The 144,179-nt window shown below is 39.8% G+C and overlaps 2 protein-coding genes, 1 non-coding gene and 1 pseudogene across 3 annotated transcripts; 1 reads left to right on the top strand and 3 right to left on the bottom strand.

The window, feature by feature from the left end:
- Window positions 1-35,674: 35,674 nt before the first annotated feature.
- LOC126007114 (40S ribosomal protein S6-like) lies at window positions 35,675-36,417 on the bottom strand (annotated as a pseudogene).
- A 4,888-nt stretch (window positions 36,418-41,305) lies between these two features.
- Window positions 41,306-83,764, bottom strand: QRSL1 (glutaminyl-tRNA amidotransferase subunit QRSL1). The gene is made up of 11 exons (XM_049771191.1): window positions 83,682-83,764; window positions 75,100-75,259; window positions 70,796-70,894; window positions 68,182-68,278; window positions 66,631-66,801; window positions 61,410-61,585; window positions 61,197-61,309; window positions 59,690-59,882; window positions 58,890-59,007; window positions 43,118-43,323; window positions 41,306-41,803 (listed from the first exon to the last, which is right to left on the bottom strand). Exons 1-11 carry the CDS (start codon window positions 83,703-83,705, stop codon window positions 41,583-41,585), a joined length of 1,578 nt encoding a protein of 525 aa, XP_049627148.1. The 5' UTR covers window positions 83,706-83,764; the 3' UTR covers window positions 41,306-41,582.
- Window positions 83,765-84,080: 316 nt separating this feature from the next.
- Window positions 84,081-140,560, top strand: RTN4IP1 (reticulon 4 interacting protein 1). Its single transcript, XM_049771235.1, has 9 exons — window positions 84,081-84,595; window positions 87,307-87,458; window positions 88,963-89,031; window positions 90,130-90,254; window positions 102,886-102,934; window positions 105,639-105,775; window positions 110,606-110,789; window positions 124,857-124,949; window positions 140,429-140,560. The coding sequence occupies exons 1-9, from the start codon at window positions 84,322-84,324 to the stop codon at window positions 140,534-140,536; spliced, it is 1,191 nt and encodes a 396-aa protein (XP_049627192.1). The 5' UTR covers window positions 84,081-84,321; the 3' UTR covers window positions 140,537-140,560.
- LOC126008291 (U6 spliceosomal RNA) lies at window positions 130,998-131,104 on the bottom strand. Its single transcript, XR_007495629.1, has one exon. It is a non-coding gene; the product is annotated as a U6 spliceosomal RNA (small nuclear RNA).
- Window positions 140,561-144,179: the final 3,619 nt, after the last annotated feature.

Below are 144,179 nucleotides of genomic sequence, written 5' to 3'. Positions count from 1 at the left end.
ACAAAAGTTATGTGTTTTGTGCAAGGCTTACTGTCCATACAAAACACCTCTGGTTCCAGAGTATAGTGAGGAGAAGGAAAGAAACTGAGTGGAGGAGGAAAAACACAAATATGAAAGCATAAGAGCCAGAGGCCAAGTGTTCTCAGGTGTATTGGTGGAGATAACAGCAAAAAAAGACAGAACTAAATATCTAAGCCAAAGTCAACAACAATGGACTCAAATACCAAACTCTAACAATCGAAACTTTCAATGGACCTGTTTATACTGGGCAGGCTAAGGGTCGTATAGGATACACTCTGGAACATTGTTAAAGGAGGTTGACACTGGTGGTGCGATTGGCCCTGATTCATTGTATGTCTGAACCCCAACTATTTTGTAAGTCAAAATGGTTTCAATAAAATAAAGTAAAAAGTAAAACATATATATATACACACACATATATATATATGAGGGCTGGAGGGCTGCCAGTATATTATATTCACCCTAAGTCTTATTGTTTTTGTTGTTGTTTGATTTGGGGGCTCACCCTCTCGTGCTCAGAGCTTACTCCTGGCTCTGCACTTAGGGAACACTCCTGGCAGGGCTCAAAGGACTATGTAGAAACAAGAATTGGCCACATGCAAAACAAGAGCCTTAAACACAGTAATATTGCTTCCAGTCCACCCTAAATCTTTAAAGGAGGAAAATTGAAATTTTTATCAATTATAAATAAATAAAGGGTACAAATACTTGAATGGTTCTTTGCTCCAGCAATAGCAGCCCTGTCAATGCCTGCCTGCAAATAATAACTAAAAGCCACTTTAGGGACTAAGGATATAGTATAACAGGTAAGGTGCTTGCCTTGCACACAGCCAACCTGGCCTTGATCCCAGCACCCCATTTGTCTCCTAAGCACCTCCAGGAGTGATTCCTAAATGAAGAGCCAGGAGTAATTCCTGAGCATTACCGGTTGTGTCCCCACCCACAGAAAGAATTCTAAAAATGCCTCTTTACCCTTCTTGCTGGATGCCATTTGAATGAAATAATGAGGTCCCATATTTTCTATTGCAACTAAATAAAAAGATACAAGACATTCTTCAAGTCATGTACAAGTGAATGGAAAGAGACTATCATAATTTGTTGATTAATCATTGCCAGCCCCTTGTCATGTGCTGATACATGAGTAATGTGTGTTTAGAGTATTGATTACATCCAAGCTAGGATTCCTTTGAGGCAATCAAAGGACCTGAAGGACACTGTGACCACAGAGGTCCACCTCAAGTTACTGCCTTTTGCAAAACGATAATGGGGTGCACTGCCAGGTGTAATTTAAGCACATCTTCCTACAGGCAGTGGGTGGTTATTGCTGCACTGCTGTAGCTGTATTGCTTTCAGCTTTAATGGGAATCTTTATTGAAACAGAAACCTAATTCCATTTAGGTTAATAATATGCTCACTCAATCTTCCTTTCCAGACCAACCTGATCTTTAAACTTTCTGAGGGGAGTCTGGCAGTGATTCCTCGTTGCATGCCCGCTCAGATAAAGTAGGATCAGGAAAGACAGTTCTACTCTGAGCCATTTTCATTGTTTCTCTTTGGTTCACATTGGAAGTATAGTAACTCTCTTATTTCTGCACGTAGTGGTGTTAAAAGCAGGTATAGGACCAAGGGACTTGACATTTGTCTTTCAGTTGGACCCAGCCAGCACTCAGAGTAGGGCGGACTAATCTTCAGTTGTCAAGCCATAACTATAGAATTTATTCCAACATGGTTATGAATACAAAGTACCTCCTGTGATTAATGGTGATGGAAATAATATATAGGGCAAAGTAAACTATCTGGGAATATCTGGGTGCATTTTTCATTTTTCTCATACCCAAACCCAAAATTTCTCTCCATAGCCACACAGAGGCTAGCTCCGATGGGAAACTAGATGGGAACAAGGCTTTATACTCTGCTGATGAGTTCTAAATATGGAAAAATGGTAATTAAGTTCTTCTAGTAAAAGGGACCTTAGAAAATAATGCCAATAGAGAAGAGGGAAAAGTAGCCATTCCTGGCAGAGTTGGACAGCCAAGGCTTAAGTAATCTCAGGTAAGTAAAGCTAGCTGGAAGCCCAGCTGGGATGGGCTTCCATACCAACAGAGGCAGAGAAGGTGGACAGCAACTGAGACTTTCTCCTTCAGCTGGGGCAGACTGAGTGTTAGGAGGAGAACTAAAGTGTCAACAGAGGTCCATTGTCTGCTATTTCTGGAGATACTGGCCACTTAGATATTATAAATCACCATCTTCGGAGACTAAAGAGCCATACACACACACACACACACACACACACACACACACACACACAGATCATTTAAAGGTTTACTAGTCAGGCAGAAGGTAAGTTTAGTTAGGAATAAAATGCACATTCCCAGAGAAATGGAGCAGTGAAAGGAGCATCTGAGTGGCTTGGGAGCACAGATTAAAGTGTACACCCTCATACACACACACACTACACACACACAACACACACATACACACACACACACACAGATGAGATCCAAAGGATGAAGAAAGATAATAAAAGAAAGTACAATAATTCTAGTGCATTCCACTCTGGAATCTCTTGCATCTTAACTTGGGTGTGTATTTCCTTTCTTTTGCTTTATGAGACTGCCTCCTCATTCTCTATTTTCTAAACAAAACATTTTCAAAAGAAAGTAAAAGAATTGTAGTCTCATTTACTGGAGTAAAGGCAAAATAAGAATAGAACATCTTTATAGATGTGTATTGTTGTGTATTGGTGAGGATAATATATGTCTTATTCCCAGAAAAGAGGGATATATGTGAGATAAAAAATAAAAATAATTTTGATTCATAGTAAAGAAGGAAATGCAAAAGCAAAAAAAAATAATTATAATAAAAAGCATGATGGTAGAAATGAAATTAAGTATGACTCAAAAAGTATGAAAAATATAATTTTCTCTTAAAAGACAAAATATTAGATCAATTCTGTTTTTTAAAAAGAAATTGTTTTTTAATTCAATCTGTATGATAATCACAGACAAATCTATACAATCACATACAAATTTATGATAAATTATATGATAATCATATATGAATTCACATATAGGATCCTTGTGTGGATCCTGAGATATATTACCGAGGTTATATGCTTGTATTACACACAACTTACCCTAGTTTAAATTCCATCACCGCCAGAGGAGATTATTCAGCTCAGAGCAGGGAGTAAATCTTGAGCACAACTAGGTATGACCTGAAAATTAGAAAAGAAAAAATTAATAACAACCAAAACTGTAATTTAAAAAGTATTAAAATCAAGAAAATGCAAGCAATATGGAAATAGAAGTCTCAAACCCCATTTGGCAGTTTTAGATAATAAAAAGTACATAGGAATCTTATGAAATACAATAAATAGGATTGGAAAGATAGTTTCAGCAGTATTTCAGTAGTATTTGGGGCTGAAGTGATGGCGCAGCAGTAGAGCGTTTGCTTTGCATGCTGCTGACCCAGGACAAACCAAGGTTTGATCCCCAGCATCCCATAAGGTTCCACAAGCCAGGAGTGATTTCTGAGTGCATAGCCAGAAATAACCCCTGAGTGTCACTGAGAATGGCCCCAAAATTAAAAAAAAAATAATATTTTAAAAGAGTAAGGCATTTGTCATGCACATGACCTGTGCTTGACCCCAGCTCTACCAGGAGTGATTGATCCCTGAACAGAACCAGGAGTAAGCCCTGAGCACTTCTGGGTGTGGCCCAAATAAAAAAATTAGCAAAAAATAGGTGTGGAAGTAACTTTTAAAATATAGTGATTTCAAAATCACACTCACATGCACCATGACTGTTTATATTTACCTTGACAATCTCTGAAAGTGACTAAATATGGTCAGGACCTCAGATCTTGGGGGGTGGGGGAAGTAATAGGGAAGGCAGGAAGCCTGTAACCATAAAAACAGGCAAAACAAGGAAGAGATAATGGGAGGGTCCTTTGGAACATTGGTGTAAGGAAATGGACACTAGTGGAGTGAATGTCATGCTGTACTGTCATATGCACAAAACCCTATCATTAATAGGTGTCTCAAAAAAATGAGAGGGAAACAAAGACATCATTGGGATTTTCCTTAGGATCCTCATTCCCCATACTTGCCTATGCTTCACTACTTTCTTTTTTCCTTCAATAGGTGCTTTACTTAAACCTCAGATGGGGGCTTCCTTCCTTAACCCTTTTAAATAAACGTTTACTTTAAATATGTCATGCTGTTCAAGGAATTTTTCTGGGAGAAACACAGAAATGATGGGGGACTGTAAGTGGGATGACTGGGGTGCTTGTGCCCCAGACCCTGTGACCATTCAATGCCAGAACACTTGCTGGAATGGCCCTGCTTCCTGGAGCATCTATTTTAGTTGATCTGCAGTAAACAGCAAGATAGCATCTTCCAGTGGTCAGGAGAAAAGAACGCATCTTGCCTGAAGATTTGAAAAGTTCATAGCTCAAAGTTAAAAGTTTGTATTTCAATTCTGCAATAAAACTTAAAATAGCCCTTAGAGATGGTAAATGTCCCTTTACCTGTGCTGGAGGAAGTCGCCAGGGCAAAGGAAATCCTCTGGGTGGGGTCTACAGCCTGACTGGAGCTGATTTTATTCACAATTCAGTGGCATCCATTTGAAGAGATAGGTTATCTCTTGGAATCTGGAATGAGAACAACAAGGCATCTCCAGGAAATGTAAATAACGCAGCACTCACAGAGCATCTTTCTGATAAAATGGTTTTATGGTCAGCAAAGGAAATGACTCACATGACCCAGTGAAGTCTTGGGAGAATCTTAACTCTAGGCAGAGCCAGAAGCTTTCTCATACCAAAGACTCACCTGGGGGCTTAGTTCAACTTTCCTTGACTGAGCCTAATCCCAGAATTTCTGATTCAGTACATCTAGATTCTGCATTGCTTCTCTCCTTCCTTCCTTCCTTCCTTCCTTCCTTCCTTCCTTCCTTCCTTCCTTCCTTCCTTCCTTCCTTCCTTCCTTCCTTCCTCCCTCCCTCCCTCCCTCCCTTCCTTCCTCCCTTCCTCCCTCCCTCCCTTCCTCCCTTCCTCCCTCCCTCCCTTCCTTCCTCCCTTCCTCCCTCCCTCCCTCCCTTCCTTCCTCCCTTCCTCCCTCCTCTCCCTCCCTTCCTTCCTCCCTCCCTCCCTCCCTTCCTCCCTTCCTCCCTCCCTTCCTTCCTCCTTCCTCCCTCCCTCCCTCCCTTCCTTCCTTCCTCCTTCCTTCCTTCCTTCCTTCTTTCTTCCTTTCTTCCTTTCTTCCTTCCTTCCTTCCTTCCTTCCTCCCTCCCTCCCTCCCTCCCGCTCTTCCTTCCTTCTTTCCTTCCTTCCTTCTTTCCTTCCATTTTTCCTTCCATCCTTCCCTCCCTCTCTCCCTCTTTCCCACTTTCTCCCTCCTTCCCTCTTTCCATCCCTCCTTTCCTTTTTCCTCCTTCCTTCCTCCTTTCCTTTCTCCCTCCCTTTCTTCCCTCCCTCTCTTTCTCCTTCCCTTTCTTCCTTCTTTCCTTTTTTTGTGGTAGAGGAGAAGTGATGCTTTTAAGTAAACATCCAGCAGTCCTCAAGATTTACTTCGAGCTCTATGCTCAGGAATCATCCTGGGACATGCTTGGGGAATCCTATGGGGTCCTGGAGATTGAACTGTGATCATTTGTATGTAGGCAAGTGCCTTGCCAGCTATATTGTCTCTCTAGTGCTCTTCTTTTGTTTACGATCTGCTATTGCTGCCCTGTTAGCACGCACACACGCATGCGCACACACACACACATCACACACACAAAACCAAGGGCTAGGATTGAATCAATATTCCTAGAAAGCCTATAACTTTCTAGTCCATGATCAATAGTCTATATTTATTGGTCAGATAAATAAATAAAACTTCAGAGAACCAAAACCATTTTATTGTTCGTTTGCTTTTGTTTTTAGATCATCTCTGATGGGGCTATTCCTAGGCAATTCCAGAGTCAATGCTCTGGGTCCACTTCTGGAAGGGATCAGGGGAACATTCAATGCCAGGGATGGAACCCAGGCCTTTCACATGCCATATCTGTCTATTAGCCCTGGAAGCTCGGTCCCAGACCTAGAGAGCTAAATTTTATTTTACAATGATGTGCAGAATTTGTTAAGTTTCTGATTAGATCCTTGGTTATACCCCCAGGCCCTAAGTTTGATGTCTGATGCTGCATGGTCCTCTGAGTGTTCACAGGATGTCCCCGATGACCCCTAGCTCTTCTGAACCTAAGCAGCACCCATCACAGGGTCAACACTCTAAAGCAAACTTGCCTGAGCATCGCTCAGAGCATCCATCTCAAAAATAAATGACTTTTTAAAAAATTCACATCTGATTTCCATGGAAGTAAAGGAAGGAGGAAAGGAAGCAGAAAGTAAAACAGAGAAGATGGCAGGAGAAGGCAGTTCTGGAAAAATGTTCCTCTGGGCCCTGAGGACAGTTGTCTATTCAGTATGCTGCTAAATAGCCTGATGTGGACAAACACTGCAGTGAGTGTGGATGGACATTCTGCTGGTACTGGAACCAGAAGGCAGGGAAGGCTTCTGAAATGAACCGGTTTTGTTGAAGAGAGCAACTTCCAAAGCAGCTGACAGTGTAGGGAACCAGAGATAAGTTTCACCCAGAATGAGCAGCTGGCACAATGACATGGCACAGAAGACAGAGGGTCAAAGAGACACAGCAAACTAGACAACAGCCAGAGTCCTGAGGCTCAAGGAAGAATCTAAATCTCTGATTTAACCATGTCAACTGTTGGAAACTGTTTGACTGGAAACACTGTCTGATGGAGTTTATGCCATGTGGAACCCATTATACATTTCCTGCCTTGAAACCTGTTTCAACAGACTGGCTGCAGTGACAACTCTTGCAACAACATACACATAAATTGATTAATGAACCCTGGGGAAAGTGTGTGTGCTGAGGACAGCATAGATGGTCTCATATTTGAAGAAAGGGGGAAAGGGCTCCAGTGGTTGAGTTCATGGTCCTGTGCACACACAAGCAGGTGCTGGGGTCATGCTAGGGTCAGCACAGTACCCAAGGGAAGAAAGGGGAGGAAAAAATACATCACATGATTCTATTTTTCTCTTCCTTTTTCTGTTGTTCTCCCAGTGCTCTCACATGTGGGTTGGGATAGTGCAGCACCATCAGAATCACACTCAATGATGTGGAGAGGTACTGAGAATCAACCTTTTTGTTTGTTTGTTTGTTTGTTTGTTTGTTTTTTGTTTTTGGGTCACACCCGGCAGTGCTCAGGGGTTATTCCTGGCTCCAGGCTCAGAAATTGCTCCTGGCAGGCACAGGGGATCATATGGGGCGCCAGGATTCGAACTGATGACCTCCTGCATGAAAGGCAAATGCCTTACCTCCATGCTATCTCTCTGGCCCTGAGAATCAACCTTTTGGCCTGAGTTTGAGAGGCCTAAGAATACAAAAGGAAAGGAAAGGAAAGAAAGAAAGAAAGAAAGAAAGGAAGGAAGGAAGGAAGGAAGGAAGGAAGGAAAGGAAGGGAAGGAAGGAAGGAAGGAAGGAAGGAAGGAAGGAAGGAAGGATGGAAGGAAGGAAGGAAGGAAGGAAGGAAGGAAGGAAGGAAGGAAGGAAGGAAGGAAAGAAAAAAGAAAGAAAGAAAGAAAGAAAGAAAGAAAGAAAGAAAGAAAGAAAGAAAGAAAGAAAGAAAGAAAGAAAGAAAGAAAGAAAGAAAGAAAGAAAGAAAGAAAGAAAGAAAGAAAGAAAGAAAGAAAGAAAGAAAGAAAGAAAGAAAGAAAGAAAAAGAAGAAAGAAAAATTTTGCTGGATGGGACAGAAAGATTGTTCAGAAGGTGTGGGTCAGAGTTTCCCTCAAGAAGGAAGTACCTGAGATCTCCCTCATGCAAAACAGGATCATTACAGGCTCCTGGTTATGAAGAAGGACACATGTGATTAAAACTGTGCTTAAAATATTAATTTCATATTTAAGTGTGATTTGCTATTCTAATTTTCTTCTGTATAAAATAAACAATACATATCTGTCTCCTTTATTTGTTTTGGTGATACTGGGCAATGTCCATTGAACAGAGCACTATGGTTTCACTCTGGACCATATAGGATCCTTGTAGGCAATCAGGAGATGTGGTGGCCTTCTCCAATCATACTTTCATTTCCCCTCCCCTCCCAATTTGTGTCTCTATTAGTGCCTTATTACCGAGCCCTGGTTCATAATTGCATAGCCAGTAGACTTAACTAATTGGATATAACTCAGCACCCTGAATAGTTTCCTGGCGCTTTGAGAAAAATGGGAGATATCAGCAATTTTTTAAACTGAAGGTTCTCTTGGACTGCAAAGGTCTCTCAAGAGGCTGAGCATATGTTATGAAAGAGAACTAGGTTTAATCCTTGGCACCACATGGTTTCTGAGCACACTGGGAGTGACCCGCTAGTACCGATCTAGGAATAACCTCTGAGCATTACCAGGTGTGGCTCCAAGTAGAAATCCAGACAAAGAAAGAAAAAGGAGAACTCTAAACACTTTTCTGCCATATCAGAAAGATCTGTGTGGTCTAAGAAAAATATAGGCAGTAATATGCTTGCTTTACATAAGGCTAATCCCAATCCAATTTCCAAAACCATCTATGTTCCCCTAATCACTGCCAGGAGTGATTACTGAGTTCTGATGACTGTGACCGTAAACTCCCCCAACCCTAAGATAGAAAGATCTGTACCCAACATCTAGCCGGAATTCTTGAAGTGCTATTTCCTTGGTCCATCTGGGTCTCATTCTACCACACCCTTTGCTCCACCAAGGATACTTTTATTTTTTACTTTTAACAATTTTTTTAAACTGACAATTAAATGTGATATCTTGCAAAGCTCTGTGGTTTTCAAGCTTTAATTTTCAGGTGTCTGTAAAATAGTTGTATTCTGGCTTCCTCATTTCACTCTTTCTTCTAGCCTTAATTGCTTTGCTTTCCTTCTGAACATGTTAGTGGTGGATTTCTACATTAGTGTCCCTTGGAGTAATATCTGTTTGGAAAGTAAAAGAAAAATAGGGGCCGGAGAGATAGCATGGAGGTAAGGCGTTTGCCCTTCATGCAGAAGGTTAGTGGTTCAAATCCCGGCATCCCATATGGTTCCCTGAGCCTGCCAGGAGTGATTTCTGAGCACAGAACCAGGAGTAACCCCTGAGCACTGCCGGGTGTGACCCAATAACAAAACAAAACAAAAAATAGAAGTAGATGTCAGGGATCCAGGGACAGCAGGAGAGAAGTGGGTGGTGTCAGGTGCCACAGAAGGACTGTCATCCAGGCGACATAACTAACCAGTCCCCATAATTTCAAGACTGAAAAGGAAAAGTGTATTCCACCATTATAAACCAATTTAACACCTCAAATAATTATTGTTACCATGGAATTTGTAAACATATAAAATATAGGGATAGACTCATGCTGACTTGAAGAGTTTTAGATGCTATTGAACACCCAAGATCTGTACTGGTTTCGCCCAACATTATGAATCATCATGCATTCATTTCACACTTTGGTGCAAGGCAATAGTACACAGGAGCAAAGTGGGGGCTTGCCCAGAGTGACCTTAGACAAATTAAATCCTTTCTCCTTAGAATCAGTTTTCCCCTTTAGATGTGGGATCACTACTAGTTGCCCTTAGATATAGGATATTAGTCAGGCTTTCACCAAATCCTGCATAAAAAGCACTTACCAAATAGACAGTTATAAAATGAATATTCAATACATTTTCTTTTGAAGTAGAGTAGGAATAGTGCTTCTATTTCATGAAACCCTGCTAATCATGGGATGTTGGCTAGTTGCAACTTGACCTTCAGAGGATATTTTCAATGCCTGGAGACAATTTTTCTGGTTGTCTTACAGCTATCTATATAGGGGAGTATTACAGGTATATGGAAGGTGGAGATCAGGGATACTACTCAGACACAGGACAGAATCTACAACAAAAAATTATATGACCCCCTACTGCCAAACATATTGTGGTTAGAACATAAACCTTGATTTGCATGTTGGACGCCTGGATTCATTCCATGAGCACTTCTAAGAATAGTCTGCAGGTATTTCTGGGTGTTCCCTATAAAACAAGTAAAATAGGGGACAGAACAGTGGCGCAAGCAGTAAGGCATTTGCCCTGCGCTTGCTAACCTAGGACGAACCTCAGTTCGATTCCCCGGCATCCCATAAGGTCCCCAGAGGCTGCCATTATCAATTTCTGAGCACAGAGTCAAGAGTAACCCCTGAGCACCACCAGGTGTGGCAAAAAATACTATATTTACAAATATACTGTATTTACTAATATAACCAAATATGTGTGTGGTACTTCCAGATTTGGACCAATCACAGCCAGTATTGATAGAATCCTATTGATAAAGTTCCAAAGAGGTAAGTCTTTCTTTTGTCCTTACATCCTTCAGTGTAAAATTAAATTATAATAAGAAAAAGCAGAGAAACAAACTGAGAAATGAGTTTGCGGTGTCACTGTCATGGCACAGCCATTTTTCCTGATAATCTTCCAAAAAGTGTTTTTTTTTGGGGGGGCCCAACACCTGGCATTCATTGTTCAGGGGGTTATTCCTGGCTCTACACTTTTACATTACTGCTGGTAGGCTCTAGGGACCACATGGGATACCAGGGATCGAACCCATTCAAGGCAAATGCAGTACCCACTATCATATCACTCCAGTCCCCAAAAAGTGATTTTTATGGGAATTTCTGAGTGCCCAATAAAAAAGTAGAGGATTATAAAAATGTGTGCACACACACATGCACACACACACACACACACACAGAGAAAGCCTAATCAACTGTAATAACAGATAAAATCTTGTCATTTTGACTTATTGGATGAAATTGAAGGGAAAATGCTAAGTAAATATAATATCAAATGAGTTCATTCATATATGGGATATAAAGAAACAAAGGAAGAGAACCAAAATTGAGCAAATATGTAAGAGCAAATTCATGGACCCTGACTTTAGAATCAGTCAATTTATCAAAAGAAAGCAGGAGCCAAGGATGAAGAGTAGTGCTTTGGTTCTGGGAGTGGTGAGTTTACCTATTTGAAGGGTTGATGCTGAAGTAAAGTATGTACTGTCTTGTAAACTAAAGTTACCTGGATTAAAAACTGAATGGCTAATGGACTTGTGAGTAATGTTCTCAATGGTTAATGGATTGTTTGTTTATGATCAAGAAACCCGAGTACTTAGAAGCCACTTATTGCTATCAGCTAGCACAGAGAAAAACAGGAAACGAGAATAATTGAGGAGAGGTAATGAGACAGGCCCTCAGCCTTTTGGACTTCTTTGGTGCTTGATGATTGTGTGAGGGTCAGGCAGAAGGTCAGTGAAAGGCTGTATGAAGGATGGTTCACCTGCCTGAAGAAGCAGAGTCAAGAACCGTGATGAAGGGGCTCTTGCCCTTCCCATGTTAAACTTGGAAGATTTGAGTTCCACTTGAACTGCTCTTATGATGTACTTAGTCTTGTTGAAATCCTCCTGAAGTTTTTCTCACACTTATATTTCTACTGGACTTTAATCAGATGTATCGTTTCTCTCATGGCAACTTAAAGTTGAAAGCATTTTTTAAAAAACACACAAGAAGATGAAATGAGCCTCTTAATGTAGGAAAGGGGACAAGGACTATAGGAAAGGGCCTGCTGACTCACCACTTTATAAACACAAAGCTGGTATAAGTTTATAAAATAATGCTCCACAATATCCACAGGAAATGAATAAAGATTGCCCTCATGTCTCATTTGAATGCTATGCCATGGTGCCAAGTACCAAGAAGTTTGATTCTCGGTTCCCTTTGTTGGGAGCTGAGTGACAGGCATAAAATCCATAGAAGGAAGCTCAGTAAAATATGTCAAAGGCAGAATGCACCTCAGAGCTCCTAAATGTTTAGTCATAGGAGGAAACATCTGTGAGCAAATGATTTTATGATAAGCATTCTATTTTTACGAGCTACCTAACTGACCAAGCTATTATAAGTACAAAGTACTGAGATCAGGAGAGGCTCACAATAGCCAGAGACATCTCCTTGAAACCTGTGTGAGAGACAGGGCAGCTAGGAGCACAGCGCAGAGGTGGCAGGGTCCCTGGGTCAAGTACTCCCAAGCCCAGGCCTGACAGTTACTACGCTTGTGCTTACAGTCTCCGGTCTTGCAGAGCTCGGGCCCTTCAGGAAAATAAAGATGGATACTGCTCTGTATATCCAACTGGGCTGTGAACAGTGGCGAGAGCTTTCCAAACTATTGACTCAACAACCCATGTCTTACAGTTCTTGTCAAAGGGTAATGAGAGTTTGAATTGAATTGTAGCCTATTAAGGAAATATGTTTATAATCAAATTACTTCCTGAGAATTTCCTGGTATTGCCTTTCATTTTTCACCTAATGGGAAATTTGTTAGGAAACCTACTAACAGCTAACTGCATCGTTGGTAAACATTTCAAAATGTCTTCTGGCCATTTTTTTCTGGTTATCCCTTGTGGCCTTTGAAAGGGATTTTTCTCAGGCATGAATCTTTCCCTTTATGGGAACAGAAACTCATACAAGTTGGTTCAGGTAAGAAAACCGGTTACATACACAAAAACAGAAAAACAGAGGCAATTCTGGTGCAACTAACTGGGTCTGAGAAACCACCAACCCCAAGTAGTTCGTTTTCTGTTTTTCTATCACTTCGTGGATTGTTTTTCTCTTATCCACTCTATAAACTGCAAGACTGACCCAGCCAATATCCCTCTCTGTGTGGACATATGAGCTTAATAGCCATCAACTACAACTTCTGGGTCTCTCTCAACACTTTCCCCTTTCTTTTTCTCTGGAATATGCAGTGCTATTCTCTACCTTTTGAGCATTCCAAACCCAGTGGCAAGCCACTAAAACTCAAGAAGAATAAGCAACTTTGAGTAAGGTATCTTATCTCTCTATGCATCAGTTTTCACACCAATAAAATAGGGACAATGTTAATCCTCACCTTGGTGCCTATTTTCTAATATTCAAGTTAGCTATACTCAATTTTTAATTTGATAAGAGATTTTTTTTTTCTTCAGTTTTGGGACCATACCTGACTGCCCCAGTGCCTATTCTTGGTTTTCTGCTCAGGAGTCACTCTGGGCAGTGCTCAGGAACCAGATATAGTGCTGAAAATTGAATCAAAGGTTGTTCACATGCAAGACAAGCAAACTTAAACCCTGCACTATCTATCTCTCAAGTTCCAAGAGATTAATTTTTGTTTTGTATTGTTTTGTTTTTGAACTGTTTACCTGTTGGCACTCAGGGATCACTTCTGACCAGACTCAAGAAGACCATATATGGTGCTGGGGTTCAAACCCAGGTCACCTGCATGCCTTACCTGTAGAACTGTCTCTCCTGCCTAAGATTAAGTTTTTTCTTTTTTGTTTTTTTTGGGGGGCCACACCTAGAGGCACACTGGGGTTACTCCTGTTTCTGTGTTCAGAAATTACTCCCAGCAGGTATGGGGAACTATATAGGATACTGAGATGGAACCTGGTTTGGCCTCATGCAAAGCAAACATTCTACCCCACCTGCTGTGCCTCACCAAGATTAATTTTTGATAATGTTAGAACCTTTGGGGAATTTATGGATGACATAGCATGTGCTAACAACCCAAGTTTTACCCCTAGACTGAAGCCCTAGTGACCCTATAATATGACATGTAAGTATGCCTCAGGGTTGCCACCTGGGAGAGGTGTGGCACCAGTATGCTGGTAACTGAATACATTTCCGTGCGTTTGCATTACTGCCATTTCCTCAAGTCTTTGTGGGTCAGATCTCGAGTCCAGAGCTAATAATAATAACCAAAGCAGACATAGGACTACACAATGTAAATATTGTATGTGGTTCTAAAATTAGATGGGGTAAATACTACATTAAGTATATTTTGTAAATTCACAAAGAAGATGACTTAGGCCTGCAAGAAAGTAGTTGTAAGAATTTCATAAGGTCAAGCCATTTTTAAAAAGATGTGGTTTTTTTTTTTGGTTTTTTGGTTTTTGGGTCACACCTGGCAGCGCTGATGGGTTACTTTTGGCTCCATGCTCAGAAATTGCCCCTGGAAGGCACAGGGGACTATATGGGATGCTAGGATTCGAACCACTGTCCTTCTGCATGAAAGACAAATGCCTTACCTCTATGCTATCTCTCTGGCCCCTTTAAAAAGATGTTTTGATAGACAACAAGATATTTTGGTTTTCAATGTCTATACAGTAAGTTATTCGAGAGTTTAGTGGCTTAAAGCAATTGTATAGTTTGAGCACACCTGGGTGTAACTGTGCTTCTCTGCTTTTCCTGGCATGTACCGGCTGGTTCATGTAAGATAGCCATCTTACACAGATGGCCAGGGAACTGACTGAGTTTCCTCTTTCTTGTCACTACTCCACATACCCTAGCTTGGCTTTCCTACCATTCTGAGAATCTCAAAGTGGCTGAACTTACAATGTGGCTAGTTTTTCCAAAGTGCAGCGTAAAAGCTTCAGGTGGTCCCAGTGCCTGGCTCAGAAGTCCCCAAACAACAGCACTTCCTCCACTTTTATTTCCTTTGTTAAAATGGTACCAGAGCCAGCTCAGCTTTAGAGTGTGGGAACTAAACCAGGGGATCAGGAGGGGTGACTCACTGGGGTCACAGATGAAAGAGATTGTGACCCTGGTTCCCACTGATACTGAGGTGCAGAAAACAGTAAATGCCCAGACCAAAGCAAACAAAGCCCAGGCCAGTCCACACTGAGTTTGGAAATTGTGATAAGGACAGGTTTGACTATTGTTCTAAACCTTAGGAACAGAACCAGTGTGTGTGTGTGTGTGTGTGTGTGTGTGTGTGTGTGTGTGTGTTTTGACTCTGATGGTTTTAGTGATCCCTGTACTGACTGATTCCAGTGATCAATGGATTCAAGGTTTTAGGAAGATTCAAAGATTATATTCCCTCTTCCATTCCCCACCCCATACCCAAGTAACCCTGGACACATCGAATTTTTAGAAATTTAGAATTTGTTTAGAATTTAGAAATTTTTGGAAAATTGATCTTTTCCAATCATACTGTTGCTTGGTCCAGCCAATTCAGTGCTGGGACCCAACAGTGCCAAGGGTCACCAGGGCTACACTCAGTGCTACTCTGGCTACATAAAAGGTTGGGGATCAGTCTTATCAGGCCTGTGCTCCAGCCCTTTGGACTAGTTCCTCAGTTCCTAAACTGCAGCTTTTCAATGGGCACACACTCCCATGAGTCCAAAAGGGACAAAGACTCTAGGCTGGAGCTCTAATAAGTTCACTTTCAAGGTTCTGCTTCCTTCACTCACCTTTAATGTTTTCTTCTCTATTTTTCTCAGTTTCCTGAAGCAGGAAAATACTTAATTTTCTGTAAGACTGAATGTTTTTTCCATGTGGGAAGGTATGGAAACTTTCCTAAAGAAGGATTTTCTGATTTGGCTGATCCTGGGTGTTATTAGAGGATGAGGGGTGTGGAGGGATAGAGCAGTTAGGAATGGGAGGGGAGTCACAGTGCAAGATTGAAGAGGCTGTTCTATAGATAGTTTTGTATACAGGAGAATGAAAGAGCTTAGGTCGGTCTGGTGGGAAGGTACAACAAGGTACATTTGCCTCATATGTGTGAGATCTGAGTTGGATTCCTGGCATTACAAATTAAATACATACAAGAATACACACATTCATGATAATATTGACATAAATAAATTGAAGTATTATTGAGCATGATATAAATATATAAAAATAAAAAATACATCTATAAAGAACTAAATTTGAGGGGCCAGAGTGATAGATTATGTAAAGAACTTGCCTTGCATGTGACCAACCCAGGTTCAATCTGTAGCATCCCATAATGTTCCCAAGCACTGACATAAGTGAAGTTTGAGCATAGAGAACCTGGAGTAACCCATGAGCACTGACATGTGTGGGCCAAAATCAGAAAGGGGGCGGTTATAGAGGGAGGGAGGAAGAGAGAGAGAGATAGAGAGATCCTGTCTTTGTAAAGCCTTCAGAGAGAGTCCAGCATAAATTTGCACACACATCAATTTCTTATAGATGGCAACCTCTTTGATATTTTGGTATAGGCTTATGATCAATGGTGGTAACTCTTCTCTGAATGTTTGATAAAACTCACCTGTAAACCCATCTGGTCCTGGACTTTTATTCTTGGAGAGATTCTGAATTACTTTTTTTGATTTCCATACTTGTGATTGGCCTGTTTAGGCTTTATACTTCATCCTCCTTCGGTTATTGGAGATTATTTGTTTCCAGAAATCTGTCCATTTCTTCTAGGTTCTCTAGTTTAACAGAGTACAGTTGTTCATAATAAGCTTTTATGATGTCTTGGATTTCTGGGGATTCAGTTATATTCTCTTCCCTTTCATTTTGATATGATTTATTTGAGCATTTTCCTTTTTTTTCCTTGTGAGTCTTGCCAATGGTTTGTCTCTCTTGTTTATTCTTTCAAAAAACCAGCACCTGGGGCCAGAGCCATAGCACAGTGGTAGGGCATTTGCCTTGTGCACAGCCAACCCAGGATGGACCCAGTTAGATTCCCAGCAACCCATATGGTCCCCCATGCCTTCCAGGAGCGACTTCTGCATGCAGAGCCAGGAGTAACCCCTGAGCGTTGCTGGGTGTGACCCCAAAACAAAACAAAAACAAAACAAAAAAAACAGCTCCTGGTTTCATCAATTTATTATATTGTTTTCCTTGTTTCTATATTGTTGAGTTCTGCTTTGGTTTTTTATTATTTCTTTTCTTTTTCTTGTGTTTGTGTTCCTTTGCTGTTGGTTTTCCAGGTATTTAAGGTGTGCCTTTAGATTGTTAATTTTGTCTTTTTCTTCTCTCCTTTTGTAGGCCTGTATCACTATGAGTTTTCTCCTAATTACTGATTTTGCTGTGTACCATATATTTTGGTAATTTGTTTCTTCATTATCATTAGTCTCAAGAAATCTCTTTATTTCTACCTTGATTTCCTATTTGAACCAGATGTTGTTGAGCAGCATGTTGTTTAGTCTCCAGGTGTTAGACTTTCTTCACATGTTTTTACAATCAATCTTGATCTCCTTAGTTTTGTGGTTTGATAGGGATAGGATGCTTGGTATAATTCTTATTTGTAAGCAAATCTGTGTCCTAAAATGTGATCTATACTGGAGATTGTTCATATGCACTTGAGAAGAATGTATATTCAGCTTTTTGAGGATGAAGGGCCCTGTATAGATAGATCCATTAGTACCAGCTCTTCTAGTTAATTTTTTAGGGTTCTTATGTCCTTGATAATGCTTTGCGTAGTGGATTTATCCAGTGGCAAGAATGGCGTATTGAAATCTCCCACTACTAACACATTACCATCCATATGTTTCTCTAGGTTTGTGAGCAAAGCCTTACATACGTTTCTGAATCTACATTTGGTATGTAATTGTTGATCAGCATTAGTACTTGGTCTATTGTTCCCCTGATCAATAAGTTGTGTCTATCCTTGTCTCTAAGTACTTTCTTGAGGTTGAATGCAATTTGGTCTGATATAAGTATGGCTGTACCAGCTTTTGATTGTTTTCCACTAGCTTGTATGATGGTTTTCCATCCTCTTACTCTCAGCTTGTGTCTATCCTGAGATTTTAAGTGTGTTTCCTACAAACAGCAAGTGGCTGGGTTTTGTTTTATGATCCAACCTGCTACTCTGTGTCTTTTCATGATTAGTCCATTGACATTTAAGGAAACTATTAACAGAAAGTGCTGTCATGCCATTATGTTGAGTAGGATTGTTGCTGTTACAATTGGGTAGTTGGTTTATACAATTAATCTTGAGTAGTTTATTTATAGTCAGTTGCAATTTCCTTACTGTCTGAGAATTTTTTTTATCCCTATCTCCCATATAAATTAGATGTTTGCTGGTTAGTGGACTCTAGGATGAATTTTTCTTTTACTCAGTATTTTTTTTTTTGTTTTGATTTTTGTTTTTGGGCCACACCTGGTGGTGCGCAGGGGTTACTCCTGGCTGTCTGCTCAGAAATAGCTCCTGGCAGGCACGGGGGACCATATGGGACACCGGGATTCGAACCAACCACCTTTGGTCCTGGATCGGCTGCTTGCAAGGCAAACGCCACTGTGCTATCTCTCTGGGCCCTTTACTCAGTAATTTGAATATGCCATTCCACTCTTTTTTTGCCTGGCTTATTTCAAATGGAAGAACCAATTTGATTCTTTTTTGTTTGTTTGTTTTTGATTTTTGGGTCACATCCAGCAGCACTCAGGGATTACTCCTGGCTCTACACTCAGAAATCGCTCCTGGCAGGCTCATGGGACCATATGGGATGCCAGGATTCAAACCACCGTTCTTTTGCATGTGAGGCAATCGCCCTACCTCCATGCTATCTCTCCAGCCCCACCAATTCAATTCTTACGTTCTTTTCTATATACTGAAGGTTTTCTTCTACCTTACTGCTTTAACGGACAGACTTAATATCTAAGCTAAAGTCATCAATGGAATCAAGAGACCCAACCTCTAACAATCTAAAGTTTCAATGGGCCTGTCAGATTTGAAGGATGGGGGGCAAAGGGTTGTGGTAGGGGATACAATCTGGGAACATGGTGAAAGAAGGTTGGCACTGGTGTGGGATTGGCCCTGACTCGTATGTCTATGAACAAACAGCTATGAAGGACTTTGTAAATATCAATGGTTTCAATAAAATAATAAAAAAAATTTTTTTAAAAACCTCTAGGACAAGCAATAATATAGCAGATGTGGGTTTTATTTGCATGGGCTAACTTGTGTTCAATACCTAGTTCCCCATATGGTCCTTTGCACCCATCAGGAATGATCCCTGAGAACAGAACCAGAAGTAAATCCTGAGCACCATTGGTATAGTTCTCCCAAGACATGACTGCCATTTGGGGGAGGTGTATTTTATTGCTCCTCCCCCCCCACCCCTTCCCCTTGTTCTGAAGGTAGGAGGTGATGTAAGGAGAGGACTGATGATTATATGACACCAACAAAATACCAACAAATTAATGTGGGTGTTAAGCTGGGCTTATATACCCTGGAAGTGGAGTGTTTAGGTCTGCCTTCTAAGCTAACCTCTATTGGGCCAGCTAGGAATACTGCTCACCAGAGTTTACCTGCAAAAGACCAGCTACCACCTGGTTCCTTGAGCAGTGAGCTCAAAAGAACTCAGAGTGGGGAGTGGTGCTTCATAAGCTATGAGGCATCCCACCACCCAGATATTGGCATTTATGTTGGTGGGGGGGGGAGTGGGGTGCTGTCATGAAGTGAAAACCAAGCTCTCTTCTACTCACCACACTGCTTTCTGCTTAGCCTCCCACCACCATCTTGCATCTGTCTTTCATACTCCACAAACACCCAGCAGTCTAGGGGTTAGGGCCCCTCAAGGGAGGAGGACAGTGGACACAGAGAGATCCTATCAATCCAGGTTCAATTATGGCCAGGAGTAAATCCTGACAACAGTTAGGGGTAAGCCCCAAGTACTGCTGACCCAAGTGACCCAAACTTCATTCCTCCCACATCCAAAAAAAAAAAAAAAAAAAGGAAGGAAACCACTGAGAGTGGATGGAAACACCCAAACCTACATTCTTGAAATTCTTTTGTTTACCAGCTTTTGATCATGAGGAAGCTCAGAGGAACCAGTTTCACCGGTGGTTACTAGTGCATGCAGAAGGAAGATGACCTAAACTCATTTTCACCTTTTCCCCTTCACTAAGGCCAAAATTGATATTGAGAATAATATCTAGTTTCTGTGATATTTGAGCAATATCCTAATATGCAAGTACAACCCCTCCATGAACATCTCATACATAAGTTAACTTGTTGTATAAAACTTGCACCTCCAAACCCAGCAGGCTCCCTTCTCCCTTAGGCACACCCACACCAAAGCCTTGGTTGTACACTAGCCTGAATAAAACCTTGTTTTCTATGTACACTCTGTTACATTCCCAAATTCTGTTCTTTGTTCCTTTCCTTTCCCTTTCCCTTTCCCTTTCCTTTCCTTTCCTTTTCCCTTTCCTTTTTCCCTTCCCTTCCCTTCCCTTCTCTTTCCTTTTCCCTTTCCTTCCTTTCCCCTTCCCTTCCCTTCCCTTCCCTTCCCTTCCCTTCTTTTCCCTTCCCTTCCCTTTCCTTTCTTTTTCTTTTCCCTTCCCTTTCTTTCCCTTCCCTTCCCTCTCCTCCCCTAAACTTTCCTTCCTTCTCCTCCCCCTCCCTCCCTCCCCTCCCTTCCCCTTTCCTTCCCTCCTCCCCTCCCTTCCCTTTCCTTTGGACCACACTCATTTTCAGGGCTTATTCTAGTCTCTACACTTAGAGAATCACTGTTAGTGGGGCCTAGGAGACCATATGTGTAGGCATATTGAACCAGGGTTGGAATCTTGCAAGACAATCACTAATTTTTGTTTTTTTTTTCTCAAGGGTTTCTCCTGGCTATGCACTCAGAAATCGCTCCTGGTTCTGGGGATCATATGGGATTCCAGGGATTGAACCCAGGTCTGTCCTGGTCCTAGATCAGCTGCATGCAAGGCAAACAAGCCCTATCTCTATGCTATCACTCCAGCCCCAAGGCAAGCACTTTTAGCTTTTTATGGTCTTTCTCTCTTGCTCTTCATCCTTGATTTCTGCCCCCTTTCAGACAAATAACTCAATGTCCAGTTAGAGGTCACTCATCTCCAGAACAAGTGAAAAATCTCCAGACTCAAATAAAGAAATCATTGGCCTCAGTGTGGCAGGAGTTTCTTGGGACACACAGACCAAGCAGACTTAAATGTAGTCTCTCATTATCTTTGTTGGGCAGAAACTCACCCAGATCTTCTTTAAGGACTTTGTCTTCCATGAGATAATCTCCTCCAAGCACTATCTTGGTTCTGATCTTCCAACTGTGGTGCCTTCAGAATGTGAGTGATGAATGAAAAGGAGATGGGGGTGATGACCCCCTGCATACTATTGACTACTCCCAGCTCTGAGGTCACTCCTGGTGGTACCCATGGGACTATGTGGTACCTGGGATAGAACCCCAATCACCTTTATGCAAAGTATGATTTCAGTCCACTGATATGTCTCTCCATCTATCCCATTTTTAAGAGGCACCACCCTTCATTCTATAACAGTGTATGATTTACTACAATGCTAACTCCTGCTTGGCTCTATTTTGGTGTCTGGCACATAACTGGGCACAGAGTCGGAGCCTTGGCCATCTTGCTGAGTGATGGATGAAGAACGCCTGGCAAGAATTCACACCCCTGCTTGGGTTTTTCTATTTTCTATTTTGTTCCTAAGTTTGTCCCCAAGAACTCTTCTCCTTTCACAAACTGTGTCAAGGGAAAACAAAAGATGAGTTTCTCTAGAAACTGCTTCTGTCAACTGTCTGTCTCTTTCCCTCCCGCTCCCTAGCTCCAGAGCTGTAAACAGCCTTCATGAGAGAGCTGGCACTTTAACACAGAAAACTAATTAGGCATTGGGAAAAGGCCTGAGAGCTCTGCCAGAGGCAGGGATGGGAGGGCAGATACCCGTCCTGGCTGGGGTCCTGTGAGATGTAACCTTTCTGAGACAGCTTCCATGGGAAAGTGTCAAGCTCCAACAGTTTCTGATGACTGTCTTTACATGCATCTCCCTGAGCTTTGTGAAATGGCTGGATGTGGGCATCATGTAGGGGAAAGAACCAGAATTCTTCTGGGAAACATTTCCAGGGATTTTCTTTTCCCTTGTACGTTAATCTGCTTGGGCTGGCTGTAGCAACAAAATAGACAAACTAGAAAGCTTAAAAACATGTTTTTTCCATATTTAGTGTTGGGGACAAGAAAGCCAAATTTAGGGGTGGCAGACTGAGTTTCTCCGTGGCCTCCCTCATTGAGTGTGGCAGGTGAACCTTCTATGGTGGCTTCACAGGCTGCACATTTCTATAAACACTCTGCGGCATTTCATGAGAAGGCACCCTCGAAGCCCACTGAACCTCAATGGCCTCTCTTTTGAGACACAATTATAATTTAAGGTACAGAGGATCAGGACGTTTTTTAGGGGGACATTCCCAACAGTGCACAGACTTCCTCTTGGCCCTGATGGATCACTTATGGCAATGCTGAGGAACCATATGTGATGTTTGAGGTCAAACCAAGGTCAAGCATATGCTGGACAATCCACTATAGCTCTCTGGCCCCTGGAGCAGAAAGAGGAGAGGCACAATTTAGTCACAAACACTGGTTTGATTGTGGAGGTGAAGAATGACACTATATGCCAGTCCAGTGGCCCAAACATGCCATTCTAGCACTAGGGTTGTTTATTTCTTTTTGGGCCAACCCAGCAATGCTCAGGGATTATTCCTGGCTCTTCACTTAGAAACTACTCCTGGCAATGTTCAGGGAATCAAACAGTATTCCGGAACCTACATGCAAGGCAAACATTACCCTACCCACTGTACTATTGCTCCAGCTCCAACACTAGGATTATTTTGAGTTAGTGGCAGTTGCTGGCCAGAAAGTAACAGGTAGATTTGTTAACTGCACTTCCTCAGTGCAGGAGCTAATGCTCTTCCCTAAAAGGGGCCCTCTCTGTCCTATGAGAGAAAAATTTTTGATTTTTATTTTTTGGCTTTTGAGTTCAGTGGGACCATGTGGTACTAGGAATTAGATCTGGCCCTCCTGCATGCAAAACATGTGTTACAGCCTGTTGAGCTATTTCTTCAGACCAGAAACCAAAACAAATTGAACATTCTGATCAGTGTAAATGAGGCAGAAAGGCTGAGAAACATCCACACAAATCTTGTTAAAATCATCCAGGTCTTTTACTCTCTCCATACTTTTTAGTTACTTCCCACAATTACTATCAATGTTAACATAAATTATATAAACACTTAAACCTAGGTTCTTTTTTTGAGGGGATAGTCTCTTTATTTTCCTGGAAAAGCTTCTAAGTGCATGTAATATATTGATTAAAATTTGTCTATATTTTTCCCCTTTCTGTCTTCCATCAACTTAATTCTCATGCCCAGCCTGAGGGGCTGTCAAAAGGAAGAAAATCTTGGCCTCACCTCCAGAGACTTGCAAAATATTTGCGCTGAATAAAAGTAACCTTTCTCCCTACAAAGGAGTATTTTTCTTGCCAGCTCCTAAGGTTGTTAAAACAGAGATGGCCTCTTAAGGTTGGGAGGTGTTCAAACTTTTCCCAACTTGCCCCTCCTCTCTCCTCCTCAATTCTCTCCCAGAAAATACAGAAAGAAGGATTCTCAGGGATTAGAAAAAAAAATCAAAGCAAATGGTCCTGAGGCCTGTAGTTTGGAGGGTATGAGAGCCTTCCAGGAGCCAAAGCCATCTTGTTACATTCAATTTGTTCTGTCTGAACCAAGACAGAATCTGAAGAATACATCCCTGGCCCTCCAAAATTAAATGAAATAAAAGGGACTTGAATTCCAGATCCCCTCAAATTTTCTTTATCAGAAAAGCAAAGCCTGGTCCTGAGATAGATAATACAGCAGGTATGGTTTTTTTTTTTTTTTTTTACATGCAGTCAACCTGGGTTGGATCTGCAGCATCACATATACACATGGTCCCTGGAGACCTCCAGGAGTAGTTCCTGAGTGCAGGGTCAAGAGTAATTCTTGAGCACCACTGGGTGCCGGGGGCGAGGGGGGCGCCCCCAAAGGCAAAGCCAAGCATGCGTGAGGTTGCTCCTTGTCAGTAAGGTGACAAGGCCTGCCAGCAGCAGCAAGCAGGCAACTTGTTCTCGCCTTTCCTTTGTTCCCTGCGTTGGCTTCTCATGCTACCAAGACATTCCACACGACAGAAAAATGAAACATGTTCTGTATCCCAAGCCTCAGGGAGAATCTGAGCTGGCGAACCCAGCCCTCGTCTGGCTCTCAGATGAAAACGCCGTAAGGCAGCCTCCCATGGGGCATGCGGAAACCAACCAGCTTCCTGCAAAGCTGGTTAAGTCAAGCGGTTGTTTCCTTGCACACACACACACACACACACACACACACACTCTCACACACACACACACACACACACACACACACACACACACACACACATCAAGTAGATGAACTTTAATTTCTTTTGCCTGGACACACAGAAGTTGGAGCAAGTTTGGAAATCTCAAAGGCCAAGCAAAGAGAGAGCCACGACCTTCTGGAACAGAATTCTGAATCACACTTTCTCTGGTGAAATTCCTCATAGATCCTCCTTTCCTCCCACCACCACCCCCCCTTCACCCCATCATCTGAAAAATGCACAGGGACAATTAAACAGGAGAAAGGGAGTTTCTTTGGCATGAAAATAATTGAAATTGGAAAAGATGTCCACCAGTACTGGTTGGAGCACAGCTTTGAAGAAAAGGGGCTGATATTATGCCCAAGAGACACAGACTGATGTAACTAATAGCTTATACATATTCAAATAGATTTTTTAGAAAACTCATACATATTCACGAGAGAGAAGGCTGAGCATGTACAGTTGAGGAACATACAATGAACCTACCAGGCATATACAGAACTGATGGAGAGACATCATCAGGGGTGAGATGGAGATTTGGTAATGAAGATGGGGAGTCAAGGAAGGCCTCAGCACCATCTTCACTGTCCAGCCAAGTTTTTTTCTGTAAAATGGGATTATGTTTCCTTTTTTTTTATTCACCTATAAGGTTTTCTTTCTTTTCTTTTCTTTTTTCTTTCCTTTCCTTTCTTTCTTTCTTTCTTTCTTTCCTTTCCTTTCCTTTTCTTTCTTTCTTTCTTTCTTTCTTTCTTTCTTTCTTTCTTTCTTTCTTTCTTTCTTTCTTTCTTTCTTTCTTTCTTTCTTTCTTTCTTTCTTTCTTTCTTTCTTTCTTTCTTTCTTTCTTTCTTTCTTTCTTTCTTTCTTTCTTTCTTTCTTTCTTTTTTTTTTTTTTACATCCAAGGACTGCTTGCTTATCTGTGCCATAGATTAGAATTCAGTGAATTTTTTATGTCTGATCTGGAAGGGTGCCTGAAAATGTTGAAGTGCCTGGCTCTGGGAGATATTATTGGGTCCTTTTGTGATTTAAACCCCAAGATCTACACTGCCAGGCCTAGAGCCCAACTAACTGGGCTGAGCACTTATCCTCCTGCAATACTACTTTTTATTATTTATGTATTTGTCTTGCCCAAGCATTATTTCAATTAAGGACGAATCACTTGAACTCTGCTGCAAGTTTTCTAGAGACTGATATGGTGACCATGTCAATGGTGCTCAGTGCTCCAGCAGCAGATGGAGCCCTCCACCCCCACCTCACCCTGCCCCAACACCATTCCCATACTATCTGGATCCCCATCATGGGGCTGCTACTCCAAGGTGGTGAAATCCAATTTCAGCAGCCTCACTGGCTTTCTCAGAGTAGATCTCAGGTGAGTGGCCTCACCCTAAAATGACCCTAATCTAGAGGCTTCCTCTAAAGAGAAGAGAAGTAAGAAAGCAGCTTGGGAAGAGGGATACTTTGATCATTGTGGATAGGATCCAGAAGTTTCAAGCTCAGCCTTGTGAATTTTCCCAAGTGTCCATGCTAAGGCCCTGAGTTCTCTCCCTGCCTCTGCCTACATGTTCCGTGAGATGGCTCTGTGACTCGACTGTCTGGGGCCCCAGCACCGCAACAGAATGTGATCTTTGGTGCTCGGGCAAGTGTATGTGAGCACAGAGGCCAGGAAGTGCAACTCTCTCACTCTAGTAAATGTATTTACATGACATAAGACCCCAGTCCAAGCACTACAATCAGAAAGTGCAAGGATTCCCCAACTAAGTCTGTGGTCTTTGAGTCAGAGCAATAGGGCAGTCAGTACTATTACCTTGCATGCATCTGACCCCAGGTTCAATCCCTGGCATTCCATATGGACCCCTGAGCACCACCAGGAATAATTCCTGAGAGCAGAGCTCGGTAGGACTAACCCCTGAGCAAAGCTGAGTGGGGCCCCAAAACAAAACAAACAAAAAGACTGTGACTTCTAGTGATCCTGGAAGCAAGCACTACAACTAGAATGTCCCTCAATCCCTTGCCCTGCAAGTAATAACCAAGCTTGTGTGCAATCCCATCATCACAGAAACTGCAGAAGAGGAAAAGTTATAATAAAATACTTAAACCCAAAATCTATAATGAAATAGATGGTACAACTGATGTAGTCAGAAATTTCTGTCTTCCCTTTATTACGGATGCTATTTTGCTATCACTGTGATAGTTGTATGTCCTTTTATGATAAGGGCATTTTGCATCTAATTTTAACATTTTACTTTGTATCTAGTTTAAATAATTTGATTTTATTAGACAGAAAGCTAAACCTTGAATTCAGTGCTGAGTTGCTGGTAACTTTAGTGGTGGTGACTACAGTAAGGCTTGAATATGATACATTTAGGAGTAAAGTTGCCTCTGAAGAAATGGTAATGGGCAACTAACTGAACATTGTTTGACATCTTTCAAATTATTTCCACATCTCAGGTTCCTGTGGAAATCTTTCTTCCTATGTTAGCAAAGCAGAGACCCATTTAATGACAGAGAAAAGTTTTGCTCAGAGGGTCTTTGTCTTCCTATTGAAATTTGTATAGAAATAGACACTAACTTTGACTTTTAAAGATCTATTGTATTTCAATTAGTTGTCTTGAATTTTAAAATAATACTGATAAAAAGAAAGTGTTTAAAGACTTACAAGGAAGATATTTGCCTCACCTACCCATAAATTTTCTAGGGGATCTTTGACAGACAAATTTATTCTAGAATAATTTCTTCAGGCTTCAAGAACAGCATGCCTATGCCCAGAAAAAAAAATTTACTCTGCTATTTAAAAGAGATCTAAATTGTCAGAGCTGTCAAAGAGCAAATGGTGGAAAGAGACAATTCTATTCTGATTGGCAAATGTGTGATGATTTGTGTTAGAGTTGGAGATGGTTGGATGCCTGTTTAGAAACTGTGAAACAAGACAGGAGTGTTTGGATATATAAAGAAGGGGCCCCAGGCATTTTGTGTGTGTGTGTGTGTGTGTGTGTGTGTGTGTGTGTGTGTGTGTGTGTGTGTGTGTGTGTGATGTGTTGTTAGGGACAGAACCTAGGGCCTCACACATGCAAGGCGAATGTTGTAGTACTGAGCTATCCCTGGCCAGCATTTCCTTTCTTTTCAAGGAGCAAGACACATGTTGAGGAATGGCATGATGCTAGTGTTTAAACGCAGGACTCCTGTGTATAAAGCATGTGCTCTAGCTATATGAGAAATCACCCTGGTATAACATTTTCTATTTTGCAAATGACCCTTTGCTTGTTTGTTTATTTATTTATTTATTTATTTATTTATTTATTTATTTATTTTGGGTCACACTGTTAGTGCTCAGGACTGCTTTCTTCTACTTTGAAGTCATAGCATTCCCTGAGTGGCAGGGTATCATAGAGTGTCCAGAGAACCCTGTCTTTCTGAGAATCAAACCTAAACATCCCACATGCAAAGCATATACTCAATTCATTGAGCTATTTTTATGATACACACTTTCTATTTTGAAGGTCTAGTTAGCTTGATTAAACTATTTGCAAATGGGAAATATTTCAAGAAGTAAGAAGAAAGGTGCTCTAATGCTGCAAGGAATGGTACACTCCTTGGAAGGGCTTACAGGACTGAAGAAAGTGAGGAAGAAAAGAAACCTTGTTTCAAGGAAAGCTACCTTCCCCTATGAAAGCCAGGGTCTTCTCATGCAGATGACCTCATGAGTGCCCAAGAGAAATTCACTTTGCCTTGGCTTAACATTCTACTCTGAGAGCCTCTGAAACAGGAGGGTAAGTATTAAATATTGGTAGGGCTTGGCATAAACAACTTCATTTTTTTTTTAAAAAATAAGATCCTCTACTCCAGATTGTTCACTGACTAAATATTTTCTTTCTCACATCTCTATTCCTCAAATGTATCTTAAATCTCCCTAACTCATGCTCAAACAGAAAAATTTATGTCGGCAATCCTTAGCTTCTGACATGATATTTTACTCTAGTTTTATTTTGGCCTACTTCTACTCTATATTTAAGCAATTTACATCCATTGTCTTAATACTTTATAAGTATTAAACCAACCATTTTCCATTCAACATGCTATGCTCTACTTCCCAAACCATGAACTATACAAGGCAAAGTATTATTTTTCTCACCTGTTATTATTATTAAAAAAATACTTGTACACAGTGGCATATCCTCCTGAAAGTGTTCTGGAGACCATACTATGCTAGGAATCAAACTCAGGTTTTTTCACATGTAAGGCACATGTTCTACCACTAAGACACATTTCTGGCCCCAAAGTCCTTCCTTTTGTGTTGTTTTCAGACCACACCTGAGAGTGCTCAGGGCTTACATCTGGCTCTATGCTCAAGGATCAATCCTGGAAGTGTTTCAGGTCCATATGTGGTGCCAGGGATCAAACTAAAGTTGGCTATATGCAAGACACTCACCCCACATTCTTTTTTAAAGAATGATTTATAAACTTTTTAAGTTTATACTTCTAAAGAATGATTTATATACAATTTACATAATACAAAGTTATTTGTATGATGACCTGTAATCACATTTGTCATCTAAATAAAAAGTCTGAGATTTTGTCCTGTTTCCTCACATTTTTATTTTATATTTTATTGAAGAATTATGCTTTGTAATAATTTTATTTTAATGTTTTATGCTTACTGCACACATTCACTCTAAGTGCCACTATTCCTAGGTCCCTTCTTCCCTCCTCTCCATGGTTGGAAGTCTCAATTTTTATGGCCAGAATAAGAGATCTTATTTAAATTGGCCAGTGTCTATTCCTTTGCTTTGTTTCATTATATTCCACTTTTGAATGAGGGCATCTAGTATTTAACCATCTCCTCTGTCTCACTTCACTCAACATAAAACCCTCCAGTTCCATCCAAATCATAGCAATCTTCCCTCAAAGTTCCTGGAACTGACTATTCTGGCCTAGTTCCTTCTGCCACTTATCTGAAGCCTGCCATAGCAATTCTTATGTCTAATGCAAAGCATGGTAGCAGAAGCAAAACAGTTAATTTAGGGTGGGGGGTTTGGCCACACCCGGTGATGCTCAGGGGTTACTCCTGGCTATGCACTCAGAAATCACTCTTGGCTTGCGGGACCATGTGGGACGCGGGGGAGGGGGATGGAGAGAGATTGAACAGCGGTCCATTCTAGGCTATCTCGCAAGGCAGACACCTTGTGCCCTGTGCCACCACTCTGGCCCCAGCAGCAGTTAATTCAAAACTTACTTTCTCTTCTAACAGCAATTTGAGTTTATTCTGAGCACCAACAGTAGTGGCCCCTAAGCACAGAGCAAGTAGTAAGCTCTGAGCACCTCTGAGTGTAATTCACCATACCAACACTGTCAGTAAAAGGAGAACTAATCAGATGACTATAGGAAGAATAAATGTGGTGTTCATATTAAGGACATTATTTATCTATAAAGTATTTTGTATTGTTTTATTTTGATTTAGTAAAACAGCTTACCTTTAGTTAAGACTACAGGCATCTAACCAAGTATATATACATGACATATTATATAATATACTGGTCAGGAATATTTAGATCATATTTGTGGAGAAAATCAGGGTTTTTATTTAAATAATGCAAGATCAGAAAACCAAAATGTTATTTTCAATGAATGTTTAATGCCTTGTTTGTTTGTTTTGTTTTTGAGGGCCACACCTGGAGGCACACAGGGGCTACTCCTGGCTCTGCACTCAGAAATCACTCCTGGCTCGGGAGACCATATGGAATGCCAGGATCGAACCCATGTCCATCCTGGCTCAGCTGCTTGCAAGACAAACGTTTTACTGTTGTGCTACCATTCAGGCCCTAAGCTGCCTGTTTTTAATGTAGGAGGTATAATTCAACTAGTAAATTAATTCAAAAGTTATTTTCTTTCTTTGTTAGTAATTTTTTCACACTGACAGCTTAGAAAGCTTCAAAATGTATAATCCTTTCCTAGAAGAAATTCTCTTATACCAGGAAATTCTTTGTTCCATATAGAGTCAAAAGTATAAATTTAAATTTCATTTGAAACTCCTTGCTAAGTTGTTTTTCTAGACATTTTGAAATTCAAATTTGTCACCTCACAAAAAATATGTATTGAAACTCTTTGATCATAATGATTTCTTTTTTCTTACTACTTCTGGATTATTATTATTATAAAAATCCAATATTATAAAAGTTTTAGATCAATACAGAATACTTGCCAAATGAACAATTTATCAAGTTAAATGTTCACGCACATTGTTTATTGCTCTTAGTTGATAGCAATTTATATTTTGCTAAGACTCAATGGTAGTGATTTGGGAGGAATAAGCACAATGAATGTCAAAAGCTGTTTAAATGTTCACTAAATAGAATCATAAAGGCCATGGGATAGATAGAAAAGGGAAAATGTGTATCAAATCTGGTGAATTGACTTTTCCTTTCTTTTTAGTCCTTTTTCTGTTCTGTGCTGAAGGTTTTACATTGTGCTTAAACTGGATTTATTTTCTTTTTCTCTATAAACTGTTACCCATTCAATGTAACTACATAAAATGCTTATTTTTTTAATGGAAATGTTGTTTTAAGCTCTATTTCCACATACATATATCTGGCCTCATACATCTGGTGGCTGTCCCTTATGTGTAATTAAATTTGTGGCTAGAAGATGAGTGAACAAGTGCATAAATGCGAAGTCACTTCAAGTGCATTTCTTTATGCCCTATATCAAACTCCACTCAAGAGAGCAAACCAGTGAATTGAAGGTAGAAAAGGTTGTCTGGTGTGTGTGTGTGTGTGTGTGTGTGTGTGTGTGTGTGTGTGTGCAAACCAGTGAACTGAAGGTAGGAAAGGTTGTCTGGGGTGTGTGTGTGTGTGTGTGTGTGTGTGTGTGTGTGTGTGTAGTGCTGAGGATTAGACCAAAAGGGAGGCAAGCATGTAAGGCCCATATTCCTCTAATAAAATGACTTATGACTTATTTAGTGTTTATGGTCCCCATCCTGAGAACAGACATGGAGAAGAGCTCTTTCAATCTTGGTCAGCTGGTCACTCAGTGATTTAGGTCTATAGAACAAGAACTATTTTCAACATTAATAGAAAAATTTTAGAGTAGCAATCCAGCAAATTCTGACATATGAGTAAATAATATAAGAATACATAGATACAATAATATATAATATACAATAATATATACAATTTGTTTATAATATATACACAAATACATTTTTGTTTTTTATTTGTATTTTTGTTAATATAAATAAAGATATATATGCATGTTTGGTCATTACACATATGAAAAGATATTTTATCATTCGAGTAAAACAAATAGAAACCACAAAGATATACTATCTCACATTGGGATGTTTATAATAAAAAGGACTGTGTTTAATTTTTTAGGTAATACCAGTGTTAACAAGGATGTGGAGCCAGGGATGTTGTCAAGTGATAGAATATTTGCCTTGTATGTGTAAAAACCTGGATTTAATTCCAGCAGTATAAAACCAAAAACAAACAAGTATGTGGAGAAATTGGAACCCTGATACATTGCTGATGAGAATTTAAAATAATATAACTTTGGAAAAAAGTTTGACAGTTCCTCAAAAAAGTTAAACACAGGGGCCAGAGCAATAGTACACTTGCCTTGCAAGTGGCTGAGCTGATTACATCCACTGCACTCCATATGGTCCTCTGAGTTACCAGGAATAATTCTTGAGCACAGAACTAGGAGCAACTGCTGAGCTGAGCTCTGCTGGGTGTGGCGTTAAAAAATAAAGGTTACAGTCATCACTAGAAACATTTTTGTAACCATGGTGCTTAAAAAAATTATTATTATTAAAAAAAAAAAAGGTTAAACACAGAGGCAGGGAAGGGCACAAAGGGCTAGGATGAATGTTTTGCATACAAGAGTCCCCAGGTTCAATCACCATGAATGGCAGGATTCTTCACTAACCCCACCATCAGGAGTAACCCAAGAGCAAACAAACACTTGGGGTAGCCTTCCCTCCCCAACATAGCTGGTTGTGGCCCCAGAACAAACAAAAATTAAACACAGTTACTTTACAGCCCATCAATTTTACACTTATGTATTAATTCAAGCAAAATGAAAACACACTTGTGTTGTGGGGATCTCAGGATCCACCCACCACCTAAAAGACCACCAGGGAGACAGGCAGCAATGTAAATGCAAGGGAGTTTTTTCCAGCCTGCTGGGGTCCAACGTCTCCTAAGAAATGAGGACTTGCTCACATGGCAAGTTTAAAGGGTACCTAGGGCTCAATCTAAGGGATCCCCACCTCTGAGTATTGATCTTTTTAAAATTATTGGTCCTTAATACAAGGTTAGGCTAGGTTCATTGTAGCTGAAATGTAGCATCAGACAAATGATTATGGCTGGCTGTCAGCTTAGTGAGGGATGATCAGGCAACTCCAGATTCAGGGTGCAGTGTCATCTGGCTATCTGTCCATTGCAGTTGTTATCTTGCCCTCTGTCAGCTGCTGTTTAGTCTCTGAAATCTGACCAGGAGGCCAGTTCCTTGAATATTCTCAGAGAGTCTGGTTCCAGGAACTGACTGTTCTTAGGCCTAGCCTTCATACTTTAGAACTGCAGCCTGTCATGGCTACACTTAGGATCACAGCAAAGCTAATTTACAGTTGATTTATAAACCAAACTTTGGATTCTAATAATTTGTACATTTTCTTGGCAGTGAATATTCATAGTGAATGTAAAAGTATAAGGGCTAGAGTGATAGCACAGCAGATAGGGTGTTTCCCTTCCCTTGCATGTGGCCTACTTGGTTTCAGTTCTGGGCATTGGATAAGGTCCCGTTAGCCTGCCAGGAATGATTTCTGAGCACAGAGCCACGAGTAACCTTGCACACTTCCGTGGGTGGCCTCAAAACCAAAAAAAAAAAAAAAAAAAGTCTAAACTTTTTAGATGTCCATCAAGCAATCTGTAAAAAATCAAAATATATCTACATATGGGAATATTGAGCCATGAAAGGCTATGAGAATCAGACTGAACTACATGTGTCAATATGTGTTAGATGCCCTCTGTGACCACTGTTCCTGAATCTTCTGTAGAGCCATTTGTTGGGGTGGGGGGTCGGGTGCAACTCTGTAGAGCAATTGTCCTAGGGATTTTTCTTGAGGCTGAAGACTTTGGAGACACCATCTCATCAGAGATGGGGATGGTCAGCACAAAGAGGGGCACCATCTCCCCAAGATTCCTAATAGTGCTTGACCTTGGCTCTCCTTCCTCTAACCTCCCTCACAGAGAAGCCTGGTTAAAGGAGATAATACCTATCAACATTTGCTCCAGGGGTACACCTAAGCCCCATTGTTCATGCTTATCTTCTCCCCAGTGCCTCACCTTTCTCCTGGAATATGCCCTGTTTCCTTTCAAATATCCCAGTTCCTCTTTTGGTTCTATATAAGCATTGTAGGAAGTAAAGTATCTCTGGTCATCAGCCTGGGACCTGTACTTTTCAGATGATGGAGGGGGGATTTGCCTTAGGTCCCCAATTACACCAGGAGGAGGAAGTTGACCTTTGCCAGCTGAGCGGGTTGGCACAAATGCGAATAAACCTTGAAGAAGGATACTAAGTGAAAGTGTTGTCAAAGCAGGGGACATATGTTAAGATGTACACATCTCGTTTTGTATACATTTTACATCAAATTCATAAAGAAGGAATTCAAGTTTATAAGAGCTATGTTGAAATATTTTGAGGAGTGTGATCATCAAGATAATGAAGTGGATTAAATGAATAGGGATAACGAAGAGAGGGCTGTGTGATAAAATAGAACAGTATCTCAATAGTTGATTGTGTATGGTGGGTACTGGATGATCACTGACTTATATTTGTAACTTTCCATATAAAATATGGGAGAAAGGGACCCAATATAAAGACTTCACAACTTATCTCCTCTCCTCAGATTCCTTACTTTCCTATTAGGCCCTTCCACTTGATTGTGGGATTTAGCTGTAAAGACCCTTCCAACATTTTTGCTCTGTGTGTGAAAACTATATCTCCAATGAAGTCATTAGTACAGAGGCAGAAAGTTTAATAAGCTCTTATTAGCTGTCCATTATGTGAAATTGGTGTGTTTTTATAGAAATGACAGCATTAAACAAATGAAGCTACCCAGAGATTCAAAGCACTATACTGATAATACAATTTTAGGGTGTGTACTTCATTGCCAGGTCTCTGGAAGAAGATATGAGGGGAGGGTGCCCACACTTAGTCCAAAAAGCTGTGGTAAAAACAAGCCTAAAATCCAGTGTACTTGAAGTTTGGTCAGAATGATGCCCCCCGAAGGGAATCGTAGAGGGTTAGTGATGAGTTAGGGTCTTGGAAAAACAGTGTTTGTGAGTGATAGGGACAGCAGGCATGGCTTCGGCCTGCCTTCTCCTCCTTCATAAAGCTGAGATAGCCAGCTTTCTGTTGTGTGGGCCAGTGTACTCATGACCTTTCATTGCTTGGTTTCCATTTCATTGGAGAAAAGAGTCTATAGAGCTGGTCTAGTTCGAATATGGTAACTGCAATTGTGATTACAACTGTCAGCCTTCCCAGAAGGAAGATGTGATGGGGAGTGGGGATGAGGGGTGTGGGGAGGTGGTGCTTGCACTCACTCTAAAATTGCTTTCTGTTTTTATTAGTGGCAACCTTATTTTCTAGTTATATTTCCCAAAATAAATTTTTTCCCTTTTTCTTCCTTACTGTCTAATATAATTAAGGTTCTTTTCTTCTTATTTCATGTCTTTCTCCCTTAGCATTATCTTAGCACAAACTATCTTCATTCTAGTGGTTATTTCTACAGAGAAATAGATTGGCATAACTTGGTGCTCTTTATCTTTTTTACATGTTTGCTGCCTATAAAATGGTTGAATCCAATATTAGATTTTGTTTACTTATTTTTTGTTGTTGTTGTTACTATGTTTTAACACTAAATTTCAACCTCACTTCTTTTTAGCTGGTATGTGAATGATTTGAAATTTGATTAGATTTAGAAGCCCATAAATGGTAATGATTCTGTACAATATTTAGCCTCAGTATTCAACCGATCCTGCTGCATATAATTGTTATTATTTTGTCAGATATGTGACACCAATTCTATTATTTTGAGACTACTTTGTCTCAGAATACTCACCAAGAAAATAAATTGCTTACCAATAAATGCCTCTTGAGTACTTTATTAACTTTTTCCTTTTATAGCTGTACTACTTGGTTGTTGATAGATCATCAGGCTTAAAATCTCATGTTAAAATAATAGCAGCATGGGGGCCGGAGCAGTGGCGAAAGTGTTAAGTCGTCTGCCTTGCCTGCGCTGACCTAGGACAGACCGTGGTTCGATCCCTGGCATTCCATATGGTTCCCCAAGCCAGGAACAATTTCTGAGCGCTTAGCCAGGAGTAACTCCTGAGTGTCACCCAAAATAAACAAACAAAATTTTGTTTGGGTGTGGCCCAAAATAAACAAACAAAAAAATTTAAAAAAGCTGCTAAGCTGCATTATTTGCTATCTCCAATATCTATGCATTTATATACTGGAACAGAATGGAGCTTAATGAGGAATGAAGCTCTTGTCAAAAACATTTCCCCACAGAAATATGGGATCATCCTATTTAGGGAGATTTCATTCTTTTTTAAACAGAAATCAATAAAAGGTATGTCTGGCTTTATTTATTCATTACTCTGAAAACTCATTTTTTACTAGATTCAGACTTAGAAGTAGAAACTCTCAAAGAGAACATCCTCCGTCTCTTGGCAATCTGCTCCTGGCTTTTATCTTTTGCCTCCTTTATTCTCTTCGCCAACAGTTTAGCATAGTCTGCAGCCTCTTCTTGTTTTTCTTGGTACACTGTTTCTTCAATGCAATATACCTATGTTATGTTGCAGAACACATGGTGTAACAAGACTTTGAATCTTAGGTGTTTTGGTCCAAGGTTTCTTACCTTCTTTATTTAGGGGTTTCTTCACAACAGACTGATGGGCATCATCTTCTTTAGAGATTGAAAAGCTTGCAGATTCTGTTAGCTCTTTTGGATCTGAGATGCTGAGGCAAGGTAGTATCTGTGAGTCCAGGAATATTCTTCTCTCCTTCCTTTACAATGACCAAATTGAGAATACTCAAATTGGCATCCACAATGCAACCACAAACAGACTTGGGTTTTCTTTCACTGGTCCTCTGTGGTCTATAACAGGAATGCCCCTTATTCAGAAGTAGTTGGACTCGACCAGGGGTCAAGATCCCCTGCTTCATCGGGAAACCTTGCTTATCGTTCCTGACACTGATATGGACATGTACATAACCCTTCCATTCTTTTCCCAGAGCATCAGCAGCAACTTCGGTTGCCACCCACTTCTCATAAAAGGTACAATGTTTGTGTTCATCATCCCCTTCAATGAGTTTCAGGCAGTCTGTGGCTGGGTAAGAAAGAGATATTCAACTTCATGACTAGACAGCCCTACACCTCTTAGCCACCACAAAAAAGATATTTCATTCTTGATTTTCTTAATTAGGGGGTCAGAGATATGGTTCAACAGTAAAGCACATGCTTTGCTTGCATGAGACCTGTGTCTGCTCCCTGGCAGTTACAAAACCCAGATCCTATCACGCTGGCAGAAGGTAGAGATCTTTGAAGAACTGAGACCTTTTAATAGTCAATTCCTTATACATAATGTATATATATATATATATATATATATATATATATATATATATATGCGGGTTATCAGTACTTCCATATAGTTTACAAAATCTTTAATTTTTTTTAACTTTTTCCATACCTTTTATCTATTGCAGTTGTGATGTCCAGCAATCACACAAGTTTGTAGTACACTGGGGGCCACAATGGCTGTGCCAGAGATTAGTCACAGTGGGGGTGGTTTGATTAAATGAAATGGCCTCGTGTACTTAAGGTTGGTGCTCAGTCACGGAGCAATGTTTTTGGCTTTTTAAACCTTAATTTCAAAGGAAGTTCGGTCATTAGGAAAAAAAAGCCGTATACTCTTTCATTTTATTGCTATCCAGCCCTGGGTTGGGTGTACAGTGAGGTGTTTCTGGGATTTAAATTCACAATTAAATGAATTTGCATGTATAAAAAGTATTGAGTGTCAATTCTGCAAGAATTAAGCTATGTAATCAGTGTACAACATTCCCAACCATCCCAATGAATAGGTAAAACACACTTTTTACAGGTCGATACTGATAGGTTACCTAAATCATAAAGGATAGCAGAATAGGGTTCAAAACCAGTTTCAGATAATTTTCCACTTAGGGGTCCTAGAACACTAGGAAAGCTGAGAAATTTCCCACCATCTTACACTGTCAATATTTAAGCCTGTCTATCAATCTTTAGTAGAGGTAACACAAGAACACAAGGTTGTAGATCTCACCAGAATTATCTAGGATACTCTTAACCAGATGCTTTTCTGTTCTAAAATTCTGATGCTTTTTCTTTTTCTTTTTTGTTTTTGGGTCACACCCAGCGGTGCTCAGGGGTTACTCCTAGCTCTGCATTCAGAAATCACTCCTGGCAGGCTCGGAGGACCATATGGGATGCCAGGAATAGAACCACCATCAGTCCTGGGTCAGCTGCAAGCAAAGCAAATGTTCTACTGCTGTGCTCTCTCTCTGGACCCACTGATGCCTTTTCTTTGTCTACATGAGAAAGTATAGGTGATTTCCTAGCAGGAGTTTTGAGTCTTGCCTTATTATAGCTAATTATGAACATGCAGTCTAATCTAACTAATCTCAGTATCTCCCAGTTTCTGACTGTTAGGGGTCAGTCATTCAAAGGGAACATCTTGCCACTTTTGTCTCAAGATTTAGTAACACAAATGTGGGTACCCATGGAACACTGGTTTCTCTACTTGATCCTCTGGCTCTATGTGGTGTCAACAGGGGGTTGACACCAAGATTATCTGGTTGTTTAGTTTTCATTCTGATAATGCTTTTTTGTGGTTAACATTTGCTTGGTTTGCTGTGTCTTATCCAAGAACTCATCTTAAACTTAAGGCACCTTTGCATTTCAAAGTGCTCTTTTGTAGTAGCTCCACTACTAACAATTTCAGGCTCCATTTGCTCAGATACAGAAACCATATCCCACTTAAATTCCCAAACAGTGATTTAGCAAGGGGAAACTACCTGATTCAAGTAAAATATGAAGGGGGGAACACAAATTAGTCACTACTTAAGAGTATTATCAAGTAAAATTGAGGTAGTGAGCATATAACAGTAAAAGTTTCACTTCCTTCTTTCCAGATTCATATCATTAGTGAGGCTCAAGAGGAGATATAAAATAAGAATATTCAAATACTCTTTGAGAATTTTGTTTCAAATTATACATACATTAAACATGGGCAAATGTTTACTAGCTTTTTATATTGTACTAGCTTTTTCAACAAAGATTATGTCCTCTTAGTGTGATTCCTTTAGTAAATTATACCTCTTTCAAATTGTTAAAATATTGTACTATTATTTGGGGGTCAGAGCAATATGGTTAATTAACAGGGGTTAATATGGCATTTGCTTTGCATAGTCTGCCCCAGATTTCTGGTACCAAGTGATTCTCAAAGCAGTGGGCTTGGCTCCCCAGGCCCTAATAATGAAATGATGATGATGATACTGGGTCTGACACATACAACTTATTATTTCTGTTTTTTTTTATTATTATTTTTGTCAGGTCAGACGTGGTAGTGCACAGGAGCTACTCCTAGCCCAGTGCTCTTTGAGTGGCTTCTGGCGGCGATACAGGGATCAAACCTAATCCAGAAGGCAAAGCATTCTGCCCACTGAATCATTTCCCTGCTCAACACGTTTAGGTAATTTTCTCAGATTGAATTTTTGGAAATAGGAAGATCACAGGAAAGACACAAAAAATATTTTACTTTTATTTTGGTTTTTGGGTCACACCCGGTGGTGCTCAGAGGTTACTTCTGGCTCTGCTCTCAGAAATTGCTCCTGGCAGGCATGAGGGACCATATGGTGATGCTGGGATTCAAGCCACTGTCCATCCTGAATCAGCTGCTTGCAAGGCAAACAACCTACCACTGTGCTATCTCTCCAGCCGCAAGAGACAAAAACTGGGCTGGAGCAGTGGTGCAAGTGATAGGGCCTTTGCCTTGCATGCACCAACCTAACTAAACAGTGGTTCGGTCCCCCAGCATCCCATATGATCCCCCAAGCCAGGAGCCATTTCTGAGCATGGTATAGGCATAGACAGGAGTAACCCCTGAGGGTCACTGGGTGTGGTCCATAAAGAAAAAAAAAGACAAAAACTATTAATGCAAAGTGACAGGCACCTTAAATTCTGACATGTAACACTTCAATGGTTCAATGTTAATGTTGCTTTTATATTTCTCCCTCAGGCTCTTAGCATTTATTTTTATTACCATTTATTGTTTCTTTGTGTCCAACCTAGTGGTGTTGAGAGGAATCTGTGGTGCTGGGAATTAAACCTAGACCTCCCACATGCAAGTTTTTGTACTTAAAAGATTTTTTTGGGGGGGCCGGAGAGATAGCATGGAGGTAAGGCGTTTGCCTTGCATGCAGAAGTATGGTGGTTCTAATCCCGGCATCCCATATGGTCCCCGAGCCTGCCAGGAGTGATTTCTGAGCATAGAGCTAGGAGTAACCCCTGAGTGTTGCCGGGTATGACCCAAAAACAAAAAATAAATTTTTTTTCCTAATTAATTCTACTTTCTACTTTTATCAAACAATCAAAACTCATGATCAACATATAATGACAATGAGGTCCTAAAATGATGAGACCTTATCTAGCAAGGTAGAGGTAATTTTCATTGCATTTTTCTCACATTTTAACATTTCTCCAATTTTTTTTTGGTTTTTCGGGCCACACCCGTTTGATGCTCAGGGGTTACTCCTGGCTAAGTGCTCAGAAATTACCCCTGGTTTGGGGGGACCATATGGGACGCCGGGGATCGAACCGCGGCCCTTCCTTGGCTAGCGCTTGCAAAGCAGACACCTTACCTCTAGCGCCACCTCGCTGGCCCTAACATTTCTCCAATTTAATGTCTGTTTAAACTTGAGGCTCAAATAAAGAACACTTACAAAGGAAGTTAGGAGGGTGAGTAAGACAACCACCAGGAACAGTCTCTGAGGGGATGGGGACCCTGCCACAGGTTGCTTCCTCTCTTTGGCATCCTCTCCAAAGGCCTCTGAGTTTTTATATTGTACTTGACACTTTCTCACTAAAACCATGCTACCTTTCAAATCCAATAAAGTGATAAAGGATGACCCATGTTTCTGTTGACATTCAAGAGCTCATGTGTGATGAGTAACTGGGAGAAGATTCTGAGTATAAAGTGGCTCTGAAATAAACAAATAGTATTTCACCTTGAGCAGGAAAAGGAAAACGTCATCGTGTAGCTCCAATTCTATTTTTAGAGGAAGACAAAGGAGCCCCTGCACTTGAGGTTCCTCCAAAAAGAATTTTCTCCATCCCCTTCCTCCACCAGCCTCCATGCCTCTGTGAGAATCTGGGTCCCAGAAGGCTTCTGACTATTCTCACAGCTCCTCTTTCCTCTGTTCTTCTCAGCACTCATACGCAAATATCTGCACTCACAGGTAAGTATCTGTACTGTATTATGTTTTGCATTTTAACAGCTCTGAACAATCTCCCTTAACTGTTGCGCTGCCTGCCTGGCTGTCCAGGCAATCTCAAAAAGTAGCACTAACTGATTTTGGTGGTGGTCTAGTTATAAAGATGAAACAGTTTTTAGAATTTGATCCTTCGGTTTATTTTTAATGTATGCTAAATTTTGTTCTGTTGATTGGGCAGGGGTGTTGGGCCACAACTGTGGTGCTTAGGGTTTACTCTGGCTCTCCTCCTGGATCACTACTTGCAGTGCTTGGGGGGACCATATGTGGTGCCAGGTGACTTAACCTGGGATAACCATATGAAAGGCAAATAAATGTCCTACACACTGTACTACTGTTCCAGCTCAAGTTCTGTTCTTCTAAATGAACCCATGTTCTGGGAATATGTACCTCAGATATAGTAGAAGTCTTATACTTTGTTTTTGGTAGATTTTTAATAAGTATTGACAGATTATTTATAATTAGCTGCATTGAAAGAATTAAAAAAAATTATTCCAGGACTGGAACAATAACATAGCGGGCTGGCATTTGCCTTGCATGTGGTCAACCTGGGTTCAATCCTTGGCATCTAATATGGGCCCCCTGCCAAGTCTGCCATGAGTCATTTCTTTTTTTGGGGGGGTCACACCAGTAGGTGGTGCTCAGGGGTTACTTCTGGCTCTATGCTCAACAATCACTCTTGGCAGGCTCAGGGGATAATATGGGATGCCTGGGGTTCAAACCACTGTCTGTCCTGGGTTGGCTGTGTGCAAGGCAAACGTCCTACCGCTGTGCTATCTCTCCAGGCCCTGCCAGGAGTAATTTCTGAGTGCAGAGGTAAAAGTAATTCAAGTGCCACCAAGTGTGGCCCCAAAACAAACAAAAAGATTATTCTAAGGACTGAGTGTTAGCAATAAACTTAGTAACAAGAGCTTTACAAGATTATTCATTTTCTCTAGAAAATAAAATCTTTGAAAGTTATTCCAATCTGCTCAATTTGTTTATCACTACTGTTTTAGAGAAAGAGTTGGTATCTGTTCATTTTCAAAGATGGAAGAACAATCATCCATTACTTCTTGAAGTTGAATGACAGGAAACTGTACTTGTTTCTCAAACCATTTGGCAATTGTAAGAAGCTTCTGGTCACAAAAGGCACGTCCAATAAACTGCAGTCCAACTGGCAGCCCTTGGCTGGAGAGTGCCACTGGGACACTGATGGCCGGCAAACCTAAGAGAAGAGATGCACCCGTTAGCTTACTGTTTCTTCATCCCAAGCAGGAGAGAATTCTCACTTTCCAGTGCTAATAGGTACAAGGCAGGATACGTTTTAGACCATTAACAAAAATTATGTGTTTATATGTATTTGTGCCTTCCTTTGTTCACTTTGACAGGCTCTTTGAGGCGGTGGGCCAGAGAGCTAGTCCAAGGGTTAGGTTGTAAGTAGCCATACAGAGTCCCCTCAGCACTGTCAGGAATAATACCTAAACAGAGTCAGCAGTAGCACCTGAGCACCACTAGGTGTGACCCCCCAAATCCAAATCCAGTAACAATAACAACAAACAACATAACTTGGAAATTACTTTATCATATCATAGCTTTATTTCTTTTTAAAATAGCTGCAAAACATTTCAGTATGGTGCTCTCGCATAATTTCTTCAAACACTGATTAATGATCAGTCATTTTGGTTTTCAGTATTTATCTAGTTCATGCTATGCTATAGTGAGATAGCTTAAATGTACATGTTTTTTGATATTCCTGCATTTGTCAGATGAAAAGGTTATTGCTTATATAATCAGATAACTACCATATTTTGGGGGGAGACCACATCCAGTGGTGCTAGTGATCACCCCTGACCATGCTCAGGGGAACATGAAGTATCAAGAATTGAACCCAGGTTCTTGCACATAAAGATCACACTCCAACCTGCTGAGCTATCTCTCTTGTCCAGAAGTTGTATTATTTTGGATGCCTATCTACAAATTGTTTTATTCCCTACATTTCACTGAAAGTGTTCTCAAATTTTTGTCAACTCGTTAGCTGAGGAATAATACTTCGGTAGCTTAAATTCTATGTTTGGGACATTGTTATTCCATAAAAAGTTAATTTATCGAAAAGTAATGAGGGGCCAGAGCAGCAGCACAGGGTTTGATCCCTAGCATCCCATATGGTCCCCTGAGCCAGGAGTGCCACTGGGTATGGCCCAAAACAACAACACTAAAAGTAATGAGGATAGGCCTAGAGTAGACACATGTAACCCAAGGATTTTTGCACCCAAATTCAAAAAACCAGACACTTCAAACACCCAAAATCAAAGGATTCTGAACCCAAATTGAGCTTCAAAAATAATAACAGAAATTGCTTAAAACAGAGAAGTTTAACTAATGGATGTAGAAAGCAGAATTAAGAGAAGTCAGCATTTTGTAATTCTTTATGGAACAGTTCAGGGAAGGATCACCAATAGATAAGAAAACTATAGTCACTGTGGGCCTAAGGAAGCAGTGCTATTTGAGCCACTTGGAGAACATTCCTGAGGGTACTCACCTGCCATATTGACAGCCTGTGTAAAAATATCATCCTGGGTGCTTCTTGTTCTGTTGTCTTCTTTGATGAACTCCAGGTATGGTACTGCCTCTCTCAAAGTGGTGGGGGTTAGCAGAACATCGACTCCAGAGTTAAAAACATTCACAAAATCGTTAGCAATGAGGCGCCTTACTTTCTGTGCTTTGACAAAGTAATTCTCATAGTTTCTGGGAAAGAAGCACATAACAGTTTAAGTATATTTTGCTATTTTTTTGGGTCAATTTTCATATATAAAGCTTGTTTAAGAATCATGGTAGTGTTGGCTTTTCTGAGCAAACACCACTAATATTCTTAACAGCTCATAAAATTAAATTTTGTGGAGCCAGAGCGACAGCACAGCAGTAGGGTGGGTATGGTGTTTGCCTTGCATACAGCCAACCTGGGACAGATCTAGGTCAATCCCTGACAACCCATATGGTCCCCACCCCGAGCCTGCCAGGAGCAATTTCAAACCACCCCCCCCCAAATCAAATTTTGTGCTAGTGTAGTGTGGTTATTCTGAAACTATAAGTATTGTCATTCAAACATAATTTTCGATATGAAGAACTACAAAATAAAATACTATACATAGCGTCAAAAATATGAACACTTCAAAAGACATCAAAAAAGTCAGCACATTAATTTTCAGGTGGGGAAAATTGAGTATGGCAATGAAATGTGCTCCCAAAGGTTACAAGATTGACAGCAACGAAAAAATGACTGGAACTGAATCTCTGGAGGTTTATTCCGTTCTTCCCATTTATCTCTAGCATGTATTATCTATAATAGTGATAATTATTATACAATTCTGGTTCTGTAAAATTCTAACATACTATTTGAAGTATATACTAGGAAATATCCCTAAGAAAAATAAATTGGGATAAGTGTAATATTTTCAAATTTGTATTTTATGGATAGTATAGCCGGGAATGGAAGTGTGAAATCTTACACTTGACAGAGATTAAAGAGTTGGCTATATTTAAAAGTGATCATAAGCTAGTGATGCAAAACAGGGGAAAATTCTTTAGAGCTTCCTTAAGTTGTTAATGAAGGTTAGTAAAAGTAGTAACAATTCTCAATGTTAGTTCTGCAAAATTATGTAAAAACCCATAAACAAACTTCAATCTCATAATGAAACCAATCAAATGAGCTAAAAAAGTGAAATGATTTTTATCCTGAAAGAGGGTGATAGAAATATCAGAGGTCTTTACTATCTTTTGACCCCAGGACTTCAAGGAGAAGAATGTAGGTATCAGCTATAGTGTATAAAACAATAATAATTGATGTCTGACTTACATGATGTATTAACAGCATCTTCCAAGCTTGAATTTTATAAAAGAATGAATACTTTTTTTTTTTCCGATTTGGTCATACCTGGCAGCACTCGAGTTACTCCTGGCTCTACGCTCAGAAATTGCTCCTGGCAGACTCGGGCAACCATATGGGATGCTGGGATTCTGCAAAGCAAATGCCCTACCTCCATACTATCTCTCCGGTCCCGAATACTTTAATTTTTTTATAACATTTTTATAACATTTTTATAACATTTCTTTCTACTTTGAATGTGGTCATCAATGAGACAGTACTAGAGATGGGATTAACTCTACCATCTGAAACAACTAAAACACTAGATAAAATTAATCAATCATTTTCTAACACTAGACAACATGCAAACAAGAAAGGGAATTTTCAGAGACAGGAAGAAAATAGAGAAGCCTTGTGATTTTTTAGGATTAAACCTGGGATAGAAATCAGACTTGCAAAGATTTACAAGTGTAGGAGAAGAAACTGTCAAGAGAGAGAGAGGAGACAATACACAGAGCAGTTTGCATTCCCAACAGCCAAAGTTCAAAGATCTTTTAAAACATGGGACATCTGGTAGATGCTTGAGTATATCCAAAAGAAGAATTAATCACCTTTACATTAAAAATTGTTTTGGACTCTTCCTAACAAAGCTTAAAAGGAAGTCTTAAAATGATACACATTGTATTCCAAGTAATTTAACTACATCCAAGAACAAAGTCCAACGTAACTTAAAGGAAATAACAAAAATGGGCCAATGATAGTGTATAAACAAAATATAATGTCCAGGCATGCAAAAAGTAACTGCCAACTAGAGGGGGAAAAAAAAGACATCAGTAAAAACATACAGTAATGTTAGAATTAGCAGATACAAACAATGTAAGATATAAATATGCTTCATAGGTTGTAAGATGATGAAGAAATTCAAGAAAATAAAATCTACTTAAAACCTTTGGTCAAGGGGCCGGGCAGTGGCGCTGGAGGTAAGGTGCCTGCCTTGCCTGCGCTAGCCTAGGACGGACCGCGGTTCGATCCCCCGGCGTCCCATATGGTCCCCCAAGAAGCCAGGAGCAACTTCTGAGCGCATAGCCAGGAGTAACCCCTGAGCGTCACAGGGTGTGGACCAAAAACCAAAAAAAAAAAAAAAAAAAAACTTTGGTCAAAAATGCCAAATAAAAATAAAAAGTAGACTGAATGTGGTTGATAGATGATTGACACAACAGATGAAAAGATCAGTGATTCTGATGTTAATAACAAAATATACAAAGGAAGCACAGAAAAACTGGAAACAAGACACCACAAATATGAAACCTTCAGTGAGATGTAGGATAATGTAAGCAAAGCAACAGATGAGAATGAAATCCCAGAAGAAGAGGGGGAGGTCAGAAGAAATAGTTGAAGCAAGAATGCTCAAAATTGCCCTACTTTTGACTAAAATGTTAAGTCCACAGAGCCTAGAAGATCAATGTACCCATAGAGAGAAGTATGTACAATACAATACCAATGGTATTTCACACTGAAATTTCTGAAAGACTGGGAATAAGGGAAAAAGCTTAGCATCTGAGGCAAAAAAAAAAAAAAAAAAAAAAAAAAAAAAAAAAAAAAAAAAAGATAAGACTCCTGTGGAAGACAAGAGTCTTCTCTGAAGTGATGTGAATGAGAACCCACTATCAGAAATACTAAAGGAAGTTCTTCTGGTAGAAAGAACACCAGACAGCTGTCTGGAACTACACAAAAGAGTCAAAAACATTAGAAAAAGTAAAATTTAGACAAACACAGATGGTAATTTTCTCATTTTAAATCTCTATGAGAAAAAAATCATCTTTAAGAAAAAGAAGACAGAAAGAGTTGCTAAAAGAAAAATCAAAATTTCTCAAAGAAGAAAAACTAATGGCCAACTGTCATATAAAAAAAATGGTCTCAATCCCTAATCATCAGAGAAAGGCAAATCAAAAAATGAGATACACCTCACACCAGAGAGACTGCAGACATCACAAACAAAAACAATCAGTATTGGTGTGGCTGGTGGGGGTAGGGTGAAGGGTAGGGGCAAGATGCCCTCATTTATTGCTAGTGGGTATGTCGACCGTTTCAATCTTTCTGGAAAATATAGACATTTGTCAAAAAACTAAGAATTGAGCTCCTATAAGACCCAGTATTGCCACTTCTTGTAATATACTCCAAAAGACCAAAAGCATAATGCGGAAAAGTCACCTGCACTCCTACGTTTATTGCAGCACTATTCACAATAGCCAAAATATGTATACAACTCAAATGCCCAAGAACAGATGACCATATAAAAAAACTATGGGTCTAAAATTCAATTATGAAGGACTTTGTAAATCACAATGGTGTCAATTAAATTAAATTAAAAAAAAAAAAGAAAGAAACTGGGCCGAATAGCACAGTGGTAAGGTATTTGCTTTGCATGTGGCTGACCTGAGCCAGATCCTGGCATCCCAATATGGTCCTCTGAGCCTGCTAGCAGAGATTTCTGAGCACAGAAGTAGGAGTAACACCTGAGCGCTACTGGGTATAGCCCAAAAACCAAAGAAAAATAAAAAAACTGTGGTACATCTACACGATGGCATATTATGTGGCCCTCAGAAAAAAATAAAGTCATGCAATTTGCTACTAAAGTGGAGATCTGGAGAGTATGTTGAGTGGTTAGTCAAAGAGAAAGGAACAAAGAGAATGAGTTCTGTTTCATATAAAGGAACTTTGTAGGGGAATATTAAATACCCGAAGACAATAGAAATGAAGAGCAGAACAGGCCACCAGTAGGAAGCTTTCTTCTGGGGCAAGCGGAGAGGAAATAAATTAGGTAAGGGAACAGTAAAACAATGGTGGAGAGAAAAGTTCCTACTATAGGTAGGCTGGGGGCAGAAGCTACTATAGTACCTACTATAGGGAGGCTGGGGACATTGATAGGGAAAAGTAAATACTTGTAAAGGCATTGGTGTTGAAATATTGTACACCTGAAACTTAGTAATGAATAACTTTGCAATACTGTGATTCACAGTGATAGCATAAAAAAATAAAACCTAGAGAAAGTCAGTGGTGGAGGGAAGCTGACACTGATAGGACTGATGTTGGATCATTGTAACCTGAAACTCAACTATAAATCATTATGTAAATCACAATGCTGTAATATAAAAAAATTTTATGTAAAAACTTTTAAAACCCAGAAGAAGACTGAGGGAAGACTGGGGATGAGGTCCCGTTTGAGCCTGGTAGAGGGGATTAGGACTGGAGCCTCCCTATTCCTGTCTAGACACAGGCCTCACTGTCCCCAGGGAACAAAGATTTAGCAATGGTGTTGGAACCCAGAAGGATGCTGGGAGAGAACCAAAAAGACCCGTTTGCATTTAGTGGAAAGAACTAAGGCATAAGGTTCCTTTTTTCTGCCTAACACCAATCTGGCTGGCCTCAAAGGGCAGATGAACAGTGATGGCACTGAAACCCAGAAGGAGACTTAGGAAAGGCTGAAAAAGGAGCCCCGTTCACAGCTTCCTTATTATCACACCCTTATCCTTATTATAATCACCTGGAGAAGTTTAAAAAAAATTTCCATTCTTTTAATATTTCTAATGATAGAATGAGTTTCATGATGATGACAACAGTGTCATCTCTGAGGGAGGACCTAAGCTGCAGTAATTTTAGATATGATTAGGTGATTCCAAGATACAACCAGTTTTTTTTTTGTTTTTGTTTTTTTTTTTTTGGATCATACCTGATTCAGGGGTTACTCCTGGCTCTTCATTAGAAATTACTTCTGGCAGGCACAGGGGACCATATGGGATGCTGGGAATCGAACATGCAAAGCAAAAACCCTCCCCACTGTGCTATCGCTCTGACCCAGAAACGAGCTTTGGGAGGCACTACCTTAAAGGCCCATCCATCCAAGGTATCTCACAAAATGACAGGAGTTCCTTTTTTCAACTGGCAAAAAAGAAAAATATTTTATTATTTTTCCTTATTTATTCTCCTTTGGTAGATGAGGAAGCTTGCTTCCTTGTCTTGGCTATAAATAATGCTTTGAAATAGTGGTTTTATTTCTTGCATCTATATAATCCAAAGTAGAATTGTTTGGTAGCTCAAATTTTGTGTCTATATAGGCAAGAAGCCTTCCAAACAAAGCTTAGGAGTCAATGGCCATTTCCTGTGATTCTCAGCCAACCCAGTCAATGACTTAATGCAAGGATCTAGGTTGTACTGCCGCTTAAGTGGTGTGGGGAGTCTCAAGGGCCACACACAGTGAAGTTTGGGGAAACATGTAAACAGGCAAAGCATGAGCCTAACCTCTATACTTTTTCTAAAAAGTTTCCCATTAGAAGCAGCCTCCATCAGTGTCTAGGGTACCCAGAGTAACTACTACTAGTCTCGGTAGTGCAGGTTCAGGCCACTTGGTTTGATACTGTAGGTGAGTGCCTGGAGGTGGTAAAGGTATTCTAGAAGCCATGTGGTGCTGGGGTTCAAACTTAGGGTTTCGCACATATCTGACAAGAATTCTGACTACTTGACATTTAATTTTTTTAGGTATTACTATAAACTTTCCATGATCCTAAGTATTGGCCCTGAGAATGCTGCAAATATGAACCATAGGACTCTGAAAAACATCTTCAGAACAGAAGCTGTTCTCTGTAACAACCACTCTTGCTTTTTTTCTATTTTTCATGCCCTCTGAGACAGTTTTGATGGTATAAAAGATGAATTTTATTTACAAGAACATGGATAGATTAATATCAAAGATAATATGAAACATAGAACTATAATTTTTTCCTGGACAAAGAAGATATATAATGCAAGGAAAAAACAAAGTTGTTTTTAAGAGCTGCCTTTTCAACTCACACCAACGTAACTTTCTGCTTAAGGCTCTAATAGTATTATAATGATGAGGCAATACTAGTAGATATATTGATGAAGCTAAAATTGTATCTACAAAGTTTATGACTTAGTTTATATTAATCATTGAGCTAAAGCACAAGTAGCATTTTATATTTTTAAAGAACCAGAAATAAGACGATTGGAAAATATGGAAGAGAGAAAGTGGCAGTAGCAAATGTAGCAGCAGCAGGACTGAGGAACCTGGAGACACTGAGAACAGCTAATCCCCATGCAACCCTGAGTGGGAAATCCCTGAAGCCCCTGAGCTTGCAATGGGGCACCGGACTCCTGGAGACAAAGCTGCAGCCAGTTACTGATTGAAAATCATGATCCTAGGGTGATTGCTGGAGAAAAACATGGTGGCAGTGGTGGCCTTAAGCAACAATGATAGTGGCAGTGCTGGAAGTGGCTACCCAGTGGTGTTACTAGAAACTAGAGTCTGGCAAAGAGAAATACCCTGACGATGGGCCTGGGAGCTATGGAGTGCAGCTGAGGCAAGAGAATGAAAGGCAGTAGTGCCCTTAATTTGGACATACAGGCATGACTGTGAGATGCTGGATAGAAGATGGGGCCGGGAAGGTGGCGCTAGAGGTAAGGTGTCTGCCTTGCAAGCACTAGTGTAGGACGGACCACGGTTCGATCCCCTGGCGTCCCATATGATCCCCCCAAGCCAGGGGCAATTTCTGAGCGCATAGCCAGGAGTAATCCCTGAGTGTCAAATGGGTGTGGCCCAAAAACCAAAAAAAAAAAAAAAGAAGATGATCATCAGTGACATTGGGATGAGTTTTGACAGCCAGGAGATTGTCAGAGTGTGGCACCTGATATTGTCCCATGGTGGGGCTGAGAATTGCTGTAAAATGTGACACAAACCTATCAGCATGTAGGACACAGACATTAGTACCTAGGGAGTGCAGCAAGGTCAAGTCTAAGCGAGGGAGGAGGGTACCACAATTCAGCCTTAAAAACAGTGGTGGCTGTTTGTAACAGCAGGTTACAAGATACCAGATTAGAATATTCAGAGCAAAGAAACTCTAAGTCAAAGGTTGAAGGACAAGCCTTCAAGTAAACAATTCCATTAAGGCTTAGGTAGCCAAATTAGTAACAAATGAATAGACATCAGGCTTAAAAAGATTATAAGAATTTGGAACCAGAGAGATAGCACAGTGGTAGGGTGTTTGCCTTGCACAAAGCTGACCCAGGACAGATGGTGGTTTGATTCCCAGCATTCCATATGGTTCCTGAGCCTGCCAGAAGCAATTTATGAGCACAGAGCCAGGAGTAACCCTAAGCACTGCCGAGTGTGACCCAAAAACCAAAAAGAAAAATAAAAGATTATAAGAGATAGAGACAGTCATTTCTTAATAATGAAGGGATATGTACATCAGGAAAAAAAAATCATACTCTTAAACATACATGAGGGGCCAGCAAAATGCTTAAAACAACTGCTAATAGACAAAGAAAGGCATCAATAATAATACAATAGTAGTGGAAGACTTCAACACTGCTCTATCATCTGATAGATCAAGTAGACTAAAACTTAACAAGGATATACTGGCTTTGAAGAAAGAAATGTAAGAGAGTGGCTTAGTAGATATATAAATAGGGCTTTTCATCCCAACAAAGCTGAAACACATACTTCCCCAATGTACATGGGACATTCTCCAAAATAGATCACATGCTGGGCCATAAAACATAACTCCTGGAGCTGGAGTGGTGGTGCAAGCAGTAGGGTGTTTGCCTTGCACGTGCTGACCCAGGATGGACTGCAGTTCTATCCCCTGGCATCCCATATGGCCCCCCAAGCCAGGAGTGATTTTTGAGCACATAGCCAGGAATAACATTGAGTGTCACTGGGTGTAGCCCAAAACCAAAACCAAAAACCAAAAAAAAAAAAAAAAACATCTCTCCTAAAATCAAGAGGACAGAAATTGTATCAACTATCTTCTGAGACTAAAATAGAAGTGAATTACAAATAGAAACTAAAAAATAACTTTAACGCCTGGAAATTAAACAGCTCACAATTGAACAACCAGTGGGTCAGAGACAAAATCAAGGAGGAAATCAACAAAAGATTTCTGGAAACAAATGAGAATAAAGACACAAATTATCAGAATTTGTGGGACAAAACAAAAGTGGAATTAAGAGGAAAATTCACAGCTTGGCAAGCATTCATCAAGAAGTAAAAAAAGCCTAATTAGATTAACATAGTGGCACAGATTAAGAAATTGCTTCCTGGGAGCCGGGAGTCTATCAGGAGGAGGTTTGGCAGGCCCCCGCCATGCCAGAGGCCTGCTTGACCAGGCCTAGTGGGGGTGCGGGACTTGGGTAACCCCAGCACCCCTCTACCGCCTTGCTCCAGATCTCCAGGGCTTCCCCAGGCCACATGCCTGGGCAAGTCGGTGAGTTGGGTCCCTTGGTGGAGCTTGAAGGTACCCTAGGCCTTCCCCCATTATCCATTCAACTCTTTAGGGAGGGTCTGGGTGGGGCTCTGAACTTCTGGCCTCCCAGTTTCTTGAAGTCACTGGTAATCTCTGTCCAGTCTATATTTTCAAAATTGCGCAGGGGCACAAGAAACATTAATAGTACTCACACAAACATTAATAGTACTCACTATCATTGAATTATGTTTTTATGTATGCAGAATGTCCATTTTGTACTCTGCCCTTTTGCATACCCCTTCATAAGTTCATATTTCTCTTTAACTTCTTTAACTCCTATCATCATTACTCCTCATTTACCCTTTCTAACTTAAGTACTGTAGAGTCCTAAGTCACAGACCAAAGTGGTGCCCTGGAGTTAACACCCACCCAACTATTTTAAAAGGCATAAAAAAGACACATATCTTTTCAACATTTTATGGGTGTTTTCTTTGACATCTAAAAACTTTTGCTGAATATTTTCTTATACAGTGACGATCCCCCCCCCCCATGTTTTTTATCTTCTCTTTGTGAACTGCTCAATATGGAATTTGGTGTGAAAGAATCCCTCAGTTTAATACTTATGTTTGAACCAAGTCATGGGTCTTGTTGGAAATGTTCTTACGCCCCCATATATCTGATAGCACCACATGGCTTTATTTCTTGTTTGCTTAGGCACACTAAAATGGGAAAATACTATACATACCAATGAGTTCTTATCTAATAGAGATGGGAACACACAAATCTTGTAGTGCAATGAGACCTTACACCCTGAACATTGACATAAAGACCTGGCACAGGCCTCAGAAGAATGGGCATTCTCCATTCCCCCCTTGATCTACAGAAGACATTTACAAAACATCCAAGGTTGTATATAACATCACCTGGAGGCATTCCTGTACCAGGGAAGACCCTACAGCTGCTCTGACATCGATCTACTCAAAAGAGACACCCCTTAACACTGAGAAGACAACAAGAACAATGACCTGCTTACTGGACAGGGCTTGCTGTATTGCCCCTTAATTGTGAGGTTTGTCTATAACATCACCTGGAAGCAATCCTCTACCACGGAAAACCCTACCACTGCTCAGACATCGTCCTGCTCAAAAGAGATTTCCCTTAACACTGAGAAGACTTAACAACAACAACCTGCTTACAGGACAGGGCTTCCTGCATTGCCCATTCATAGTGAGGTGAAACAAGAAGACACTCCACATCATGACTTCAATGTAGGACATGCAGATTCCAGAATCTTTAATACAGAAACATGATACCAACAACAGAGATTGTGTGAAAAGTGTGTTGGCACTATGGACAATGTCTTGGATTGGACGATAACTTGCCTGAAGTCTAGAGCTGGTCTTATGCCAGGAAACTTCAGCGGTAGGATCTCTTTGTATTTAGGCCAAGGTTATTCCTTTCCATGCCTCTCATATTTTGGTGGGCCTCTGCAAACAACAATCGCCACTCTAACACCGTTTTTACTGTGCTCCTTTGACTCTAATCCTTAAAATGCACCCACTTAAAATTTGAGGTTAACTTAAGCTAATATGCATGTATATGGAAATGTAAAAAATACTATGCCTCTAATGTTTAAGGAGTTACGTAAGTTTTATGGCTTTAGATTGCCTTGTGTGCTGTTAAGAAATATTATAATGTGCTACAATCTGGGGACTTGAGGGACAAAGTAATTGCACATGGATTCTGTTTTATTTATCTTAACTTTCTTTGGCTGAAAGTTCAAAGTTAAGATATCAGCAAGGGGACTTCTTCTGAGAATTATGTTATGGGTGATTGTCCTTCCACTGTAACTTTACCTTGTCCTCTTTCTTTGCATCTTTTGTTCTCATAATTCAAAATAAAAAAATTAAAAAAAAAAACCAAACTGAACAACTGAATAAAAAAGAAATCTCTGGCAAAAAAAAAAAAAAAGAAATCTGTGCAGCAGAAAAGGAGCAGCATAAATGGTCCAAAAGTAAGAAGGCAAAAGAAAATAATAAAACTTAGAACAGGAAATAATAAAGCAGAAATTAATGAACTGAACCTGAATAAAATGAACTCTAAAAACAATCTAAAAGTTCAAGGAAAGCAAGAGTAGATAAAAAATAAGATCGATAAACCATTTGCAAGACTCAAAAAGAAAGGGCTGGAGAGAAACCCAATAAATAAAATTAGAAATGAAAAGGGGAGTGTTACTACAGGTACTACAGAAATAAAAAGGGCAATCAGAGGTAACTTTGAGAGGCTGTTGCCACAAAAAGAGAGAACCTGGAAGAGATAGATACATTTTTTGGGCTCCTATAATTTCCCAAGGTTGAACCAAGATGATCTGGAATATCTGAATAGACCTATCATGATGGAGGAAATTGACATGATAATCAAAAGAATCCCCCAAAACTAAAACACAGGCCCACATGGATTCACTAGTGAATTCTTTCAAACCTTTGAAGAGAATCAATTGCCAATCCATTTCAAGCTTTTCCAGGAAATTAAAGAAAAATAAACACTCCTAAATAGTTTCTATGAAGTTAACATCATCCAGATACCAAAAGCAGACAAAGACACCACAAAGCAAGAGAATTACAGGTTGATATCCTTGATGAACAAAGATGCAAATATCCTTAACAAATTTCTAGCAAATAGGATCTAATGCCTCATCAAGCTCCATGACCAAGTAGGAATCATTCCAGACATGCAAGGATGGTTTAATATATGCAAATCAATCAACACATATATCATATCAATAAGATAAAACAAAAATCATATGATCATATCAACAGATACAGAGAAAGCATCTGATAAGATCCAGCACCTATTCATGACACACACACACACACACAAAACCCTCAACAAGATGGTCACTGCAGAAACTTTCCTCAAGATAGTGAAAAGCCATCTAACACAAACCCATAGAAAGCATTATAGTAAATGGGGAGAAACTAAAAGCCTTTCCTCTAAAGGCACAAGACAAGGTTGCCCCCTATTGCCATTTCTATTCAATATAGTACTTGAGGTATTTACTATAGCAATTAGGCATGAAAAAGATATCAAGGGCATCTGTAAAAAACACTAGTGAAGTCAGATTCCAAAATGTTGAAGTCACTGGTGAGGTTGGATCCTGGGTGAGTACAGTACTCACAAAGAAGCATCCACCAGCCACTTCAGTAACTCAGTTTATTGTAGATAGAAAGTAGATATCTCTATTAGGAGAGAATAGGATGTAGACTCTGCCAGCCAATCAGGTAGGACGTGAGAAGGGATTAAAACAGGGTGTGTGCTTCTGTGTTTTAGGAATGGCCCCTGAACTAGTGGGCGAGGGATGTAGTATTCAGCACTCCACTGATTATATAGGACTTGGGTCTATTGAATCAGGGATATGGGAGCTATGTATGGAGGAAAAGTGGCTATTTTTCCTCCATGGCCAATGCATTTTAATTGCCTTGCACTTTGTTGGACAGAGGAGGAAGACACAATACCACCTACTCCCTCCAAGCATAAGGTATATCTTGCAAGGCCCAATTATGGGTTCAGTATTGTAAGGAGATGACGGAAACCTCTGCACCTGTGTCAAACATTCCTTTAAATTTTCATGAATCTCAAGGTTTAACATTGGGTGATCTACTTGTGTTATTATTACTAATAGATTCACAGATGCATGGGGTTGGTACTCATAAAGTCTGTGGTCCTAGGGGTGATCAAAGCAACCAGGCATGACACAGGGGAAATACAGAAGCTGGGAATTCAGATAGGAAAGAAAGAAGTCAAGCTCTCACTGTTAGCAGATGACATGATATGATATTTAGAAAATTCCAAAGCTCTACAGAAAAGCTTCTAGAAACAATAGATTTGTATGGTAAAGTGTCAGGCTACAAAATTAATATGCAAAAATTCATGGCATCATTTCTATATATAAAAAATGAAAAAGAGATACTAAAAAAATTCCATTCACAATTGTGCCTCAAAAAATCAAGTATCTTGGAGTCAACTTCACTCAAGACCTATAAAAAGAAAAGTATCAAAACACTGCTTCAAGGGGCCGGAGAGATAGCATGGAGGTAAGGCGTTTATCTTTCATGCAGAAGGTCATCGGTTCGAATCCCGGCGTCCCATATGGTCCCCCGTACCTGCCAGGAGCAATTTCTGAGCACGGAGCCAGAAAAAACCCCTGAGCACTGCCGGTGTGACCCAAAAACCACAAAAGAACAACAACAACAACAACAACAACAAAAAACCACTGCTTCAAGAAATAAAAGAGGACTCAAGGAAATGGAAACAATGATGTTTAAACATCATTAAAATGACTATGGTTCGCAAAGCATTACACAGATTTAATGCATTCCTATAAGAACATCCATGACATTTTTTCATAGAAGTGGATAAAATGCTCCTGAAATTTGTATGGAACAATAAAGACTGAAAATAGCTAAAGCAACCCTTGGGAAAAAGAAGAAGGGAGGCATCACTTTTCCCCAATTTTAAATTGTACTTTAAAGCAGTAGTCATTAAAACAGCATGGTACTGAAATAAAGACCCTAAGATCAATGCAATAGATAAGAATATTCTGAGGCAGACTCTTAGGTATATGATCAATTAGGTTTTTTTGTTTGTTTTTGTGTGACACCCAGTGGTGGTCAGGGGTTACTCCTGGCTCTGCATTTAGAAATCACTCCTGTCAGGCTAGGGGGACCATGTGGGATGATGAGATTAAACCTGGCTCAGCTGCATGTAAAACAAATGTCCTACTCGTTGTGCTATCACTCTGACCCCAATTAATTAATCTTTTTTTTTTGTTTTGTTTTTGGGCCACACCCGGCGATGCTCAGGGGTTACTCCTGGCTGTCTGCTCAGAAATAGCTCCTGGCAGGCACGAGGGACCATCTGGGACACCGGGATTCGAACTAACTGCCTTTGGTCCTGGATCGGCTGTTTGCAAGGCAAACGCCGTTGTGCTATCTCTCAGGGCCCAATTAATTAATCTTTGATAAATGGGCAAGAAATATAAAATGGGGCCAGAGTAGTGCCGCAGTGGTAGGCCAAGATGTAACATTAGAGAGATGCTGTGACAGACTGGTTTGATTCCCTGATATCCCATATGGTTCCCTAAGCCAGGAGTGATTTCTGAGCGCAGAGCCAGGAGTAACCCCTGAGCGTCACCAGGTGTTGTCCAAAAACCAAAAAGAAAAAATAAATGAAGCAAGAAAAGCATCTTCAACAAGTGGTACTCAGAAAACTAGTCAACTACATACAAAACAAACAAACAAACAAACAAAAAAAGCCAAACTCGAATCTCTCCCTAGCACCATGTACAAAGGTCAAACTAAAATGGATTAAAGACCTTGATATTGATATCAGACCTAAAAAATCATAAGAGATATATAGGAAATGGTAGGCAGAAGACTACAATACATTGAAGCTAAAGGAATCTATAAGGAAGAAACACCACTGGCTAAGTAAGTGGAATCAAAGATAAATAAATGGGACTACATTAAACTGAGAGGCACCTTCAAGAAAACATTGACTAGGATACAAGGACTATACACCAAATAGGACACAATACCCACTGATAAGGGATTAATATTTAAGATATACAAAGCTCTGGTAAAACCCATCAAGAAAAAAAATTAAAAAATGGGGATAAGAAATAAACATTTACTCAAAAAAAGAAATACAGAAGACCAAAAGGCACGTGAAAAATGCTCCAGATCATTAATCATCATCAGGAAGATGCAAATCAAATCAATAAGAAGATATTATCTCACACCAGAGACTGACACACATGACAAAGAAAATTAACAAATCTGTGATAACTTGAGGGTGGGAGTCAGGAGTTCACTCATTTGTGGGATATAAGGGAAAAAAAGAGGTGGCCAGAGCGAGAGAACATCGAGTAGAGTGTTTGCCTTGTACATAGCAGACCTGGGTTCGATTCCTGGCACCTCTTATTTCCCCTGAGCATGCCAGAGTGATTTCTGAGTGCAGAGCCAGGAATATCCCAAGTGATGCTGGGTGTGGACCCAAAAGCAAAAAATAAAATAAAAAAGGATAGTATACTAATAATATCCAGAGATAATAGATATTAGGGCCAGGAAAGCCAATACAGGGTAGGAAGCCAGTCGGAACAGTGCAGTTAACGTAGAGAAGGGACCACTAAGATGACGCTATTGGAATTAATCACTCTGGACAGTACTAGGTGCTAAAAGGAGACAGTGATAGGCATGGTAACCCCTTCATTAACAATAGTGCAAACCACAATATGTAGATATAAAAAATGAAGTTGAAGGAACAGAGAGAGGGGGAGGAAGGAAGGGAGAGAAAGGGTTGGTTAGAGAGGGAGAAAGAGAAAGAGGGGGAGGAGAGAGAGACACACAGAGAGAGAGAGAGACAGAGAGACAGAGAGAGAGAGTAATATGTCTGCAAAAAATACCAGACATCTAGCAGAACTTGCTTAATTATTTTAGTTTAGCTATACAGGGCTTATTCCTTTATTCATGGCTCTGAGTTCAGGGATAAATCCTGGTGGGAGTCAGAGGACTTTATGTGGTCCTAGGGATTGAACCTGCGTTGGAAAAGTTCAAGGCAAGTGCCTTACTTACTGTCCTATTGATTTAGCCCAAGCCTTTCCTAATTTAAACCATTTTGTTTTTCAACTTATAAGACCTGGTAAACATATTACTACTATACTATCAAGTTTACAAGAGTGGGAAAAAATTCTGGGACTGGAGAGATAGCATAGCAGTGGGGCATTTGCCTTGCAAGTGGATGACTCTGGCGGACCCTGTTTTGATTTCCAACATCCCATCTGGTCCCCGAGCCTGACAGGAGTGATTTGAGTGCAGAGCCCAGAGAAGCCCCTGAGCACTGCCAGGTGTGGCCCAAAAACAAAACAAACAAAAACAGAAACAAAAACCAATGGGGAAGGGGCTGGAGAGATAGCATGTAGGTAGGGCGTTTGCCTTGCATGCAGAAGGACGGTGGTTCGAATCCCGGCATTCCATATGGTCCCCTGAGCCTGCCAGGAGCTATTTTTGACCATAGAGCAAGGAGTGTCCCCTGAGCACTGCCAGGTGTGACCCACCCCCACAAAAAAAAAAAAAAGACAACAACAACAACAAAAATAATAGGGAAAATTCCTAAACCAATGATCTTACTCTTTTAATAGGAAAAAATTTCCTGCGAGAATTCTTCCTCTCACCACATCATTGAACCCTTCTCGTCTGGTGGCAGCATACATGGCTTCCGTAGACACGTCATTGTCACATCTGTGACCTGAAAGGAAAAGAGATAAATATTACCTGAAAAGGAAGTTAAGTTTTGATGAAAAGTAACCTTACAATCACATTTGTGACTAATACTACCATTTGCAGAAACTGTCTTGAATGTTCCTCATTCTTACCTCTTGTGCAATGACTGACTAGTTAAGAGTTAAAGTGAGAGAAGGAAATAAGTGAGAAAAAAATTTCAATTACTTAGGAGTTCAAGATATAGTATAGCAGGTAGGGCACTTTTATGTGGCCAATCTAGGTTTGATTCCTTGCACCACATATGGCTTCTCCACCCCCATTAGGAGTGATCCCTGAGTGCAGAGCCACAAGTATGCCCTTAGTATCAATCAGTGTGGTCAAGAACCAAAACAAGGAACAAAATTTCAATAAACTTTTGATCCTTTAATATATTCAAACATTTAATGAACTCCTATCCTCTGCCAGGCACATTAAACTAATATAAAGAGAAATTATTCCTTCAAGATATCCACAGTCCAGAGAGGTGAACTGAACACATAAGGGTATCTATGACAAGAAGTACAGTAAAATATACTTATAAAATGACAAAGAAAAATAATCTGATTTATTTCACTGACTCATCAATATTATCTCAAGTGATTATTTCTCTGCTATATGTGAACCTTTTAAATGTTTAAAGTCAAAGTAGCTTAGTACAGCCATCTTACCATATCTGAGTCCATCAAATCTTGCCATATTTGAAGCCACTTCCGATGTGCACAATACATGATAGCAAACAATTGAATAACTGGTATGAGGCAGAGATACTTCTATCACTCGGGCCCCTTGAGACTCAAAGAGGTCAGCAGCTTTAGACCAAAGAGTTCGCACTTCACTGGATAATTCTGGTACAAGGTACTCCTTGTTAGAAAAAAATTATTATACAGACACTGGAACATCTGTATAAACTGACTTACAACAATCTATAACCTAGAATCTTTTGCAATATATTAGAAAAATCTCGCAAAAGTAAGAATAATTAGACTTAAGTGGTTTGTTTTTTGGTCAAACCCAATGGTGCTCAGGGCTTACTTCTGGCTCTGTGTTCAGGAATTATTCCTGGCGAGTTCAGAGGACCATGTGGGATACTGGGGATTTAAATTGGGTCAGCTACACGCAAAGCAAATACCCTACCCACTGTGCTACAACTCTGGCCCAGACTTAAGCATCTGAAGATTGTTTATGGCATGACAAGCATACTACTAGGTCTTAGGTAGATGTAAAACTTCAAAGTTGAGGACCTGTTTGGAGAAACTTACACCTGGAGTTGCGATCTCTAGAGATAGAAACAGTGATGCTGCTAAACCTCTTAGAATACACAGGGAGCCTCTCATGACAACAACAACAAATTATACTAAGCTTAAACACTTAAAAACATTAAAATTAGTAACTTAAGAAACTTCTTGGGGTCGGCGAGGTGGCACTAGAGGTAAGGTGTCTGCCTTGCGAGCGCAAGCCAAGGAAGGACCGCAGTTCGATCCCCCAGAGTTCCATATGGTCTCCCAAAGCCAGGGGCAATTTCTGAGCGCTTAGCCAGGAGTAACCCCTGAGCATCAAAAGGGTGTGGTCCGAAAAAAAAACAAAAAAAAAAACAAAAAACGAAAAAAAGAAACTTCTTAATATAATTTACTCAATTGCATCTATAGTAAATGTAGTAGTAATGTCAATAATAACAGTAAAGATGGTAACATCTGAGGTTATGTTCCAAGAGCTATAAGGGATGACTCTGGTTCATAGCCTTTATATGTGCTATTAGAAAAGCCATAGATTTCAAATTATTTTTGAAAATAAAAGTTTTATTTGTCTACCAATGATTGCTTTTACAGAATGGGTCTATCACTGCTTTTATAGGATGGTGGGAAAGATAAGTACTTGTGATTCAAACATTATCAAAAGCTAAAATATTTACTCTTTAGTCCTTTACAGAAAAAAGCTTCCACTTCCTACTTAACATGATTATCTAATTCGGTTCTCATCCCTACCTATGGCCAATACTGCTATTATTCCCATTCAACCGGTGAAGAAATTGAATTTGGGTGAAATGAAGTCATGTGCTCAGGGTACATATGAAATAAAAATGGCAAAATGGCAACTTTAACCCACTCTGTTTCCCAGGTAAGTACTCTATATCCAATTTGACAGTATTTCTGTAAAGGACAAAAAGGGAAGAGTTACCTTTGGAATTCCTATACAGAATTTGCTCATGTCTTCCAAAGTGGGAAGCATAAATGGTTTAATGGGCTCCTGCACTGTGGTAGAATCCTTAGAGTCATGCCCAGCTAGTACACCTATAAAAAAAAATCCTTATGAGTAACATAGTTTGCTTTACAGGAAGAATATAGTGTTTTAAAACTGGATAAGTTTATATAAAAATACCCAAATAAATACCCAAAACAATTGCTGCATCATCCACACTTCTGGTTAAAATTCCTGGCACATCCATTGAGTTCACCAGGGGAATGAGACCGTGACGAGAAACCAAGCCATAGCTTGGCTTTAAGCCAACGAGCCCACAGAGGGCAGCAGGATTTCTAGTCGATCCTCCTGTATCTGATCCTAAAGCCCTGTAATTTAAATGGAATTTCCTTTAGAAGAATGATGTATTTCTAAATATGTTTGAGATCTATCCTTCAAAACATGTATTTTTTAATTGTATTTACAAAGTTGTATCAAGGTAACACAAACTTGTCTTAGAGAATTCATAAAGTAAAAATGTATATAGTAATAACAAAATATTCTACCATAGAGACAAACACTGTTAACATTTTTTATATTAACTTTGAGTTTTCTAAACAAGTTTTTCATAGTTAAGGTCAGTTTGTAAATCTAAACACCTAACTTTTTTGGATTTTATATTATTAAAATTACTTAAATTTATTTTTATTTGGTACCCATACCCAGCAGTGCTCCTGATCTGTGCTCATGAATTACTTTTGGTGGTGACGGGGAGCTATAGGGAGTATCAGGGATAGAACCAGAGTCAGCTATATGTAAGGCAAGCGCCCTGTCTGCTATATAGTCTCAAATTACAAAAAAATTTTTTTGGGGGGGGTCACATCCAGCAATGCTCATAGGTTACTCCTGGCTTTATGCTCAGATATTGCTTCTGGCAGGCTCGGGGGACCATATGGGATGCCGGGATTCGAACCACTGTCCTTCTCATGCCAGGCAAATGCCTTACCTCCATGCTATATCTCCAGCCCCTCAAATTATTAAAAATTAAAAAATTTTAAAGTATGTACAATACTCTATCACAGAAGTTGGTGATTCCAGAATTTTAAAGTTCATTCTATCATAATGTAAATTCAAATCTTATACCTATTACAAATACAAACCTTATACCTTCCATTGATATTGGCTGCATTTAAAATAAAACAAGTAAATGGCAATTTCACAGCATGTTTTTACAAACTACAAATTTCTCTAGAAACTCAGATAAAGTCCTTAGTTACCCTATGCAGAATCATGGTTAGAAATGTACTTCAGCTATGCTGTTATGCAATTTCTAATTATAATTATGCCATCATACATAACTTTGTGCTACATATACCTTTAAACATAAATTCTTGTCAATAAATATGATTAGTTTTTAGGCTAAATTCAAAGGAGTAGAATCTATGGGAAAAATGTTATTTTTGGGAGGAGGGGTTTAGAGAAGAGCTTCTGGGCAACACACAGCAGAACTCAGAGATCACTCCTGGCAGTGCTTGGGTGACTATATGTAGTGTGGGAATTGAACCAGTGTCAGTTATCTGTAAGGCAAATTCCTCAATAAACCCCTGTACTATTTCTCTAGTCCCAGAAATTCTTAATATATAACTGTCAAAGTATTTGTCCAAAAAGTTATACCTGTTTACATTTCCTACCACAATGATTCCTGCTGAGCGTTTTTATTTTTATTTATTTTTTTTTGGTTTTTGGGCCACACCCTATGATGCTCAGGGGTTACTCCTATCTATGTGTTCAGAAATCACTCCTAGCTTGGGGGAACCACATGGGATGCTGGGGATTGAACCCAGGTCTGTCCTGGGTCAGCTTCGTGCAAGGCAAATGCCCTACTACTATGCTATTGCTCTGGCCCCCAGATTCTGTCTAAATTTTAATGTTTCATTATATCACTGAGTAGTATTAAATTTGCTTAGTTTGAAAACCAAAAATCCTTAACAATCATGTAATTAATTTTGGGGTTTGAACTCAGGTCTCATACATGCAATGCATGAACTTCACCACTGAGTTTTTTATCTCTTGCCATAAGATGCATTTAAAAATAATTCACCACATTTATTTGTATTTGTAGTCTCTCTATATCAGGGGTCTCAAACTCGAGGCCCGTGGGCCATTTTGTGGCCCGCGGCCGGCCTCAAATATCGCAGTATTCGCGATTATTCCCTTACCGAATAATCGCAATAAAAATCGCATTAGTAAGAAAAAAAATTGCATTAAACATTCGCATACCCCGAGCAGTTCCGTTCGGGGTATGCAAATATTAAATGCGATTTTTTACTGCGAATATTCGGTAAGCGAAATCCCTTATGCGGCCTTACTTCACCCCGACTTTGCCCCCTTCGGCCCCCAGGTAAATTGAGTTTGAGACCCCTGCTCTATATCTTAGTGTTTGCAGTTCCTGCTTTTTTTCCTTATTTATTTTTGGAGCAGCATAAACAAAGGCACTTGGGGCAACTCTGCTCAGTGCTCAGATATCACTTCCAGTGGTGCCCAGAGACCACAGAATTCTGAGGAATGAGCCTGGCCTTCTTACAGGCAGAGCAAGTACTCTAGCCCTTAGAGCAACCTCCCTGGCCTAAAACATGTTTCTCTTATTTAAAAAGAAACAGCAACAAAAAACGCCCCCCAAAATAACTACCTGAAGGATATTTTTTAAGCCAACTCCAAGAGTATAAATACAGCTTGTTGCCTGATTTCACTTAGATAAAAGTAGTCAAATTCATGAAACATAAAGTAGAAGAGCAGTTGCCAGGGGCTGGGAAGATAGGCAATTAGACAGCTGCTGTTTAACACAAGGAGTTTGTTTTGCAAATGAAACAAGTTCTGGAGGTTGGCTGCACAACACTATGTATTTATGTGTTTATATTAAACACCTTCTGGATTGTATAGTTAAAATGGTTAAGATGGTAAGTATAATGTTATATATTTTTTATTAAAGTTAAAAAAATTTCGTTAGCTCAGTAAAAAGCCTTTTTGACAAAAAAAAATACATCCCTACAACAGAAAAAAGATAACTATATGATACAATGAGTTACTGTCTTAAAAATAATTCTGACATCAATTTTATATATCTGTCCAGATGCTTTCATAGAAAGTGTATATAATTATATAATTACTAGGTTCAACAGAATAAAAAGTCATTCTATACATACTATCTGTACTATGCTTATCAATAAGCAATCTTAAGGAGTTGGGTGGTTTGAGGCTACACACAGCAATGTTCAGGGCTTACACATGGCTGTGCTCAGGGATCATTCTTGGCAGTGCTTGTGCCAGGGACTAAACCTGGGTTGGCAGTGTGCAAAGCAAGCACCTTAATTTTTATACACTTTCTCCAGTCCTTAACAGTATGTCTTGGTTATCTTCCCATGTTACTACAGGGTTCATTATCTCATTCTTTTTATTGACTGCCTAGTACTCCAAGCATTCCCTTGTTTTAAAAACTATTATACAAGAAACAGATCAAAAAGGGGAAAAAAAATCCAGGTTCGATCCCTGGCACCCCATATAGTCCCCCAAGGCTACCAGGAGTGATTTACATGTGCAGAGCCAGGAGTAACCAAAGCACCACCAGGTATGACCCCAAAATTAAAAAAAAAAAAAACAAACAACAACAAAAACAATCAAAGGGGGGGGGGAAGAAACTAAAGCACAGGATGGTTAGAGACCCATTCTTTTAGGTCCCTTTTGTCTTGCCTTACCCCTAGGGAAGCATTAGCTAAGCAAAGCACTAATAGTCCCAAGGTTCCCCTGCTCTACAGAACTTGCAAAATCTTTTTGGCTGAGGGTGCCCTTTTGGGTCACACTCTGTGATGTCAATGGGCTTCTCCTGGCTGTGCTCAGGGATGACTCCTGGAGATACTCACGAAATTGCATGTGATGCTAGTGATCAACCTGGGCCAATTGGATGCAAGGTAACTGAATGCCTTACTTCGTGCATTCTCTAGTCCCTGGCTTACCATTTTTATCAGTACAACTTCACTACAAAATTAGATGGCTGCTTTCACTACTTTTAAAAAGATACATTTTCTTATTAGGATTCACTGACTGATGCATAAAAAGTAAAACCTACATTTCCATAGGAATTATGTGTCAAAATGCCATCTTCTCAAAGCACATTCAGAAAGATGAACTCTAAGTGGGGTGATGAGAATAGAAAAAAAAAAAAAAGCTTCTAATCTTACAGTTCTAACTTGTCAGAACTCTCATTAATATTAATGCAGTGCTATAATATTCCACAGAGATAAAATGAAATGGTTTCACTTGTTAACAAGATTTCAGGGAAACTTAAAAAAATATCTGTAGAACCTTAATCTCCATTGCTCCGGAAAATTTAAATATTTTATTGGCTGCAAAACCTCTGAAAGAGCTTTAATTTCAGTGGATAATTAAGAAGAGATAAAATAGAGTACTATTAAACACATTCAATTTGATTAAATTGAGTCCAATAAAATAAACATAACTGATATATATTTTTCTCTTTTGGGGCGAGGTAGGTAGTTTTGGACCACATGTGGTATTGCTCGAAGCTACTCCCAACTCTTTGCTTGGCTCTTCTTACTCTTCTTTGGGTGGTTAAGACTTAAGACATATGACAGGATAGATGAGTTATTTCTAAATGCAAAGTGTGACAATCATACAAACTTGAAGAAACTTTCCCTATGACCATTTTTTTTCCTTAAGACTATTTTTTCGTTATCCTGTTACACTGACAACTGAAGCAAAACAGAACAAGCTGTGGTCTCCCCACAACTCTGCCCTTTCTTGACAGCTCAGGGGCTAGAGTATTTTTTTCTTTCCTCCTTTTCCCATCAAAAGTAAGTTTTAAGTCAAAGATGATCTAAAATGAGCAATTTGGCTCAGACATTCAACTAACGCATGGCATGTTAGTCCATAAAAATTTTAATAATCAAAGAGCAGACACCCCCAAATTATTTGAATAATAGAGCTCTGGCGCCTAGAATGTTGCTCAGTGATCTCACAGACTTTGCATGTATGAGGCCAGGAATTCCATCCTGACATCTCAATGCCTACCTCCCAATGAAACTGAAATTCAGTGAAGTGTATTTATACAACGTACTTTTTTGAAGATCCATGTTGTTAAGAGGCCAGGTATTATAGAGAAGACTTTACATGTTACTCAAAATGAAAGTTTAATGTATACAATGTAAATATAGTTGAAAATACTTATATTGTCAATATATTATACATCATAAATATATACATATCAATTCATAATATACCATTAATTACATAAAGAGTTGTAATATAAAGAGTTGGTTGAAATTACGCACATGATAACTATTCTAGTAGTGAAATCTATGATTAGATTTTTAAATACAGTGGATGACTCTATTTTAAAGTTTCCCCCAGGTCATCTTACGCAAAGCATGTGAAGGCTGATACTGCTGCAGCGCTTCCTCCTGAGCTTCCTCCAGTTATAAGAAAATTTGTATCTTCTTTCTCAGCCTGGCACTTCCTCTTTTCTTTATATTGTTTTGAATAGCTCCAAGGATTTTTAACTGGTCCAAATACACCATCTGTGCTTCCAGATCTGACATGAAAAAATGATGCATGATACCTTAACAAAACTTTGGTTGTATGTGAAATTTTACATTGATTGAAGTGATTTGTTTTTGACACCATATAACTTGAACAAGAAAGGGAAGAAGCTGGCTTACAATATGGTTGGGGAGACAGAGGATGCAAAGTGGACTTGAGGCAGCAAGTAGACAAAACTTGGTCTACTAAGAAAAAAAGATTTTTTAAAAAATGGTTTCAGAGACAGTTTTTTTCATATTTATTTTCATTTGGTTTTGGGGCCACACCTGATTGGTGCCAGGGGCTCTGTGCTCAGAATTTTTTTCCCAGCAGTGTTTGGAGGGTGGGGGATTCATATCTGGTAGTGCTCAGAGACCTGGTGGGGCTTGGATAGGGTGCAGGGGCTTACTCCTGACTCTCTGTTCAGGGATAACTCCTGTTGGGACCATATGCAGTGAAGTGGCAGAGATCAAACGTGCTGGGTCAGACACATGCAAGTAAACACCCTACTCACTATTTCTACAACATTTGTCATGCTGCTTTCATACAAAGAAGGGTGCAGCACAGTTACCTCATGAGTAATGTGGTTAAACCTCACTTGAACTATACTTCATCAAAATTAAGAATTTATGGCTTGGAGTTAGAGTGACAGTACAGTAGGTAGGGCAATTGTCTTGCATATGGCCAACTTGGGATTTGATTTCCAGCATCCTTTATAATCTCAAGCCCACCAGTAGTAATTCCCAATTATAAAACCAGGAGTAATTAGGGTGTCGATATCCCTGAGCATTGACCATAAGACACTGGCAACCTCAACCCCACAAAAAAAAAAAAAAAAGGAAAGAAAAAAAAAAGAATTTATGGCTTTTTTCAAACCCACATTTTCCTTTGAACACATAGCTCTCTTACTTTGTATCTATGTATCTATGTCTTTGTTTTCTTGTTTGTCTGCTCTTTTAAGCTTGTGTTCTCTCAAACATGTATCTCCCTTCTCTCCACTCACATCTAAAGTTCTTCAATATAAAATTATTTTGCTTCACACACAAAGAGAATTTATGTACTTGAAAGGTATGTTCAGAGAATATAACCTTCAAGAGAGTGCAAAGCACCAGTTGATGGAATTCGAATCCAGAATATCTATTCAACATATTCCACCAAAGAAGTTAGATGAATGGCAAAATATGGTTTTTATCATTAGTCATCAAAAAATAAATGCAAACTAAGACCAAAAGATTTGATTATAATCCTATCTGACAACAAAACATAATTTCAGAGGGACTGAAAACTGGCATTTGAACTTTTAAATTTCCTCACTCCTTTCAAATACCTATACTGAAAGAAATTAAAGAGATAGATGGAAAAAATATAGAAAAGAAAATGTAATTTTACTCACCCCATAGCAAACTCATCTAAATTTGTTTTTCCCATTAATACAGCTCCTTGATCAAACAACTTTTGAACAACTGTAGCATTATAAGGAGGTACATAACCTGAAAAAAAAGGGGAGAGGGATATTTCAACTATAGGAAAGGAACCATGAAAATATAAATCACATGCAAGGAAAAAGATTTAAAACTATATTTAGCAATTCAAATTGACATATTAATGATCTCTAATCAGTAGTGGATTGGATATTCTTTCAGTTATTTGCCTACTGCTGACTTCTAAGTTTTCCACAGAAAATCTATATATTCACAATTTTTATAACATAAGAACACCGACTTTAACAGAACTATAAAATACTGAATGATAATAAAAACCTTCATCTGAAATAGCAAATTATTATTCTGTTCATTGAACTTGATTTTTCTTGTTAGAGATCACAGTGTTTTAACCTATGTTCCATCATAAGTAGATCTTTATCGAAATTAAATTTTTTTTCTCTTGTGCCTAAGAACCCCAAATAATCAATAACAGTTCCCCTGTCAGAGAAATCCAGGGCATATTCTTCACAGAACATTTCTTTCTATCTATAGTTTAGGAATAATCTTTTTTCATATATTTCTCACAGGATCCAAATATCTTGGTAAACATGATTTCTTCTGGCCTACTCAACTGTAAAGAGCAAAAGTAATTATTTGTATTCTTAGGAAGATACAGTAATATATAGTTCATTTATAGTTTTTATATAATACATCTAGTGAGGAAATAAAAAATAAAAATAAGATAAAACAGCCTCGGGGCCTGAGCAACAGCGCAGTGGTAGGATGTTTGCCTTACATATGGCTGACCTAGGACAGACTGTTGTGTGATCCCCCGGTGTCCCATATGGTCCCCCAAGCCAGGAGCGATTTCTGAGCACATAGCCAGGAGTAACCCCTTAGTGTCATCGGGTGTAGCCCAAAAACCAAAAACAAACAAACAAAAAAAGTAGAAGAAGATGCTAACAAATTCTCACACCATATAGTATAAATACTTTGGCCTTCATTTCCCTTATTATCAATGAATGGGATCCAAAGTCACTTATATAACTATGTATTCAGTTATTAAGTTTTCTAAACAGGATTGTCAGGATGTCCTAAATGGGATGCATTTATTAAGTGAATCATGTCTGCATTGGGCCAGCTCCATTGACTTACTCTGTTCTTGAAAGAGATGTAAACTAAGCTATGAAAAATTATGGGTACACTGGCCATTCAGCAGAAAGCTAGCAATCTCAGGAGGAAAAGGGAAGCCAAGTCCCTGCCTGCCAAAGCCATTCCTGTTGCACACATCACCCACAACTGCCACCTCTCCAACAGCCTGCTTCACCATTGCTCTAAGGCTCTCTACAGAGACACCAAACTGACTAAAACTCCAAGTATTCAGGAATTTGGGCTGATACCACCAGAACTTTTTTGGAGTGAGTGCAGACACCCACACACACCCCCCACCACATACACACACACACACACACACACACACACACACACACACACACACACACACACACACACCACTCACCCACACCCACACATACCCCACCACACACACACACACACACACACGCGCATGCACACACACACCCCACTACACACACACACACACCCTATACCTGGAAGGTCTGATAATGCAAACACCCACATAGCTGAAGTATCAGTAATAGTGTTTGAAATTCCTGGACCCTGTGACTACATCTGCAACCCTAAGACAATTCTTTTTCTTTTTGGGGGGGGGGGTGCATATCCGGTGGCACCAGGGGTTACTCCTTGCTCTACAACCAGAAATCATTCCATATAGGCTCAGAGGACCATATGGGATGCTGGGGAATGAACCAGGGTCATTGTGTGCAAGGCAAATGCCCTACTTGCTGTGTTATTGCTCTGGCCCCAAGTCAAGTCTATTTTAAAAAATACTGTAATCTCCAAAAGAATGCATAAATTTAAATGCCAATGTGTATCTGAAGTCATGTAATGTTCAGAAACAAAAGTAACAGAAAGATCAACTAGCAACAAGAACTTACTAAACCTCCTGATAATGACTTAATGACCTAATTGCAATATAAAATAATTTTCACAGATTTTCTAGTTGCTGAACTCTTCCCCCTCTCTTTCTTCTTTTTCTTTCATTTCATTTTTAATAATCTCACTCCCACTACCCTGGAAACAAATGCATTATAATCAATTATGTCACAATGTAATCCATGTTCTTTTAAATAAATCATATTTAAAAAATTAATACTTTTGTGTTCCTAAAAGAGAAGCATAAAAAAGGACTACCCCAGCCTAGATATTTCTTTTGCAGATATAGTTTTTTTTTTTTTTTTTGGCCACACCCATTTGATGTTCAGGGGTTACTCCTGGTTAAGCGCTCAGAAATTGTCCCTGCTTGGGGGACCATATGGGACACTGGGGGATCAAATCGTGGTCCTTCCTTGGCTAGCGCTTGCAAGGCAGACACCTTACCTCTAGCGCCACCTCTCTGGCCCCAGATATAGTTTTTAACTTGGTAGTTTTGGTATTTTCAAATTAAATTGAAGAATGTCTATTTTTATAAAGTCATTAATACAATGATTAATTAACATTTACCTTTCAGCATTCTTGAGGCACATGTTGTCTCAATGCCAGCTGTGCTGAAGTTATCTTTTACTGCAATAGGAATTCCATCCAATTCCCCAAGTGAGTGACCTACATTAAAAAGGCAAAAGAGAGTTGGGGGAGAAATGGAAGTGGGGAAGGTAGTAGAACAGAGGTCTAAAGAATAAGAGATACGTCTAGTTCAAAATATAAATACAATTAGTATTTGTTATCAAAATAACTACCAGTATACTAAAGGATAATTTTTCAAAAATTAAAATTGTTGGGGCCACAGTGAGAGCACAATGGTAGGGTGCTTGCCTAGCAAGCTGCTCATGTGGAACCAATCCAGGTTCTATCCCAGGCAGCCCATGTACAAGAATGATTAAAATGACAAGAAGTGGTTAGAAAAAAAAAAAAGAAAAATGTTAAAGATTATGATAATTGTATGGTATAAATTATTGCATATCCACTAACTTCATTTTTTTTTTTTTTTACTTCTTGGACAAGTTCCTTAAGTAAGGCTGTTAAGTTGCTCCTGGCTTGGGGGACCATATGGGATGCTGGGATTCGAACCACCGTCCATCCTGGATCAGCTTCGTGCAAGGCAAATGCCCTACTGCTGTGCTATTGCTCCTGCACGGAGGCTGTTAAATTTTAAAAGTTTCTCTTGCCAAATGAAGATGGAAACATTTGACTACCATATCCAGAAAATTGGATACACATTCTTCTCCAAAGCACATGGGTCATTCTCTAAGATAGACCACATGCTGGCCCATAAAACATATCTACATAAAATCAAGAAGATAGAAATCGTATAGACTACCTTCTCAGATCACAAAGCATTGAAATTAGAAGTGAACTACAAAGGGACACAGAAGAAAACTTTAATACGAGGAAAATAAACAGCTTACTACTAAACAACAGGTGGGTCAGAAATGAAATCAAAGAGGAAATCAAAACATTCCTGAAATCAAATACCAATAAAGACCCAAATTATCAAAATTTATAAGACACAGCAAAAGTGGTACTAAGAGGAATATTTATAAATTTATAAGCACACATCAGGAAGGAAGAAGTGGCCTACATAAATAGCTTAATGATGTAGCTTATAAAATTAGAAAATGATCAAAAAAGGAATCAAAAATAGGTAAACAGAAGAAAATAACAAAGCTTAGAGCATAATCAATAAAGTGGAAATCCAAAAAACAATTCAAAAGATCAACAAAGCAAAAGTTGGTTCTTTAAAAAAGTAAACAATATTGATAAGCCACTACCAAAACTCACAAAGGAGAGAGAGAAACTTAATAAACCAGAAAGGAAATGAAATGGGAGAGATTACTACAGATACTGCAGAGATTCAAAGATTAATCAGAGACTACTTTGAGAAACTCTATGCCACAAAACATGAGAACCTAGAAGAAAGTAATAAATTCTTGGACTCATAACCTTCCATGGTTAAACCAGGATGATCTAGCATCTCTAAACTGATACATCAATATTGAGTAAATTAAAAGGTGATCAAAAGTCTTCGCAAAAACAAAAGCCCAGGTCCAGATGGATTCAGTAATGAATTTTTTCAAACCTTTCAAGAGGAACTACTACCAGTCCTTTTCAGGTTCTTTCATGAAATTGAAGAAATAAGAACACTTTCAAATAGTTTTTATAAAGTTAACATCACACTGATACCAAAAGCAGACAGACATGCTCCCCCAAAAGAAAACTACAAACTAATATCCCTAAATAACACAGATGCAAAAATCCTCAACAAAATCCTGGCAAATAGGATCCAACACCTCATCAAGAAGGTCATACACCATGACCAAGTAGACTTAATTCCAGGAATGCAAGGATGATTTAACATACATAAATCAATCAACATAATATACTATGTATCAACAAAAAGAAAAATTAAAACCACAAAGAAAGCATTTGACAAGGTCCAACACCCATTCTTGATAAAAACTTTTATCAAGATGGGAATGGAAGGAACTTTTCTCAACCACAAGCCAATGGCAAATATTATTCTTAATGGAGATAAACTAAAAGCCTTTCCTCTAAAATCTGGAACAAGACAAAGCTACCCTCTCTCCCCACTCCTATTCAACGTAGTGCTGGAAGTTCTTGTCATAGTGATTAGGCAAGAAAAAGATATCCAGGGCATCTAAGTAGGATAGGAAGAAGTCAAGATCTTGCTGCTTGCAGATGACATGAACTATACTTAGAAAACCCTAAAGACTCTACAAAAAGCTTCTAGAAACAATAGAATCATATAGCAAAGTGGCAGGCTACAAAATCAACATGCAAAAATCAATGACCTTATACAGCAATAATGATAGAGAAGAAATGGACATTAAAAAAAATTTCATTCACATTAGTGTCACACAAACTCAAATACCTAGGACTCAACTAAAGAGGTAAAGGACCTATACAAAGAAAACTACAAAATACAGCTTCAAGAAATAAAAGAGGACACAAGGAAATAGAGATACATACCCAGTTCATGGATTGGGAAGATCAACATCATTAAAATGGAAATACTCCCAAAGTACTGTACTGATTTAATGCAACCCCTCTAAAAATACCCATGACATTTTTCAAAGAAGTGGATCAAACACTCCTAAAATTCATTTGGAACAATAAACAACCATGAATAGCTAGAGCAACCATTGGATAAGGGAATATGGGAGGCATCACTTTCTTCAACTTTAAATTGTATTACAAAGATATAGTCATTAAAACAGCATAGTATTGGAATAAGACAGACCCTTAGATCAATGGAATAGACTCAAAAATGTTCTCCAAATGGAGAATGTTCCCCAGATATACAATCAATTAATCTTTGATAAAAGGGCAAGACATGCAAAACAGAGCAAGGAAAGTCTCTTCAACAAGTGGTGTTGAGTTAACTAGTCAGCCACATGCAAAAGAGTGAACTCAGACCTCCATCTAACACCATGCACAAAGGTCAAATCCAAATGCATTAAAGACCTTGACATCAGACCCAAAACTATACGGTATATAAAACAACACATAGGTAAAACACTTCATAATGAAACTAATGTTATGGCATCTTTGAGAAGGAAACATCTCTCCAAACAAGTGGAAGCAGATATAAACAGATGGGAGGATATAAAACTGAGATGCTTCTGTACCTAAAAGGAAGTAGTGACCAGAACACAAAGGCTATCCACAGAATGGGAGAAACTATTCAACCAATACCCATCATAAGGGACTAATATCTAAGATATGCAAGCTACTGACAAAACTTAACAGAAAAAATATCTAATCCCATCACATCAAAAAATGCAGAGAAGAAATGAACGAACACTTTCTCAAAGAAGAAATACAAATGGGTAAATGCCACATGAAAAAATGCTCCACATCACTAATCAACAGGGAGATGCAAGTCATAACAATAATGAAGTACGTCAGAGATTGGCACACATCACTAAGAACAAGAACAATCAGTGCTGGCGGGAATGTGGAGAGAAAGGAACTCTAATTCACTGCTGGTGGGAATGCCATCTGTTATAGCTTTTATGAAAAACAATATGGAGATTCCTTAAAAAAAACTGGAAATTGAGCTCCCATGTGATTCAGCTATACCATTACTTGGGATATACCCTAGGATCATAAAAATATAATACAAAAATGTCTTCTGCATACCTATCTTCATTGCAGTGCTATTTATAATAGCCAGACTCTGGAAACAACCCAGATACCCTTCAAAAGATAAATGAATAAAGAAACTGTGGCACATATACACAATGGAATATTATGCAGCCATCAAGAGATGAAGTCATGAAATTTTCCTATACATGGATGGACATGTAAACTATTATGGTGAGTAAAATAAGTCAAAGGAAGAGAGACACACACAGAATAGTCTCATTTTTCTATTGGATTTAAGAAAACTAAAAGAAATTATTGTAATAATGCTCAGAGAGACAATAGAGATGGGGTCTGGAAGAACTAGCTCATGATATGAAGCTCACCAGAAAGAGTGGTGAGTGCAGTTAGAGAAATTATTACACTAACAACTATCATGACAATGTCAATGAGTGAGAGAAGTGAGAGAAGTAGAATTCCTGTCTCAAATACAGGCAGAGGGTAGGGAAGGAGGGAGATGGCGGCACTGATTGTGGGAATGTTGCACTGGTGAAGGGAGGGTGTTCTTTTTATGACTGAACCCAACTATAAACATGTTTGTAATCATGGTGCTGAAATAAAAATATTATTTAAAACAAAAAAGAAAAAAGAATTTTACTAAATTCTTTATATATACAACAATGATCATTCAAACAATTTCTTACCTTCCTTATATCTTTTTTCTGATTCTTCAGCTTGCTTCAAGGCCACTTCTTCTGAAACAGTAATGTAAGCATTTAAAAATTTGGTCTTCTTAATTAGAGAGAGGCATTTTTGACAGAGCTCAGTTGGAGTAATCTGGCCTTGTTTCAGAGCTGCAGATACCTATACAGAATGTAAAATTAAAAAAAATTGTTTACTTTGCAGAAGTTTCTGAAAAGACAGATAAACTTGATAAAAAGTACGAAAGGGAGGCCTGATAGAGAAACAATCAACTATACACTTTTATTGTATATGAAGGTATTACATTATCTTGGTTGAGTAACATTCTGTTTTTGAGTCATATCTGAACAAATGGTAGTTTAGGTAAACTACTGCATCTAGGAAAAGTAGAAGTCCAAAACAGGTGAAGGTAGAAGCATGTACAAGAGTAACTTAGCTATATTACAGGTGGTGCATAGTGGAAGAGAGAGATGAACTAGACAAGCATTTTATAAAGGTAATTAAGATATTTATAGCATATAATTCAAACAACACTCATTACAAATTGTGAAAGATATCTACATATAAAAACAACAACAACAACAAAACACTTTTTCAAAATTGTCTCTAGAAATAAGACAACACAAGAAAATGGAGACACAGACCCTGTTTGTGGTTGGAAAGACTAATACAATTAAAATGGCAATAATCCCCAGCTTTCTACAGATTTACTGCAATTCCTCTAAGAATACCCATGACATTCTTCAAAGAAGTGGATCAAACACTCCTAAAATTCATTTAGGATAAAACACTCACAAATAGCTAAAGCAACCCTTAGGAAAAAAAAGATGAGAGGCATCACTTTCTCAAACTTTAAATTGTACTATAAAGCAACAGTCATTAAAACTGCATGGTATTGGAATAAAGACAGATCCTCAGATCAATGGAATAGGTTGAGTATTTAGAGAATGTTCCCCAGACATACAACTAATAAATCTTTGATAAGGGGGCAAGAAATGCAAAATGGAGTAAGGAAAGCTTCTTCAACAAGTGGTGCTGGGACAACTGGTCAGCCAAATGTAAAAAAAATCAACTCAGACCTCCATCTGACACCATGAACAAAGGTCAAATCCAAATGAATTAAAGACCTTGATCCAGACCATAAGGTACACAGAAGTACACATAGGTAAAACTCTACATGACATTGAGACTAAAGGCATCACCGAGGAAACAGCACTATCCAAACAAGTGGAAGCAGAGATAAACAAATGGGACTATATTAAGCTGAGAAGTTTCTGTACTTCAAAGGAAATAGTGATCAGAATACAAAGGTCACCCACAGAATGGGAGAAACTATTCAACCAATACCCATCAAATAAGGAGTTAATATCTAAGATATACAAGCTACTGACAGAACTTAACAAGAAAAATAAAATCTCACTCCATCATAAAATGTGGAGAAGAAATAAACAGACACTTTCTCAAAGAAGAAATACAAATGGCCAAAAGACACATGAAAAAATGCTCCACATCACTAATCATCAGGGAGATGCAAATCAAAACAACAACAAGGTATGCCAGAGACTGGCACACATCACTAAGAACAATCAATGCTGGCGGGGATGTGGAGAGAATGGAACTCTCATTCACTGCTGGTGGGAATGCTGTTTAGTCCAGCCTTTATGGAAAACAATATGAAGATTCCTCAAAAAATTGGAAAGTGAGCTCCCACATGATCCAGCAATACCACTTCTAGGGAGATACTCCAGGAACAGAATATACAACACAAAAATGCCTTCTGCACACATATATTCATTGCAGTGCTATTTATAATAGCAAGAATCTAAAAACAACCCAGATGCCCGACAACACATGAGCGACTAAAGAGATTATGGTACATATACAGAATGAAATACGATGCAGCTATCAGAAGAGATGAGGTCCTGAAATTTTCCTATACATGGCTGGACATGGAATCTATTATGCTGAGTGAAATAAGTGAGGAGAGACATAGACACAGAATGGTCTCTCTCATCTATGGATTTTAAGAAAAGTAAAATAATTATTGTAATAATACACAGAGACAATAGAAATGAGGGCTGGAATGTCCGGCCCACAATATGAAGCTTGCCACAAAGAGTGGTGAGTTCAGCTGGAGAAAGGATTAAACAGACAACTACCATGACAATGGTAGTGAGTGAGTGAAATAGAATGCATGTCCTAAATGCAGGCAAGGGGTGGGGGAGGAGGGAGATGGAAGGCATTGGTGGTGGGAACGTTGAACTGGTGAAGGGGGTGTTCTTTTCTTTTTAATTTATATAACTGAAACCCAAGTACAAACATGTTTGTAATCATGGTTCTTAAATAAAAACAAACAAATAAACAATGTTTGTTTCTGTTGCATTAGGCAAGCTATTAAAAGTATTAAAATAACTGCACTGTAAGTGGCCAAAATGTGCAAATTGACTTATAGTAAGTGAAATCTGAGAAGATAATGACAGTTAATACATCCTATATGAAGTAATAAACACTAAAGAGTTCAAAGAAATAGTAAGTCGAAGATGATACCAGGGCTTTGGAGAAAGTTGAATAAGATGGTACATTGAGATAGGCTTAGGAAGAGTAACAGTTATAATTTGCCAAGAACCAGACATGTTGATTTATATGCATTATTTCATTAAGCCTGTAAAATGACTACATTAAGTTACATATTATGAACTAAACAGGCAAAGAAAAATTTGTAGAGTTCAGAGAAGTTATGTGATTTGATTAGTCACACAAACAGTTAATGGTAAGCTTTTCTTTCTCTCTATATTTTGTGTGTGAGTGGTGATCAAGATTGAACCCAGGTCTTGTGCTTGCTCTGTGCCTTGCATGCACATACCCAGTATTAGAGATAACTTTTTTTTTTTTTTGGTTTTTGGTTTTTGGGTCACACCTGGCAGCACTCAGGGGTTACTCCTGGCTCTACGCTCAGAAATCGCTCCTGGCAGGCTTGGGGGACCATATGAAATGCTGGGATTCAAACCACCATCCTGCATGCAAGGCAAATGCACTCCCTCCATGCTATCTCTCTGGCCCCTAGAGATAACTTCTTTTTTGTTTTTGTTTTTGTTTTTGTTTTTGGGCCACACCCGTTTGACGCTCAGGGGTTACTCCTGGCTATGCGCTCAGAAATCACCCCTGGCTTGGGGGACCATATGGGACACCGGGGGATCGAACCGCAATCCATCCGCTTGCAAGGCAGACACCTAACCTGTAGCGCCACCTTCCCGGCCCCGAGATAACTTCTTAAGATCTGATCTTTCCTATTTTTCCCCCGCACTCACTGAAGCTTAGTTTGTTCTCTATGTTGACTGCATTTTCAAGTGATGGACACATCAAACAAGAGTTTATATTTCAGTGGAAAATTTGAAAATGAACTGTTCTCAGCTGTCAAATAAACATGAAAGCAGTACTATTCTTAGGGACAGGGGTTTAAATAAAAAACGTTGTGGGAATAGGCCCCTGTGAGTGTAAAGGGGTTAGGGCAATGGCTTAGGAATGAAGACTAGCTAAGTTTAACTTATAGGATGTAAACTAGTGGCAAGTTATATTTCTGCTGTGTAGTCTGTATGAAATGTAAACTCTCGAAGAAAGAAGTTGGAGAGAAAATAAGACTGCGTCCTCTGATGTTACATTACAAATATAGAGTGAAAGAGAGAAGACCATGGTAGGAGGGATGCAAAAGAAAGAGAACTAGCAACATATGAATCTATAGTGACAGAGAGGCATATAGAGAAGTCCATACTAAGGAAAAGTAGAAGAATCAAGACATCACTGTGTGAACTTCTTGCTTTCTTCATCTTCTCCAAGCCTCCTTTCTCCCAATGCCTCAAGTTGTTTTCTGTCCTGTCAGATTGCATGAGCAGAGCTAAGCACTCACAGTTATTGTTAGATGGGCAAGATACAAGATGGTGAAAGTCACATTAAATGAGGCTGGACTTTGTTAGGCCTATTCTCAGGAAACTTGGACTTGAGAAAATCAGCAAGAAAATTAAAGAAGTGAAATGAAAAAAAAAAGGTGCTAATTAGCTAGAATAGATTGAGTACAAGGAGTAAGAAATGTAAAGAGTACTTCTCTTCTATGACATGAGTGTCGTATCTGACTAGAAGATGCAATAAAGTATCTGACTATAAGATGCAATAAATTAGAGCTCTGTTTAAAACAAAACCCAAACAATTTTCTTCCCTGGCACTTCTCGCTTCTAATGGAAAACAGGCTCTTACTTCCGAAGCTTCCTCAATGGATGACTATTTGAGTTCCAGAACCCACTGGGAAAGGGAGACTGAAGTCAAATGGCCTCATCTTTCTTCCATGCCGCTCTTTTCCTTTTTCTCAAAATTCCAGCTCATTTGAGGTACAGACCTTGGAGGCTCTATCATGTTCCAAAGTGTTCATACACCGGTCTCCTCATTCATTAAATGCAGGACCTCACTCACTGAAATCTCCTTAATATTTGTTGGCTTCAAACCTTGAGTCACATAGTTTCTCAACTGTTCTTCATGGGCCTTCAGTATATACTAGGTGGAATGACAGGTTAAATCACATAAATGGGGCCCCCTGGTATGAGAGTAGGGGCTAAGCAGTAGAGGTGCAATTAGGGGGTTTGGCTGGCACTGAAGGAAACAAGGTTTGAAAGGGCACAGTGGGAACGGTTGTGAGACACTTTGTTGTATTGGTTTACAACTTACAACACAGTTTCATCCGAAAAAAATCCCTCTGGTTTCTTTGATCTGTCTACAACTTGGTTTCACCCAAAACAGAGATTTTCCTACTTAGCATATTTTATATGTTTTCAAGCAAACCTGGGCAGGACTTGCTCAGGATAGGCCTTCTGCCTTCTCCTAGATTCCTGACCACAAACTATGCCATAAGATTGTTATTTGGGGGGCCGGGCGGTGGCGCTAAAGGTAAGGTGCCTGCCTTGCCTGCGCTAGCCTAGGACGGACCACGGTTCGATCCCCCGGTGTCCCATATGGTCCCCCAAGCCAGGAGCAACTTCTGAGCACATAGCCAGGAGTAACCCCTGAGCGTTACCGGGTGTGGCCCAAAAACCAAAAAAAAAAAAAAAGATTGTTATTTGGGGGTTGGACAGATAGTCCAGGGGTAAAGGTGCCTGCCTTGAGTACAACCAATCCTAATTCAAACCCTGTCAAAAGTGACCCCTTGTGCAGAGCCAAGAATAAGCCCTAAGAGTACTGCAGGATGTGCTCCCCACCCCCAAGATGTGTTATTGGTTTTAAATTTTTTATTATAAGCCCAAAAAGTCTATAGTAGTTTATTATGCAGCAATAGAAAATATGCCTTCTTAGAAAACTTAGTTTCCTCAGGAACCATTCTTTGAAATCAAGAGAAAGTTGTAAATATGTATTTTACGATTTTGTCTCTGTAACAAAATTGGTTTTAATGATGTCCTTTATTCTCCTGGATGCTTTGTATTTAATGTGATCTTTATAATTGCCCTAAGGGGTTGATATTTTCACCTTTCAGGTAAATTACTAAAATTCTTGCTTTAAGTCACATAGCAAGAAAAGTAGCAGAGCTGGGCAAGATTCAAACAGGTTTGATCTTGTTTCTAACACCCAAGTTCTGACAATTTCATTGTTCCTCTTTGCTAGATGCATAGCATTTACTCTTCTAACAAAGTAAAAAAACTTATTTAATTTCACAGAGAACATTAAGTGCATACTTAGGAAAGAAACCGCTTTCCAAAAAACATTGCTAAGACAAGTGTTGAAGGTATGGGGGAATCTGAGTGTTCGTATTTGGTTTTGACACTTCTGCTTTTGTCTGTTGTTCCAAGAAATTTTACATCAAGAGCATTAGTAAGCCTCATATTCCTAAATTCAGCAGTCACTGCCAACAGGGCTTCTTAACATTATTCAACATAACAGAATTCTCTACTGCAAGTATTCTTCACTTGTGTTTCAGGACACAAGCCCTCTTGAGTTTCTGTTACATTCCTGGTCATTTTTACATGTCTTCTGTACTGGCTATGCTTCCTATTGCTGATTTAATTGTTGGATAGTTTTAGATTTATTCTACATTCAACTTCTTGGGTGATATCATCTGGCTGTAGAGTTTGAGTGATCTTCTATCCCCTAGGCAATGTATATGCTCCTTCCTGATCTCCAGATTCCTGTCTTTACATATTTAACTGACATCTTTATTTGGCTGTATAGGAGATATCTCAAAATTAACACCTGCAGAACAGAACTCTTAACAATCTTTTCCTCTAAAATGATTTCCTTAGTATCTTTCCTCTTTTGATAAATATTACCATTTCTCCAACTACATAGACCAAAACCTGTGTTCTCTTTGCTTCTTTTCTTTCCCTCAAATCCATCAATAGGTCCTAATTGAAAGCAAATAACCATTTGGCATTATTATCTCCATCTCAAGAACATTCCTGCTGCCCTAATGTCTAGCCAATACAGTAACTTTCTAACTAGTCCACTGCTTCCTCTCTTGCTTTTCCATAGTCCATCATCTTTAAGAGTAGCCAAAGAAGCTTTCAAAATTTTAAATCAAATCATGTCCACAGACTTACAACTACTAGATATCTCTTTTATTCTTTCTACTCTGCTTATCTGGCCTAAAGTTTCTTACGAAAACTTAGATCAATTATTTCTGGTGCCTCTCTTACTGGGATCATGACACAACAAAAAAAGTAAAAGTGAGACTCTTCTCTACCTGAATGTACCCAGATATTAATAAATGAGAGATTTCCCTCTTACTTATATCTTATCTCCTTTTAGTCATTACTCCCATTGTTGCCTCAAAACTCCCAACTCCAAATATTCTGCTCAACAAGTTTTCTTTCTTCCAGTGACTTTTTTTTTTTTTTCCAAACTGGGTTTTAGGAGAAATTTGAATAAATTACTAAACTTTGGGGCCGGAGAGATAGCATGGAGGCAAGAGTGTTTGCCTTACATGCAGAAGGACAGTAGTTCGAATCCCGGCATCCAATATGGTCCCCGAGCCTGCCAGAAGCAATTTCTGAGCATAGAGCCAGGAGTAACCCCTGAGCACAGCTGGGTGTAACTCAAAAACCAAACCCCCTACCCCAAAACCCCATAATTAACATACCCAACCTATCAAACATTATTGCTTAATACAGCCTACCTTCACTAAACTTAGAACATCAATTTACAGTTGGGCAAAATAATCTGACACAAAGCTTAAATTATAGTAAAGTGCTGTACGTCAGTGAATTTATTGAGTACTGTAATGAAAATGAGAAATAAGTGGTTGTATGGGTTTGCACTATTAATATAAAATTAATTAACCTAAAGGATCTTTGGGTTAAACTAAACTTAATTGCTGAATGAGGGGATGCTATGACAATAGGTTGATCCATTTCTTCCTTCTGCTGACACTAGAGAACAGTGAGGAGGTTTACCTTCCTAGTCCTGTGGCTGACTTAAGAAAGCAGTTGCTTACTAGCATGCAAGAGTATTAGACTGTAAATTGGAAGCTTGAGAAAAGATCAAAATTCAACATGTGAAGGAAAGTACCTACTGACTACATATTGCTTTCACACTATCCTAAGTTGAAAAATGACATCGAACTGTATGTTTTGGGCCATACCAAACAGATCAGCCAGAGCGGACCAAAAGCCAAGGTCCAAAGTGATTCTGATAGCACTGGGCTTGCAGTCACTTACACGTTTGAGAGATCTGAGTCAGAAAACAAGAAAACTTGAATTAAAGCCCTAGCAACATGAAGGGTGGGCAGATATATTCCGGATATAATTATAAAGTAGGGGTTACTGGGTTATGGGATATGAAAGATTAAGATGTAGGTAAGAGCAAATGAGATATCAGCTGCACCATTATAAAGAGATTAAGGGTCAGACTGCATGGAGTTCAGTGGTAGAGCACGAGTTTGGCATATAAAAAGGCTGGAGATTGCATTTTTGACACAACCGTACACATATTTTTTTTTAAAGCATAGTACATTTTAGAAATCAGACTTAGTTTTTTAAGATGATGATGGAGTGACAAAGAGGTGACACTGATAAAGTCTACGTTGATAAAATAAAGAGTTTGTGGTGCTTATAAAACATTTGGAAAAGATAAAGAGCCTTGAGACATAATGAATGACGCCTACAAAAGGAAGACACTGGTCAGGGAATGATTGGTATTTTGGAGTTGGTTGAAATCTGGAGACCGAATATATCCAGGACTGAAGAAAAATTAAAATTGCTTCTTAGGGTTTTGCTAAATACTTCCCGGGCTCTTATGGAGAACTGTTTTTGGTGTCAGTCAGAAAACAGCAGCGTTTCTTCAGAGCTGAATAGGAGCTTTAACTCCAAGCCCCAGAAACACCCGGGAAGTACACTTCCATCTAACAGCAACACTGTGCAGGCCGCCCTTGCTGGGGTTTTCCCTTTAGAACCAGTAAGGTGGCTATTGCTTAGGTGGCAAACGTTCCAAAAAAACACAAACCTTCACCCAGTTACGGTGCACGACACGCGTGGCTGAGCATGAAGGGAGGAGTACCCGGGCTCCCTGAACCCCTCTGCCCACCCTGGGGCCCCCAGGAGCCAATTCCACTCACTTCGCGAAGTGTCCGACCCAACATGATCTTCGTGTTCGGCCGCAGGGACCAGGGGACAAAAAAGAAATCAGAAAGGTCATCAGATGCTACCGGCAATACATGGGCGCAGCCATCTTTGATGGTCAGAGCACCCTCCAGCATCGACGCCTCCGATTGGTCGAAGTCCAAATGATCCTTGCATGCGATTGGCTGACGACTTTAGGCACCGCCCGCGACGAGGAGAGCGAGGCGTTCGAAGAGTCCACGGCTGGGGTCCTGGCGGGAGTCCGAGAACTTCTGGTTCTTTGGGGCGTGGGGTCGGGAGAGGAGTTGGCTTCCACCCCACAGAGGGCAGACTAGTGGGGAGGGGGGTCTAGGGTGTTTGCCTTTTATTTTTATTTTTTTTAAAGGAAGCGTAAAGGAGAATGGGCCCAGTGCTTATTAGAATATCCACTGGGACATTTTTAATACTAAGAGCAGAATAATTCCCTTTTCTCTCCCATTCCATGCTCCATGGGGTTAACCTTGTTGAAGTCTCAGCTTCGAAATTGTATTAGTGTGTTTGGCAGGATTTGGCATCCAAAGTCAAGGGTGAGAGTTTGCTGAATTCAGTTCAAGGGCCGTTTTGAATAGGAACACTCAATTCAATCACGGCCTTACGATGGAATTTCTGAAGATCTGTGTGCTTAAGAGGAATGCATGCTCCATGGCTTGCTTTTGGAGAAGTCATATTATACAAAATCCTTCCATTAGAAAGATTTGTACTACTTCCCCAAGGTGTACTGTCATGCCTGCTTGGGTGATTGATAAATATGGGAAGAATGAAGTGCTTCGATTTACGAAGAACATGATGATACCTATCATACACTATCCAAATGAAGTCATTATAAAAGTTCACGCTGCCAGTGTAAACCCTATAGATGTTAATATGAGAAGTAAGTGTTTGAAAGACATTTTTCCCCTTCTTAAGAGTTCTCAAGAGAATTGCACCAGAAATTTTAATCATTTAAAAAAAAAAAACATTGTTAATTGTTTTCATTTATTTGGTGAGAATAAATTAGTTGTTTTAGTTTTGACAATTTCTCAAATGTTATTAACCAAAGTTTTGAAATTGCAGTATTCATGGTAGACTTTAATCTTTTACAAGACAAATTTGAAGTATTTCCTTTAACTTGTGGAGGTTGTGTCTACAACTAATTTTCTGGTCTCCACTCCTGGAAATTTAGAGATATTTTTGCAAGGTTTGGAGGTGTGATCTAGTTTTCCATCTGTTAAAAATTTGCATTTTTATAATAATTATATTTTATTTGTTTTTTTCACTGTTCAGAGCTTCCTTTGTTGGCTCAGTGGACAAAGCAGAATAGAATATGGACACAGTACTTTAGTACCTGCTAGAAAAAAAAAATTGTTGCTTATGTCCTGTATTATATTTCTATTGGAGCATCCAGATATGAAAAATAGCTCTTACACATTGCTTGGGGAAGGGGTTGGGGGAAAGACTTGAACTTAATATAGCCATAAAGCTCTGTTGAAAATGGACAAAACTACTGTGTTGCCTCATGAAATACACACTTGATTCTTTTTGTATTGAGGCTATAATTGCCACTACTGGTTGAGTGTACTTATACTTTTTTTTATTTTTTTACATAAACCATGAAGGTTTTACAGTTTAAAGTAAGTTGTAGGTTTAGACTCACTTTTTGTCCAGGTTTTCCATTTCTTTGTAAACTCTTTTTGTTTGTTTTTGTTTGGGGTCCACACTCAGCAGTGCTCAGGGGCTACTCCTGGCTCTGTGCTCAGAAATTGCTTCTGGCAGGCACTGGGGACCATATGGGATGCTGGGATTCTAATCAATGCCCCTCCTGAGTTGGCTGGCCACTTGTAAGGCAAACGCCCTACTGCAATCCTATCTCTCCGGCCCCCTTCCTTATAAACTCTTAAGGTAGACCCTATTACTCTTTTGACTGCTACTGGCTCAGTATTTGACATTTGTTATCGTTCAGTCATTTTCTCATTTTACCTTTTAATAAGGCTGCAAATTAAATGTAGTATTTTATCTATAACTTTTAATTTTGTCTTTGTTTAGACATATTAACTTTTTCATTTCCTTGAATGCACATGCACAATTCTGTTCTATCCATTTTTATTTTAGTAGAGTCGCTGGATCTGAACCTTCTTGGTTGCTATGCAGATATTATGACACATTTACTTTTATATATTTCTTGAGGTATCTTTTATTTTTGCTTTTTTTAATTTAAATTTTATTTTATTGAAGCGAAGAGAATCCTTCATAGTTGAATTTGAGATATACAATGAAATAGGGCCCTTCCCATCACCAGTGCTAATCTTCTCCAATGGCCCCGAGTGCATCTTAGACCACCACTTTTTGCCCCTGGCTTGTCAGTATCACTGGTCCCTTTAAAGTTTTGATTGTTAGAGTTTAGGTCCCTTGGTTCTATTATCATTGACTTTGGCTTGGATATTCCAAGATCACTTGGCTTTTCTTTGATCATTTCTTTATAGTTTTATAGAAAAATGAGGGAATATGCGGGAAAATAAAGTAATCCGTGTTCCAAGGTTCTAAGAAAAAAGGCGGAAACTTCAATGGAAAAGATAAGAGATTTAAAAAAATCCAATTTTAAAAAAGGTGTGTGTGTGTGTGTGTGTGTGTGTGTGTGTGTGTGTGTGTGTGTATGTGTGTGTGTATGGCAGGTTTTTTTGTTTTGTTTTATTTCTTGAGATATCTCTTAAATGATTTGATTATGTGAGTTGCTCTCTTTTCTGCTCATGTGTTCTTTGGATATGCTTCACTGTTTCAAAAGGTATCTGAAATAATCTGAGATAGTTACTTGGAGTAATCAAATGAGCAAAATATTATATTGTAGGAAGCAGTAATTCCCATTACTGAGAATTAACACATGTATTTTATTTTGAAAGATGAAGTCAGATGTTTTCATAAAATTATAAATCATAAAAGTGATTAAATGGGCATCTTGAAACTAAAGTATAATATGGCCATGGCATGATGCTATAGTATCATGGTAACCTTTAACAAGGAGATGAGAGACAATGGACAATAAAGTTAGGTTCTTTTTCTTTTCTTTTGCTTATGGGCTTTTCTCAGTTTATTGCTCGGGTTATTCGGGGTGATGTTGAGGAGACCATGGAGTGCCAGGTATTTAATCTGGGAATTCTGCATGCAAAGCCTGTGCTCTTTAAGCACAATTCTAATAAAAATTAAATATGTTAATGTATTAGTGCTTCTCTCAGACGCCCAAGTAATTTTCTTTGATGAGAATAACAGCCATTGCCTTTTGCTTTCTTGCTTGCTAGTATTTTTAAGGGGGATTACTTCATAGTCTTCTTTTTTTTTTTTTTTTTTGGGCCACACCCAGTGACACTCAGGGACTACTCCTAGCTATGTGCTCAGAAATCATTCCTGATTATATGGAAAGCCAGGGATTGAACTGAGGTCTGTCCTGGGAAGCCACATGCAAGGCAAACGCCCTACCATGTTGCTATCGCTCCGGCCCCTACTTCATAGTCTTCATCTTGCAAATCTAGAATTTTACCTGACCTATAACCCAGATATAGTTTTTATGGTAGCCCATTCTTTTGGAGAAAACTGATAAACTGTATTTTATAGGTGGATATGGAGCTACAGCTTTAAATATGAAACGTGATCCTTTACACATTAAAACCAAAGGAGGAGAATTTCCCTTGACTCTGGGCCGTGATGTGTCTGGTGTAGTAATGGAATGTGGACTTGATGTGAAATATTTCAAACCTGGAGATGAGGTGAGTTGTGAAATGCCACAATTTCTTTTCTAAGTGTGCAATGTTTGTCTTTCTTGTTAGTTTAGAAATACATCACCCTGGAGAGATAGCACAGCGGCGTTTGCCTTGCAAGTAGCCGATCCAGGACCTAAGGTGGTTGGTTCGAATCCCGGTGTCCCATATGGTCTCCGTGCCTGCCAGGAGCTATTTCTGAACAGACAGCCAGGAGTAACCCCTGAGCACCAAAAACCAAAAAAGAAAAAAGAAATATATCCTATATCACTTTTTCAACTTCATTTATTTTTTCAAGAGATACATTTATGGTTTTTTTGTTTTGTTTTGGGGCTGTACTTGGTCATGCTCTGGGGACTACATGGTTCTGGGGATTGAACTTACGCTCCTACCTGCAAAGGTGTGCAGGTGGCCTTCAGAGCCATCTCCTCCATCCATCAGCTATTGTGAGCTTTGATAAGAGCCTTTATTTTGTTGGTTCTCTTGTTACATTTCTCATAAATAGCTCCAAACAATAACTATACTTGAATTTTCTCTGTCTAGTGGGTAAGAATCAAAAACTTGTAAAATATATAGGATTGGTACTGAGTTTTTATCTTGAATGAGTCTTTGATTGGCAGTTTGTACCTTATGAATTAGATTGTTTTAAAATCAGTAGAGTTTGGGGTTGGAGTGATAGCACGGCCTTGCACATGGTTGACCTGGGTTCGATCCTTGGCATCCCTGATAGTCTCCCAAGCCTGCCAGGAGTTATTTCTGAGCACAGAGCCAGAAGTAACCCCTAAGCACTACCAGGTGTTGCCGAAAAACCAAAAAAAAAAAAAAAATCAGTAGAATTTTAGTATAATCATCTACCATTTGTCATTTTGAACTTTGATAGCAAAAGAATGAACTAAACTCATAAGGGTGCTACCTACCTCTGGTGACATTGGAAGGTTCAGAGCTCTTGGGAACTGGACACCAAAGCCTCACATGTGCATGGCATGTGCTTTCACTTGAACCACATCCCTGGCCACCAGAGATAGTGTTCCTTAGGTATCCTGAGTCCTAGCTTCTTAAATGGGGCTTGTGATCCCATGTGAGCTTACATAACTGAATGGGGGTATGTGTGGGGCTTGGGATCATGAAAATTTTGTGAACAGCCAAAATTTTCAGAAGGTACAACAACCCAAAATTCAGAATCAAATGGTTCATGATTTTAAGGCATTTCTGATAACACTGGCCCATGTGACATTTGTCTGGCCAAAAAGTGATCATGAGTGGGAAAAGATTAAGAAGCCCTGATCTAAGTAACTAGTAAGTGCAGCTGGGTAACTAGCATTTGCATCTGCTTCCAATGTGGCTTGAAGTGTTATATCTAAAACTATATGATGTCATTTTTTGAAGAGAAAACTCTTCTGTTGGAGGTGTTGTTTACTTCTGCTTTTTGTTGCAGAGTAAGGTATGTATTTAAGAACACCCTGAGCTAAAAAATACCTTTTTCTAATGAAGATGTCATGGTTATGTGTTGCAGGTCTGGGCCGCAGTGCCTCCCTGGAAACAAGGCACTCTCTCAGAGTTTGTTGTTGTTGGTGGGAATGAGGTAACTCACCAGTCCTGCTGAAATGCTCTTAGAAAATAAAAACAAAGACTAACAAATATTTCTCAAAGAACTGCTTATTTTTACAGGTTGGCTTCATGTTTTGTGGATAGTTTTGAAAAAGCTAAGACAAATTTTTGAAAGATTAAAAAAGTATTTAAGGCTGTTTAATAACACAAGCTGTTAAAGTGCTGGTCTTTGGCTGGTAGAGCAGGGATTTGTAGTGAAAACTAGAAATTTGACTATGCTTTTGATTTTCACCCTGTACAAATAGGTGGGACCAAGTATTCAAATGAAGCATAGTGATTAATCTTTTTTTTTGTTTTTTGTTTTTGTTTTTTTGGGCCACACCCGGCGGTGCTCAGGGGTTACTCCTGGCTGTGTGCTCAGAAATAGCTCCTGGCAGCCACGGAGGACCATATTGGACACCAGGATTCAAACCAACCACCTTTGGTCCTGGATCGGCTGCTTGCAAGGCAAACGCCGCTGTGCTATCTCTCCGGGCCCATAGTGATTAATCTTAAATAGAAGCACGGCCATATAAAACTGTTGGAAATAATTTGAAAAACAGGAGTCTAATCAAATACATTCAGGAAGCCTGGCAACTTGAATAGTGGGAAGGAGGTTAACATTCAGGAAATTGTCTACAGAAGGGAGGGTAGGAAGAAAAAAAAGTGGGTATTAACTGAGATTAGAGAAGTCTGGAAAGATTACCTTCCAGTAAATGGGAGCAAAGGAAACAGCTGATCTTAGAAACAAATTAGATTGTCTTTATGAGGGCTTGGGTTTTATTTGGATTTATTTCTAGGTATGGCCAGGACTAATGGAATTATTGAATGTAGTCTTTTTTGTGAAGCATGGAGGAACTGTATCTGATAATATAGCCTATAAAATATTACTGAGCCTCTGTTGCAGATTGATCATTTGGAGAATATTCCTTAGGGCAAATATTGAGTTACTATATTAATAAATGCTAAACCTGCATAGTCTTACAGACTTACCTCTGAAAGCTATTGGATTTGTGTATAGAAATATGTAATTGTGTTCATGAGTTTACAAGTCATCTTTTATTTTGACATCACTTATTGTTTCCAAATTGAGGTCTCCCTCAAGCCCAGATCACTCACTCACACTCAAGCTGCCTCATTGCCATATGTCGCTCTCACAGCCTGGTCAGCCATCAACAAGATTGGTGGCCTGGATGACAAGAATTGCCTTGGAAAACGGTAAGTATTTATGTATTTTATATAAATTCATGATAGAATGATAGCTTGGACATTTTCTTCATTTTACTCAGTTTGTCAGAAGAAGTAAACAAGGGTCATATAGGAGAAGAGCAGTTACATCAGCACATTAAACAGTTGCCAAAGGACTCACTTTGTGTCACTTTGGACTTTTTGTTTGTTTTGTTTTTGGGTCACACCCAGCGATGCTCAAGGGTTATTCCTGGCTCTACACTCAGAAGTCCGTCCTGTCAGGCTTGGGGGACCATATGGGATGCTGAGAATCAAACTAGAGTCCGTCCAGAGTCGGCCGTATGCAAGGCAAATGCCCTACCGCTGTGCTATCACTCCAGCTCCATCACTTTGGACTTTTAAGCTTCATTCTGTTAATACTTAGTCCAGTCAAATAGGAACGAAAGATTTTAATTGTGTAGTTAGATTGTAAAATAGTGCAAAATTCCAGTTGGAGAGATAGCATATAGTAAGTTGCTTGCCTTGCAGTTGGACACATATTATCTTCCACTCATGACCAGAATGATCCCAGAGCATATGATCAGGAGCAAACCCTGTGTTCTTCTAAACTGAAGGTGTGGATTCCAAACCAAAATATTTAATATTAATAAAATTGTGCAAAGTTATGTATGTGACTCTCTGGGGAAGAGCCTATAACATTTATCAAATTCCTAAAAATGTGAAGAGTCACTCATATAGTGTGTAAAGAACAATGCCCAGGTGCTCTTTTTGCCTCTACTAGTCATTATCCTAAGCTAGATATGCTTCTGGGAAAACTAGATATGGAGAAAATATAGAACACTGTTGAATATGCTTGAGTTCTTTTTGACTGAGTGTTGATATTCTTTAGGTCCATTCTAGTGCTTCATGGCTTTGAATATATGTATATTTGAGGCAGTGACAGTATAGTGAGTAGGAATATCTTTGATGTATTGAATTCATGTCCAGATGGTGTTGATGTGTATCTAGGTGACCATAGTCACTTCACTTCTGTGACTTGTTTTTTAGGGTTAATTCAGAAAACCAGAGACATGCATGTGTGGGTGTGGTATATTTAGATACTCAATACATGGAGTTGCTATTAGAAACACTGAGAATTATAGTCTTTGTAGTTTATAAATTTAGCATAATAGAGAAAACTGATTTTTTTTTTTTGGTGAGAAACTAGTTACAAGAATTTATTTTTTGAGGACTGGCAAGATATAGAGGGATTAAGGCATTTTCCTTGCATGTGGCTGTTCCTGATCCAATCCCTGGCACTGCGTATATCCCACCCCTACCACCAAGTACTGTTGGGAGTGATCCTTGAGCACAGAACTATAAGTAAGCCCTAAGCATAGCTGGATGTGATTCTAAAAATCCCCACATATTTAGAAAGAGAAAAAAAAATTTTCTTTTGATTTTTGGGTCACACCCAGCGCTCAGGGGTTACTCCTGGCTCTATGCTCAGAAATCGCTCCTGGCAGGCTCAGGGGACCACATGGGATTCAAACCACCAATTTGAACCACCGACCTTCTGCATGCAGGGCAAATGCTTTACCTCCATGCTATCTCTCTGGCCCCGAAAGAGGATGTCCCCCTTTGGACATTTCCTGCCACCAGTGTCCTCAATTTCCTTCTCGTTCTCTCCTCTGCCCTTCCCTCTACCTGCCTATATGGCAGGCAGTTTTCTTGTCTCTGTCTCTATTTCCCTTTTGGACACTGATTTTCTTTTTTTTTTTTTTTTTTAATTAAAACAGCTTGATTACATACATGATTGTGTTTGGGTTTCAGTCATGTAAAGAACACCCCCCATCACCAGTGCAACATTCCCATCACCAATGTCCCAAGTCTCTCACCTCCCCACCCGACCCCCGCCTGTACTCTAAACAGGCTCTCCATTTCCCTCATACATTCTCATTATTAGGAAAGTTCAAAATGTAGTTATTTCTCTAAACTCATCACTCTTTGTGGTGAGCTTCCTGTGGTGAGCTGGAACTTCCAGTTCTTTTCTCTTTTGTGGACACTGATTTTCAGTATTGTTATGAATATTACTTTACCTCCTTTCAACACCCAGTTCTTGTCTAGAATGATAATTTCCAATTATTGCTATCATAGAGTTTTATTCTCTGCCCTAACTACATTCCCCTGCTCTTTGTGACAAGCTCCTTTTGATGTGACTACTCCTACCGAGGATTAATCTTCCTGGCCCTCTTCTCTATTGTCTTTGGGCATTATTACCATATTACCCCCCTTTTTTATATCCTACAAATAAGTGCCATCCAACATTCTAAGTCTATTCCTTTCCCTCTGACTTACTTCCCTCAACATAATAGTCTCCATATCCATCCTGTATAAGCAAATTTTATGATTTCATTTCCCTAATAGCTGCATAGTATTCCAATATGTAGCTGTACTACAGTTTCTTTATCCACTTATCTGTTCTTGGGTACTTTTGTTGTTTTTAGATTCTGGCTATTGTGAATAGTTCTGCAATGAAAATAGGAGTGCAGATGTCTTTTTTGCACTGTGATTTGGGCCCCTAGGGTATATTCCCAGGAGCAGTATAGCTGCATCATTGGGCACTCAATATCTAGTTGTTGTTTTTTTTTTTTTTTTGAGGAATGTCCATATTGTTTTACAAAAAAAAAAAAGGTTGGATCAGTCAGCATTCCCACCAGCATAGAATAGGAATTTTTTTGAGAGGTATAGGATAAATTTTGGTAAAATTTTCTATTTTTTTGTTAGTATGGATTATGCAGATTAAGTATCTATTTTTTATTCTGTACTCCTGATGTGAAGCCTCACACTGTGCTATTAATGTATTGTATTATGGAACTTCCCATCCCATTTATCTTTTGGTCCTTTGCTGGCAGTGCTCAGGGATCACTCATGGTTCTGGCATTCTGGGGTCACATCTGGTGGTGCTCTCATAACCATGCAATGCCTGCAATCAAACTTTAACATCAGGACCTCACACATACAAGTACTCTTTCATTGAGCCTATTGAGCATGTAATTAGGCTAAGAACTGTCTTTCTGAAAGGAGAGTGTAGGCTAAAGATCAACTCTGTTTTTTTAAGTTTTTGGACTTGTCTTTCTTGATGCTACCATTTTGGTCAAACATTTTGTTTAAATTAAATTTCTGTGAGCAAAAATATTTTTCTAATGAGTTATCTTAGTTAACAACCTTACAAAAATATTTTTATATTTTTTATCATTATAATATGATCTTAATTATCATTTAGTCTGTGTAGGGAGATCAGTGTTAGTTATCCAAGAGTCTTTTTTTTCTAACAAGTTAGTAAAAACAAACTAACAATCATATAAGCACTTTGAAGATTTTATAAGGTTTTTTTATAACAAACAAATTTTTAAAATGATTTTCCAAGAGCTCAATACTATTTACATATTACTTTCATTATATAGTCATATTTCTGTAACAACTGGGCATCGATGGGACAGGAGATAATTCAATATTGATAAATATTTATTATGTTATAATATATTATATATTATTAATATTGATTTAATATTGCCATCTAAAATTTTGTCTGCACTTAGGTATTACTAGAAACTTCCCAATGAAATACTGTACTGGTTACTGGCTTATCCATAGTTTCTTCATGATATATTCATGAAGAATACATGAATAGCTTAGGGGCTATAACAAAGAATATAAGTTTGTTGGTTTTTTTGTGGAAGGGCATATCCACTTGTGCTCAGGGAGTACTCCTAGCTCTGTGCTCCAGAATCACGCCTAGATGTACTCAAGGGATCGTTTGTGGTGTTTGGGATTAGACCTTAACTCTAGTACTACTTCTCAGTTCCCCCCACCTCCACCACCTGTGGAGCTCAGGGGTTATTCCTGCCTCTGTGCTCAGAAATCATTCCTGGCAGGCTTAGGGGACCATATGGGATGCTGGAGATTGAACCTGGGTGGTCGTGTGCAGTACAGACACCCTACCCACTGTGCTATCACTCCAGCCCCAGGTGTTTATATTTCTATTGCGGTCACTTGCAGATCTAGGTTGCTTTTCCCTTTGGAAGTGAAGATGATATAGTAGTCATTCCTTGTGGTGCTCAGCCCTCAGGGTTAGAGGGGTGGGCATTTGGGCTCAGCTATGTTGTGCTTTCCAGGCTCTCTGGGACTGAGGGCAACTGGGGTGCCACTTCAGTGGTACTTGGATGTCAAGGTTATATAGTAGCCAGTATTGCCCATGGGCAACAGGGTCTACAGCTACTGGTGCTTGGTTATAAGGACCACTAGGGCTATGTCATGTTGCTGGGGGTTGGGGGGTGGGCAGGCTGGACCCATGGTCCCAGGGATTAGAATCAGACTATTGTAGGCAAGATGTGGGCTCTAATTCTTTGAGCTTTCCCCATCTACATTTCTATCCCTAACCTCTCTAGTAAGTTCCAGGTTGACATCACCTTTGAATCTGAAACCTAACTCGCACAATATAAGCCCACAACCACCCTGACATTTCTTCTATATTCTCAATGTCAGGTCTCAGTTAACTATGATTTGTCTTAAGCCCAAACCCAATCCCATTCCCAAACTCTGTCCTCCCTCTTCCACAAACAGCTCCTTCCCTTGGTCATGTTATGTAAAAAGCAAGATTTTGTCACGTTTGGGAAAACGTTCTTCCAAGTACCTTTAATATTGAAGTGCTAAGATTTTAAGTCTTTTTCATGCAGCTTAAAAAGCTTTTGCATTTTAACTGATATCTCTCATCAACGAGTTTGTTTTTGTTCTCTCCACTAATGGTTTGTTGTAAATTTTTACACATCTCTTAATTTGAATGCTTAACTATGGTTCTTTCACTGCTCACATAATAGGTAGGTACTATAAGAGTCTCCTCATAATAAAACCCAATGATGCCTTGGTTTGTTGACTAACTGTAAAGTAGGAATATTCCTAAAAGTGAATCTTAGGGGCCAGCACAATGGGTAGGGCATTTGACTTACACATGGCCAGGCACAATCCTATGTGGTCCCCCAAGCCTGCCAGAAGTGATTTCTGAGTGCAGAGCAAGAGTAACCCCTGAGTGCCACTGGGTGTGACCAAAAATAAATAAATAAAAGTGAATCTTAAAACAGAAAACTTTCCCATAATGATCCCTGAACTATGCTATTTCACTAAACCCACTAAACCCAAAGCAAACATTTTTTCAAACCAAATTTTTTTTTCTCCATGTCTCACCAGACAAGAGAGGAGGATAGTGGAAGAATGGAAAAAGGAACCATCTCAACAGTGCTTAGCAAGGGAGGAATTATAATTTTATTCCTCTCCTCGTTACTCTGCTGAGACCCTTGTAATAAGAAAAATGAGCAAGGCAAAAGAGGTTTGTAAGTCTTCTACCCCACATATACATAGAAGACACCTGAATAAAAATGTGAATAGTGAACTGGAGGAATAATACAGCAGATATGGCTTGCCCTGCACACATCTGATCCTGGCACCATAGTCTCCTGAGTTTCACCAGAAGTGATTCCTTAACAGACCCAGGAGCATCACCTGGTGTGGCCTCAAACCCCAAAGTACATGAGTAGTTCAAAGAGGTGGCTTAGAAATCAGGCTTAAATATTGACTCTACAGACAGAAGAGAGGAGTATGTCAGGAAGAAACCCTGGGAGGAGAATATTCCAGGAAGAGAAGGGCTGACATGGGTACATGAGTCAAGTTTATTGTTTGCATGTGACCCTTGCATTTGTGACTTCTCTGATTATAAAGCTCTAAAGCAAATTACTCTTTGTTCTTCCTCGTAACAGGATGACAACTTTGTAAATGTATGTGCTCCTTTTACGCAAATATGGGGAGAATTTTTATTTATTTTTATTATTGTGGGGGCACACCCTTCAGAGCTCTGTAGGCCAGGTAGTGCCAGTGGCTCACCCAGGGCTGTGCACTAAACAGGGCACATCCACTTCTTCTTGAGCTGCATCCCTGGCCCAAGAGGTATTTTTTAAACTTGACTGCTTGCTTGCCTCCCCCTGACTCAGCCCCCAAATAATCCTTCTGTGGAAGTAGTATATTTGGGGGTAGCAGATTCTGATCCCTTCTTCTGCATACCTTTCTACTTTCCATAAATGCATCTCCTCACAAATAGATTGAGTGGAAGGACATCTCTCTCAGGGATGCCCTTGTAGATTAAGGAGCCCTAGGTGGTAGTGTATTATCCCCCCACCCCTTGTACTTTCTTAAGTCTGGAAGCTCTCTTATGAACAAAGACAGAATACTAAGAGAAAAGCACACCGATTCATTCCATAGAAATACTCACACTAGGGAGTCTTTATAGGAAGTGAAAACCTGACTTTGCCTGCTGTGTTTGATGAGGAAGTCCTGAAAGGTGGTACAGAGTAGTATGAGAGCAGAAAGGAGCCAACTAGGGAGGGCATGCTCACTGCTTCCTATCTAGGCCTCCCTTGTTGGATAAGGACTCTACTCCACTAACTCAGATTCCTTTTTTTTTTTTTTTTTTTGGTTTTTGGGCCACACCTGGCCGTGCTCAGGGGTTACTCCTGGCTGTCTGCTCAGAAATAGCTCCTGACAGGCACGGGGGACCATATGGGACACCGGGATTCGAACCAACCACCTTAGGTCCTGGACCAGCTGCTTGCAAAGCAAACGCAGCCATGCTATCTCTCCGGGCCCTCAGATTCCCTTTCTAGCTCATTTTCAGATGTCAGTTTTCCAAGCTTTTTGTTCTTTGCTATATTCCCCTCCATGCCACCACCATCCCACCCAGCTCCCCTTAAATCTAAAAGTAGCATGTGAACTGCTAAAAGAGATTATATTTTTAGCATCAATTTTTAAAGACCATTTGCTTCTATTGATGGAAGATATACCAGATTTAAGTTCTGCTTGTTTAGGACTAAATGAAGGGTATATTGTTTTTGTGATTTTTTCCCCTCACAAGTACTTAGTTTGATGGGGCCATCAAGATGATAATATATTATTGTGTTAGAAATGTTCAGAAATGATGGGGCCGGAGCTGTGGTGAAAGCGGTAAGGCGTCTGCCTGTCTGCACTAGTCTAGGATGGACTGCAGTTCGATCCCCTGGCATCCCATATGGTCCCCAAGCCAGGAGCGATTTCTGGGTGCATAGCCAGGAGTAACCCCTGAGCGTCACTGGGTGTGGCCCAAAAAACAAATAAAAAAAAAGAAATGTTTAGAAATGAATAATTAGCTGAACTTAGACTGAAATCAGCAGTTTGTAGTGTCTTTCTTGTTTTGTTTTGTTTTTAGACAATGGCTGACAGTGCTCAGGAGTTATATCTGGTAGTTCTGGGAGACGATGTGATGCCAGGGCTCAAATCCAGGGTTTCTACATACAATACATGTGCTTTTATCCAGTAAACTAGCTCCCATGGCCTTTCTGTCTCTTTATCTTTGTCTCTTTTATGGATTCCTGGAGTATACCTCTGATTCTCATTTGTATTCTCACCTAGAGATTCTGATAGGAGAGAGCTGAGATTAGAACCCAGAACTGGCATTCAGAGAACGTCTGGGACTAAGCCAGAATGTAGGAATCTTTCAAACTGACTCCCCATTTCTAGATCACCTGCTGTTTTGCACTGTGATTTATATATTTTTATATGTATTACATGGTGTTGCTATCATGCTTCATTAAAAAATGAATACGGAAAAAAAAAATGAACACGGATGCCCAAATGCTAGATAAAGAGTGACTCAGTCATGGAAGGATGCCACTGTTACTTTAGAAACTTCATTTAAATTTAGGGAGAATTGAGAGATTGAGTTGAAATGAATGATAGGTCAAATGTGATTTTAAAGCTTAAGAATGCATGAGCAGTATAACTATTTTCTGTACTTCCCTTCAATAAAAAAAAAAAAAGACCAACAGTACAATTCCTGTTTAAAAGAAATTCAAAGTGTGGACTTGGGGAATAAAGGAGGAATGTGTTGAAAACTCTTGGCAATTTTGAATTATATATTTCCTGGCACTTGCTCTAAATAAAGCAGTGTAACCAAGTAATCCAGGCCTGCATACTTTTCGTCTTCATAGCAAATAGGCTTGTCCTCTTTCAAGCATATATTGGGTGACCATGACAACAATCTGGGTAGAAAATATTCCCTTTATAGAGAAGTTATGTAAGGGGCTGATGAGGGCAACAGCTTTCCCTGATATTAAAGGTGTTTTGAAGAGAACAAGCATAGTTCAGCCATGATACTCGAAACCATCGAGGCTCACCTGACTCACTGCTGGCTTGAAATTTTATTTTGCCAGCTGTGATTTTTGAGAACTTTGTTCGAAGAAAAGGACAAACTCAGGTTGAAACTGCACAAAGCCCAAAATTTGCAGGATCCCCAGAGATGTGTTCCCTAGGCTTCTCTCTAGTCAGCCTTGGAATGAAGCTCTCCAGGGCTCCTCGCCTGTGTTTGTTTGTGTTTGTGGAACGCCATCCAGTGGCAACCTCAGGAATTGAAACTGCTATTTGAAGAGCCACTCCCTAGTTTGCTTAGCAAGGCCTCCAAACACATTTCTGCATTTATTTATTTATTTATTTATTTATCTATTTATTTATTTATTTTGTTTTGGGGCCACATACGACAGTGCTCAGGGGCCACCTGACTTTACACTCAGGAATTCTCTTGGCTGGGCTCGGGACCACGGATGCTGGGGATTGAATTGGGGTTGGCCACATGCAAGTAAAATGCCCTACCCATTGTACTATATTTCATCCCTTTTTTTTTTTTTTTTTTTTAATTTTTTTGGAGACACCTAGTGATGCTAAAAGGTTACTTCTTGCTCTGTGCTCAGGAATCACTTCTGGCAGAGCTTGGGGAACCATATTGGATGCCAAAGTTTGAGTTTGGGTCGATTGTGTGCAAGGCAAGCACTCTACTCACTGTACTATCATTCTGCCCCCCATCCCACTACCCCCTGTTTTTTTTTTTAATACAGAGCAACAAAAGGATACTTTGGGTCAAGAATTAAGATAACAAATTCACTGAATCCATTATATTTGGAACACTCTTTATTTAGCATTCTCTTTATCCAAAGAATTAAAAACAAAGCCCACTCTTTTCTAGAAGAAATATTAATGCAGTCTTTTCAGTTATCAGAGATTCCCTCACTTGCAGTCAGAGTAATTATTGCCTTGATTGCCTAGAAAGCTGATATAGGTAATTGAGATAATCTGAGATGCTTGATTGGGCTAGTCCCACTGCTTGAGATAGTCTGAGGTTTCTGTCCTCATAGCCTTAAAGGACAGCTTAGAAAGCAAGCCCAGAGTGATAGTTATCACAGGGACAAATGCTCACTGCATAGTCTAGGTCTGATCTTAGAAGAGAACTGGAGGAATACTGAGGCCTGTGCGCTTAATGTTAGGGAAAGTCTTGGAAATCCCCAAGGCTCTAAAGCCTAAGGAATGGGCCCATATGCATAGGATTTAGGGATAATCTGAGGGGATCCAAGGTATTTGATGTGCCTGTTCAGGACATAGTGAAAGGAATTCATAATCAAAATAAAGATTGAATTAAGAAAATCTTAAATGAGAGTTTGGCTTTGTTACATCTCTTTAAGAATGGGGCAAGAGGGAGACATAAAGATGCCAACATTGTAGTTAGGAAGATGGAGAAAAGATAATACTTTTGAGAGCCACCATAGGAACTAGCAATTCCAATTGTGAATGTTTAGTCCCAGAAAACAAAAACACTTGCTTAAAAAGTTCCCTGCACCCCTGTGTTCACCGTAGCATTGTTTGTAATAGATAAGGGCATGGAAATGTATGACTACATGGAAAAACTGGTCTCTATTTTCATGTCTCAGTAATATTTGGCTGATGAAGCCCCTCAATGTGTTCTGGTGAAACCAATAGACCACAGCATCACTCTGTGATGCTCAAACAGTGATAAGATTTCCCAATTATGCCTAACTTCTCAGAAAGGATCCCATTCTTAAGTGGTGCATGATTATATAATGGAATATTTACACTTAGGGAAGAAGGTAATTTTGCCACTTTTGATAACATGGATGGATCTTAATTGCAATTGAAAATATAAATTTTACTATGGGAAAGCAGACATTGAGGCCAGGGAAAAAGCTTAAGTGGTAGTATACATACCTGGCATGCACAAATCTGGATTCAGTTCTTGTACCATTTGACCCCTCAAACACAGCTGTGTATATCTCTGATATCCCCTGAACATCTCTGGAGGTGGTGGCCTTGAACCCCTTGAGTTCCACTGGGATTGGCTTCTACTTAAAAAATTAAAAAAAACATTTTTTTTACTTACATGAGGAATTTGAAAGAAAAGTATCACACTCATAGATAATAGACAATAGCTTGATGATTACTAGAGGCAAGGTGTAGAGGAAGGGTGAGAAATAGATTAAGCTCTGAGTTGTAAGTTGTGGAAATACAATATACACTGTCATCACCATGACTACATATAGTTAATATAGTTAAAAATATTGTATTGTACATGTGAAAGTTGTTTAGACTTCTTCAAAGTTCAGATCATAAGAAAAAATAATTTCTAACCATATGTAGTAGTGGATATGAACTAGACATTGTGGTGAACATTTTGAAATATACGCATATATCAAAATATTGTATTGTTTTCTTAACCCAGTATAATGTTATATGTCAGTTATATATTAAAAAAAAAGAAAGAAAGGGGCTGGAGCAGTGGCACAGCAGTATGGCGTTTGTCTTGCATGCTGCTGACCTAAAATGGACTGTGGTTCCATTCCCCAGCGTCCCGTATGGTCCCCCAACCCAGGAGTGATCCCTGAGCATCACAGGGTGTGGTCCAAAAACCAAAATAAATAAATGAAAGAAAGAAAAGAAAGAACAACCAGAGAGATTGGACAGTGGGTAGGATGCTTGCCAACCCAATTCCCTGCACCATATATGACCCCTTGAGCACCTCCAGGAGTGATGGAACCAGATCCTGGAACCATGAGTAAGCACTGAGAACCACTGTATATGGCTCAAAACCAAAAAGAAAAACTAAAATAAGGCAGGAATGAAGGAAGAAAAAGACAGAGACCATGTTAAAATGACAGGCAGGATGCTTGTCCTGAGGCCCAACATACTCTCAGAGGTGGGTGGCAAATTCTCAGTATTTTTCTAGCAGCCAAGTAAAAGAGAGACCCAGAAACAGGAGTTCTACAGATAATTAGAAGCATAGCTGCTCCCACCATTTTGTTTTCAGAAAGAAACTTTTATGGGGAAGCATAGAAAGAATTTCATGAAGAAACCACTCAACAATATTCCTTTAGCTTGTGTAGCAGATTTGATCTATTAGGATTTACCCTGATATTAGCTCAGAGGCCTGAGTGATAGCACAGTGGTAGGACATTTGCTTTGCATGCTGCTGACCCAGGACCGACCTGAGTTTGATCCTCGGCATCCCATGTGGTCCCCCAAGCCTGCCAGGAGCGATTTCTGCAAATGGAGCCAGGAGTAACCGCTGAGTGCCACTGGGTGTGGCCCAAAAATCAAAAAGAAGAATGAGGAGGAGTGGGAGGAGGAGAAAGAAGAAGCATAACCTCAAATGCTCAAATGTGGAGTTTAGTATAAAGTTGTTTTTTTTTTTTCAGTTCAGACAGATAACTCATCTGTGTTCTAGTTTAACTCAAGAACAGCACATAAGGGACTCTAAGGCAGTAATTCTTGACTTGCAGTTCTGTTGGGGTTCACAAGTTTGGCAGGGGATGGATGATAGGTGTGGATTCCTCTTCCATGTGGGCATATCTGCATAAGCAGCATTTTAGGTTTTTGCATGTTATTTCATTTAAATAATTTCACAGTTTCTGAGATTCATTCCTCACCCACCCCACTTCCCTACTTACCTATAAACTACTTTTTTTCCCCAAGCACCTTACTTCTTTTTTTTAAATAATAATCCAAATAAGCCTTCTAAACAGGCTGAACAGGCTGAACAGCCCTAGTCTAGAGTGGGAGAGGATGACAGTGAAGCAAGCATGGCAAGAACCTGGAACACAGGATGTTTGTGCTGGTTCCACAAATTCCTCTGCTTTGATAGGAAGCCAGATGGGACAGGTTAATTTCCATGTATGAAAGTTGATGATCTTGACAGGACATGTTTGAACAAAGAAGTTTACTCTACTTTGACAGGAATGTGATTTTTCTTAGAGAGCAACTGACTGTGCTCTAAAATTCCAAAGAAAAGGATCTTCTAGAAGCTCACTCACATAGAGAAAACGAGGGCATATTAAGCTGGGAAAAATTGTAAGACATGTTACCACATACATCTGAGTTGCTTTTAAAAAATAAGATGGGACCGGAGAGATAGCATGGAGGCAGGGCATTTGCCTTGTATGCAGAAGGATGGTGGTTTGAATCCCGGCATCCCATATGGTCCCCCGAGCCTGCCACCCCCCCAAAAAAAGGTTTCTAAAAATAAGAAATGATTTTAATTTGGGGTTCAGTATTTTTTGGCTAAAAGTTCATAAAATGTCTAACTTAAACTGTATATTAACTTCTTGGTGAATTTATACTCCTTGTATAGTATAATTTTAGGAAGTTGAATAGCTGTTTACTTTGAGGATGATTTATCACTGAGCCAGATACAATCTTAAAAAATATTATTTTTCCAGTTAAATTTGTTTTTTATTTATTGTAGTTTATTTTTGCATTGCAGTATTTTAATCTTGGGTGCTTCAGGAGGAGTTGGTACTTTTGCTATTCAGGTAATTTTTTTTTTAATCTTGTGAATAGGAAGATTGTAGTTTTCATGGATTTATAAATTCATGTGCTGTGAAATATTTCTTCTTAAAAGTCAAGAGATAAGCTTAGTAAATTTACAATAATTTGCATCTTATTCTCTAAATAGAGGAAACTTGTCTAATGCAAAAGTATGTGTTAACATTTTGAGCAGTTTTTAATATGTCTAAGGAATACATAATTGGGTGATGACACTGTCTCTTAAAATGCATGGGGTTGTTTGCTATAGTATAGTAAAGCCTATGCTTATTATGGCAGTGGCAGTGGTGCCAATAGGCTGTCCCAGATGGCATAGCCATGTGGTACCATATATCAAGGTTTGCATACTTGCTCTCTGATAACACATGAGAAAGAAATTCCTAATGACATTTCTCAGAATGCAGCCTTTTTGTTCAGTGATGCCTGACAAAGATTATGATATTTATGGGGCGAGGATACCTGGAAGAACTCTAGAATGGCTCATAGTTCTGAGACAGTTTGGGAGGATGGGGTCTGCGGTCTGCCTTATAGATAGGAGTGTTTGCCTATGTGCACACTTCCACACCAAGTACCTTTTTTAAAGTTAAAATTGTTTATAAACAGGTTGCATTTAAAAAATAAACTGCTTCAAAGCTTTTTACTTGCATTCAAAGATCCTAAAGAGCTCTAAGTGGGAAGGGCAAAAATCCTAGAAATTTGGGGGAGTTCATTGATCTGTTTCAATATGTGGCAGATTTCTTCTTTAGATTTAATACTGTTAAAGAAAACATATTAATTTTAAAGGCTTGAAATATAATTTACTTTTTTCTCAACATTCAAAGAAATAGATCCAGGATATACATCTAAGATTATATTTCTTAGATCTGTAAATTTAGCTTGGTCTGACTTCTGAAATCAATATATCATTTACTTTAGCCCATAAACTACAAAATGATATATATGATTTTACTTCATATATTTTGTTTTTGTTTTTTGGGCCGTACCCAGCCACACTCAGGGGTTATTATTCCTGGCCATGTGCTCAGAAATTATTTCTGTAGGCAGATCATGTGGGATGCCAGAGATCAGACCCAGGTCAGCTGCATGCAAGGTAAACTTCCTACCTGCTGTGCTATCATTCTGGCCCCTACATCATATATATATATATTTTTTTTTTTTAATGCCCCACAGAAACCCTTGGTAGTATTGCATTTTGAAAGTGAAAGATTAGATTATGAGTAGTTTAAGCAAATATTTTTATTTGACATATACACTTAGTATGTATATGCCCTATAGAGTGGGTTTTTAATGGGGTGAAAAAAGCAGGTATTTTATATTTCTAATGAACCATTGTAATTTATATTAAAGAAATTTATTGAGAAGGTAACTCATCTGTTGGGAAATAACTTTTAGTACAAAAAATGTGTCCATGAACTGAAAATAACTCTCTCATGCTCATGACTTGACAATGGCCCCCTTTTCATTCAATGAAATTGTCATAGCAAAGAAATGTAACAGTTTTGCAGCAGAATGTTCTCTGTATATTTAAATCCAAGTAAAAATAAAAGTTAGGTTTTATTTTTAGTTCTAGTTATTTCTTTTTTTTTTTTTTTTTTTTTTTTTGGTTTTTGGGTCACACCCGGCGGTGCTCAGGGTTACTCCTGGCTATCTGCTCAGAAATAGCTCCTGGCAGGCATGAGGGACCATGTGGGACACCGGGATTTGAACCAATCACCTTTGGTCCTGGATCGGCTGCTTGCAACGCAAACGCCGCTGTGCTATCTCTCTGGGCCCTAGTTACTTCTTGTTTAAATAATTGTATTTACTTATTTATGTATTTAGGGGCCACAACTGGTATTACTCAGGGGCCATTCCTAGCAGAGCTTGGGGGAATAGTTTTGGGAATTAAACCTGAGGTTTTCATGTGTAGAGCAAGCATAGGTCCTAACCCTTTGAGTCAATTTTCCAGGCCCAAGGAATCAGAATTTTTAAATCCAGGAAATAGCGATATAGGTCTTTTTACTCTAACAGAGAGCACCTGGTTAATATTTTGAAAATAAAGTGGCCACAATTTTTTTCAGCCTTTTTTTAAAAAGCACATTTTTATGTGTTGCCTAGTACCTGGTAGCTGGTTGCTTTGACACAGGACTGTACTAACACTTAACTGGAGATTAAAATGAAGGAAGGACCGTGGTTCGATCCCCCGGCGTCCCATATGGTCCCCCCCAAGCCAGGGGCGATTTCTGAGCACATAGCCAGGAGTAACCCCTGAGCGTCAACCGGGTGTGGCCCAAAAACCAAAAAAAAAAATGAAGAGATGTTGCATTTTTATGTTCTGGTACATTTAACATTGGCATTTTCCAGGGACACATGATATCATTTTGTTATCACTGAAAGTGTTACACTCGATCTGCTAGCTCTTGTCTTTTCTGATACTCATGGAGAATTGGTATAAACTTCATGACAAGGTGACCACCTGTTGTATTATGGAAAAATTAGACCTAGTTCTTGGATTTTTCTTATGAGCAAGAGTTTGATCATTCTTACTAGTCTCTTGTCCAAGTTAAGATAAATAAAGCACTTTGGGTTTCCTAGAGATTAGACTGATACATTGGTACATAGTGCCAATTTAAATATATATATATATAAATATATATATATATATATATATATATATAATCCTTTCGTCTTTGTTTCCTCTGTTTTTGGCAGGTACTAAAAGCATGGAATGCTCATGTAACAGCCGTTTGCTCTCAGGATGCCAGTGAACTTGTAAGGAAGCTTGGGGCAGATGATATAATTGACTACAGATCTGGAAATATGGAAGAACAGTTGAGCTCTTTAGAGCTGTATGTATCACAAGGATCACATTGGGAAGGTGGAAGATGAATAGTTGCTAAGGCAGGCCTGAGTTGGTTTAGTGGTGTCAAAGTATATTGAAGAGTTTTTTTAAATTCTTTTATGGGTTTTCATGTCATTGGAAGTCATTTATGTTGGTTTCTGTTTTGATTCCAGATGTTAATATAGCACAGAATCATTAAGTTTTGTTAATTGAGAAAGGTTTTTTCTTGAAGTCACTTTGACAGTGTTTGGGAAACGTGGTGCTGGGAGCATATCCAGGTTTCCTGCATTCAATGCATGTATCCTTTGAGCCATATCTCTGCCCTCTCATCTTTTGAGTTATATTTTAGTTTTTTGCACACCTTGCAGTGCTCTGGGTTTATTCCGGGCTCTGTGCTCAGGGACTATATGCTGTACTCCTGGCTGTACTCATGGGACTATATGCAGTGCTGATCATGGAAAACCAGGGTCAGCCACATGCAAGGTAGTAAGTTTTTTACTGTACTCCTTTACAATTTTTCTGACCCCACTTTTGCTTTTTTATTTTTTTTGTTTTTGGGGCCACACCTGGTGATACTCCTAGCTCTACGATCAGAAATGACTCCTGGCCAGATTGGGGGATGATATGGGACCCTAGGGATCGAACCCAGGTTGGCTGCGTGCAAGGCATATGCCCTACCCACTGTTTTATCTCTTCTGCAAAAATATTTTTGGAAGGTACAAAAGTTTACTGGAAAACAGGAGAAAGGAGAAGGAACTTCCCATGTGGGGAGGAACTTAGAATAAGACTAAGTTACTGCTGCTATATATTTTTTGTTTGTTTGTTTGTTTGTTTTTGGCCACACTTGGTGACACTCAGTGGTTACTCCTGGCTATGTGCTCAGAAATCGCCCCTGGCTTGAGGGACCATATGGGATGATGGGGGATCGAACCTCTGTCCGTCCCTAGGCTAGCCTGAGCAAGGCTTTATGCCCTGCACCACCACTCTGGCCCCAATGCTGCTAATTTTTCTCTCTCTTTTTTTCTTTCCTTTCTTTACTGCTGGTAATTTTTAAGTTATTTTTATTGCTTGGCTTCAGGAAATCTGAAGGCAAAATTAGAGATACATTTCCTTTTATAGCACCTGCCAGCATAGGAAGATTGTAAAATACATGAAAATATATGGTCAGCATCAAGCATAATTTCATCAATCTAGCTTTAAAAAGGGTTCCTGAGAAACACAGGCAGGCAAGTATCAGTCAGTGGAATACTGTGGTGGTTCTCTGGATCTTTATGCTAGGTGGTTTGACTCTGTGATCTAAACAGGATATTTTAATTTAGCCCAGACTGAGGCCCAGACTAGTATTTAGAAAATTGTTTCTTGCATCTTTTTAAAAGACTTTTTCCCTAAGTTTTCAGAAGCTAATAATTCTTGTTTTGTGCCCTATGAGCAGAGATATATTTTCATGGTTTTAAATTTCATGGTTTATAAAAGGAAAGGGTTGAGGACAGGCAGCTCCCATTTAACACTGCCGATTGACACTTCTCAGCCAGTTTTACTAGCTCCTGAAGGTAGGAGGCAGTGCTGTCAGGAGCACCTGCTCCAAGCAGGCAAGCAATGCTCTAGACACATATCAGATGCAATGATAAACTAGACTTAAATTCTGGTCAGGAGACTTTGGTGGTTCCTGCTTTCAAAAATATTGATTCTGCAAACTGAAGTCCTTGTTAAGTCAGTCACATGCAAGGCAAACGCCCTACTGCTGTGCCACTGCTCCGGTCCCATGTAATTTCTTGTTATTTTGCATTGGAATAAAACATTTAAATATAAAAAATATATATATATTGATTCTGGGTCGGAAAGATAGCATGAAGGTATGGCATTTGCCTTGCATGCAGAAGGACGGTGGTTCGAATCCCGGCATCCTATATGGTTCCCCGAGCCTGCCAGGAGCGATTTCTGAGTGTAGAGCCAGGAGTAACCCCTGAGCACCGCTGGGTGTGTCCAATAAAACAACAACAACAAAAAGTATTGATGCAGCAAAGGGGAAGCAAATTATTGTCAAGAGTTTATTCAAGAACTCTGTTTTTATAGGGCTGAATGAGCGAGCAGCAGAACATGGTGTTTTGTTTTGGTCTTGTTCTCCCTATGTCCTCCATGGAATGGGATAGTAATGTTTAGGAAGTGTTCAATAAATATTTACTTAAAATTGGGGCTGGAGCTATAGTACAGTGGGTAGGGCATTTGCCTTCCACATGGCCTACCTGGGTTCAATCGCCAGTAACACATATGCCCTGCCAGGAGTGAACCTTAAGCACAGAGCCAGGGGTAAGCCTTGAGCACTGCTGGGCATGACCCCCAAACCAAAAAAAAACAACAAAAAAGATAAATAAAATAAATTTCATTTTAGTGGGGGAGGTTTTGGATCACACGGTGTGCTCAAGACTATTCCCAACCTGGTGCTCAGGTATTACTTCTGGGAAATACTCAGGGGACCAGTGGTTCCAGGTATTGAACTCAGACTTTCTGCATACAAAGATGTGCTCAGTCAGCAATAGGCTGAATATTTGAAGAAATAAAGGGAAGATGAGTTGTTGCAGGTAGAGGTAACAGTCAGTGTTAGGCTTCTGTGGCAGGAACATGCTTGTTATCTTTGAGGAATAACAGTGTCCCTTTGCAGAGCTCTTGTCAGCTTCCTTCCTGCCTGTGAGTCAGGACCCAGGTCTCCAGAACCACCCAGATCTGGCCCTTAGATTGGCAATTTGGTTGATCTCTTATCTTCTGTTTCTTTGGCAACAGGCCTATTCATTACTTGTTCTTTTCTATCAGGTGACTGAACTAGTACAAATGCACACACTTAATGGGATTGTGTGTCTGTTTTGACAGTTTCATGTCTTCTAAAATCCCTCTAAAATGACAAATGTTTCTTCTTCTAAATATCAGTTTTCTAGATAGGAATCTTAGAATTTTATAACAGGACAAGGCTTTGAAATCCTTCAGTCCAGCTTAATTCATCATGATGGTCAGAAAGGCAGAAGTGAGGATCTATGAGATTTTGCATGCTCAGGATTATGCCTCTTTATCACTAGAGGGCTGGCTGTGTCCACAGCCTGCTTTCCAGATATTTTTTTCAGGCACTGCAAGATCTGTAATCCCATAAATTTTAAAATGCCCTTAAATTTTAAAATGTTACCATATTTGTTTCTTCAGGCAGGGAATGTGGGAATATGAGAATAAACATAATTGTTCCCAGAATTTCAGAATTTTTTTTGAGCCACATTTGGTAGCACTCAGGGATTACTCCTGACTCTGTGCTCAGAAATCACTCCTGGCAGGCTCAAGGGACCATATGGGATGCAGAAGATTGAACCTGGGTCTGCCACATGCAAAGCAAAGGCCCTACCAGCTGTGCTATTGCTCAGGCCCCAAATTTGAATATTTTTGAAGTAGAAATTAAAGTAGATTCTTCAACTTATGAAAATGATTTTCTTTTATAAAAATTTTGTCATCAAGTAAGGAAGGGCATCTTCCCACATTTCATAACCTTGTTTGTTGTAGTATGTCTCCCTTGCCCCAACTTCATTGATTTAATCCCATGGAAGACTCAAGATCCACAAAGTTGCCCACAGTTGGAGTTAGAAGAGTTAGAAGCTTTGATGTTTGACTAATTCCAGATAATTGAGTGAGAAGAGAAAAATAACTCACCAAATAGGAATTTATGTATTAATTTGCTTAATTTATAAGCATGCATTATTTGTATTTCTGTAGATTTTTATTTCCATGGGTATTTTAAAGTTTTGTGGGTTTTATCACCTTTAAGTAGGATCCAGTGATTATAACACTTTTAGATTTAAGGAGCTGAATATCTGGAATTCTCTATAGACTCTGTACTGACTGGCTATTTCTAACATCTTACAGCAGAATTAAAGAATGAGAGAAAGCTATTTGTTTTGGGGCCATACTCAGTGACTCTCAGGGGTTACTCCTGGCTATATGCTCAGAAATTGCTCCTGGTTTGGGGGACTATATGGGACATGGGGGGTGGGTTAAATTGCTGTCCATCCTAGGCTAGCACTGGCAAGGCAGACACCTTCCCACTCCACACCATAGCTCCGGCCCCGAGAAAGCTATTTCTTTTTATGCATTATCCTGATCCTATGCTTGAAACCAAAATACAAGATTTTTCTGAGGTGAAGAGGATGCTTCTATAAGTAGAGTTGACTGTGGAGTAAATAAAACAATTTATTCTTGTGATTGAAAACTTTACTTGTTTATTTCTCAAATATTCATGTATACTAGAGAATATTTATATTTATAATAGCTTTGCAATATTCTGTAGATCTGGAGTCAGTATTTTTCAGCTTCACCAACCTTAATTTCTCCACTATTGTTAACATTTGGGGCTGGATGATTTTTTTTTTTTTTTTGGTGTGGCAGACTGTTTTTTACATTGTAGGAAGTTTGTCATTATCTCAAGACTCTGGAAGCACCTTTTCACCACCTCCCCTAGATTTAACATTTAAAAATGTCTTTAGACATTACCTGGTATTTCCTGGTTGCTAAACTATACCCTGATTAATAAACACTTGTTCAAGTCATTATTAAGGTATTGAAAAACAATGTAATTTTTATGACTCCAGAATTAGCCTCACCAACTTTCCTAGGAGAAATTCTAGAGGAATAATACATGACTGTGACCCTTGCCCTTGTGTCCTGGCTGCTGGATGATGAGGCACAGCAATTTTTGTGATCTGTTATAGAAATAAACTCTGGAGACTTCTGGTGATATGAATAAAAAAGGATCAGAGTCATCCCCTAAAACCCACAGGAATGTTTTGATTTGATTCTTCCATTCCAGGTTTGATTTTATCCTTGATAATGTTGGTGGAACCACTGAAACTTGGGCTTTAAAGTTTCTCAAGAAATGGTCAGGAGCCACATACGTGACATTGGTGACTCCTTTCCTCCTGAACATGGACCGATTGGGCATAGCGGATGGCATGTTGCAGACAGGTGTCACCATGGGCTCAAAAGCATTGAAGGTATGTTGGCTGGTGGGCAGGAGAGGGAACATGCAGAGCTCATCTCCTGCCCTGGAGCTTGGCATCTGCTTAGTCAGGTTTTTTTTTTTTAACTTGTTTGTTTGGTTTTTGTGTCAGACCCACTAGTTCTCAGGGATCTCTCCTGATGGTGCTGGGGAGACTGTATGTGGTGCTAAGGCCTACTGCATGCAACGCAAATGCCCTACCCCTATACTCTCTCTTTGGCCCCAGTTTTTTCTTCTTGGAGGAATCACCTTACAGTTGCTACAAGCATGGCGTCAGGAGTCATACATTGACTGGGTTCCAGTTCTGACCTCTGCTTAGTATCTGTGGGATTTCATGCAGTTCTTTATTGCCTCCCATATTCTCACCAGTAAAACCAATCTGATGACCCATCTCCCTTACTGGGTGTCACAAAGATTAGATGAAATAATTCATGTGAAGAACCTGACTGACCATACCTATTTCAAGAAAGCTCTTATTACATGTTAATTTTTTATCACGACCATCAGATTCACCTGCTGCCTCCTTTCTTGTACCCGATGACCCTCATTCTACTTTACCAGTTTTAAGACACACAGTCTCTTATCTTGGAGATGGAGCTTTATTTAAGAGCAACATGAAGTCGATTATTTTCTTTTAGTTTGTTTGTTTGTTTTTGTTTTGGGGCCACACCTGGCCATGCTCAGGGGTTACTCCTGGCTATCAGCTCAGAAATAGTTCCTGGCAGGCACGGGGGACCATATGGGACACCGGGATTCGAACCAACCACCTTAGGTCCTGGATCGGCTGCTTGCAAAGCAAATGCCGCTGTGCTATCTCTCCGGACCCCGATTATTTTCTTGTTGAAGCAATGGGATAGACCAATGACTCCCAGACTGAGATTTAAAGATCTTTAGCAGTCAGTTTGTGGACATTTTTTTTTTTAATTTCAAAACCATGAAGTAAATTGTATTTTTCTTTTATGAGGCTACAAAGGCTAAATATAACCATCATGCCCCCCCTTACACACACACACCCTTCCCTGTACCAGTTTGTTCCATCAGCATCAAAACTTCTTGGCACTATAGGAACCTCTGGGACTTCATAGTTAACTGATGCTATTACTAGGACCACTGTTGGTCAGGCTGTAGGGAGTTCTGAGCTGAGCACCTTTAGTGGTCTAGAAGGCCCAAACCCTTCAGTCTGGGTTATAGGATAGAAAGGAGTGCCTTAGCTTGCTCTTCTCTGAGGTGGGACCTCATTCAACCCCATGCCGTTAGGCATTGGGTAATGACTTCCATTGTACTATTAGTAATTATCAGCCATTGGTTTGAATTCTGAATTAGTAATAAAGTAAAAAATGACAAAATTTAGATAAATTCTATTTCAGGAGTGGGATTGTTGGTTTGGGTCATACCCAGCTATGCTAAGGGCTTACTCTTAGCTCTTGTGCTCAGGGATCACTTTTGGAAGGACTTTAGGACCATAGTTGGTACTGAGGATCAAATCTGAGTTAGCTGCATTCAAAGCAAGCACCTTAGCCTCAATCCTATCTCTCTGACTCCACATTTAATTCGTTGGTTGTTTTTTGTTGATAGGAAAATATAAAGTACTTCCAACTCCAGAAAAGGCAGATGGTTGCTAACTGGTACCAAAGGTTGTGGGTCATTATATTGTATGCTAACATTGACCCATATTTGTTAGTTAGATGACTAGCTTGGTAATAGATTTCTTTCTGTTAGAAATGTTATTTTATTTTGAAATCACACTGGCGATGCTCAGGAGTTACTCAGTCTCTACAATCAGGAATTACTTCTGGTGGTGCTTGGGATACTGGGGATAGAACTCACGTCAGTGGCATGCAAGGCAAGCACCCTACCTGCTCTTCTATCTTTTTAGCCCCTCATTTTATTTTGATTAGCTTTATCAACCTCCAAACTTTGAGTTCTGAGTTTCTGACTTGGGGCCTGGTAGTTGTCAGATTTATCCTAGTAGACCTAGACCTTTAGATCATTTGGTCTTGTGTTCTCTTGAGACTGGCTCATCTCAGTTCCTGCTAGAAGTTTATTTTGGACCCTTTTGGTAGTGAAAGTTGAGACTTTAGTCTTACGAATTCTAGGTCTTAGTTGCTCAGAATGGTCAGGAAGCGCTCTGAGGAAACTTGACTATGCATACCTCAGGAACTAGCCTGGGACTGACTAAGGGCTGCAACGCTCTCCATCTGATGCAGACTCCAGCCAGAAACAATATCCACAGGGTTTGGTGGTGGAAATATTCTTTATATCTATCTATCTATCTATCTATCTATCTATCTATCTATCTATCTATCTATCTATCTATCTAATTTAAACACCTTGATTACATACATGAGTGTGTTTGGGTTGCAGTCATGTAAAGAACATCACCCATCACCAGTGTAACGTTCCCATCACCAATGTCCCAAATCTCCCTCCTCCCCACCCGCTCCCCGCCTGTACTCTAGACAGACTTTCCATTTCCCTCATATATTCTCATTATTAGGACAGTTCAAAATGTAGTTATTTCTCTAACTAAACTCATCACTCTTTGTGGTGAGCTTCCTGAGGTGAGCTGTAACTTCCAGCTCTTTTCTCTTTTATGTCTGAAAGTTATTATTGCAAGAATGTCTTAATTAATTAATTTTTCTTTAAACCCATAGATGAGTGAGACCATTCTGCATTTTTCTCTCTCTCTCTCTGACTTATTTCACTCAGCATAATAGATTCCGTGTACATCCACGTATAGGAAAATTTCATGACTTTATCTCTCCTGACAGCTGCATAATATTCCATTGTGTATATGTACCACAGTTTCTTTAGCCATTCGTCTGTTGAAGGGCATCTTGGTTGTTTCCAGAGTCTTGCTATGGTAAATAGTGCTGCAATGAATATAGGTGTAAGGAAGGGGTTTTTGTATTGTATTTTTGTGTTCCTAGGGTATATTCCTAGTAGTGGTATAGCTGGATCCTATGGGAGCTCGATTTCCAGTTTTTGGAGGAATCTCCATATTGCTTTCCATAAAGGTTGAACTAGATGGCATTCCCACCAGCAGTGGATAAGAATTCCTTTCTCTCCACATCCCCGCCAACACTATTTATTCTCATTCTTTGTGATGTGTGCCATTCTCTGGGGTGTGAGGTGGTACCTCATAGTTGTTTTGATTTGCATCTCCCTGATGATTAGTGATGTGGAGCATTTTTTCATGTGTCTTTTGGCCATTTGTATTTCTTCTTTGTCAAAGTGTCTGTCCATTTCTTCTCCCAATTTTTTGATGGGATTAGATGTTTTTTTCTTGTAAAGTTCTGTCAGTGCCTTGTATATTTTGGAGATTAGCCCCTTATCTGATGGGTATTGGGTGAATAGTTTCTCCCACTCAGTGGGGGGCTCTTTTATCCTGGGCGCTATTTCCTTTGAGGTGCAGAAGCTTCTCAGCTCAATATATTCCCATCTGTTAATCTCTGCTTTCACTTGCTTGGAGAGTGCAGTTTCCTCCTGGAATATGCCTGTAGTCTCAATGTCCTGGAGTGTTTTGCCTATGTGTTGTTCTATATATCTTATGGTTTGAGGTCTGATATCGAGGTCTTTAATCCGTTTGGATTTCACCTTTGTACATGATGTTAACTGGGGGTCTAAGTTCAATTTTTTGCAAGTGGCTAGCCAGTTGTGCCAACACCACTTGTTGAAGAGGCTTTCTTTGCTCCATTTAGGACTTCTTGCTCCTTTATCAAACATTAGGTGGTTGTATGTCTGGGGAACATTTTCTGAGTATTCAAGCCTATTCCACTGATCTGAGGCCTGTCCTTATTCCAATACCATGCTGTTTTGATAACTATTGCTTTGCAGTAAAGTTTAAAGTTGGGGAAAGTAATTCCTCCCATATTCTTTTTCCCAATGATTGCTTTAGCTATTTTAGGGTATTTATTGTTCCAAATGAATTTCAAAAGTGCCTGATCCACTTCTTTGAAGAATGTCATGGGTATCTTTAGAGGGATCGCATTAAATCTGTATAATGCCTTGGGGAGTATTGCCACTTTGATTATGTTAATCCTGCCAATCCATGAGCAGGGTATGTGTTTCCATTTCCACATGTCCTCTCTTATTTCTTGGAGCAGAGTTTTATAGTTTTCTTTGTTTAGGTCCTTCACATTTTTAGTTAAGTTGATTCCAAGATATTTGAGTTTGTGTGGCACTATTGTGAATGGGGTTGTTTTCTTAATGTCTATTTCTTTCTTATTTCTATTGGTGTATAGAAAGGCCATTGATTTTTGTGTGTTAATTTTGTAGCCTGCCACCTTGCTATATGAGTCTATTGTTTCTAGAAGCTTTTTTGTAGAGTCTTTAGGGTTTTCTAAGTAGAGTATCATGTCATCTGCAAACAGCGAGAGCTTGACTTCTTCCTTTCCTATCTGGATTCCCTTGATATCTTTTTCTTGCCTAATCGCTATAGCGAGTACTTCCAGTGCTATGTTGAATAGGAGTGGTGAGAGAGTACAGCCTTGTCTAGTGCCAGAATTTAGAGGGAAGGCTTTTAGTTTTTCTCCATTGAGGATAATATTTGCCACTGGCTTGTGGTAGATGGCCTTAACTATATTGAGAAAGGTTCCTTCCATTCCCATCTTGTTGAGAGTTTTGATCAAGAATGGGTGTTGGACCTTATCAAATGCTTTCTCTGCATCTATTGATATGATCATGTGATTTTTATTTTTCTTGTTGTTGATGTTGTGTATAATGTTGATAGATTTATGGATGTTAAACCATCCTTGCATTCCTGGGATGAAACCTACTTGATCGTAGTGGATGATCTTCTTAATGAGGCATTGAATCCTATTTGCCAAGATTTTGTTGAGGATCTTTGCATCTGTATTCATCAGCGATATTGGTCTGTAATTTTCTTTTTTCGTAGTATCTCTGTCTGGTTTAGGTATCAAGGTGATGTTGGCTTCATAAAAGCTATTTGGAAGTGTTTCCGTTTGTTCAATTTCATGAAAGAGTCTTGCCAGGATTGGTAGTAGTTTCTCTTGGAAAGTTTGAAAGAATTCATTCGTGAATCCATCTGGGCCTAGGCTTTTGTTTTTGGGCAGACATTTGATTATCGTTTTAATTTCATCAGTAGTGATGGGAGTGTTTAGATATGCTACATCCTCTTCCTTCAACCATGGAAGATTATAAGAGTCCAAGAATTTATCCATTTCTTCCAGGTTCTCATTTTTAGTGGCATAGAGTTTCTCAAAGTAGTTTCTGATTACCCTTTGAATCTCTGCCGTATCAGTAGTGATCTCTCCTTTTTCATTCCTAATATGAGTTATCAAGTTTCTCTCTCTCTCTTTCTTTGTTAGTTTTGCCAGTGGTCTATCAATCTTGTTTATTTTTTCAAAGAACCAACTTCTGCTTTCATTGATCAGATTGTTCCTTGGGTTTCCACTTCGTTGATTTCTACTCTCAGCTTTGTTATTTCCTTCTGTCTCCCTATTTTTGGGTCCTTTTGTTGAGCACTTTCTAGTTCTATTAGCTGTGTCATTAAGCTACTCAGGTAAGCTCTTTCTTCCTTCCTGATGTGTGCTTGCAAAGCTATAAATTTTCCTCTCAATACTGCTTTTGCTGTGTCCCATAAGTTCTGATAGTTTGTGTCTTTATTGACATTTGTTTCCAGGAATCTTTTGATTTCCTCCTTGATTTCATCTCGGACCCACTGGTTATTCAGTATGAGGCTGTTTAACTTCCAGGTGTTAAAGTTTTTCTTCTGTGTCCCTTTGGAATTCACAAATAATTCAGAGCCTTGTGGTCAGAGAAGGTAGTCTGCAAAATTTCTATCCTCTTGATATTATGGAGGTATGTTTTATGTGCCAGCATGTAGTCTATCCTGGAGAATGTCCCATGTACATTGGAGAAGAATGTATACCCAGGTTTCTGGGGATGGAGTGTCCTATATATATCCACTAGGCCTCTTTCTTCCATTCTCTCCTCAGGTCTAGTATATTTTGTTGGGTTTCAGTCTGGTTGACCTATCCAGTGTTGACAAAGCCGTGTTAAGGTCCCCCACAATTATTGTGTTGTTATTGATATTATTTTTCAGATTTGTCAACAGTTGTATTAAATATCTTGCTGGCCCCTCATTCGGTGCATATATGTTTAGCAGAGTTATTTCTTTCTGCTCTACATACCCCTTGATTAATATAAAATGTCCATCTTTGTCCCTTACAACCTTCCTGAGTATAAAGTTTGCATTATCTGATATTAGTATGGCCACTCTAGCTTTTTTATGGGTGTTGTTTACTTGGATAATTTTTCTCCAGCCTTTTATTTTGAGTCTATGTTTGTTCTGACTATTCAGGTGCATTTCTTGTAGGCAGCAGAAGGTTGGATTGAGTTTTTTGATTCATTTAGCCACTCTGTGTCTCTTGACTGGTGCATTTAGTCCATTGACGTTGAGAGAAAGAATTGTCCTGGGATTTAATGCCATCTCTATATCGAAATTTGGTGTGTCTTTTGGTTAGTCTTGTCTTAAATTAGGTCTTTCAGTTTTTCTCTTAAGACTGGTTTTGAGTCTGTAAAGTTTCTGAGCTGTTTTTTGTTTGTGAAACCATGTATTCTTCCGACAAACCGGAAAGTGAGTTTTGCTGGGTACAGTATTCTAGATGAAGCATTCATTTCATTCAGTCTTGTCACAATATCCCACCACTACTTTCTGGCCTTGAGTGTTTCTGGTGACAGGTCTGCTGTAAATTTCAAGGATGCTCCCTTGAATGTAATTCCCCTTTTTGATTTTGCTGTTTTCAGAATTCTGTCTCTATCTGTGGGATTTGTCATTGTGACTAGGATGTGTCTTGGGTTATTTTTTCTGGGGTCTCTTTTGGTTGGTACTCTTCGAACATGCAGGATTTGATCACATATATTCTTTAGCTCTGGAAGTTTCTCTTTAATGATGTTCTTGACCGTTGATTCTTCCTGGAAATTTTCTTCCTGAGTCTCTGGGACTCCAATGATTCTTAAGTTGTTTCTGTTGATCTTATCATAGACTTCTATTTTCATCTGTTCCCATTCTTTGACTAATTTTTCCATTGTCTGTTCATTTGCTTTAAGTTTTTTTTCCAATCTCTCCTGCTGTATGGAATTGTTATTTATCTCATCTTCCACAGCACCAAGTCTATTCTCAGCTTCTGATACTCTGTCCCAGAGCTTATCCATTTTGTCATTCACTTCGTTTACTGAGTTTTCAGGCCTATTAGTTGACATGTTATTTCAGTTTGGAGTTTTGTAATTTCTGTCTTCATATTTTCTTGGTTCTTATTAGTGTTCTGTTCAACTCGATCCATGGTTTCTTTGAGTTCTTTGAGCATCTTCCATATTGCTAGTCTAAAGTCCTTATCTGAGAGGTTGATTAGTTGGTTGGTCATTATTTGGTCATTAGAATTGTCATCTTCATTTTCTATGTCTGATGCTGGCCTGAGTTGTTTCCCCATTGTCACACTTGTATTGTGGGTTTTTCTATGTGTTGTGGTGGTATTCATTGGCTAAATGATGCAGGCAGGCACACTCCTCTGGCTCTGCCCTTTCTGGATGGGTCAACTTGCCTCCAGGGGAGGGGAGTCCTCCATGGATGAAGCCTCACACAGCATCAAATCTTAGGCCCCAGCACGCAGCAGAGAAACAGTCCGGAGAGAAATGCTGGGCTTCAGTGATCCAGCACAGTTTTTAGTGTGATTTTTTTCTTCTTTTTGTGATGGTATTCTTTTCTTAGAAAGAGCGCACGGCCGCGTAGCGAAGCGGAGCCAAAGTGCTCTGCTGGAGCCTCTTTTCGGCCCACTCCCAAGAGGTTGACGCAACAGGACAGTAGACAGACACACACAGGTAGCACTCACAACTTTTCACAGTCGGGCCCCAGAGGGCAGGAGTAGTTTTGTGGATTTTTCCAGCCTGACAAACAGCCTCACAAACAGGGGACCTGGCTTCTGCAACGTACTGCTTATAGCCGGTTTTCATATTGTGGAGCATTTCCTTGGCGTTCCCGCCCTAGAATTCGGAAATATTCTTAGTGATCCTTCCTTTCCTCTCTCCGCTGTCAAAAACCCAGGCTTTCCAAATGCTTTAATATAAGGGTTTAAGTTTTCTATAAGATTTCAGTTTGTACTCTAGGAAAACTAGCTTAGTCTTCAGAGTTGTTCTCAGAGAATAAAATGGGCCCAACTCTCCATTTTTCCTTTCTTCTTGCTTAAAAGATGATAATCTCATGTGAGAACCTTCTGAGCTGTTTTTGTTTTTCTAGGAATGTGCACAGTTAAATACTTACTGTAATGCTCCTGACTTGTCTGCCTATTTCACATTATTCTCTCTGCTGTAGTGATCTGGATGACATACACTGAATACAAAAACAAATCTGCTATTGCAGACCCAAAACTTGTTTCTCTTTACCTGGTGAGGTGCTGCAAAAAAAATTATAGCTATTTAGAGCCGTAACCTTTGCTGCACCTCAACTTCCCTGAAAAATCACCAAACTGTTTTCATCATAGCCTATGGTGCCAGAATTTAAAGAGCAATTAATTAACAGGTCTTCTGAGCTTGCTTTGATATCTATTCTAGGACCAACCAAGTGAAAAACACTGACCAGTCAGTACATTGTCCTCTCTCTCTCTCTCTCTCTCTCTCTCTCTCTCTCTCTCTCTCTCTCTCTCTCTCTCTCTCTCTCTCTCTCTCTCTCTCTCTCTCTCTCACCCTCCTTTATGTTTTTTGGGCAGTGCTCAGGTTTTCTGCCTGGTTCTGCACTCAGGGAACACTCTTGTAAGTTTGGGAGACCCTAGAGGGTACTGAGGATAGAACAAAGGGTGGCTATGTGCAAGGCAAGTGCACTACTCACTGTACTATCACTCTGATCCTCTCATGAAGACATTTTTTTATTAATAAGCTGACAGGTTGAAAAAATGGCAGATAATGACCCCCCAAACCATCTTGTCTGCTCATTCATAAGAGCAGTTTTATAGGAAGAGACAACAAGGAAACATGTTCACTGGAAGAATGGGCTATAGACTGGCAGAGCAGTGGCTCTAGACTGGCTAACGACTGGCATAGCGACCAATAACTTACCTGGGCTGAATCCAGAGGCACTTCTGGTACAATTGCAGAGACTTCTTACATCCTGTAGGGAAGATAAGGGGGGTATTCTATACAATGTCAGCCCTCTGCCCAGCCTGGGTTGCTGATGCTGATGCTGAATTTCACTCTTCATTTCTTGGCACTGGCTTCACTATAAAGCCTAGGGAAATCTCAGTGCTTTTGGAGTCCTGCTTTGTAAAACTTCAGTCTTTTATGTCTTTTCTTTATCTTTTTTATTAAAAAAAAACTTACTTAGAAATATGTTAGAGGCAAGAAAAAGGGAAGAAAATCCTTTCTTTTTGTTTAAAAGAGAGCAGGTTTCTCCAGAGTGGAAATAAGTAAGAAAAGAAACAAGCAAGTGAGGGAGAACACATCTTAAAAGAGCAAGCCTGCCTTTTCCTTTTAAAGTAGTTGCCTAGGCAGTATTTTCTGATCTTTTTCATGCTGTGACACACTTAGAAAAGAATAGGATTTGAATAACACCCTGAGACTACTTTGATGAGAGAACAAACTACATGGAAACTTGTGTTAGACCAGGGCTCTGCCTTGCTGTCCTGAGGGCTGAGAATATTCTGGATCTCTTCACTCCTCTTCTGGGGCAAGCTTGGCTCTGTGTGCCTCTGTAGTGCTAGAATAGTCATTAGTTCTCAAATTATTTCAGTTAGACAGTAAACTGTAAACTCACTCAACCATTCCTGACACATCTATTGGAAACTCTTTCTAGACCACAGTAATTCAGTTTTATTCATGTTTCTGGTATTTTCTTTTTGGGGTCATATCTGACGATGCTCTGAGGTTACTCCTAACTCTGTGCTTGGGAATTACTCCTGGTGGTGCTCACGGGACCCTATGGAATGCCATAGATTGAACCAGGTCAGCCACATACAAGGCAAGCACTGTACTTGCTACACTATTGCTCTAGCCATGAAGTCTTTCTTTTCTTTTTTCTTTTTTTCTTTTTTTTTTTTTTTTTTACATATATCTCAATTCTGGGACCTTACAGGTAGTGCTTACAGCTTATTCTTAGTTTCTGTGCTTAGAGATCACTTCTGGCAGTACATGGGGTGGGAGAGGGGTGTTGTATAATGGTAACCAGGATCAAACAATGGTAGGTCACATGTAAGGCAAGTGTCCTCACTCCTTTCCTATCTCTTTGGTCCCATGGTGTCTTTAACAAGTTAGGGTTTTAACACATTGATAGCTGGTGCTCTAATTTGTGTCAAATAAGACATGTGCAAGTGTGAGTCACAGGCAGTAGCCACCAGCCTCAATGTGTTAAATTCTGATTTATTGTTGTGCTTATCTTTTTCAAAAGACTTTACTTTCATCACTGAGTAGCTATTTATTGACTATTTTCTATGTAGCAAGCACTTTACATGACATATTTTTGTTTGATTTTACTTTTGGGAGGCCACACTTGGTTATGCTCAGGGGTAACTCCTGGTTCTGCTCTCAGGAATCACTCTTGGAAGTTTTTAGGGGATATAAGGGAGAATGGGGATTGAACCTGGATCCAGCAAGTGCAAGGAAAGCATCCGTCCAACTCTTTTATTGCTCCAGCCCACTTTTACATGACTTCTCATTTAGTGCTTTCAGCAACCTGAAGGTGATGGTGTCACCATTTCAAGTACTCCAGAAAAAGCCTGAAAAAGATAGCTTAACAAAAATTGCACAATTGTTATTGTTATGAGCTGGAGCTAGAGTAGAAGCGACTTTGTGTTTGCTAGCTTCATGTCAGATGCAGAGGCATCATGAGACTTGAGACTGGGCTACCCAGCTTCTGTAGGGTAGGTTCAGGGCAGAAGGCAACATTATCCCATATTGGCCCTGGGTCGTACCTGCCTGCTGCAACTGAGATGGGCATTGGCTCTCATGAAGAACATTGCTTACTTATCACTTTGTTATTGGCTTGCTCTCTCTCTGATGTAAACAGTGACAATTACGAGTGGTATGGCAGAAGAGAGGTCAGTAGCACTCGTAATGTGACATGTTTGCTTATCTTTCTCTGGGACAATGGGTCCCTTCATAAATAAAGTGGCCTGAAAGTTTCTGTAACTAGTGGGGAATTCCCAGCCTTGATCATAAGTAGCTTTAAATAACATAACAATGTTACCTGTAAAGCTGTCTCATTGCTCTGAGTCAGAAAAATCAATTATGATTGAATGTTATTTTTTCTTTTTTTTTAAATATATTTTTTATTTAAGTAACATGATCATAGTTGGGTTACAGTCATAACCAGAACACCCCCCTTCACCAGTGTAACATTACCCCCTCCCCTCTTCCCATCCCCTGCCTGTATTTGAGACAGGCATTCTACTACAGTTATTTGTTTTTAAGTTCAGTAAGTTGTATTTTTTTTTCTTAAAGGATAAGAGTAAAAAGATATAGTAAGGGTGTGATAGTGGCAATCGCCGTTGTTTGCATAGGTCCAGAAAAATGGGGAAAATGGAAAAAAATCCTTGACCTGATTACAAAAAGGTTTGCATAGGTCCAGAAAAATGGGGAAAATGGAAAAAAATCCTTGACCTGATTACAAAAAGGCCTCACCACAGAAGTTTATTGGCATAAGACCGACTCTGGGTTCCAGGCATACCAGTTCGTCCAACTCGAGTCATTCTCCGTGGTCCCGGTGAAACTTTTTCACACTTTTGCTATTGTTGGTATCAGATTCTTATATTTAAAGACTCTGGATTCTGTGCATTTCTTTCATCGATGTCAGGCTGATGTGGAGCATCCTCTAGTTTCAGCATATCATTAAATGTGGAGCGATCTGCCCTGCATGCAGACTGTTGCTGAGTCGTCTGGGTGTTGGGAGCACTCTTTGGAGTAAGTCAATGCCAAAGCAGTGGTAGGTCTTCCCTGGTAGATGCTTGGATCCTGGTAATGTTATAGACAATTGTGGTTGTTTCCATAGATGGTATCCATTGTTCAGGTGTGTGTGGGTGATGCCCATTCTTCCGAGGCCTGAGCCAAATCATTATGCCAATGTTCAGGGTAAAAGGCCCAATTACATTACCAAATTTGTGTTCCCATCTCTATTAGATAAGAACTTTTTTCCATATGTATTATTTTCCCATTTTAATGTGCCTATGCAAAAGAGAAGCAATGCCACAAGATATTGTTGGTGCATCTGGGGGCCGACGAATAAAGTCCAACATTCCCCGTAACTTGGTACATACATGAAATCTATACAGAGATACTCTTCTACCAGTATTGCTTATAAAACAGATCTCAAAGGGGGAAAATCAAACAATCAAATAACAAATCCAGTAGGCAAAATTGTCACTATATGAGGATATTCGAAAAGAGTAATAGATGTTAAGGGAATAAATCTGAGATATACAAAGGAGATACACGTGACCCTTTTATGTTTTAAAAATAGTCAAGAGGGAGGGGGTGTTTCCGAGACACCACTTTGTTCTGTGATTTGGACAAGCGAAGAGAGCATGGAGCCTTGTCCTCCCCTTGTTACCTGCTGAAGCTTCTAACTCCCCGAGTGGTGTTTCCTTCCTAATTGCTGGAAGTTGAAAGTTCAGCAGTCCTTTCCCAGCCCCTTGCAGAAACAAGGAAGCCTGGAGTCTCTTTTAAATTGCACCTCACAGCAACCCACTTGCTGGGGCCCTGAGCAGTTGTCCAGGAATAACCCTGGGGACAGGAAGGAAGGAGAGAGAAGGCTGTGGGTGGCAGCCGAGGCTGCATCTTCACCTTATCTTGGCCAAAAAGCCTACAACATGGAACCTTGCCGTGACACGTTGCCTGCTGAAGCTTCAGACTCCACCCAAAAAATTACTGTGAAAGATATGTAATCTACCTTGGCCAAAACAAAAATCATTAGTACAGAAAAATGGTTAAATGTGGGGTAAAAAGTGATGGGAGTGAGGGAGAAAAGGAATAAAACAAGTGCCTGGATGGCATTCAGATAATGACAAGCAGCTGAAAAAAAAATGATATCCATATATTTCTCATAATGTTCACCCCCGCGCGGTTTCACAATGGACAGGTTTAATAAGAAAAATACCCTGGTAAGTCCTAATGCCAGAACCTATTGTGCTGCTATTCCAACCTCGCTGGCTTGTCCAGCCATGTGACCAGGCAAAGCCCTGGAGTACCGGAGGAAGAAGGTAGAGGGGTGCTGGGGTGACCCATGTCCCGCACCCCTTCATAGGCCTGATTACAGAGGCCTTTGGCATGGCGGAGGTCTGCCAAATGCCATGCTGGCAGGACCTCCCGGCTCGGCTCCCAGGAAGGAAAGAGAATGTTATTTTTTCAAGCTCCTATTTTGGTGCCTTATTGTAGGTCCAGAGTTCTAAACTTATATAAAATGTTATGTAAAATTTTCTGGAGGGGCCAGAGTGGTAGTGCAAGCAGTAAGGCATTTGCCTTGCCCATGCTAGCCTAGGACGAACTTCGATTCAATCCCCCAGGGCCCCATATAGTCCCCCAAGCCGGGAGCAATTTCTGAGCACATAGCCAGGAGTAACCCCTGAGCATCACCAGGTGTGGCCCAAAAACCAAAAAACAAAAACAAAAACAAAACTTTTCTGGTACCTATGTACTTTATTTGTCCTTAATATGCAAAGACTCAATGTCTCAACCCCACATTTCTCCTGAAGAAGTAGTTTAGTGTGTTAAACAGTTTAGACTGTCATTTATTTTAAGGAGAGTTCCCTGTGCTTACTTGCTTATCAGTCACAACTGAATGAAGAAACTAGAGTTTACATGTATAGATCAACTGGATGAAGAAACTGGAGTTTACATGTATAGATCTTTGCTCATTCAGTCATAAATAAACATTTATGAAGCACCCATGCTGTCAGTCATCATGCTAAGGTACTGGGCATCTGACTCAGCATGTCAGCATAGAGATGGAAATTGGTTTGTCTGTCTAAGTCATCCAAAAAATAGTTCTGTTATTTTCATTGACTCTGTTCTTACTCTTTTTTGTTTGTTCATTTGACATATTTCTTTTTCTTCCTTTCAGCATTTTTGGCAAGGAGTGCATTATCGCTGGGCCTTTTTCATGGCTAGTGGATCATATCTAGATGACATTGCAAAGCTTGTGGATGAGGGGAAGGTATGTGCAAACCATTGCATTGCTGAAACATTTCTTGTAATCTTAGCTAAATGTCCACTACGCCCTAAAAATGGAAACTCTCTAGAAGTTGATGTCACAATATATCCATGCTGACTGATTTGAACACGTCTGAGTTCTATAGTTTTGCTTCTGTCTCCATGGGAATCATCACTGGGGACTATGGTATGTCACCATCTAGTCCAGCATTTCTCAAAGTGGACCATACTGCTTCTTGGGTATGTAGGGGTAATGCTGGGAATCTGGGATATGCTGGATTGATCCTGGGTAGTGATAGAATCCTGAGGACCTGAGGTGCAGTTGGGATGAGGTTTCTCTTTTTTCACTTAAATTTTCAGGGAGCCACTGATTTTTTTTTCCTGAAAAAGGAGGCAATATGTTAAAGTTTAGGAGTTTATGGTTGAGTCTAATTGTTGGTTTATAGGAATAGGAAGGCTTAGAAGTTTGTGTACAGTTTCCTAAAGGTAGTTAGCTGAATTGGGGTCTGCAGCCAGGTGGCCACTATTTCAGTAATGGTGCTAAGGGCAGTGCTTCATGTGAAGCATTCAATTTTTAGGGAGTTCTTTAGGAGTGCCTCTTTCTGAGGGTGAAGCTGCTCTTAAGGTAAGTGGATTCCAGATAGGCACAACAGTGTGGCTTCTGTCTAGCCCAGCTGAGTCTGCTCCCAGGTTCTCTTGTTTCGGGGTTAGAGTCCTGAAACCAAGAACAAACCACACTGGGGAAGAGAGGGTTTTGACAGGGCTTGGAAAGCCCAGCTGCAATGTGCTGTGGGGGCTACTGCTGTGTGTTGACTTGCCTGTGTCTGCCCAAAAAGAGACTCTGGGGAGGAGGAGTTATAGGTAGTGGGTTCAGAATCTAAAAAGCCTTTCAAAGTTGCAGGGTATGGGAAGACTTCCTAGCCTTTGCTCTCTATTCTATCTCTGGAAAAATAACCCAGAAGCAATCTAATGTCCTGTGTTGTTATTGATGATTTTACTGAAATAATATAGTTACTGGATAGTGTACCTTCTAGATCCTGAAGGATGGCATGAATCATCATTAAAGTGGTTTTCATTTTATAGACAATAAAACAAGCAAAAAGGAAAAAAAAGGAATGCTTGCCACCATTTTGTGACTCTGAACCTCAGCCTCTTCCATCTCTCCAAGATAGAGCTGAGTTCTGAGTGCGTGAGACTCTTAGGGACTTTCACTTAAGCTGCTTTTCACTTCACAGCCGTTAGGAATGGGTGGAACATGGTCTGTGTCACCACTGAATGATTCCAGCCAAATCTGGGAGGAGCCCCTGGAATCAGGTTTTTACCTCTGGCATTTGCCTCTGCTTGCCCATCTCACCTTCCTATTTTGAGTTTGGAAAGAAATTATTGTAGGAGCTACTAGGCTGAAGGCTGTTTTGTTTGTTTTGAGATTCTGTTTTGCCAAGCCATTCTGTGATATAAAATGGCCTACTCCTGTTTCCCTCTATTTTGGGGAACCAAGTGAGTGTTCTTGGACAGCATCTGGAGTAGCCAGGTACCCAGCCTTACTGTGACTATAAATTAAGGCCTCTTTGTTGGGTTTTTCTCTCAGGTATACATAATTGATTTTTCAGTTGAGACAAAGCAAATTCTCTCACACCTGGTTCATAGTTTTTGCCTAGTGCTCTGCATGCTTGGCAGAACATTATTCAGCAGCTCCTGTCCTTCTAAAACACCTACCATTGTGTTGTCCTGAAGTCTGCTCCAGGCTCTCTGATATGCTTACCACTGCTCTTTCATATTCAAAATATTGTGTCTCCCTACTCCTTGGAAATCACTGTTTATGCAGCAGAGAAGAAAAATGGCTTTGCATAGCTACCTATTAAATCTGGCAGATAACTGACTGAATGACATGGAGAACAGAATCCCCTGAAGTGTCCTTAAGGGTGTATGAGGAAATGGTCCTTTGCCTTTGATTCTCCAATCTCCTAACCAGGATTCTTGAGCTCAGGAAGCATTTTCTCACAAGACCATAGCACAGTGGGTGTGGATGTTTAATCTGGATGCCCAGTTGAGGTCAGCCATTTGTAATACATTTGTAAGCCATTTATAATCATCACTCTGGTGAGTGGCTATGATTTGTCTGCCCAGGGAAACAGGAGGGAGAATAGGCCAGATCTACTTGTGTAGAGTTATTAAACAGTCTGCTAAGTGGGATGAGGACATTGAAATTCTTCCTCATGTTGTTTGAATGCTCAATGAATAATTGGCATATATCTGATGGAAGAGCTCAGTAGTTATTTGATAGAGTTCAAGAGTGCCTGCTTCAAAGAAAAAAATTTCAGCATTTGAGTAGACAATATCCAAAATCCATAAAGGAGGAAAAGTTATTGATATCTTCTTGTGACTGCTTTCTCAGTCACACACTCCTTGTCAAACTCAATGTTACCAGAGTCTTGGGTATTGCAAATTTCAAAGATGTTCTTTGAAAAAAGAATAAAAGGAATGTTTACCACAATTTTCTGACTCTGAACCTCAGCCTCTTCCATCTCTCCAAGATAGACCTGAGTTCTGAGTGCTTGAGACTCTTAGAGACTTTCACTTAAGCTGCCTTCTCACTTCACAGTTTTTGGGGATAGGTGAAACATGGTCTGTGTCACCACTGAATGATTTCAGCCAAATCTGGGAGGAGCACCTGGAATCAGGTTTTTACCTCTGGCATTTGCCTCCTGCTTGCCCATCTCACCTTCCCATTTTGAGTTTGGAAAGAAATTATTGTAGGAACTACTAGGCTTATTACTATAACATAATATGCATATATACATATATATTAGTCCCTCCTAGCACAAATGTAAATTGAATTGCTCTATATCTTTAAGTTTAAGAATGTGTTTTGTTATTGTTGTTTTATTGTTTGTTTTGAGGCCATACCTGGCAATGCTCAGAGGTTACACCTAGCCCTAAATTTAGGCAGGTTTCATGAATGCTGGGGATTGAGCCTGGATTAGCTGCATGCAAGACAAACATCCTACCTGCCATACTATTGCTGATTCTTTGAACTCCTGTATTCCATTACTAAAGATATTAAAAGACAAATTTGTGGAGCTTGAGAAATAGTACAGTGGGTATGGCACTGACTTCCATGTGGCTCACCCAGGTTCATTCCTCAACCTCCATCTAAGAAAGCTTGATATGCAGTTGGAGAGCCCAAATTCAGGCCCAAAACTGAAAGCAGTGCCATGGCTTGTGAACACTGGCAGCTGCAGATTTTGCCTCTGCACAGTGGAGAGTGGAATATTAAGCTGCCAGCCTTCTAGAATGGCTTCCTGAACCCAGGAGTAGGACAGAATCATTACCTCTGAGTCCCCACCTTGCTGCAGTTCAACTCTTTCCTCTCATTGGATTCCCACCCTGATCCCTTTCTTTGTGCCATATAAATGCACATCCTGAATTTCTGTATTCTACATAATAATCCAGCTAATCTCTGTTCACTGTCATCTATTCAGCAAACAGCACCATTTGCTTCCTGTTCCCAAAATCCTCTTTTCCCTTTGTCTCCTCTGGGGAGTGTGATGACTCATGGTGTCCCAGCAGCCCATGGGATGATGACCCACAATGACCTGGTCAGCCTGCTCAGGAGTGTGTGTGGCTATGTGGTTGGCCAGTGGCTCAGTGGTATCAGCTTAGGCTACGATCCTATCTGAGAGTATCAAAGCAGGTGTTGCCAGAGGGGTTCACTCTGGAGCTGGGAATGGATTCATGGCTCCCTTGTGAGCTTGAGGAAGCCACAATTAGGCCTCTTTTTGTGACTCAAATCCAGTATTCATCAACAGCCACAGTGTTGCCGCCTTTTTTTTTTTTCTTGAGATTTTTATCAGGGATCTGTGTATTATACCTGCTCTGGAATAAGAAAGCAGGCACTGAGTTTTTGTGGTATAGACAATTATGTCTGATACAAGTCAGGAACCTGAAGACTCAAAGTCATTCCCACTCCAGCAGGCACAAAGCTCAATGGGTGCACATTTAAAATGTACATCTCCAAATGCTGGTGACACTGCCTTTCTTGATACTAAAGGAGACCAGGCCATTCAACAGGCTGCCAGTATCCCTAAGCTGGAAGGGAAGAGGTGGGTTCAGCGGTTTCTAGTAGGACATGCTAGAAAACAGTTGATACATTCCATGCTTTTAGTGGGAAAGACAGGTAGGTCTCATCAACAAACTAGCTTGGACCCATGAACAGGAGCTGGCCTGTTATAGAAGATTGCTAGGGAGTCCCATGATTTTTTTAAAATAATATCTTTATTTAAGCACCTTGATTATAGACATGTTTTTAATTGGGTTTCAGTCATATTAAAAACACCCCCCATCATCAGTGCAACATTCCCATCACCAATGTCCCCCACCCCTGCCAGTATTTGAGACAGGCATTCTACTTCTCTCACTCATTAGCATTGTTATAGTTGTCAATGTAGTTATTTCTCTAACTGCACTCACCACTCTTTGTGGTGAGCTTCATATCATGAGCCGGTTCTTTCAGCCCTCATCTCTATTGTCTCTAGGCATTATTACAATAATATCTTTTATTTTTCTTAAATCCCATAGAGGGATGAGACTATTCTGTGCCTGTCTCTCTCCCTTTGACTTATTTCACTCAGCATAATAGATTCCATGTCCATCATGTTTAGGAAAATTTCATAACTTCATCTCTCCTGACAGCTGCATAATATTCTGTTGTTTATATGTACCACAGTTTCCTTAGCTATTCATCTGTTGAGGGGCATCTTGGTTATTTCCAGAGTCTGGCTATTGTAAATAGCACTGCAATAAATAGAGGTGTAAGGAAGGCATTTTTGTATTGTATTTTGTTTGTTTGTTTTTGGACCACACCTGTTGACACTCAGGGGTTACTCCTGGCTATGCACTCAGAAATCACTCCTGGCTTGGGGGATCATCTGGGATGCTAGGGATCAAATCGAGGTCTGTCCTGGGTCAGCCACATGCAAGGCAAAAGTCATACCATTGTGCTATCCCTCTGGCCCCTTGTATTTTTGTGTTTTTAGGGTATATACCTAGGAGTGGTATAGCTGGATCATCTGGGATATCAATGTTCAATTTCTTGTAAAATCTCCATGTTATTTTCCATAAAAGCTGGACTAGACAGCATTCCCACCAGAAGTGAATGAGAGTTCCTTTCTCTAGACTGATTGTTCTTGTTCTTTGTGATGTGTGCCAGTTTCTATGGCATGAGATGGTACCTCATTGTTGTTTTGATTGTTGTTTTGATTTGTTCCTGATGATTAGTGATGTGGAGCATTTTTCATGTGCCTTTTGGCCATTAGTATTTCTTCTTTGAAAAACTGTTCATTTCTTCTTGCATTTTTTGATGGGGTTAGTTTTTTTTTTTCTTGTTAAGTTCTGTCAGTGCCTTGTATATTTTGGTGATTAGCCCTTATCTGATGGATTTTGGATGAATAGTTTCTCCCATTCTGTGGGTGGCTTTTGTATCCTTGACACTATTTCCTTTGAGGCGCAGAAGCTTCACAGTTTAATATAGTCCCTTCTTTTTTTTTTTTAATAGGCAAACGCCTTACCTCTATGCTATCTCTCTGCCCCCCCTACAATTTTCATTTCTTTTTTTATCTTTATTTAAACATCTTGATTACAAATATGATTGTGATTAGGTTTCAGTCATGTAAAGAACACCCCTTTTCATCAATGCAACATTCCCACCACCAATGTCCCAAATCTCCCTCCATCCTACCCCACCCCAACCTGTACTCTAGACAGGCTTTCCAGTTCCCTCATTCATTCACATGATTATGGTTGTTCTCAGTGTAGTCATTTCTATAACTGCACTCACCACTCTTTGTGGTGAGCTTCATGAAGTGAGCTGGAAATTCCAGCTCTCCTCTCATTGTCTCTGAGGATTGTTGCAAAAATGACTTTTATTTTTCTTAAAACCCATAGATGAGTGAGACTATTCTGTGTGGTGTCTCTCTCTCCCTCTGACTTATTCCATTCAGCATGATAGATTCCATGTACATCCATGTATAGGAAAATGTTATGACTTCATCTCAAAAATATGGAACGCTTCACAAATTTGCGTGTCATCCTTGTTCAGGGGCCATGCTAATCTTCTCTGTATCATTCCAATTTTAGTATATGTGCTGCCGAAGCAAGCACAATATAGTCCCTTCTGTTTATCTCTATTTCCACTTGTTTGGATAGTACTGTTTTCTCCTTGAAGATGCCTTTAGTATCAATGTCATGGAATGTTGTACCTACATGTTGTTCTATATACCTTATAGTTTCGGGTCTGATATCAAGGTCATTAATCCATTGGATTTGACCTCTGTGCATGGTGTTAGATGGAGGTCTGAGTTTGCTTTTTTGCAAGTGGCTGACCTGTTGTGCCAACACCACTTGTTGAAGAGGCTTTTCTTGCTCCATTTTGCATTTATTGCCCCTTTATCAAAACTTAATTGATTGTATGTCTGGGGAACATTCTATGAATACTCGAGTCTATTCCACTGATCTGAGGGTCTGTCTTTATTCAAGTACCATGCTATTTTAATGACTATAGCTTTGTAATGCAATGTAAAGTTGGGGAAAGTGATGCCTCCCACATTTCTTTTCCCAAGGGTTGCTCTAGCTATTTGCTGATATTTATTGTTCCAAATGAATTTCAGGAATGTTTGATTCACTTCTTTGAAGAATGTCATGGGTATCCTTAGAGGGATTGCATTAAATCTATATAATGCTTTGGAGAGTGTTACCATATAATGATATTAATCCTCCCAATCCATAAACAGCATATGTGTCTTCATTCCCTTGTGTTCTCTTTTATTTCTCTTTTATCTTAATTCTAAACTTGATGTTTTCCTTTATTCCTTCCCTCATATATGTGCATATACAAAACATAGATACACTATATTGATCAATTTTTCAAAGAAATATTACAGATTAGAAAAAAGAGCAAATTGTATGCAGTCAGTAATTCTTCAGTGTGGATTTCTGTGTTTTTTAATAATTTTTATTGTGACCAAAGTTAATCACAAATCTTTCACAGTAATATTTATATGACGTAATGACAATCAGTGTTGCCCACCACCAGTGTTGTCGTCCCTCCACCTCTATTCTCAGCATGCATCTCATATCTCCCTCCTTTGCCCCCACCACCCAGAATGCTAGTGTACTGGTCCCCTCTTTTGTTGTAGATTGGGCATTGATTCTGTTGTCATTGTCTTTGGGTTAGTGTTCAAGTCTGATCATTTTTTATTTCCACTCAATGTTCATACGATTGTTTGGTTCTGGTAGCATTTTTCCCTTCAATCTATGAGGCAGAACAAGATGATTCAAGTTATGTGGTTCTGTTGGTAATAAAAGAAAAAAAAAAGGAAAATAAAAAGAAAAAAACTGAGAGGAGTCCATCTAGATGTTATAAATAACAATTTAAAAGAAGAAAGGGAGAAAAGAAGAAAAAGATAACAACAAAAAAACAAAACAAAAAATAAAGTAAGAACAAAACAAAACAAAAAATACCAAGACCATTCTTGAAGCAGGGTTTTGTAGTTTTCTTTGTATAGGTCCTTTACCTCTTTAGTTAAGTTGACTCCAAGATATTTGAGTTTGTGTGACACCAATGTGAATGGAATTTTTTTTTTGAAATTGTTTAGAGTTTATTTTTTTTTATTTTTTTTTTATTTTTAATTATGAGAACAAGGGTGCAAAGAAAGAGGACAAGGTAAAGTTACAGTGGAAGGACAATCACCCATAACATAATTCTCAGAAGTCCCCTTGCTGATATCTTAACTTTGAAATTTCAGCCAAAGAACATTAAGATAAATAAGACAGAATCCATGTACAATTACTTTGTCCCTCAAGTCCCCAGATTGTAACACATTATAATATTTCTTAACAGTACACAAGGCAATCTAAAGCCATAAAACTTACGTAACTCCTTAAACATTACAGGCATAGTATTTTCTTACATTTCCATATACATGCATATTAGCTTAAGTTAACCTCAAATTTTAAGTGAGTTCTTTTTAAGGATTAGAGTCAAAGGAGCACAGTAAGAATGGTGTTAGAGTGGCAATTGTTGTTTGCATAGGCCCACCAAAATATGAGGGACATGGAAAGAAATAACCTTGGCCTAAGTACAAAGAGACCAGACCCCTGAAGTTTCCTGGCACAAGACCAAGTCTAGGCTCCAGGCAAGCTAGATCGTCCAATCCAATACATTGTCCGTAGTGCCAACACACTTTTATTTTTCACACAGTCTCTGTTGTTGGTATCATGTTTCTGTAGGAATTGTTTTTTAATGTCAGTTACTTCTTTATCATTATTGGTATACAAGAAGGCCATTGATTATTGCATGTTAATTTTGTAGGCCATTGATTATTGCATGTAAATTTTGTAGCCTGCCACTTTTCTATATGAAAATATTATTTCTAGAAGCTTTTTTTTAAATTATGAGAACAAAGATGCAAAGAAAAAGGACAAGGTAAAGTTACAGTGGAAGGACAATCACCCATAACATAATTCTCAGAAGAAGTCCCCTTGCTGATATCTTAACTTTGAACTTTCAGCCAAAGAACATTAAGATAAATAAAACAGAATCCATGTACAAGTCCCCAGATTGTAACACATTATAATATTTCTTAACAGCACACAAGGCAATATAAAGCCATAAAAGTTACATAACTCCTTTAACATTAGAGGCATAGTATTTTTTACATTTCCATGTACATGCATATTAGCTTAAGTTAACCTCAAATTTTAAGTGGGTTTTTTCTAAGGATTAGAGTCAAAGGAGCACAGTAAAAACAGTGTTAGAGTGGAATTGTTGTTTGCATAGGCCCACCAAAATATGAGAGGCATGGAAAGGAATAACCTTGGCCTAAATACAAAGAGATCCTACCCCTGAAGTTTCCTGGCATAAGACCAACTCTAGGCTCCAGGCAAGTTATCGTCCAATCCAAGACATTGTCCATAGTGCCAACACACTTTTCACACAGTCTCTGTTGTTGGTATCATTTTTCTGTATTAAAGATCCTGGAATCTGCATATCCTGCATTGAAGTCATGATGTGGAGCGTCTTCTCATTTCACCTCACCATTAAAGGGCAATGCAGGAAGCCCTGTCCTGTAAGCAGGTCGTTGTTGTTAAGTCTTCTCAGTGTTAAGGGAAGTCTCTTTTGAGCAGGTCGATGTCTGAGCAGTGATAGGGTCTTCCGTGGTAGAGGATTGCTTCCAGGTGATCTTATAGACAAACCTGGATGTTTCATGGATGGCTTCCCTGGTTCAGGGATGAATGGAAAATGCCCTTTTTTCAGAGGCCTGTGCCAGGTCATTATGTCAATGTTCAGGATGTAAGGTCCCTTTGCACTACAAGATTTTTGTATTCCAATCTCTATTAGATAGGATCTTATTTGTATGCATAGTATTTTCTCATTTTAATGTGCCTATGCAAAAAAGGAGCAATGCCACGTGGCGTTATTGGTGCATATGAGGGCCATAAGAACAAGTCTAATAATCCCCATGACATGGTTCAATCATAAGCATTAAACTGGGGGACTCTTTCACCAAATTTCCTTGTTGAACAGCTCATAAAGAGAAGATAAAAAGTGGTTAGAATAGTCATTGTATAAGAGAATATTTAGTAAGACTTATAGTTGTCAGGGAAAAACAAAATATTCTAAAGACATACATGTCCATTTTATGTCTTTTGAAACAGTTCAGGGTTGTTACACACAATGCACGGTTTTGGTCTGTAATTAGGATTATGCAATACTGAAGTTAAAAAGAGTAATGTGGGTTAGTGATGTTTGGGTGAGAGAGTTAAAGAGTAAAAATGAGCTTTGAAGGAGTGTGGAAAAGGGCAGAATACAAAATGGACATTCTGGATACGCAAAACATAACATAAAGATAAGGAATACTCTTAATACAAGCAGTGCGCGGTACCCCCGCGTGGTTTTCCATATGCAGAGTGGTCAGAAATTTCCAGTGACAAATTTAGTGCATCTGAGCAAATTCCAGCACACCCAAAGTTAGGACCAACCATTTCTGGCCGCCTGGGCTGCCACCCCAGAAGGCCTGGCGGCCGGGGGCAGAAGAGGGGAAGGCTGGGAGCCTATCAAGGCTCCCAGCACACCCAAGATAGGGGGAAGGCCTTCCACATGGGGTCTCCCCCAACCCCATGCCAGCTAGAGCTAGCCTCCAGCTCAAGAGGGGATCAAGAGAGAGCTGGAAGCCAGGATCTGCCCGCCCTACACCCTGTGCCCTTCCCTCCCTAGAGCTGAGGGAAGGGCGGGGAAAGCTTGGGACCCCATCCAGGAGGGACTCCCGACACCCACCTTGTCTGACCGCCTGGGCTGCCACCCCAGAAGGCCTGGAGGCCCGGGGCTGAAGAGGGGAAGGCTGGGAGCCTATCAAGGCTCCCAGCACACCCAAGATAGGGAGAAGGCCTTCCACATGGGGTCTCCCCCAACCCCATGCCGGCTAGAGCTAGCCTCCAGCTCGAGAGAGAGAGAGAGAGAGAGAGAGAGAGAGAGAGAGAGAGAGAGAGAGAGAGAGAGAGAAGAGAAGAGGAGAGGAGAGGAGAGAGAGGAGAGAGAGAGAGAGAGAGAAAAGAGGAGAGGAGAGGAGAGAGAGAGAGGAGAGGAGAGGAGAAAGAGAGAGAGAGAGAGAAAAGAGGAGAGGAGAGGAGAGAGAGAGAAGAGAGGAGAGGAGAGAGAGAGAGAGAGGAGAGAGAGAGAGGAGAGAGAGAGAGAGAGAAAAGAGGAGAGGAGAGGAGAGGAGAGAGAGAGGAGAGAGAGAGAGAGAGAGGAGAGAGAGAGAGAGAAAAGAGGAGAGGAGAGAGAGAGAGAGAGAGAGAGAGAGAGAGAGCCGGAAGCCAGATCCGCCCGCCCTACACCCTGTGCCCTTCCCTCCCTAGAGCTGAGGCTCTAGAAGCTTTTTGGTAGTCTTTAGGACAGGGGTCTCAAACTCAATTTACCTGGGGGCCGCAGGAGGCAAAGTCAGGGTGATCCTTGAGTGCAAAGTCAGTAGTAAGCCTTGAACATTGGGGGGGTGTGATCCAAACAGCTAAAACAAAACAAAACAAAAAAATAAAGATTCCTCTAGGGCAGGGCCACAAAATGTTGTACGGAGGGTCGTTTGCGGCAAACGTCTGCAAACAGTGAGGGCTTAATTTGTTCTTTTCTTATTTGGATGCCCTATCTGATGCCTAATTCCTATGGCAAGAACTTCCAGCACTATGTTGAATAGGAGTGGTGAGAGAGGGCTATGGGAATATTAGACTTCCCAAATCTCACCATCATCCACAACCATCCTGGATTTTATATTTAATATGTTATCCAACAAGGGCAGCCTTGTCTTGTACCAGATTTTAGAGTTTATCTCCATTGAGAATAATATTTGCCATTGGTTTGTGGTAGATGGCCTAGATTCCTTCCATTCCCAGCTTGATGAGAGTTTTTGGTAAGAATGGATATTGGACCATATCAAATGCTTTCTCTGAATCTATTGATATGATCATATGGTCTGTCTTGGAGAATGACCCAGGTACATTGGAGAAGAATGTGTACCCAGTTTTCTGGGGATGGAGTGTCCTATATATATCTACAGGTTCATTTTCTTCCATTTCTCTTTTCAGAGCTTTTTTTTATTCTTGTTGGATTTCAGCCTGGCTGACCTATCAAGGAGTGACAGAGCAGAGTTGAGGTCTCTCACTATTATTGTCTTGCTATTGATATCTTCTTCCAGATGTGTCAACAATTGCATTAAATATTTTGCTGCTCATTCATCGGGTGCATATATTCTTAGGAGTGTGATTTCTTCCTGTTGTACATATCCTTTGATTAGTATGAAATGTCCATCTTTGTCCCTTATAATTTTTCTGAGTATAAAGTTTGTGTCATCTGCTTCTAATATGGCCACTCCAGCTTTTTAAAGGGAATTGTTTGCTTGGATGATTTTCCTCCAGCCTTTGATTTTGAGTCTATGTTTGTTCTGACTATTCAGGTGTGTTTCTTGTAGGCAGCAAAATGTTGGATTCAGCTTTTTGATCCATTTTGCCACTCTGTGTCTCTTAACTGGTGTATTTGAGAGAGATAATTGTCATGAGATTTAGTGTCATATTTGTGTAGAAGTTTGGTGTGTCTTTTGGTCTGTCTTGCCTTAAAGTAGGCTTTTCAGTTTTTTCTTTTAAGGCTGGTTTTGTGCCTGTAAAGTTTCTGAGCTGTTGCTTATCCATGAAGCTATGTATACTTCCTTTATATCTGAAATTGAGTATGGCTGGGTGCAGTATTCTAGGCAAAGCATTCATTTTGTTGAGTTTTGTCACTATATCCCACCAGTGCCTTATGGCCTTCAGGGTTTCTTGTGACAGGTCTGCTGTAAATCTTAAGGATGCTCCTTTGAATGTAATTTTCCTCTTTGATTGCTGCTTTCAGTATTCTATACCTATCTGTGGGATTCATTATTGTGACTAGGACATGTCTTGGGGTGCTTTTCTTCAGGTCTCTTTTAACTGGTATACTTTGGGCATGCAGGATTTAGTTGCATACTGCTTTTAGCTCTGGGAATTTCTCTGCAATCATGTCCTTGACTGTTGATTCTTCCTGGGGATTTTCTTCCTGGGTCTCTGGAACTCCAATGATTCTTATGTTGTTTCTGTTGAGCTTATCAAATACTTCTATTTTCATCTGTTCACATTCTTTGAGTACTTTTTACATTGTCTGATCATTTCATTTAAGGTTCTTTTCCAATCTTCTCTGCTATATGTAGTTGTTATGCATCTCATCTTGCAGCTCACTGATTCTGTCCTCAGCTTCTGTTACTCTGTTGGAGAGACTTTCCATTGAGGTTTTCATTTCATCTACTAGTTTTTCAGTCCTATTATTTCAGTTTGGAGTTTTCTGATTTCTATCTTTGTGGTCTTTTCAGCTCTATCTATACTTTCTTTGAGTTCTATGAGCATCTTCCATATTTCTTGTCTAAACTCCTTATCTGAGAGGCTAACTGGATGGTTAGCCATCTGCATTCTTTATGCCTGGTGTTGGCCTGCATTGTTTCCCCATTGTCACACTTGTAGTGCAGTTTTTTCCTATGTGTTATGGTGGGTTTCATTGGCTAGAAGGTGATTCGCTTCACAGCGTGCTCCTCTAGCTCCATCCTTTGTGGGCAGGACAGCTCACCTCTGAAGAAGTGCTCCCAGGGAACAATAAACAGGGGGGATCAAAATCTAGGACATAGAAGAGAAGAGAGAAGATCCAGACTGTCTGCCATGTTTCAGGTCATACAGCAGAAATCAGCTCCACCATTTGTGTGTCAAGTCCCATGATTTTGAATCCAGCTGTCTCAATGAGTGCCAGTGGCAGGGACTGGGGGAGAGGGGTTAGTAGCATCTATTTCACATCTGCCATGTCTGAGTAGGCAACAGGACCTGGAAACTGAGCTCTTGGCTGACAATACTTCCTAGCATGAGGCAGGCCAGACAAGATACAGTGGTAAATCCTCAGAGTCCTTGTTGATCTTTCTGTCCCCTGAAGAAATTTGGATGAAGTAGATGTGTTGATGCACCAGGGAGAACCTAGCCGGGACACTTAGCACCCACATCATTGGGAAGCCAATTTAATAATGTTTCCATTTTTTATCAGTTTTGGGAGAGTCACACCTCAGTGCTCAGAGTTTACTCCCAACTCTATGTTCAGGGTCACTCTTAGTAGTGCTTGTGGTACCTTGCAGTGCCAGAAATCAAACCAAAAGCATGTGTTTAGCAGAGCTGTCTTTTCAGCCCAGATTCTGTAAAATGGGGATAATAACAGCACCTGTCTTAGAAGGTAATTATAGGGATCAAATTTAGTACAGAGAGTATTTAGAATTCTCTCTAGCACTTAGCCAAGAAAAATCCATGTAAGCTATTAATTTTTTTTCAGGAAGCGGGTTGGGGAGAGATGGAGGGTTTGGGCAACATCTGGCAGTGCTCAGAATTTCTGATTCTGCACTCAGGGATCACTCCTGGTGTGGCTCAGAGGGACCATATATGTTGCAAAGGACCAAACCCAAGTCAACTGTGTGCAAGACTAGTGTCCTACCTCCTGTACTCACTCTCCAGCCCAACCTATTAACTTTTATTAAGAACTCAGTGGTACTTGTGGGCACAGAAGAGAACAATTAGAGTCAGATGTTTTCTGTTGTGTGGACTACAGAATTAACATAGGAGAAAGGGATATCAGAGAATCTAATTACAAGACAACTTCCTTTTGTAAAAGGATCATAAAATATCTGCACTGGCTGCCTTCTGGCAGCTCATCATCCTTACTCATGGAGTTCTCGGAGGCAGTCCACTGAAATGCAACTACAGTGATTGATTTTCGCTTGAAGTTTTGAAAAAGAAAAGTTCCAGGGCCGGGGAGTTTTCCATGAGGAAATACTACTAACAGTATTTCTTTTCTAAGGAGGTGGCTGACAGTGTAGGTGGTACAGTCAGGAGGCCTGGAGCATTCATTCAAGAGCTGACTCATAAGGTTCTCACAGCTCTTCTACTACTGAGCAGAGCCTTCCCAAACAGCTCCTACTTTAAGCCCAAGAGAGCCCACATCAGTCTCTTGCCGCAATATTACCTTACTGGTTTCCACCTTAACAACATTTATGATGTTTTTACTTTGTGTCTAGAGACATGCCCTTCACTGTACAGCATCGAAAAGAGGTGGCACCTCTTACAGAGGTGCTCTGCATACTGATGGAGTAGCTCACATGTGGGGGTGGGGTAGTAGTTGAAAGGGCTACATTTTGGGGTGCTTTAAGGCTCATATAGTGTTGGGGATTAAATCCTGGTCAGACACTGTAAAAGCAAATACCTTAGCCCCACTACTTTCTCTCTAGCCATTAAAATTCAGTCCAGATTCTGTTCACTGGCTAAGGTTGCCACAGGGCTGACAGCTGGAATCTTGGCACAGCCACTTCAAGGGCTTACTTAACCTTATCCAGCTGGCAAGATTATGCTTGGCTGGAGCAGGTGCATGTCTGTGGAGTACCATGGAGCAGTAGGCAAGGAGAACACCGGGCACCTAAAGAGGCTGGAAAAGTGATGTAAGGTGTGGACAGAGGCTGGTAGTAGAGCATGGCATGGACATACCAGATTCCATACGACAAGAAGACCATGTGGCAAAGCGGACACAGATGTTCAGGTGGGGCTTGGGGTGGCCTTTAAAGGCTGCATATGGGAACTACTGAAGGGTTCTGGTTCTGAGTAGAACATGTCATGACCAACCTGGAACAGAAGCAAAATGAATGAAGTGATTGAGCCGATGACAGCAGGGGTACAGGAGGCAGGCAGGAGGATGCAGGAGTGGCTCTTAGATGTGACCCCTGACCTAGAACAGGAGTGCAAAGGGTTCTGAGGGACAAAGGGTTGTGAAGGGACCAGGGAGGGGAGCTCTCAACCCTGTCAAAAGCAGGTTCTTTACACTACCTTTCCACCTCTTTTTGTGTTTTCCAGATTCAGCCAGTTATCGAGAAAACATTTCCTTTTTCTCAAGTTCCAGAAGCCTTTCTGAAAATGGAGAGAGGACATGCACGTGGAAAAACTGTTATTAATGTCATTTGAATAAATGCTTGATGTTGGTACATGTCTGAGGTTGCAGACTTCTTACGTACACCTCCTTTTCTAAAATAGTTTGTAAATTGCACAGTATAAATGTGAACAACCCTCTTTTTTGGTATCTTAGGAAAAAGACAGATGGGTCCCATGGCCACAGGCTAACTTCTGCTTTTCCTCAGGCCCAGCCCAGCATCCTGATTCATTCCTATTGGCCATAAGACAGTGGGGAAACAAGGTCTTAATACAACACAATAATCAAAAATAGCTGCACTCTGGGCCCGGAGAGATAGCACAGCAGCATTTGCCTTGCAAGCAGCCGATCCAGGACCAAAGGTGGTTGGTTCGAATCCCGGTGTCCCATATGGTCCCCCATGCCTGCCAGGAGCTATTTCTGAGCAGACAGCCAGGAGTAAGCCCTAAGCACTGCCGGGTGTGGCCCAAAAAACAAACAAACAAAAAAAAAAAAAATAGCTGCACTCAAGGGGCTGGGCAATACCACATCAGGTAGGGCATTTGCCTTGCATGTGTTAGACCTGGGTTTGATCCTCGGTATCCCATGTAGTACCTCAAGCCTGCCTGGAGTAAATTCTGAGCTCAGAGCCAGGAGTAACCCCTGAGTACCACTAACGATGGAGAAAAAGGAAATAGCTGTACTTGAGCTAGCTTTTAAAGTCAGTGAGATTATCTAGTCTTTCAGGCCATTTATTTTTCCAACTATACTGGCAGCTGCCATGGCTCCTTCTCTTTGTATAGCTCAAACTTTTTTTTTTTAATTTTGGGCCACACCCAGTGACTCAGGTATTACTTTCCTGGCTATACACTCAGAAATCGCTCCTGGCTTGGGGACACTGGGGGATCGAACCCAGTTCATCCTAGGTCAGACATGTGCCAGGCAAACGCCTTACCGCTGTGCCACCCTCTGGCCCTAGCTCAGACTTCTAATGTCTAAGAAAAGGAAACTTTGGGCAGGCAGATGAATGCAGTCATACTTAAAGCTAGCTCCTTCTCGGAGTCATCCGTGTGTACTTCCCTAATTGAGTAAGGGTTTTGGTGGTTTAAGTGATGAGTGCAGTTAGAGAAATAACTACATTGAGAACTATCATAACAATGTGAATGAATGAGGGTAGTAGAAAGCCTGTCTAGAGTACAGGTGGAGGTGGGGTAGGGAGGAGGGAGATTTGGGACATTGGTAATGGGAATGTTGCACTGGTGAAGGGGGGTGTGTTCTTTACATGACTGAAACCCAACTACAATCATATTTGTAATCAAGGTGTTTAAATAAAGATATTAATTAAAATTTTTAATTGCTTTATTTATCTATGACCATGTGTTTTTCAGTTGAGCCACTATTTCTTCATTGAGGACTTATTGGTTGATGTAATCTCTGTAATCCTCACAGTGTTTTTCTTTTCTCAGGTTACACCTGTTGATGCTTAGGGGTTACTTCATGCTCTGCACTAAGTAGTTTTTCCTATTTGTACTCAATGGGATGTTGGAGATCAAACCCAGGTTGGCCATGTGCTCTATCCATTGTACTATCACTCAAGCTTCTTTGGTGTCTATTTTTGTTTGCTTGGGGCCACACCCAGCAGCGCTCAGGGGTAAACACCCTACCTACTGTGCTATTGTTTTGGCCCTTTTTTTGCTTTTTGTTTATCTATTCATTCCCTTGCTCTACTGTGTTTCTAAGAGTCCACCAAACTCTGTATCTTCAAGAGGAATGTATAAAAATCTGATCTGGTTATTTACTTAATAGTAAAAATTAATGCAAACATTTGAAAAAATCCTTAGATTTTGCAAAAGTTCTAGCCCTTTCAACTACTAAATTATGCTTCTCAAAAGGCTGTCCATAGAAATGACAAAGGGCCTCCAGTTACCCAGCTTCGTCAGAGTTTTCAAGTTTCTGACCATAACTCTGCACCCTGGGTATCTTGCTCAGTTTATAGAAGCCCCAGTTGCCTGAATTTAAGACATTTACAGACCAGGCCATAGTTTCCTGGTACTCATCCTCACTACCAGACCAGTTTTAAGTCACTTTCTAGTCAGCTTCTTCTGTTTGCCTCTCATTCGGCGGTGTGTTTGCTGACCACTGTACTCTAGAATTGCTAATATATTGTCAAAAGACAATGAGAGAAAGTATAGCTAATATAGCACTTGCCTTGTTCAATCCTGCATCCTATAAGGTCTTTCAAGATGACCAGGAGTGATTACTCAGTGCAGAGCCAAGAGTAAGCCTTGAGCAGTACCAGGTGTGCCTCCCACAAAAAAATAAAAATAAAAGTCGAAATAGAATACACTGGTGGTGGGATTGCCCTGATCCACTGTATGTCTGAAACCCAACTATGAAGGACTTTGTAAGTCACAATGGTTTCAGTAAATTTAAAAAAAAATAAGTAAAATTAAAAAAATGTTTCCCTGATTGTACAGCTGTGATTGCCTTCCCTCTGAGCAACCTCAGCTTTCTTTTTCTCCTTGAGATTCCTAGGTAAGCAAGCGTGAGACGTGGAGTTCTAGGGAGAATCTTACTTATCTTTTGGGCTACACTCAGAAAAGAGAAGCATACTGATCACAACTGAATCTGGAAAGGGGTCAGCCCACTCTCCAGGAAACACACCTCGTCCTGATTAATCAGACATTTGTTTCTAATCTGCCAGCTGATTCTCTTTGAAGGGTCATGAAAGCTACTGAATGAACTTGATCAGATTTCATCAACAGACTTAAACAGAAACAGTTTATTGAAGAGAAATTTAACACAAACTACAGAAGAATGAATGCCTTACCCTGCCCGACCATGATGATCTACACAGAGGCCTAAAATCAGAGCTATGCATCTAAGAACAAGACAGACATGTCGGCTGTGTTACACATGTGCAAATATTTTAGAACAGAAGATAAATAACTCTGATGACTTTAATTGCCTAGAGAACTCAAGAGTCATGTTTAGAATTAGAAACACACTGGGACAGATAAAAAAAGAAACGAGATTTGTTCTTCCTGTGTCTAGAGCATCAGTATTCAATGACAAGGACAACAAAAAAGGGAAAAGGAGGAAGTGTATACACAAGAAATGTCAAAGCAGTCACTGGAATGCAGTTCGAAGAGCACCACGAAGGATGGCCAGTGCACTGTCAGCAGCTAAACAGCATCCATTTTCCATGTAATGCTTGTCCCATACTTTAGGGCTGCAGAAATTTAGGATTTGACCAACAGGGCATTCTTTAAGGCTTCTTTCTTCATTTTCCTGGAGATAACTGTTGATCATCCTCTTCCTGAGACATGAGGTCATCCTGCCGACAGGGCCTGAACATTCCATGCCAAGGCAGCTCCTACAGGACTTATACAAAGGGAGCTAGACGGGAGGGGAGGAAATAGGGCTGAAAGACCTGAGATTATCGAAGAGTGCTTCGGAGTTTAGATGAGTGAGGCTGAACTAACAAATGAGGTCAAGGCAATACTGTTCCAGTATCTCCATAAGAAAAGGATTAAGCATGTGTAACATTCTAGTTTAGCCCATGAGTTAAAATAATCCGAATCCTACTGATATAAGTTTGCAGACTTGGGCACAAAACTTTGTGTACTTGCTAATTTTTAATTATAATGGAAAGAAAAAGACATTTCATTTGTAGTAGCTCAGTTCCTTAAAATATGT

Source organism: Suncus etruscus, chromosome 4, assembly GCF_024139225.1.
Source record: "Suncus etruscus isolate mSunEtr1 chromosome 4, mSunEtr1.pri.cur, whole genome shotgun sequence".
Classification (NCBI taxonomy): Eukaryota; Metazoa; Chordata; class Mammalia; order Eulipotyphla; family Soricidae; genus Suncus; species Suncus etruscus.
This window is presented reverse-complemented; position numbering and strand designations above follow the sequence as displayed.

Coding starts and splice junctions, on each gene's coding strand:
- QRSL1 (XM_049771191.1), bottom strand. CDS start 83,705: ATGTTGGGTCGGACACTTCGCGAA. Junction 70,895..75,099: donor AGAAAAAAGATATAAGGAAG/GTAAGAAATTGT, acceptor TTTTTAATGTAG/GTCACTCACTTGGGGAATTG. Junction 43,324..58,889: donor AATTTTTTCCTATTAAAAGA/GTAAGATCATTG, acceptor CTTCTTTCCCAG/AAACTATGAGAATTACTTTG.
- RTN4IP1 (XM_049771235.1), top strand. CDS start 84,322: ATGGAATTTCTGAAGATCTGTGTGCTTAAGAGGAATGCATGCTCCATG. Junction 102,935..105,638: donor TTGGTACTTTTGCTATTCAG/GTAATTTTTTTT, acceptor TGTTTTTGGCAG/GTACTAAAAGCATGGAATGC. Junction 124,950..140,428: donor AGCTTGTGGATGAGGGGAAG/GTATGTGCAAAC, acceptor TGTGTTTTCCAG/ATTCAGCCAGTTATCGAGAA.